We start from the raw sequence: 144,179 nt of genomic DNA on the forward strand, positions 1-144,179 counted from the left end.
CCGCACGGGCTGTGGCGGAGTTACTGGGCGATCCGGAAGAAGAGAGGTGCAAACGCTGGACGTCAGCGGGCACATAGGGGTGCTAGAGCATAACCTCAGAACCTAACCTGTAACCTCATGGGAGGTGCAGGAATTCGTGTTGGCGCCCCAGTAGTCCTTCGGGCGGTTGTGGGCCTGTGCAACCGGGGGTTTGCCTAGTCACGCCCCACAAGGGGCGTGTCAGTAGTTATATTCTAATTGTACAGCAGTTGGGTGGTTCGCCACTGTGCTGTTCGGCTCAACAGGCGGGCAGTTGGCGAGAATGCAGCCGGCCCGGGATCGCCCGTAATGTTTACCCACCTTCATTACATATGTTGTATGTAATAAACCTGCAGCAAATTTTTTCCCAAACTAATTCGTTGTCTGTGTATTATTTTGCACGTTTGGGGAATGTGGGGGCGGGGGATTTCCTGTGGCCCTGATGTGACTATGCGCCTGCCCGAGGCCACGCAGTGGCCATAGAGAGGGCGGGCCACTAGTCTCGGAGGGCTGTCCCGCCCCAGCAGGATGTTCAGCTTCTCCTCCTCACTGGTTGGAGGAGGCGGCTGGCGGTGATTCTCGTCCGGGGCGGCGGGGAGGGGCCTCCATGGGTACTTAAGTTCCAGTACCCCGTTGGAGTGCCTCTTTGCCGCTCCGGACGCCGTCGCGAGCTCGTCGGGACACTCTTTTCCCTCCCTTTCCTCGAACCCAGAGTGTCTGTAGGAGGGAATTGTGGAGGTTTGTTAATGTGTCTATTTATCGCTGCAGGTTGGAGTTAAGCGGAGTTACTGGGCGATCCGGAAGAAGAGAGGTGCAAACGCTGGACGTCAGCGGGCACATAGGGGTGCCAGAGCATAACCTCAGAGCCTAACCTGTAACCTCATGGGAGGTGCAGGAATTCGTGTCGCGCCCCAGTAGTCCTTCGGGCGGTTGTGGGCCTGTGCAACCGGGGGTTTGCCTAGTCACGCCCCACAAGGGGCGTGTCAGTAGTTATATTCTAATTGTACAGCAGTTGGGTGGTTCGCCACTGTGCTGTTCGGCTCAACAGGCGGGCAGTTGGCGAGAATGCAGCCGGCCCGGGATCGCCCGTAATGTTTACCCACCTTCATTACATATGTTGTATGTAATAAACCTGCAGCAAATTTTTTCCCAAACTAATTTGTTGTCTGTGTATTATTTTGCACGTTTGGGGAATGTGGGTGCGGGGGATTTCCTGTGGCCCTGATGTGACTATGTTTCTTTCTCTTTAATTTGTTCCCTCCTCCCCCTGTTCCATTTCCTTCATTGCCCTCCTTCTTTCTCGCTCACTCTTGAATTGAATCCCCCGGGAACCCTGGAGTGGCTTCCCCGTCAATGAAACCAAACGGGGCATGAATTTATGGCCGAGCTGCGTAAACATGACGGGGGGGCCGGGCTGAGCCGGCCACGCCCGGGGGTCCACGGGGCAAACGGGGGCCGCAGAGAGGGCGGGGCGGGGGGCATGTCTAAATCACCCCTCAGCACGAGGGGCGGTCTCTTCTCTCGGGGTAGGAGTATCGCATAGGGGGAGGGGGGTGCGTCTCTGCAGCACGTATAGACGGTCTCATGCGTTCCGGCAGTACCCCTGACTCTCCAACGCCGGAGGGTGCCTCTGCTGCACACTGGGGAGGTCTCATAGGTTCTAGCACCATCTGACACTCTCTCCTTCTGAAGGAGTCTTTCTCCTGCACACTGAGGTGGGTCTCATAGAGTCCACCAGTTCTTTTGACACTCTCCTATGGGGAAGATGTCTCTGCTGCACCCAGAGTGAGCACCGCAGACTCAAGTCGTACCTCTGACACTCTGCTATGGAGGGGGTGTCTCTGCTGGCCATCTAGTGTGTCTCTTGGGCTCCAGCGATACCGCTGACACCCCCCACCTCGCTGAAGGGCGGCCTCTTGAATAATGAGGGGGCTCTTGGACTCCAGCAGAACCTCGGACAGTCTCCCGCTGCTGTGTGGGTAGTCTTTGCGGCACTGGGAGCCGGTCAGTACCAAGCTGGCCCATGCTATAAAATGTGCTTTTAGGCTAGCACATGGTCAAGAATGATCAGGTCATCTTCTGAGCAGCAGCAGTGTCTGCCTGCCCTCAGTTACTGAAATGCAGTCACCAGTGTATCTCCGGGTGGTTCCCTTCCATTTCTGGTGTTTTGTAGCAGTTTTAAGCTCTTCTTAGAGTTTCTCGTTGCTCAAATGGGTGTGATTTCTGATATTTATATGTTCTTCTAATCTTCATTGCTTGATTTTGCTTGTGAGAATGTGTCACTCATAGTCATTAAAATGTCACTCATAATTACACTGAAATTATGAAAATGTCACACATAGCAATGTGAAACCTTGGCAGCTATGAGCACAGAATGAGCCGAAGCTCCCCTCCCGAGGTATTGAAAACAGCTTTTGGCAGCAGAGAGCTCCCAAGCTACATGCCACGTCCTTAATTGTTACGTATATATATACTAGCAGCCCGTCCCGACGTTGTCCGGGGGCAATGAGGCTTCCAGGTAGCAGGAACTCCCTTACCTCGCGTCATCCTACTGTGTGCTTGTCGGCTCATATAAGGCACGAACGGAAGGCCAACTATTGGTTCCTCACTCTCTCTTGACACCACGTTAGGAGTTACCAATCCCCAATGAGGCTGCATCCTCCACTCTGGCCTGCAGCAGACGGCGACTTGGGGTATTAATAAACGTGCACCACACACAACAAACTGCCCTCGAATATGTGTACTCAGTTATTTATGGTCTCTGCTGTCAGGACAACACACAATCTCAAGAGTAATCAGCGCCTGGGTCGCACAGCACAACTCTAAACGTCACTGCATTCAATCCCCAATGAGGCTGCATCCTCCACTCTGGCCTGCAGCAGACGGCGACTTGGAGTATTAATAAACGTGCACCACACACGACAAACTGCCCTCGAATATGTGTACTCAGTTATTTATGGTCTCTGCTGTCCGGTTTGTGTAGCTCGGTCAAAATAGCCTTTTTACACGAGGGGCGTCGCTTACCTCGCGTCTTCCTTGGGGGCCGTCTCAGCCCCACGGCCCCACTGTCACCGCCGCTCTCTTCCGCGCTCCTCCCACTGAACGCCGCGTTACTTTTCCTCCCCGAATTTTTTTTTAGCCCCCCCGAAATTTGGCTCTAGTTGCGCCTCTGGATGGCAGCCTTTGAACCATCGACAGAAAGCAATGTGCACAGCATAACTGTCCCAAACAATGAAAAATACCACAAACTGTAAATTATTACGCAGACGGAGCCCATGTTTTCACCTGGCGCACGTGAGTATTTCGGTCATTTCGTTAAAAGTTGTATTATGGGGGTTGTAGTTCCTGTTCCCGTTTTACATTAGGACATGCAAAACCACAACTATAAGAAAGCCAGGAAACAAACAGAAATGGTAATCTATTCACACCTGCCATGATACGGTACTGACACAACCAACAGAGCGGCATTTACGGACGCACGAGGTCACCGCTACTCCAGAGACAAGCAGGCGTATGGTTTTGATGCAGTGGCGTCACAAAAGTGACTCAGTGAAATCTTGTAAATTTCACTGCGTCACTTTTATGAGGCTTTCCTACGTTGGAACGTCCACCTTGCATACATTATACCTGACGCAGGTATAATGTGGTGCAGGGCTTTACAACGTGATGCATCTCACTAGTTGCGACACGTTGTAAATATGTTGCATAGTGGTGCATTGTTTACAACGCCTCTACGTCACAGAGGTGATGCACAGTGTCGTAAAGATGTTGCAAGGGGCTTGTAAATCTGCCCCTATATATATTTATTACTTGGGTTTTACATTTTATTATGGTTGTTTTAATGTATTGTATGTTAATTGCTCCTGCACTTTTACGGTCTATTTGACCGAAATAAAGTATTCGAAGAAGCAGCATTGTGATTGGTTAGGACGCCACCCAGCCAGGGGCTAATGGCCCGGCCATGTTCTCCATGTAGGCTGCATTGCAGCCTACATGGAGAAGGGCAGAGTGCGCATGATTGGTTTAGTCGGTCCCAGAGGGCCGACCAAACCAGTCATGCGCACACAGTAGTAGGCACACAACCCCTCCCCTGCCCAGCCCAGCTCGCAGAGCAGTCCCACCACCCACTCGCCCGCAACCAAACCCTTCTGCTTTCTCGCAGTGCGAGAAGCACAAACATAACATGGTAGTTATTACCATTTTATGTTTCTGCTTCTCACACTGCAAGAAAAACATTGGGGCGACGCTCCTGCGCCCTAGTGGAGGAGCCACCCCTGTTGCCAATGCTTGTTTAGGAATGTTTGTAATATTGCTGTTAAATATATTATTGTAAAAAATATTCTTGTTAGTATTATATTTTTATCAATATTTGTGTTTATTTTAAGTCTATTTTAAATTTGTTTTTTATGTGCTTGAATGTAAAATACACTGCTGTTTTTAAATATGTTTACATTTTATATTAATGAAGACTTTTTTTTTTAAATCAACAATAAATTAATTATGTAAGGTAAGGTAATTTTTTTTAGTAGCAGGATGTTGGGGGAAAGGGTGGTGGGGGAATATAAATATATAACGTTTTTTTTACATGTATTGTTTTATCAGTTTGAAATGATTTACATTTTTCAAATGATCATTTTTTTTAATTGGAAAGATATTTGAGATAGTCTTTAAGTATGTTAAATATATTAAATATTTATTCGTTTTTAATTCTCATTTCATTTTATTTGATCTATTTTATTGTATGTTGAGTTGTTGCAGATTTTAATATTTATTATAATGATTATGTATTATGTACATGTTTTTTATTTAGAGTGGGCAACATAAATATGACCCCTTTAGTTTTTAACACCTTTCCCAAGATGGTTTAGTTTGGAGTAGGTTTAGTAAATCTACTCCTTGTAGTACCCAGCACCTTACCCAGTATATTTTAGTTTGGAGTGCAAATAGTAAATCTGACCTCTATATTGTCCAACACCTTCCCCAAAATAGTTCAGGAAGGAGTGAAAATAGTAAATCTCATTCTCTTAGTATCAAACACCTTTCTCCAAGATAGTTTGATTTGGAGTGAGAATAGTAAATCTGATCACTTTAGAGTCAAACACATTCCACCAAGATAATTTAATTTGAATGAGAATAGGACATCTGACTTCTTTAGTGTCCAACACCTTCCCCAATATGCTTTAAGATGGAGTGGGAATAGCAAATATGGCCCTTTTAGTGTCCAATATATTCAAAGATTGTTTAGTTTAGAATGGGAATAGTACTGTAGTGTGTAACACTTTCCTCAAAATGGTTTACTTTGGAGTGGGAAACATACAATGTAACCACTTCCCTTACTGGCCCATACATTCTGAAGATGGTTTAAGTTGCATTTGGAGCAGTGTATTATATTTATTTAGTGGGAAGTATCTTAAGTAAAGTATACTCTATTGCAGGGTTTTAAGTGTATTAAAATTACTTTGCATTTTGGTTTGTGTGATATTCAGGTTATATGAGTATGTGTGTTACATAACTGTAGTGTATTACTCCTGTAGTAGTTGTAGTTGATTGATTATAGTGCAGCTTTTTTTTGTAGATACAAAAATACAAGTTTTTAATACATTTCAATAAATATGTTAATATTTTTGCATATACCTTTTCATGATTTACACATACATTTTGTATGGCCTAATCTATAGCAATATGGTACAACATTTTTGTTGTGTATGCATGAATACAATTGTTACACAAATTATAAATATTTTGTTCGTATCATTTTCATTTATACATTTTTATGTTATATACACTTCTTTTATTTTTTACGTTACACATTTTTTTCTTCACATATGTATTTTTCTGAAGAACATTGTATGTAAATAGGTTTTTAATATTTACATGTATTTTTATATATTTTCATTTGTACTAGTGTTTTATAATACATGGGATTCTGCTGTCCATGTATAAGCAGCAACACCTAATTTCTTTATAATCAGTAGCTTGTAACACACCTAGTCGCTGATTATAAAGAAACTACGCCAGAACTCAACTATTATAACTTATTACAGTCAAGTTCTGACCTCACAATGCCTGTTGCCAGAGCCAGCAATCAAGGTGAAAGGCAGGTTTAGTCACAGAACATAATTGAAGCAGCTGTTTAAAGCAACTAACATGGAATGTTGCTTTTCTTTCTTCTGCTCTATTTTTTAGCTTACAATGACAAGCAGAGTGAACATGTTTTTTGCACTCCTTAGATATTTGGAGAAAAGCTAGAATCTTTCTGCATGTTTTTACGAGCTAGGTCAGCTTTTATTTTTATTTTTTAAAACTGACTTCTATTGCACCGTCTAATAACTGTTTGCAACAATAACTAACAGGTTTTAGATGTGCTAAATTTTGCACTAGAGATTTTATTTTTATTCTTCATGTTTGCAAACATGCTTACTCTTATGAAAGTACTACACACCAAGATTTTAAGTGGTTTCTGAGAAAGGTGATGTGTGACCATGAATTATATTCGGATAAAGTACCCCTTGGTGTACATGATAAGGATATTGCAAGTCACCTGGGAGTTCCATAACCTCATAAACTTACTCCGTCTTCGGCCTCGTTCCTCTATATGGTTATAGAACTCCTCAGTGACTTGCAATAATGTATGGCAGAAAGTACTTTATCCCTTATATAATGTGCGGGGGTGCCGCTCGTAGTCAGAACTCTCTGCCACTTCACCTTTGCCTTCATTTCTGGGAGAATCAATCGTCGGAAGAACGGAGGACAACGCTGAATTGGGGAACTGTGTGTAGCGCGGGACTGCAAGGACCAGGCTGCTTCGCAGCACACGGACCTGCCACACCTGTGTCCTCTTCCCGCCCCCCTCCCTGTGTCTAAATATGACTCGCGGCCCCCGCTCCGCGGGAGCCGCTCGTAGTCAGAACTCTCTGCCACTTCACCTTTGCCTTCATTTCTGGGAGAATCAATCGTCGGAAGAACAGAGGACAACGCTGAATTGGGGAACTGTGTGTAGCACGGGACTGCGAGGACCAGGCTGCTTCGTGGCACACGGACCTGCCGCACCTGTGTCCTCTTCCCGATCCCCTCCCTGTGGCTAAATACGACTCGCGGCCCCCGCTCCACGGGCGCCGCTCGTAGTCAGAACTCTCTGCCACTTCACCTTTGCCTTCATTTCTGGGAGAATCAATCGTCGGAAGAACGGAGGACAACGCTGAATTGGGGAACTGTGTGTAGCGCGGGACTGAGAGGACCAGTCTGCTTCGCGGCACACGGACCTGCCGCACCTGTGTCCTCTTCCCGCCCCCTTTTCCTCATCTCTATATCTGGCACTCCCATCACCGCGAACGCGGGACGCGCGCGGGTGGGCGCCGGGCGAAGCCCGGGCCAAGGGCGGGCCCATTTCAGCCCGTTCCAGACCGAGTAAGACCGGACCGGGCCATCTCTCTTGGTCTGCGGCTGTATGCCCCTATATATTGTCTAACACTCCGCGATTCCTAGGCTGGCGATCAACCGGGACTAGAGGACTATGGCAACAAGGGAAACCAGAAGTAAAGCTACGGCATCTTCAACCATGGTGACAGGAACTTTGGACAATTTCCTCGTCAGAGCAAATTCTGTGATGACTAATGAATTAACGGTACTAGAAAGAAGGTTGTCGGAGGGGATTGAAAGTCCCAGAGGATCCTCTATGGGTCTAATAGCGAATGCCAAAACACCTGATAAGGGCGAGGACTCCCATATTGCCCTTTTGGACAGTATTGATCAAACAATATCATCTGTCTTACAAGATCTAAGGATTAGCCTATCACTCCCCTGTAACTCTATATTGCTCAATCCGGACATTGTTTCAGTCCCACTGCCTTGTAATACTGTAATGTCTGGAGGGGAACATGTTTCAAACCCCAACCAGCTACGAGGTGTGAGGGAGGGGGCGGTTCCGAAGAGGAAGCGAGGGGCACACAAAAAGGGGGGCAAAAAGCCTAAATTAGATCTCTGCCCGACCGTGATTGAGACTACAGGACCCATAGTAGTTCGGGCTCTGTCTCCATTAGTTAATGACATACCTAGCTCACCCATACAAACACTGACGACAGTACAGCCTGCTGCCTTTAGGTTTGGGGAGGGGCTCTTTGGGGGGGAGGACAACCTCATTTGCACTCTCAGTGACACTATGAAATCCCTGCTGGGACCTGTGGAGGCTAAGCTCGATGGTATCGAGAATAGGTTACAAGTATTAGAGTTGGCTACTGGGAGCATTGGAGATCTGGTGAAAAGCTTAGGGTCTACCCAAATAATTGCAAGGGCTAACAGAAGTGCTCCTTTATACTCGAGTCTTCCCAGTTCAACAATACCCTGCCCACCTAATCCCCCTCCTGTCCCTTTATCCAACCCCCCCACCGTAGATACTTCTCGTCCCCCCAAGCCCCCCTCTGTAACTAATGCCCACTTACCCACTCCCTCTCCTATTGTAAGTACTACGGCGCAAGCTATTGCTACTGGCCCAGCACAGAGACCTGCATTGGGTGTTCCGGAGATCGCTAGCAGGATGATTGGGAAAAGGTCGGCCCCGGGTGATCGACCTATTTATAACATAAGTAGACCTAACCCCAAAAATGCAGTCAATTTACCACCTGAGGCTGCCCCACACGTAGTGGTTTTAACAGGGGTTCCTGAACTTAGAGATCCGGCACTGGAAAATTTTTCTTCCCTGAAAAACAAAGTGCTAAATTGGTTGAATATCCACAGACCTCTACCCTCTAACATTAAAGCCGAAATGATGATGGTTCGAAGAGTTCCGTGGGTGGGATTTACACCAAAGAAAATTAAGGGGGATTGCATCCTGGTAAATTTTAGGAACCCAGCGACTGTCTCACACATTTGTAATTGGATTGGTAGTATGGGGGACACTATAATTCATCCACTCCCCCTGTCTTTTTTCTATCCACCTTTAAATCCTTCATGGGATCTAGGGTTTGATGATGGGTGGACATGGGTGGGTCCAAAAAGCCAACTCAGAGGGTCCAGGCACAATCCCTATGATATTTCAAGACCCACTGATTACTCCCACATCAATAGGTATAGCTCTCTCGAACAAGTACACTGACTTCAGGGGGAAGCAGTCTCACGGGGTAGCCTTGAGGGATCAGCCTCAACAACCCGGAATAACATTGGGGAAACAGCAATCGAGAGTATAGTCCAGCTGGGGACAAGGGCAGCCGTCACCGGCAAACGGGAAACATTGCAAGTTTCTACGACTGAAGACCCAATAACTTCTAGAACTAAAGAACCCCCCCCCCCCCGCAAGCCCAACCATGCTCCCCTGGTATGAGTGCAATAAAAATACTCTCCTGGAATGTCGCAGGGCTTAGTAATAAGCTGGCCTGCCTGGATTGGGGCGCATTTATAGATACGGTCCAAATTTGTTTGTTCCAGGAAACGTGGGCACGGGACGAACAATTTCGAGCAGGGTATGCTTCATATTCAGTCCCTGCTAGGTGGGCCGGAAAGGGCAGACCGTCGGGTGGGTTAACGATATGGATAAGATCTGACTTGGGTTGTACGGCCAGGGTTATGAACACGGCATCACAGGATGTCCAATGTGTGATTCTGGAGTGGCGGGATAGGGTGAGACTCGCACTGGTCAACATTTACTCCAGACCGGTGAGCGTTACCTCTGAATCCAGAGCCATTGAGGAGCTTGCCTCTTTTTTAGGGGAGATCCCTGAGGGAGTGATATTAGTGATAGGGTGAGATTTAAATTCCAACTTCGAGCCACTTGTGGGCCTGATTGATGGGGTTAATCAAGAAGAGGATGATGTATGGAAAATCCCGCAACCCGCAGGGCAGCCGGTAAGATCGTGGGCGCCCCTGGCATTGCAAATAACCACCCTGACGCTGAATTACTCAATCAGGGCTTGCAATGGCAGGGTGAAATCGGATATTCCTCCAGCAAATACTTTTAACAAATTGGGGAGGGAGGCACGCCTCGATTATATTTTTGTTGAATGTTGCGCCTGGTCTAGGGTCATAGATTTCAAAGTAGTTCATAGGGCAGAGAGCGATCACAATGCACTGATACTCGACTTTGCCCTTCCCACTGTGTTGATGTGTAGCTCTATAACTGAGGCTGGCCCGGCTAGTAGGGCCCTACTTTCAACGAACAGACGCAGGGTTAGATGGGATAAGCTGATTACTCATCCAGAACAAGTGGCGGAGCTATGCGCTCGGCTTGTACCAGCACTTGTAGCTGCTGTCGCCTTAAAGGAACAGCACCCTCTGCATGGAATCCCTCCAGGGTTGGCGGAAGGTAATAGGGAATTATTTGCTAACCTGGCTGAAATCCTAAATCCCCCTGATCGCGCAGGCCCCAGGGCAGCTAGAAAGCCCAGCTGGTACAACAAGGCCTGCAGATTGGCTAAAAGAGAACTCCTTGAGGAATTGAAGCAAAACAACGTTAGGGCACGTATAAAGCTTAAGAGGACAACTTATCGGCAATTAATTCATCATGCCAAGATCGAGTGGGGCAATGAAAATTGGGCAAACCTAACATCTGCCCTACTAGTGAAGGATGCTCGCAAGTTCTGGTTAATTGTAAGTACAGGCTCAGCTGAACCAGAGCTCGCAGTTGCACCCAACATTGCTCCAGTGGTGTGGGAGGAGCACTTCCATACCCTGTACCAGGGTGATGACCAAATTGGGATTTTGCCCTTACATGCCTTAGATCCCACCTCTGTCCCTGAGAAATCAGAGTATGAGATCACTGTAGGTGAGGTTATGACTGCCATTGATAGAATCCCAGCTGGTAAAGCCCCGGGATTGGATAAGGTTCCTGGTGATCTTTTTAAACACAAACCTGCGATATGGGCACCCTACTTAACGCTGATTTTTAATGCTATTTTGGGGGGTATGGCGATCCCGGGTACTTGGCTGGGAGCAGAGATAGTCCCTATTTATAAGAAGGGGTCGCCTCTGCTCCCAGCCATCTACCGGCCGATCAGCCTAATTGATGTTTCGCAGTAGCTTTTTGCGAGGCTGATCTTAGATCGCCTTGAGGGCTGGATTGAGGAGTCGGAAATCTTAAGCCCTTATCAGGCTGGTTTCAGAAAGAACGTTTCGACAACGGACCAGGTTTTTAGATTAAATTTGCTCTTCTGGAAAACCGTTAAAATAAAAGGTGGATCACTATACACTGTTTTCGTGGACCTTCGTGCGGCCTTTGATTTGGTCCCACGAAGGAAATTGTGGAGTGTGCTAGCAGATTTAGGTATTCCTACCCCTCTTTTGCACAATTTGATTCAACTCCATACTAATAATTTTGCGCAGGTCAGGTGTGGGAGAGAAGGAAAGTTGTCATCTAGCTTCCCCGTTGGCAGGGGGGTGAGGCAGGGTTGCGTTTTGGCGCCTACCCTGTTCTGCCTCTATGTCAACGGGGTAATTGCCCACCTGAATGCGGTCCCTAACAGGGATGCTCCAAGGCTCGCTGGGGCTGGGGTATCCGCGATCATGTTCGCGAACGATACCCTACTGCTTTCTAAGACCCCTATGGGAATCCAGCGGGTCTTGGACGCCTTTGTTACCTTCTGTGGTGAACAGGGGATCGAAATCAACACTTCCAAAACGAAACTTATGATTTTTAGTCCACCAAAAACAACAGGATCAAGTCCTACGATTGGAGGTGTTAGTCTAGAAAAAGTGCAGACGTTTGAATACTTGGGTCTCACCCTTAACGAGAATATGACCTGGACCCAACATCAAACAAAATCCCAGTTAAAACTCACTCAGAAGGCAGGGGGCATTATTAAACTTTTAAGTAAAGCTACAGTTAAGCCAATCAGACCACCATTAGAAATGTATAAATTACAGGCACGAGGGGCGGTAATTTATGGTGGCGAACTGTGGGGCTATAATTGTGCCCCCGCGATGGTCACCATAGAAAATAAGTTTCTAAGGCAGTTGGTATCACTGCCACCAAGCACGCCATTGCTGCCCCTAAGGCTCGATTTGGGCCTTAGACCCCTTAATGAGGAATTGGCCCTTAAACCCCTGACTTTCTGGAGGAGACTCTGGGTAACTCCAGAGCTTAAAAACTACAGGGAAGAGCTGATGGAGGTCCTAAAATTGCCTAATGCGTGGAATCTTTCATGGTTAAAATACATAAGACAGGAATTTGAAAGATTGAGCCTCCCTCTTATGTGGAGTAACCCGGAGCAAGCATGCTTGAGTATATCACGCAAGAAGTTGGCTAATTTGTATTACGAAAAAAATCTAGCTGCCCGCCTATCTAATGCCCAATTAGGAACTTTGTCTAACACATTCATAAATACGAAAGACTATTATAAATTCAAAACTGTTCTGAATTATATCAGTCCCCTTGGCTATAGGAAGCTCTTTCTCCAATGGAGATATGGTTCATTACCAATCAGAGCGCTTACAAGTAAATGGTCCCTAATAACCCCTAAAAACTGTCCAGGCTGCTCAGAAGAAACAGAAAATAAATTGCATGTTATCTTCTTCTGCCCTGGATACCAGACCCCAAGGAAAAAGTGGATAGTTCCAGTTTGTAAGAATTTGGGGATTAGACAATGCTCTGATGCTTTTCGGATATTAAAAACTGATCTCTCCCCGTCAATCGTCTTTGCTGTAACAAAATTCTTAGCAGCAATGTGGATTACGAGACGTAATTATCTGAATGTCTAGTATAGTGGGAGAGGGCATATCTATGTATCCAGTTTCTAGAGAAGTTTACATTAATGCCTGGGCTCTTTTGATGATCATGTTTTTAATTGTTCCCCTGGATTTTTAATACTGTACAGCGATGTTACTTTTTAACGTAGATGCATTAATTGATCTTTTTTATTTAGTGAATCGAATTGAAGTTTGTTAAAATATACATTGTGAATGAAATGTGATTCTTTTATGACATTATTGTCGAAATAAAGATGATAAAAGTAAAACAATAAAATTAAAATAAAATAATGTACATTTTTATAGTACTGGTTTGTGACATGCTTTTATATTTTTATAAGTATAATATAATACAATTTTTATAAACATATATATTACCTACAGTGGTTGCCAATAGGTAGTTATAGTTAGGACCATGTTTTTATAGGAAAACAATTTTTGACTTGTCTATATCTTTGGCACCATTTGATGAATCGTCACACAATTTTCACAAACTAGTGTCAGGTTAGGTCTTGTTGTGCATGGAAGGTTTTGGGGCGATCCATCATTGCTGGCAGCCATCTACAGTCAAGTCCCACATAAAATGTTTATAAAAAAAAAGAAAAGGGGTCAGGGAAGGATTACCCTGACCCCCTAGCTCTGGTCCTGTGGCCCCATTGGCCATGGGCCAGAGTCATAAAGCATTTTTATTTATTACCAGCAAAAAACGCGGTGGATCTGGTGAAAATCAAAAAAAGAAAAAAATAAGGGTAGGCTCCCATGCTTGTTTTGGAAACCTGTCACGGAGCCTCTGCCCGGACAACAGGTTCATTGCGGGCCCAGCAACATCGCGCAAGTGCACATGGTCCTGGCCCCCGGCTGAGCTCCATGCTGATTTTTTTTTTTTTTGCAGAGTTTTATATAGCGCGAACTAGAACCGAACCAAATCAGTTATCAGAGCGCTTTACATAGCACCAGTTACGTTACATGAGGACACACTTTCATTTTAGGCACGGGGAGATTAAGTGATCGCTAAAATCAGGTGTACAACGCGAGAGGAAACACCTCTTGCACATATAAGCACCGTAGCGTGTGCTTTACACACAGGGCACTGACAAACTCATACAAACCCCTGTAACACCCGACACATATAAGGTCCTGACGAAAGCCAGTAGAAGAAAAGGCCTGGCTGAAACTAGTTGACCGCACAGGATATCGGAGGCCATAAGCCTACCGTGCACGTCCGTAAGCCTTTGTTTTTATTGACTGCCTGTGGCCCACCATTAAAACAGTCTTTGGGACACCCAGGACAGTATTTTAAACCTCACTCAGAGCACACTCACAGCACCCTCACGAACCAAAAAACCCCCTCCGCAGTAATCTGGCGTCGAAGCACACCTGAGGTACACTCGGTACCTCGGGTGGGGCCCGATGTTGAAGCATGCCACCAACTAGGTTGGTGGGTGAGGGCCTTCATAAAACCTAATGGTTTTCTTCCACCCGCAGACATACAAACAATTTAAACCAGAGCTAGTTCTCATTGATTGCTAACAAAAACAAGCAGCAACAGGCAAAAAAAAAGGTCAGAAATGAGCAGAAAGAGGCAGAGTAAAGGTCAGAAACCAACAGGAAGAGGCAGAATAAAGGTCAGCAACGAGCAGATAGTGGCAGAATAATGGTCAGAAACCAACAGAAAAGGGCAGAATAAAGATTAGAAATGATCAGGAAGAGGCTAAATAAAGGTCAGAAACGAGCAGCTAGAGGCAGAATAAAGGTCAGAAACCAACAGAAAGAGGCTAGATTGAGGTCTGAAAATAACAGAAAGAATAAGGATAAAGGTCAGAAATGTGCAGTAAGAGGCAAAATAATGGTCAGAATTATCAGGACATAGAACAAATTGGTCAAACATAAGGTTAACATTTCATAAAGAATCATGAGGGGCTAAGAATTATTTGTTCCTCCACTGAAATGTCCATTGTAGTCGGAACTGCCAAATATTTGGGGTGGGCATGGTCCTTAAGGAGGAGGGCTCTAGCTACCAATGTGTTCTGAATTTTACATTATCCCAATTTCCTATGTATGATTTCTACTTGCAGATAGCAACTGGGAGATATATATGAATTTTAACTTCAAAATGCGGTTAACATGTATGGTATGAGTTTTATTGTGTAAACTCGGGAATGGTCCGTAACGCGGAGGTTTCTACATTGTAACATGCATTTAGTTTCCGCACATTATGAAAAAGCTTATTTTAATCCCAATTGATAAATAATTTTTATGTTTGTGTATTATGTATTTTTAACTATAAACTAATTGTTATAGATTGTTTGATGTTTTTAAGAAATGTATGCAATTTATATGTGTGTGCTTTTATGAGTGTATAACTCGAATAAAGCTTTTTCAATTCAATTCAATAAAGAATCATATCTAGCCCTGGGAGGGCGTCTAAGCCTTATTCCTTTCATTACTCTGTGGATTAAAGGGTCACTACCAACTGAGTATCTGTTCTTTAGAGAGTGTCCTGCTGAGATGTCTGATCTGTGACAGTTGACTGTTCTATAACATAAGCCTGATCTAAATAAACCTGTAAGGTAGTTTGCTTTCTCTACTACAGGAGCATCCATGGGATCCAAATCGTTTTCCAGGCACCAACTACACCACTTCCTCCATGCACCTGTGTATCTCTCCCTTGTTCCTGGTGCCCACTACTCGTCCAGTAGGCTTGAGTATCTGCTAGATCTCCTGAAATACTCCAAAAAAGAAGGTTAATGTTTCCTTCTAGCAGAAGAGGATGCTTTTCCCCTTCCTGTCCTAATAGAAGGACTAAGCTCCCTTGGATCAAACGTGGAATGTTCAGTGCCAGCTCCATGACTCCCGGAAACCATACTTGGGTATTCTAAAATGAAGTAATTAAGACAATGCTAAATCGCTCTGTGCATACCTTCATTAATAATCTATGAATTTGTGCAAATGGGGGGAAGGTATAACAATGCTCTTTGTTCCAGGTTTGAAGCAAAGCATCCCCTGACAAAGCCTTGGGGTCTGGTCTCCAACTGTAATAGCGCTTTACCTGAAAAGTCAACCTGCTGCAAACAGATCCACCTTAAACGAACCCCACTGATTCTGAATCCTGGCGGAAAAACAATGGGTTCCGATACAAGTCTCTTGAATCCCTTAAAAACATTGAGTTCCAATGGGCTCTTTTGTTCTGATGGCCAGGAATAAACTCTGCCTTCAACACAATTTTCTGACTCCAACCGCAATACCAAATCTTCTTGGCCAGGTCTGCAAGTATCTATCAAGCGATTGATATAAGAGACAGCTGTAAAATTGTCTAGTCTGATCAGGATGACGTTTCCTAGAGTGGATTTCAACCCATCATCATTTCTAAACAATTTATGTAAAGTAAGAGTTCCTCCTGAGACCACTTCTCCCTGTTTCTACTTGGCCGAGCTTCGCACCCCAACCCAGGTTTCTTGCTTCTGGCTCCACTGTATAATCCAGGGTATTCCCAAATATTGCCTTGCAGTTCCAATTGTCTAAGTTGTTCCACAACCACAGGAAGTGTTATTGAGCCTCCAAAGGAATCATGTTTGTGTACCACAGACCTTTCCTCAACCCCAACGAATTCAATCTCTGTAAAGCCCTGTAATTTAATGGGCCTGTGGAAAGTGCTTGAATGGAAGAGGACAGAAGACCAACCACTCTTGCTAGGTCTCCCAAAGTCACCACTTCTTTTGACAAAACATAAGCTGCTTTCCTCTTTATTTTGGACAGTTTCTTTAGTGGTAATTGTAGCTGAGCAGTGATGGTATCTACCTGAATCCATAGGAATTCTAAATTTTGAGTAGGGGCCATCACAGATTTCTCAACATTGACAATAAATCCTAAGCCCTCTAAGAGATCCACTGTCCATATTATATGCTTTAGCAATTCCTCCTGGTTTTGTGACATCAGTAACTTATCGTCTATATATATCACTAACCGTACACCCCTTCTTCTCAGAAAGGCAGCCGCTGGTCTTAGAGCCTTGCTGAAGCACAAAGGGGGCTAAAGAGAGGCCAGAGGGAAGACAACACAACTGGTAAACCATCCCTTTCCAAGTGAACCGTAGATATTTTTGATAATGTTGTTCCATAGGGATTGTGAAATAAGCATCTTTGAGATCTAATTTCACAAGCCAGTCCTTTCTTTGTAGAATGTCCCTTAGAAGAAGGAAACCGTCCATCTTCGAATTCATGTAAACTAGAAACATATTCAGTTCTCTCAAAAGGGGCTTGCGAATCCAGAACTTTATAAAGTTCACTACATGGTCCTGGGGCCAACAATCAAAAATGGCTGAACTGTAGAGGAGCAGCCAATAAAAGAGGATGATGACAAGTTACCATGATGTTATATGTTAGTTTAAAGTTCTTAATGGAATGTTTTATTCATGATGTAATGCTTGTTCTGTTACGGGCTGCATGTGGGGCAGCAATAAAAGGTTATTTCATAAATGTAGTTTCCGGTCTTCTACTGAAATTACAAAAACCTTAGAAATTCACAGAAAACACCTAAGGTTAAAGGGACATTATAATTAGGCTCAGATTTCACTAATACAAAACTAATGAAATTACCTGGGTTAACTATAATGTATGCCCCAGCAGTGCACTGCTTATAACCTCACATATTACATCACTCATGAAATGGCCAGTGACATCACTCATGACATCATTGATGACATTTCAAATGACATCACTGATGATATCATCCACAAACCCACTCACACCCCATAAAACCTCTCATACACCTTTTCACACACCCACTCAGATACCCATTCACAGACCCATACAACTACTGACAAGCACCTCACTCACGCATACAGCCACTAACAAAACCATGCACTCACCCATACAGCCACTCACAAAGTCATATAGCTACTCACATACCCACAAAACCACTCCCACTTACAGACCCATACAGCCACTCACTTACATACCCATAAAATCACTCACATAACCATTAACACACCCACCCAGCCACTCACACAACTCCTCACTCACCCATAGAGGTATCAACCCATCCAATCACTCATCCACAAAACCACTTACATACCCATTCACACAACAATATAATCACTCACACTCCCTTTCACTCACTTATACAGTCACTCACACAAATAATTACTGTGCAAAACAGCCACTCACACTCCCACTCACTTACCTATACACCAATCAAAAGTGACTCACTTAGTCATACATCTATTTACACACCAAGTTACTCACCAATAGAGCGATTCACACAGCCACTCAGTCACCCATACAATCATTCACACCCACATTCATCCACCCATAGAGCTACTCACACAGCCACCACAGTCACCAATATAGCCACTCTCACACACACACTCACCCACCCATACAGCCACTCACACAGTCAGTCACTCCCCATACAGATATTCACTTATCTACGTATTCACCCATACAGTCACTCACACACACAATCACACACCCAAACAACTCTCAGACCCCCACTTCCACATTGATACAGTCACAGTGCCACTCAGACGACATATAGTAGAAACAGTATAACTCATTAATAGTACAAACATAATAGTAATTTAACTTATGCAGTAGCTTAGTATATATCTTTGTCTCTCAGAAACATTTATGAAACACACTCACTGGTTGATGTCATCAGTGATGTCATTGGAGATGTCATTTGTGATGTCACTCACTATGTCATGAGCAATGCAATATGTGAGGTCATAAGCAGTGCATTGCAGGGTGTAAGTTATAGTTAGCTCAGGTAAGTACAACTGCTGAATTTCAATGGTTATGGACAAGAGAAATCTGAGCCTAACTATAACATCCCTGTAACCTTTGGACTTTTCAGTGAATATATATATATATTTATATATATATATATATATATATATATAAATATATATATATATATATATAAATATACACACACACACACACATTTTTTTATATATATATATATATATACACACACACACACACACACACACACGTGAACAAGAGCACTTGATGCTTGAAACGCGTCACTGCTGAGAGGTCGAATTTTATAAAATCGCTGTTGGGTCCATCTCTTCATTTTGCCGCCAGGAGGTTTTGAAGATTGCTTTTTTGCATATATATATATATATGTATACAACAGTTTACAAAGAAAGGCACTCCACGGGTTTTCAGGAATCCAAGTTTACTGACCAATAGACGCGTTTCGACTAGCAGTGTCTTTCTCAATGTTGGCTTTTTAGTAAATGATTTGCTTGACAGATTTGTATGTCCATGAGCTTACTCATTGGTTGATGAACTATAGTAATCAAAAAAGTACTGTTGCAGTCCCAAGTTGTGCCAGTGAGTATTATTAAGGCTGTTGATTGGAGTTTTAGCCCCTCTAGGTACAAGTCCCATAATGTACTATTGCTCCTTACCGGCATGCTGGCTTGGATTACAAAGCAATGGAGCAGTCTCATGACAAACCGTCCTGACTTGCGATGTAAATGCATTGGGTACTAACAACACAGTCGTTGTAACAACCGCGTTGTAATGGTAGTAAGATGTAATGACAGCGTTGTAAACGCCGTTTCCCATCTGTACTGTGTCTGTGCTACTTCTGTGCTGTGTTTGTGATGTGCCTGTGCTGCTTCTGTGCTGTGTCTGTGATGCGTCTGTGCTGCTTATGTGATGTGTTTGTGATGCGTCTGTATAATGTAATTTGTACTTGTATAGCGCACTAATACCCATGGGTGTCCTGGCGCTGTAACGCATACCGCTGTGGAACCCTTCCTGGCTTTCCCTGTGAGATGCCCCCTCCAGGGCACCACCAAGGTGAAGCCAGGCATCCCAGCGCTGTTGGGGCCGTTGTGGAGATTAAGCAAGCTATTGCCCAGAGTTGCAGAGTGGGACCCATGATGAGAATAGGCACTGAGGCGAGAATTATCAGGTCCGTGGAAATTGAGCCCAAGACCCGCCGAGGCGGGAATTGAACCCTGGTCCCGGGCCAGACCTCTGCATCAGGGTCTGCCGCTCTAACCATTGAGCCACACTTCTCCACTGTGCTGTGTCTCTGATGCATTACCCTTCTGAGGCCCCACTGGGTCCAACCACAACAAGCAGACTCACAGACCCCATCCACCTGAGTTGGATGCGAGGAGCCCCCAGGACCCCCACACCCTTGCTCAAGGCTCTGTCACCCCATCCACTGCTTCCTCTTCTCACCTCCTCCCACTGTGGACCAGGGCTCCCTTCACTTAGCATCTCCGGAGAGCCTCTCTCATTCCTTATCAGGAGCGATGGCTGTGGAGACACACGGCTCATGTTCGCCTGCCAGAGCTCCCTGCTTTGTAGGTAACAGAATGAAGCCTTATCAGTGCAAACCCTGGATGACTCAAAGAGGCTATTAATAACCGTGGAGGAGACAGGGCTCCAAGAGTTGGAAAGGATCCTTCCTGCTGCATGGATCCAACTGGCCTTCTTCCCTCAGCAGCCTCAGCCTTATGTGAATGCTTCAAACCAGGCTCACATTTAGAAATGCGCCCAGCTTTCCTCTGTTGGATCCTTGCCCCCTCCCCCATCCCTGATGCTAGCTCAGGCCCCTTCTCACTCTTGCCAGAGGGTTCCAGAAGACTTGTCATCTCTGCGACACTGAGCTCTGCCTGGATTACTGCAATCCCTTCTATTCCCGGATTCCAAACCCACAGATGGAGGGCTTCAGATGACTCCAAATCAAGCAGCCAAGGAGCTGACATGGGCTCCATGCCACCTCGGCCACACCTCCTCCACATGATGGGTTTTGTATTCTACACCTATGTACACGCTGGGGTGGAAGGAGACAAAGGAGACACCGCTGGAGTGAAAGGAGACAAAGGAGACCCCGCTGGGGTGGAAGGTGACAAAGGAGACCCCGCTGGGGTGGAAGGTGACAAAGGAGACCCCGCTGGGGTGGAAGGTGACAAAGGAGACCCCGCTGGGGTGGAAAGTGACAAAGGAGACCCCGCTGGGGTGGAAGGTGACAAAGGAGACCCCGCTGGGGTGGAAGGAGACAAAAGAGACCCCGCTGGGGTGGAAGGTGACAAAGGAGACCCCGCTGGGGTGGAAGGTGACAAAGGAGACCCCGCTGGGGTGGAAGGTGACAAAGGAGACACCGCTGGGGTGGAAGGAGACAAAAGAAACATTGCTGTGGTGGAAGGTGACAGACAAAACATCGCTGGGGTGGAAGGTGACGAAGGAGACACTGGTGGGGTGGAAAGTGACAAACAAGACTTCAGTGGGGTGTAAGGTGACAAAGGAGACCCCGCTGGGGTGGAAGGTGACAAAGGAGACACCGCTGGGGTGGAAAGGGACAAACGAGACTTCAGTGGGGTGTAAGGTGACAAAGGAGACTCCGCTGGGGTGGAAGGTGACAAAGGAGACACTGGTGGGGTGGAAAGTGACAAACGAGACTTCGGTGGGGTGGAAGGTGACAAAGGAGACCCCACTGGGGTGGAAGGTGACAAAGGAGACACTGGTGGGGTGGAAAGTGACAAACGAGACTTCGGTGGGGTGGAAGGTGACAAAGGAGGTACAACTGGAGTGGAAGGTCACAAAGGAGACATCCTTAGGGTGGAAGGTGACAAACGAGACATCGCTGGGGTGGAAGGTGACAAAGGAGACCCCGCTGGGATGGAAGGTGACAAAGGAGACCCCGCTGGGGTGGAAGGTGACAAAGGAGACATCGCTAAGGTGGAAGGTGACAAAGGAGACACCGCTTCGGTGGAAGGTGATAAGGGAGACAATGCTGGGGTGGAAGGTGACAAGGGAGATACCGCTGAGGTGGAATGTTACAAAGGCGACACCGCTGGGGTGGAAGGTGACAAAGGAGGCACCTCTGAGTGGAAGGTGACAAAGAAGGAGCTGCTGGGGTGAAAGGTGACAAAGGTGGTGCCGCTGTGGTGTAAGGTGACAAAGGAGGTGCCACTAGGGTGGAAGATGACAAAGGAGATGTCGCTGGGGTGGAAGGAGACAAAGGAGGCACCTCTGAGTGGAAGGTGACAAAGAAGGAGCTGCTGGGGTGAAAGGTGACAAAGGTGGTGCCGCTGTGGTGTAAGGTGACAAAGGAGACACCAATTGGGTGGAAGGTGACAAAGGAGGCATCGCTGGGGTGGAAAGTGACAAAAGAGACACTACTGGGGTAGAAGATGAAAAAATAGAAACCGCTGGGGTGGAAGTTGCCAAGTGAGGCTCTGCTGGGGTGGAAGGGGACAAACGAGACATCGTTGGTGTGGAACGTGAGAAAGAAGACATAGCTGGGGTGGAAGGTGACAAACGAGACATCGCTGGATTGGAAGGTGAAAAGGGAGATACCACTGGTGTGGAAGGTGACAAAGGTGGTACAGCTCGGGTGGAAGGTGACAAAGGAGATGTCAATGGGGTGGAAGGTGACAAAGAAGATGTACATGGGGTGAAAGGTGACAATTGATACTCCGCTGGGGTGGAAGGTGACAAACAAGACATTGTTGGGGTGGAAGGTGACAGAGGAGATGTTGCTGTGGTGGAAGGTGACAAAGGAGACATCACTGGGGTGGAAGGTGACAAAGGGGAAACCACTGGGTGGAAGGTGACAAAAGAGACACCGCTGGGGTGGAAGGTAAAAAAGGAGGTGCTGCTGGGGTGGAAGGTAACAAAGAAGGTGCCGCTGGGGTGGAAGGAGACAAAAGAGGTGCCACTGGGGTGGAAGGTGACAAAGGAGGCACCAATGGGGTGGAAAGTGATAAACAAGACCTCGCTGAGGTGGAAGATGACAATAGAGACACCGCTGGGGTGGAAGGTGACAAAGGAGACATCGCTAAGGTGGAAGGTGACAAAGGAGACACCGCTGGGGTGGAAGGAGACAAAAGAGACATTGCTGGGGTGGAAGGTGACAAACGAAACATCGCTGGGGTGGAAGGTGGCAAACGAAACATCGCTGGGGTGGAAGGTGACAAAGGAGGTACAACTGGAGTGGAAGGTCACAAAGGAGACATCCTTGGGGTTGAAGGTGACAAACGAGACATCGCTGGGGTGGAAGGTGACAAATGAGGTACAACTGGAGTGGAAGGTCACAAAGGAGACACTGGTGGGGTGGAAAGTGATAAACGAGACTTCGGTGGGGTGTAAGGTGACAAAGGAGGTACAACTGGAGTGGAAGGTCACAAAGGAGACACTGGTGGGGTGGAAAGTGACAAACGAGACTTCAGTGGGGTGTAAGGTGACAAGGGAGACACCGCTGGATGGAAGATTACAATAGAGACACCGCTGGGGTGGAAGGTGACACAGGAGGCACCGCTGGGGTGTAAGGTGACAAATGAAACACCACTTCGGTGGAAGGTGATAAGGGAGACAACGCTGGGGTGGAAGGTGACAAGGGAGAAACCGCTGAGGTGGAATGTTACAAAGGCGACACCGCTGGGGTGGAAGGTGACAAAGGAGGCACCTCTGAGTGGAAGGTGACAAAGAAGGAGCTGCTGGGGTGAAAGGTGACAAAGGTGGTGCCGCTGTGGTGTAAGGTGACAAAGGAGGTGCCACTAGGGTGGAAGATGACAAAGGAGATGTTGCTGGGGTGGAAGGAGACAAAGGAGGCACCTCTGAGTGGAAGGTGACAAAGAAGGAGCTGCTGGGGTGAGAGGTGACAAAGGTGGTGCCGCTGTGGTGTAAGGTGACAAAGGAGACACCAATTGGGTGGAAGGTGACAAAGGAGGCATCGCTGGGGTGGAAAGTGACAAAAGAGACACTACTGGGGTAGAAGATGAAAAAATAGAAACCGCTGGGGTGGAAGTTGCCAAGTGAGGCTCTGCTGGGGTGGAAGGGGACAAACGAGACATCGTTGGTGTGGAACGTGAGAAAGAAGACATAGCTGGGGTGGAAGGTGACAAACGAGACATCGCTGGATTGGAAGGTGAAAAGGGAGATACCACTGGTGTGGAAGGTGACAAAGGGGGTACAGCTCGGGTGGAAGGTGACAAAGGAGATGTCAATGGGGTGGAAGGTGACAAAGAAGATGTAGATGGGGTGAAAGGTGACAAACGCAACATCGCTGGGGTGGAAGGTGACAATTGATACTCCGCTGGGGTGGAAGGTGACAAACAAGACATTGTTGGGGTGGAAGGTGACAGAGGAGATGTTGCTGTGGTGGAAGGTGACAGAGGAGATGTTGCTGTGGTGGAAGGTGACAGAGGAGATGTTGCTGTGGTGGAAGGTGACAAAGGAGACATCGCTGGGGTGGAAGGTGACAAAGGGGAAACCACTGGGTGGAAGGTGACAAAAGAGACACCGCTGGGGTGGAAGGTAAAAAAGGAGGTGCTGCTGGGGTGGAAGGTAACAAAGAAGACACCAATGGGGTGGAAAGTGACAAACAAGACCTCGCTGAGGTGGAAGATGACAATAGAGACACCGCTGGGCTGGAAGATGACAAAAGAGACACCGCTGGGCTGGAAGGTGACAAGTGAGACACTGCAGGGGTGGACGGTGACAAAGGAGGCACTGCAGGGGTGGAGGTGACAAAAGAGGCCATGCCGGGCTGGAAGCTGACAAACGAGACATCGTTGGTGTGGAATGGGAGAAAGGAGACATCGCTGGCTTGGAAGTTGACAAACAAGACATCGCTGGGATGGAAAGTGACAAGGGAGATACTGCTGGGGTGGAAAGTGACAAAGGAGGTACCACCCGGTGGAAGGTGACAAAGCAGATGTCAATGGGGTGGAAGGTGACAAAGGAGATGTAGATGAGGTGGAAGGTGACAAAGGCAACAACGCTGGTGAGAAAGATGACAAAGGAGGCACTGCTGCAGTGGAAGGTGACAAACGAGACATCGCTGGGATGGAAGATGACTAGGGAGACACTTATGGGGTGGATGGTGACAAAGTAAGTACCGCCCGGGTGGAAGGTGACAAAGGAGATGTCAACGGGGTGGAAGGTGACAAAGGAGATGTAGACGGTATGTAAGGTAATAAAGGCAACATTGTTGGGGTGGAAGGTGACAAAGGAGGCACCACTGGGGTGGAAGATGGCAAAAGAGCCACCGCCAAGGGGGGGAAGGTGACAAAGGAGACACCGCCGGGGTGGAAGGTGGCAAAGGGGGCACCACTGGGGTGGAAGATGGCAAAAGAGCCATCGTTGGTGTGGAACATGAGAAAGGAGACATAGCTGGGGTGGAAGGTGACAAACGAGACATCACTGGGATGGAAGGTGAAAAGGGAGATACCGCTGGGGTGGAAGGTGACAAAGGAGAAGTCAATGGGGTGGAAGGTGACAAAGGAGATGTAGCTGGGATGGAAGGTGACAAAGGAGGCACCACTGGGGTGGAAGGTGACAATGAAGACTCCGCTGGGGTGGAAGGTGACAAACAAGACATCGTTGGGGTGGAAGGTGACAGAGGAGATGTCGCTGTGGTGGAAGGTGACAATCAAGACATTGCTGGGGTGTAAGGTGACAAGGTAGACACCGCTGGGGTGGAAGGTGACAAAGGAGATGTTGCTGTGGTGGAAGGTGACAAATGCGACATCGCTGAGATGGAAGGTGACAGAGGAGATGTTGCTGTGGTGGAAGGTGACAAAGGGGACACCGCTGGGTGGAAGGTGACAATAGAGACACTCCTGGGGTGGAACGTGACAAAGGAGGTATCGCCCGGGTGGAAGGTGACAAAGGAGATGTCAATGGGGTAGAAGGTGACAAAAAAGATGTAGATGGGATGTAAGGTGATAAAGGCAACATTGTTGGGGTGGAAGGTGACAAAGGAGATGTCAACGGGGTGGAAGGTGACAAAGGAGATGTAGACGGGATGTAAGGTAATAAAGGCAACATTCCACTGGGGTGGAAGATGACAAAGGAGGTGACAGAGGAGATGTTGCTGTGGTGGAAGGTGACAAAGGAGACATCGCTGGGGTGGAAGGTGACAAAGGGGAAACCACTGGGTGGAAGGTGACAAAAGAGACACCGCTGGGGTGGAAGGTAAAAAAGGAGGTGCTGCTGGGGTGGAAGGTAACAAAGAAGGTGCCGCTGGGGTGGAAGGAGACAAAAGAGGTGCCACTGGGGTGGAAGGTGACAAAGGAGGCACCAATGGGGTGGAAAGTGACAAACAAGACCTCGCTGAGGTGGAAGATGACAATAGAGACACCGCTGGGGTGGAAGATGACAAAAGAGACACCGCTGGGCTGGAAGGTGACAAGTGAGACACTGCAGGGGTGGACGGTGACAAAGGAGGCACTGCAGGGGTGGAGGTGACAAAAGAGGCAATGCCGGGCTGGAAGCTGACAAACGAGACATCGTTGGTGTGGAACGGGAGAAAGGAGACATCGCTGGCTTGGAAGTTGACAAACAAGACATCGCTGGGATGGAAAGTGACAAGGGAGATACTGCTGGGGTGGAAAGTGACAAAGGAGGTACCACCCGGTGGAAGGTGACAAAGCAGATGTCAATGGGGTGGAAGGTGACAAAGGAGATGTAGATGAGGTGGAAGGTGACAAAGGCAACAACGCTGGTGAGGAAGATGACAAAGGAGGCACTGCTGCAGTGGAAGGTGACAAACGAGACATCGCTGGGATGGAAGATGACTAGGGAGATATTTATGGGGTGGATGGTGACAAAGTAGGTACCGCCCGGGTGGAAGGTGACAAAGGAGATGACAACGGGGTGGAAGGTGACAAAGGAGATGTAGACGGTATGTAAGGTAATAAAGGCAACATTGTTGGGGTGGAAGGTGACAAAGGAGGCACCACTGGGGTGGAAGATGGCAAAAGAGCCACCGCCAAGGGGGGGAAGGTGACAAAGGAGACACCGCCGGGGTGGAAGGTGGCAAAGGGGGCACCGCTGGGGTGGAAGATGGCAAAAGAGCCATCGTTGGTGTGGAACATGAGAAAGGAGACATAGCTGGGGTGGAAGGTGACAAACGAGACATCACTGGGATGGAAGGTGAAAAGGGAGATACCGCTGGGGTGGAAGGTGACAAAGGAGAAGTCAATGGGGTGGAAGGTGACAAAGGAGATGTAGCTGGGATGGAAGGTGACAAAGGAGGCACCACTGGGGTGGAAGGTGACAATGGAGACTCCGCTGGGGTGGAAGGTGACAAACAAGACATCGTTGGAGTGGAAGGTGACAGAGGAGATGTCGCTGTGGTGGAAGGTGACAATCAAGACATTGCTGGGGTGTAAGGTGACAAGGTAGACACCGCTGGGGTGGAAGGTGACAAAGGAGATGTTGCTGTGGTGGAAGGTGACAAATGCGACATCGCTGAGATGGAAGGTGACAGAGGAGATGTTGCTGTGGTGGAAGGTGACAAAGGGGACACCGCTGGGTGGAAGGTGACAATAGAGACACTCCTGGGGTGGAACGTGACAAAGGAGGTATCGCCCGGGTGGAAGGTGACAAAGGAGATGTCAATGGGGTAGAAGGTGACAAAAAAGATGTAGATGGGATGTAAGGTGATAAAGGCAACATTGTTGGGGTGGAAGGTGACAAAGGAGATGTCAACGGGGTGGAAGGTGACAAAGGAGATGTAGACGGGATGTAAGGTAATAAAGGCAACATTCCACTGGGGTGGAAGATGACAAAGGAGGCACCGCCATGGGGGAAGGTGGCAAACGAGACACCGCCTGGGTGGAAGGTGACAAATGAGGTACCGCCCGGTGTTAGCTGACAAAGAGAGGTCAATGGGGTGGAAGGTGACAAAGGAGATGTAGATAGGGTGGAAGGTGACAAAGGCAACATTGCTGGGGTGGAAGATGACAAAGAAGGGACCGCTGGGGTGGAAGGTGACAAACGAGACACTGCCGGCGTGGAGGGTGACAAAGGAGGCACTGCTGTGGTGGAAGGTGACAAAGGAGGTACCGCTGGGGTGGAAGATGACAAAGGAGGTACTGCTGGGGTGGAAGGTGACAAAGGAGGCACCGCTGGGGTGGAAGGTGACAAAGGAGGTACTGCTGGGGTGGAAGGTGGCAAAGGAGGTACCGCCCGGGTGGAAGGTGACAAAGGAGATGTCAATGGGGTGGAAGGTGACAAAGGAGACACTGTCGGGCTGTAAGGTGACAAACGAGACATCGTTGGTGTGGAATGTGAGAAAGGAGACATAGCTGGGGTGGAAGGTGAGAAATGAGACATCGCTGGGATGGAAGGTGACGAGGGAGACACTGCTGGGCTGGAAGGTGACAAAGGAGGTACCGCCCGGGTGGAGAATAAAGTGTAAACAAAAACTGGAATTTGAACTGAACTGGAAAGAGTTCTATAAATGTGAAAACAGAACAGATGCTTGGGATCTGCACCATGGGGGGATGGTAACCCCACAATTCTCCATGCTGCAGGGAAACTATCCTTAAATGGTTACAGAAACATAGTGCTAGCCCTGATGGTAGCGCCTAGTGACATATCATGTGGACTAGGAACCACCAAGCAGCTGGCATGGAGGATGGGCATAGAGATGTGGAAGATTACATGAATGTGCAGAAAGGAGGGCCTAACACTAGGGGGCGCCCTAAAAATATTTATTAACTATTTGCCCATGAAGATGTTACACTTGAATGAACATGGATACTTGCGTTTTAGAACATGGACGAACTAAAGATAATTAATGAAGTTCTAATAGGCATATATTGAGAGTTCCTAGACCACGGTCTGTGATCGAAGAGAACGATGAATTGAAAAGCCCCATTTCTGAGAGTATTTATGCAAAAGTATACCCCTGATTCATAATTTGTCCAATTCCAGATGGATTTCATATCCAGCCTTCCCAAATACCACAAAGTTGTGTGTGGTACAACGTCTGGAGGAGTGCACAGCATGTACGAGTGAGTTGAGACACGTCCCTAGGGGACATTTAGTTATTGCTTTACAAAAACCTCCTGAACCGGTGGTAGCGACTGTGCTCGCCAGATGGATACATTGGATTTTAGCAGAAGTAGGCATAGATGTCTCTAAGTTTGGTGCTACCTCGGCTAGGGGTGCAATTCATCTGCCATAGCCTCCAGTGGTGGCTGGTGACTTTTCAAAGTGGTGAGGCATAAATGTTGGGGGCAAGTTTGACTTAGTGATCGAGCAAGTGATTTGGGAGTGTTCTCCCTCACAAAACAATTGAAAAGAAGCACAGGAACTACCACTTGACAAAAATAGAAGTGCCTCATTTGAATCTTCACTCTGGTCTACACTGCACAACCATCCCGAAAATTCCCATCTTGATTGGCCCATCAGACATTCAATAGACCATCACTCAAAAACTGACCTCTTAGTGCATGCTCTGGAGGAACACCCTAGAATGCCCTGGGGAATGTAATTTTGGTTCAGCATAGGGCATCCAACCATACATTGCCCCTCTCTCTGATCTGCACTCAACCATCACTCATGGAATGCCAGTCTGGTGCGCGGCCTCCCAGGAGTCCACTGGACCATCACCTTTGGAAGGCCGCCTGGTCCCTCCTCTCTGGTCTGCACTCAACCATCACTCATGGATTGCCCGTCTGGTGCGCGGCCTCCCAGGAGTCCACTGGACCATCACCTTTGGAAGGCCGCCTGGTCCCTCCTCTCTGGTCTGCACTCAACCATCACTCATGGAATGCCCGTCTGGTGCGCGGCCTCCCAGGAGTCCACTGGACCATCACCTTTGGAAGGCCGCCTGGTCCCTCCTCTCTGGTCTTCACTCAACCATCACTCATGGAATGCCCGTCTGGGGTGCGGCCTCCCAGGAGTCCACTGGACCATCACCTTTGAAAGGCTGCCTGGTCACGTCTCTCTGGTCTGCACTCAACCATCACTCATGGAATGCCCGTCTGCTGCGCGGCCTCCCAGGAGTCCACTGGACCATCATCTTTGGAAGGCCGCCTGGTACCTCCTCTTTGGTCTGCACTCAACCATCACTCATGGAATGCCCATCTGGGGTGCGGCCTCCCAGGAGTCCACTGGACCATCACCTTTGGGAGGCCACCTGGTACCTCCTCTCTGGTCTGCACTCAACCATCACTCATGGAATGCCCGTCTGGTGCGCGGCCTCCCAGGAGTCCACTGGACCATTACCTTTGGAAGGCCGCCTGGTCCCTCCTCTCTGGTCTTCACTCAACCATCACTCATGGAATGCCCGTGTGGTGCGCGGCCTCCCAGGAGTCCACTGGACCATCACCTTTGAAAGGCTGCCTGGTCCCTCCTCTCTGGTCTGCACTCAACCATCACTCATGGATTGCCAGTCTGGTGCACGGCCTCCCAGGAGTCCACTGGACCATCACCTTTGGAAGGCCACCTGGTACCTCCTCTCTGGTCTGCACTCAAACATCACTCATGGAATGCCCGTCTGGTGCGTGGCCTCCCAGGAGTCCACTGGACCATTACCTTTGGAAGGCCGCCTGGTACCTCCTCTTTGGTCTTCACTCAACCATCATTCTTGGAATGCCCGTCTGGTGCGTGGCCTCCCAGGAGTCCACTGGACCATCACCTCTGGAAGGCCGCCTGGTCCCTCCTCTCTGGTCTGCACTCAACCATCACTCATGGAATGCCCGTCTGGTGCGCGGCCTCCCAGGAGTCCACCTGACCATCACCTTTGGAAGGCCGCCTGGTCCCTCCTCTCTGGTCTGCACTCAACCATCACTCATGGAATCCCCGTCTGGTGGGCTGCCTCCCAGGAGTCCACTGGACCATCACCTTTGGAAGGCCGCCTGGTACCGCCTCTCTGGTCTGCACTCAACCATCACTCGTGGAATGCCCGTCTGGTGCGCTGCCTCCCAGGAGTCCACTGGACCATCACCTTTGAAAGGCTGCCTGGTCCCGCCTCTCTGGTCTGCACTCAACCATCACTCATGGAATGCCCGTCTGGTGCGCGGCCTCCCAGGAGTCCACTGGAACATCACCTTTGGAAAATCACCTTGTCCCTCCTCTCTGGTCTGCACTCAACCATCACTCATGGAATGCCCGTCTGGTGCACGACCTCCCAGGAGTCCACTGGACCATCACCTTTGGAAGGTCGCCTTGTCCCTCCTCTCTGGTCTGCACTCAACCATCACTCATGGAATCCCAGTCTGGTGCACGGCCTCCCAGGAGTACACTGGACCATCACCTTTGAAAGGCTGCCTGGTCCCTCCTCTCTGGTCTGCACTCAACCATCACTCATGGATTGCCAGTCTGGTGCACGGCCTCCCAGGAGTCCACTGGACCATCACCTTTGGAAGGCCACCTGGTACCTCCTCTCTGGTCTGCACTCAAACATCACTCATGGAATGCCCGTCTGGTGCGCGGCCTCCCAGGAGTCCACTGGACCATTACCTTTGGAAGGCCGCCTGGTCCCTCCTCTCTGGTCTTCACTCAACCATCACTCATGGAATGCCCGTCTGGTGCGCGGCCTCCCAGGAGTCCACTGGACCATCACCTTTGGAAGGCCGCCTGGTACCTCCTCTTTGGTCTTCACTCAACCATCATTCTTGGAATGCCCGTCTGGTGCGTGGCCTCCCAGGAGTCCACTGGACCATCACCTCTGGAAGGCCGCCTGGTCCCTCCTCTCTGGTCTGCACTCAACCATCATTCTTGGAATGCCCATCTGGTGCGTGGCCTCCCAGGAGTCCACTGGACCATCACCTCTGGAAGGCCGCCTGGTCCCTCCTCTCTGGTCTGCACTCAACCATCACTCATGGAATCCCTGTCTGGTGCGCGGCCTCCCAGGAGTCCACTGGACTATCACCTTTGGAAGGCCGCCTGGTACCGCCTCTCTGGTCTGCACTCAACCATCACTCGTGGAATGCCCGTCTGGGGTGCGGCCTCCCAGGAGTCCACTGGGCCATCACCTTTGGAAAGCCGCCTGGTACCGCCTCTCTGGTCTGCACTCAACCATCACTCATGGAATGCCCGTCTGGGGTGCGGCCTCCCAGGAGTCCACTGGGCCATCACCTTTGAAAGGCTGCCTGGTCCCGCCTCTCTGGTCTGCACTCAACCATCACTCGTGGAATGCCCGTCTGGTGCGCTGCCTCCCAGGAGTCCACTGGACCATCACCTTTGAAAGGCTGCCTGGTCCCGCCTCTCTGGTCTGCACTCAACCATCACTCATGGAATGCCCGTCTGGTGCGCGGCCTCCCTGGAGTCCACTGGACCATCACCTTTGGAAGGCCACCTGGTCCCTCCTCTCTGGTCTGCACTCAACCATCACTCATGGAATGCCCGTCTGGTGCGCGGCCTCCCTGGAGTCCACTGGACCATCACCTTTGGAAGGCCACCTGGTCCCTCCTCTCTGGTCTGCACTCAACCATCACTCATGGAATGCCCGTCTGGTGCGCGGCCTCCCAGGAGTCCACTGGACCATCACCTTTGGAAGGTCGCCTTGTCCCTCCTCTCTGGTCTGCACTCAACCATCACTCATGGAATCCCAGTCTGGTGCGCGGCCTCCCAGGAGTCCACTGGACCATCACCTTTGGAAGGTCGCCTTGTCCCTCCTCTCTGGTCTGCACTCAACCATCACTCATGGAATCCCCGTCTGGTGCGCTGCCTCCCAGGAGTCCACTGGACCATCACCTTTGAAAGGCTGCCTGGTCCCGCCTCTCTGGTCTGCACTCAACCATCACTCATGGAATGCCCGTCTGGTGCGCGGCCTCCCAGGAGTCCACTGGACCATCACCTTTGGAAGGCCACCTGGTCCCTCCTCTCCGGTCTGCACTCAACCATCACTCATGGAATGCCCGTCTGGTGCGCGGCCTCCCAGGAGTCCACTGGAACATCACCTTTGGAAAATCACCTTGTCCCTCCTCTCTGGTCTGCACTCAACCATCACTCATGGAATGCCCGTCTGGTGCACGACCTCCCAGGAGTCCACTGGACCATCACCTTTGGAAGGTCGCCTTGTCCCTCCTCTCTGGTCTGCACTCAACCATCACTCATGGAATCCCAGTCTGGTGCACGGCCTCCCAGGAGTACACTGGACCATCACCTTTGGAAGGCCGCCTGGTACCTCCTCTTTGGTCTGCACTCAACCATCACTCATGGAATCCCAGTCTGGTGCACGGCCTCCCAGGAGTCCACTGGACCATCACCTTTGGGAGGTCGCCTGGTCCCTCCTCTCTGGTCTGCACTCAACCATCACTCATGGAATGCCCGTCTGGTGCGCGGCCTCCCAGGAGTCCACTGGACCATCACCTTTGGAAAATCACCTTGTCCCTCCTCTCTGGTCTGCACTCAACCATCACTCATGGAATGCCCGTCTGGTGCGCGGCCTCCCAGGAGTCCACTGGACCATCACCTTTGAAAGGCTGCCTGGTCCCTCCTCTCTGGTCTGCACTCAACCATCACTCATGGATTGCCCGTCTGGTGCGCGGCCTCCCAGGAGTCCACTGGACCATCACCTTTGAAAGGCTGCCTGGTCCCGCCTCTCTGGTCTGCACTCAACCATCACTCATGGAATGCCCGTCTGGTGCGCGGCCTCCCAGGAGTCCACTGGACCATCACCTTTGGAAGGCCGCCTGGTACCGCCTCTCTGGTCTGCACTCAACCATCACTCATGGAATGCCCGTCTGGTGCGCGGCCTCCCAGGAGTCCACTGGACCATCACCTTTGAAAGGCTGCCTGGTCCCTCCTCTCTGGTCTGCACTCAACCATCACTCATGGAATGCCCGTCTGGGGTGCGGCCTCCCAGGAGTCCACTGGACCATCACCTTTGAAAGGCTGCCTGGTCACGTCTCTCTGGTCTGCACTCAACCATCACTCATGGAATGCCCGTCTGGTGCGTGACCTCCCAGGAGTCCACTGGCCCATCACCTTTGAAAGGCTGCCTGGTCCCTCCTCTCTGGTCTGCACTCAACCATCACTCATGGAATGCCCGTCTGGTGCGCGGCCTCCCAGGAGTCCACTGGACCATCACCTTTGAAAGGCCACCTGGTCCCTCCTCTCCGGTCTGCACTCAACCATCACTCATGGAATGCCCGTCTGATGCGCGGCCTCCCTGGAGTCCACTGGACCATCACCTTTGGAAGGCCGCCTGGTCCCTCCTCTCTGGTCTGCACTCAACCATCACTCATGGAATGCCCGTCTGGGGTGCGGCCTCCCAGGAGTCCACTGGGCCATCACCTTTGGAAAGTCACCTGGTCCCTCCTCTCTGGTCTGCACTCAACCATCACTCATGGATTGCCCGTCTGGTGCGCGGCCTCCCAGGAGTCCACTGGACCATCACCTTTGGAAGGCCGCCTCGTACCTCCTCTCCGGTCTGCACTCAACCATCACTCATGGAATGCCCGTCTGGTGCGCGGCCTCCCAGGAGTCCACTGGACCATCACCTTTGGAAGGCCGCCTCGTACCTCCTCTCCGGTCTGCACTCAACCATCACTCATGGAATGCCCATCTGGGGTGCGGCCTCCCAGGAGTCCACTGGACCATCACCTTTGGAAGGCCGCCTCGTACCTCCTCTCCGGTCTGCACTCAAGCATCACCCACAGAAGGCCCTTTTGTGCACTTTTAGGTCGCCACTTGTTCATCTCTCGTGAAATACCCCTCTGGTGCTCTCTGCAGTCCACGGCCCTCTGCTGTCAGTGGAGATCAGATAGAAAGGGGTCTCTTTCTAGAGAACCCTGAATCCAACAACTGCAGAAATGTTTAATCTCGTCTCTCTTTTTGGGTATGCAGTGAGGTGTGTGTTTAGCTATCGAAGCAGAGCAGGCATTTTATTGTTGAATTAATGAATTTGCATTTGTTTTGAAGCCTGGGTTTTTGACTGTTAACTATGCAGATTCGAATAAAAATAAGGAAGAAGAGCCATAAATAATAAGACAATCCCTTTCAATAGGGAACCTGTCTCTTGGCTGGAACACCAGATAGCATTATCAATAAACCCATTGTAGTGAAACAGTGGCAGCTTCACCACAGCTTGAACTTCATAAAGTTGCAATGTTTCGAGCGCCTCCTGAAGGCGCGCGCTCCGAAGCAAAGCCAGGCAGTTCACTGGAGCCCAATCACGAGCGCGAGGCCACCGCGTCATGTTTTCATAAGCACTGGCGCACAGCGATGACACATCTCGATCAGGTTTTCACACTGGGATTCCTATTTAAAAGCAGTTTAATTCCTCTGCAGTACCTGCGCATCCTGAGATTGATAGTATTTAGCCAAAGTGCCAATATCGGCAACACACTTCCCATCACACATACAGCAATCTCCTGATGAAATAAACACACAAGACACCTTTTTTGTGGAGAAAATTGCTGCAGGTATATTTGCATACCAAAATATGCCAACATGGTGGGTCAGCTTATGGGCGATGCAGGGGCAGGCAGCCCCTCTGCTGCCTGCCCACCTGATGCGCCAGATTGCACCGTGGCACTAACCAATTGGTGCTTACCAATTCTGGGGGAGGGTATACCCTTTCCCACCTGTGGACCACTTGTCCACCCATCTAGTCACGCCCATTGAGGGGGGCTGTGCGTATCCAGGCAGCCCCCGGTTGCTGAGGTTTACAACCGCCCGTAGGACTAACGGGCGCCGTCGTTCCTCCAGGGTCCAAAGTGAGGACCATCTGGGGATATTTAGCCTTTGCACCATTGTTGTGCTCCTGAAGAGGGTACCTGTTACAGACGGGACCTCTGGCTGGCCAAGGCTCACGCCAAAGTCAGTCAGGGATCACCATTTCTAAGTCAGGGCAAGGAAGTTACACGCCAAAGATAACTCCTGCTCACCCTCTAGGTAATGTGACGCGAGCAGCAAGGCTAAACTTGGAGGCGATGTGAGTTAAATGTTTGCGCATGCACCCCCCAGCAACAACACCCAAGGCCCACCACAAAAGAAACTCCACACAAGGTTATATATAAACATAGCCTTTGTATTATAATAAAACACATTATGTAACACCACACACTTTTACAATGTGCCAACAGGCACGGGCAGAATTTACAAGGGATTATGTACAGGACAGGGCCACCTGGACCACTGTCAGTGGTATGCACCTTTAGAACTAGCACATGTAGAAATAATACTTTGTAGGTATAACACTTAGCACATAGACATATAATGACTGTAGCACCAAAATAGTACATGTAGCACACAACCAGTAACTACTGGTAAAAGGTAAATACCTCCTACGCAACCCTAACCACTTTAGGAAAATCACGCAGGGAACTAGGACCTTATTATCAGGACCTATAGAAACATAAACAATCACCTAAGCAAGTCACATTTAGCAAAGGTAATAAAACATAAAACAATCCTCTAAGCAGGTCACTTTTAGCAAAGGGGAAACATAAAACACATTGCACATGAGGCATTAAAACACATTCAGAGGTGCAGGTAGAACGTTTGCGCAGGAATCACATAAGCAAGTAACTCACAAATGGGCAAGGTGCACATAGCACAACACTAGAAATGTCCCTCAGGCCAACTGGCCTTGCAAGGGCTGAAATGCCCTTGGCCCAAATGTCAGGGCAGGCTGCGCAGGCAGCCAAGAACACAGACCTAAACGTGGCAACTGCCCACAAAGTGCTGAGCAGTTGTAAACAATGATGATGCCAACGTTGGAGCCTCGTGGGCTCAAGAACACAGGATGGCACTCAGGAGCCTCTCTGGGGCTCTAAAACAAATAGAGGCGGTGAGCCTCTCTAGGCTCCCGAACAATGAAATGGCACTCGAGCCTCTCTGGGCTCGTAAAGCAAAATGGCACCCTGAGCCTCTCGGGGCTCTAAAGCAGAAATGCTGGCGTCGTTGGAGCCTTGTGGGCTCGAAAACAGGAATGGCGCCTCGGGCCTCGCAGGCTCCTGAATACAAATACCCAAGGTCGTCGGAGCGGCCCGCTGCCAACCTGGGCCGCTCTAAATGTCTCCACTCCACTGAAGTCCCTCTTGGGGGACCCTGCCGCTTGCCGTGCTCTCCCCCACCCCAGCACTTCCCCGAGCAGAGTAGCGACCCGGGGCCCGCCCGCACTCACTGTCTGTTGGAGGCAGCGGCTTCTCGCGGCGTCAGCTCCTCTCTGCTGGGCTCTTCTGGGTGGCGGCTGTAGGCGGAGAGCTCCCGCTCCTCGGGACTCTCCGGGGCGGCGGCTGGACTGTTCTCTTTTCCCGGGGCTCTCCCTTCGCTCGGGAGCCTCGGGGCGGTCAACGCAGGCTGCTTCCTGCTTCTCCCTCCTCCCCCGATGACACGGCGGGAGGCTCGGCCGGCTGGGCCAATCCCAGTGCGGCTCTTCCGGCAAGCTCCTCTCGGCGGTTCTTTGTCCTGGGCTGCGGCGGTGAAAACACGGGGCAATGCCGGGTGGGCACCGACATTAGTTTAAAATACACAATGAATCGAGGTGGGCACTCGATTGGGAGCCACGAAAATAGCGGCACAGCCCCATGCGGGGTGGGCACCTGCTAGGGGATCTCACAATTGGCAAAACGAGTCCAATGCCGGGTGGGCACCGGCTTTGACAAATAAAGCGCTCCCCAAGCGCTACAAGCGGAATAGAGCGCTCTTAAGTGCTGAAAGCAGGACAAAGCGCTCCCAGGTGCCCGGGGCAAGGAAAAGCGCTCCCAGGCGCTATAGAGGCAAAAGAGTCCAGCAAAGTCCTTAGGCAGGCAGGGGGGGCAAGGCTGGGTCCAGAGCCAGCTCACTGGGTCTCCAGGCAGGGAGACAATCCAAGTGGCGGTCCTCCTGGCCCCAGCAACAGCAGCAACCCCCTCTGGCAGGATCCTGGAACAGAACTGAACAACTTGTAAGGGGACACAGCCCCTTCTTATACTACCAAATCCTTTGTCTGTAGGTGCAGGGTGGGGGGAAACCAGTCACAGCTGGTTTTGGAACACCCTTGATGGCTCAACCACCCCTTTCATTCACTAGGGAGGCTAGGGTCGTTAGACGCACCACAGGGGCGGAGCCAGCATTGTGTGGGGAAAGCCCAGCCCCATTCAGGAACCAGGTGCAGCCCTCCCTCACATCACTCAGGCTGATCTCTCCACTCACTCCTGGGCAGACCCATCCAGACTTCCTGGAGCCAGGCTTGCCAGCCAGCTCCAGCCAATCACGCTGCAGCACCCTCACTGCACACACACATCAATGTCTAGAAGTGGCACTTCCCCACTAGACACATACAAGCCGCACATACCATTGCGCAGCATTCACTCTCACGAGTAGGCACATACCAAACTCGAGTCTGCACTCCCCACACATCAGGAACTAACATGGACACACACATTCCCCATGCATTCCTATGGGAGGGCAGGCCAGCCATACTACACGCACGCACTTTACTCTGGGACACAGGGAAAAAGTGCGCAGAGACCCAAAAATCACTAACACAGATCACATACTAAAAGCAAAAAGATTAGGGGTGAACCTGCCAGAAGGGCCAAGTCCAACAGTACCTGTATGTACCTTACAGCCTCTGGATCGCCCTGTAACGCCACCACAGCTCTGTGTGTGGCCATCGTCACAACCAGGCCCCCCCCCACCAAGGCAGGCATTCTTACTTACATCCTGCTGCTTCCAGGGCTTCGTCCAGGTCCAACATAAACCAGTCCATGCCCACTAAAGAAAGGTGAACCCCTTGCTCTTCAAAACACCCTGTGGACTTGGCATGCGGCAAACCATGTCTAAAAAAGCCAAACCCCCTCTGTTCAGTGGATTTGCGCATGGCACTGTTAACTCTCCTGAAATTTCCACAGCTTCCCTTGACCGGGCCCCTAGCCACACTCAATGTGGGGTCCTCTCTGACCACCATAACTCACATGCCCCCAATTGGTTGCTTAATTTACACCTGGAGGAAATCATTCCTTACAGCAGTGCCCTCCTACCTAGGAAAGTCAAATCATTGCCTCCAAGTTGCATGACCAAAATGTTGGGAGGGGAGACACCCCCCGTCCCCAGCCTGTGCCGCAGCTTCTATAGCAAGCTGTTCCAGCGCATGCCTGGGTACCCCAACCAAAACAACTCAGTGGTGGAAATACCCATGCCTTCATTCCCATGCCACTCTCAAGACGCACGAAAGGCCATTCAACCAGACTTTTTATCATGGCAAAATAAAGAAATGCTAGGTTGCCAGACACATTTATTGAAGCACTGCACACCACTACTCAAGATTGCACATAATTTCACTCAATAACACTGCACCCCACTAAACATCTGATGCGTCACAGGGTTGCCTTCAGTATACTCAAAATTCGCACTGTTCATAATTCATTTAGCATGTACTCCGGCCACTCCCCTGGGTGGCTTACGGACGGATGTACCGTTAAAACATTGGGATTCCCATTGTCCCAACTGCATGATGTGCTGCGCTTACATGCCCACCCTGAAAGCGGCAGTTGGTGCCCCAATCCTGAAAGAGTGACTGCAAAAGCACTTGCCAGGACCTGCATTGCCTGACATTGTAAAGCATGCTTACATTACCTGCTCAACCTGAAATTTGGCAAGGGGCGAGCTGTCAGCATGAATCAGTAAATAACCCTCTCCTGAAGGGCGAATGACCAGGCCCCCTTGGAGACTCAGCACACCCATATATGAAGTACATAATTAGGGCTACCTGCCTTTGCTTGAATAATGGACAAGCCAACTTTTTTAATACATAGTAGCCTTTTAGTGCTTTAATACCTTGTTCCCCCAACATGGGACAGCCGCACCCTATTAGACGTCACATTCCTAAACCAGCCTAGCTGGGCTGGCTATCCGGGCAGGGAATGTTTATAACTGAAGCAACCTGTTGCTTGGCCCCGGGTCCAGTGTGCAAATACTTTGCTGAGTTGGCCCAGATATTTTCACAGCCCATTTTGATTGCTAAACCATGGCGAACACTTGGCTGGTGTCAAATCTGGTTAGAGGGAATATTTGTATCGTGCCCACCATTGCAGACACTGTGCCCTTTATTGAGTGACAACTTACACAGCCCACCAGGGTTACTTACAGTAATCCAATCCTAGGTACACCCTACCTGCTGACCAACTGTGACCCTTGGTGCGTAAACCAGCAAAAAGCCTTAGTTCGCTAGATTCCCTTTATAATGTTTTGGCGCAGCCCACCTTATGTGGGTCCGCTGGGTCCCCTCTGCCTCCCTGCAAGAAACTGTGTTACTTAATACAGCTCCCTTACTGTGCTTGCCTGACTCAAGGACAACTGGCAAAAACATGCCGTCCTGCAGCTTGGTGAAGGGGATGTTTGAGCCAAATGTATCCCGGTCCGTGTGATGCAGCGCTACTCCAAAAATAATTTCTGAAACCATATCACTTATCCCTGAAACACCAGAACATACATTCACTCACAAGTGGGGCCCATATCACTGTGAGCTACACACATACAATCTTCTACCTCACTCTAGGGATCAGTAAATTTCAATGGAGAGCCGCTCTATCATAGCGAAATGTCTAAATTAAAACTAAATGTTATACTATTTACATCTGCAGTTTTAGAGAGTTTACCATGGTGTTATCATCAGAAAATATACATTTAGACATATCGCCATAAGGGTCGATGGGTCTGCTAGTGGAAAAATTAGGCGTAGGAAAAATCAACACCAGCTTAAATTTCCATTTATCTAATTTTTATTAAAGCAAGTTTTAACATGTCTAAAAGTCTCTTTTCTTTATTTATTTATTTAATCTTCAAATGACATTTAAACTGAGTTTTAGTTCAAAACAGTTAATTTCATTTATTTTAGAAAATCTTAGAAATAAACGTTAACATTTTAGGTTTAGAACGCAAGTATTAGCAAAAGACAGATAGTTCCCAAATTCCATTCTCCTAACTCCCTAACTAAAAATCCCTCACTAAAATACATTTCCTGCAAAGGAAAACATTTATAATCAATCAATCAAAGCTTTATTTCGATATAAAAAATATCTTAAAAGCACATAACGATTAAAGTAGAATACATTTTTTGATTAGAAAAACACTTCATAAATAGTTAAAAGACAAGAATAAAAAGACATAAAACCATTTACAGCTTTGAACATGATTTAAAAAAAAGAATCACCTGATAAAATTTATCGTAAGACTTTAAGTCTAACCACCCATGCCCAACTGAGGAATTTAGCTACCCCACAGGCCAGTGTAGTGTTGGGATCTGTCTGTAAGATTCTTAAGGCAGAGACATGGCTCCTAGTCTCGAGCTGCCGACAAACAGGTTTTAGCCATTTCGATCGGGGTTTGTTATAGGCGCTGCAAACGAAGAACAGGTGCGGAATAGTTTCTAGTGCAACGTTACAGAACGGACAAGTGGCAAGTGTAAGTCTATAAGTCAGAAAGATTCTTACATCACAGGAAAAATCAGCAATCCAGCAGCATCTCTGGAGGAAATTTAGAAGAAGTTTTTTACTCGGTAAAATCAGCCCTTTTTATACCTTTTTCACTAGCTCTATCTATCTAAAAGAGCAACTTTTAGAGAAAAGTCGAGTCCTCATTGGTCAGTTCTGGGATGGATGAGCATAACCACATCGTCACATTATACATTTTTCTTCCTGTCAGGGGTTTTTAATGTCCCCATTGTCTTTCCTAGTCCGGCCTAGTCGAGTTTCCTTAATTTGCAACTTCAAGAAAAGTTCTCACGTTCAGAACCATTGCTCTCATCACTTGGCAGCCATTTAAACTTCCAGGCCACAGTGGCCTTGAACCGCTTTCCGTACAGGCCCAAGCAGCTCGCATTCATTCTCATCTCTGCTGCTGCGCACGTGCTCTGCCTTTTTGCTGCCACAGTAAACCGGTGCCTCCATTTTGTCACAGGCCTCTCGAGTCAGAATGGGAACTATCATAGAAACAAACCCAAATAAACGTTAATTTAAGAAAAATAGCCTTTTCTGTTTACCTCCCCCTTATTAAGGTTTTCCCTATTAGTAATTACCTATCCAATAAGCGACATTTATGCGTGGTATACTAACTTTAGGTCCAATTTCTGGCCACAAATACATAGACAAAAGCACATTTACGCTTCATTCCATTATATCAATGCAGCATATTAGTACAGGACACAACAAAATTACATAATTAGTTAGTTATAATTGCAACATAAGCAGAGGTTAATTTCCCACGTGTAGATGTATGTCCAACTCCTTATTCTAGGTTGATTAGTCTCATGCACCATTCCATTAGCTCAGATTACACGTTATCGAAGTGTGATTTCACAAGGGGTACACAAAATGTTGTTTCTCCACCTTGCTCCATCACATGTTTTCAGCATTTCATCCTGGAGGCTCCCATTCATTTGGAGTGTTTCAGTGTTCTGGCCAGGCATTCCCAATAGCCTGTTCAACCTTGGAGACTATCCCTCTATGATGTGTACAGGTTCAACTATCCGATGGGCTTGGAAATATGTGCCTTTACGCAAGAGAGTCCTCGTGTACTCGGCGTGAATCCCTCCTTTCCCACAGGAATTTTTGCCTGTTTAGTTTGTCCGTGGTGTTTTCCCGCCAGGCTTCCAAGGCTGCTTACTGCTAAACCATGTGAGCAGCTGCTGACGTTAAAGATGCCAATCTCCCCATTGCCCCTTGACTTACACACCGCCGCCGAATGTGCTAGGTTGTTAGTGCTGTAGTACCTCTTACGTCACTTACCCTTTTGGAAGATACAATCAAACCGCATTGGTGATGAGAAATCTCATAAGCACCAACTTACAAGGACATACCTCCAATAGAGAATGTCTCTACCCAGACGTAAGCCCAGAGATACACATGCATTAAACCCACAGATACACCGTGGAGGTATATTACCTGCCCCCAACATCTGCTTCTCCTTGCTCCTGAAGTGAGAGCCTGTTGACCCCTCCGCCCCAGAAACTCTCAGTGAATCAGTTGGCTGAAGCTGTGACTCAGTGCGTTATATTTGTTTGCCCAGGCCTGTTGAAAGTAAATTTGTATTCCTTTATTCGGAGTCGGGGTGAACTTGAGGTGGGTGGGGGGACTAATATCTGCCCTTGCGGTACTGGTCCTATTGTTTTAAGCAAATTGAAACCTGCTGCTGAAACTTCAGATCTCTGACTCTATCCCATTGAAGCATGAAACTATGACTTTGCCTAAGAAACCTGTATGTATATGCCAAACAAGACACGTATTTGGTCGTGCCATCACCCTGAAAGGTCTGCTGGCTCTAAATAACAGAACTCTGTTGATACTTGACTTCCCGGAGTCATATTATCCTCCTCCGGGGGCTGAAAGGCTAGGTGAACCTGCTGGGAGCTGCACCTGTGACCATGTGTAAAAGCAGTCCCCAGCCGGGGGTGCAATAGTCCTAACGTTGCCATCTTTCTAAAGCAAGGACTGCCCACACTTGCAGAGCTCAAACCCTCTTGAATCATAATTGTTTGCACTGTCCATGTAGCCTAGGTGATTGCTCCCTTAAGTCCTGTATGGGGCCTACTTCACAATAAAAGAAATGCCTACTCTCTTGAAGGAGATGATGCCCGAAAGAACTGGTGGCTACTAATGTTACTCACGCCTGCATATACTAGGCTCAGAAAAGAAACACTTGCTCCATGACCTCTCGGTTCTGGCCTGGCATTTCTATAAGCCAAGATAATCAGAGCAATAAAGGCTCTCCTCGGTCCTAATGACTGGACAGACATATAAAACCCATAGAGACAAGATGAGGCATGCTACCCTGCTCCAAACTCTGCGGAAAGAACCACATGTGCGAGCTTGTAACAAACATCCGGAAAAGCATGCCAACCAACAAACCCATTCCAGCACTCGGGGGTCATGCAGCCACTTCTTTGCCTCAATACTAACCAGGTTAAATGATGGATGGTATCGAAGGACCCATCTCTCGGCGCATCCTGGCCACACTTTCAACTGTATCACCTTAGTCGGTAAAACCAATGCAGGGTAGCATGCAAAGCTAAGCCCACGCAGAACCCACCTGCCTGTGCGAGCCGACCAAGCATTCACGCTCCCTGGAAAGAGAGCGCCAGGTGGGTTGGAGAGGCACTTATACCTGTCTCCCGACACACCCATTTGCCGGAAATTACACAGGGGCGTGCCGGACCCTTAGGGGGGTCCTCACAACACTGGACGGTGGGCGTGTGCCATCATGTGGCATTAAGGTGGCCGTCCTCCTATGGGGCCCCCTGCGTGGGCTGCGGGCAGCCATATTTTCCGTGGACCTATGTGGAAGGGGTGTGGTTTCATGACCTGGGATCATTGCTTTGGAACTGGGGGAGCAGGGTTCGAGTCCCGCGTTGGCTCAATATCCTGCAATTCTGGGCACATCATTCATTCTATGTCAGTCCACGGAGGCTCAAATAATGCTTCTCTAACTTTACTGACAATACAGCAGCAAAAGAGTTAACTTTAAACAAGCATAACCCGGAAGAACAGCCCCCTCCAGGTATGCACCAATAGCATGACAATAATCACTATATAAGGTCCCAGTGACGTAAGTACTTCCTCTTTCTTTGCTGCTGCAGCAGCGAGAAAAGTGCTTTTTCATTCTTATTAATAATTAATTGCATGTTTATGTTTACAACTTTGGCGCGCTGCGCTCTTTGTGTTAGACGCGACCTTCGCGTCTTCTTTTGCTTGCGTGTGTGGTCTTTTGACTGCCCGTGTTTTTCTATGTGCGTATTTCATATTCCAACTGCGCATTTGCATGGGAGCGTGTCGCGCTCTCTCGCGCTTATGAAATAATTGTGCCTTACTTGAAGTTGAGGCTTCTGTGCCCCTTCGGTTTCTTTATTCTTGTGGGCTGTGGCGAGGGAGCGGAGCTACGCACTTCGGTGCGCTCAGGGAGCAGGCTCTGTTTAGCCCCGCCTTCGCGTGTCTGCGCATGCGCGAACAGCCGGGGACAGGATTTGTAGCCCAGCTCTTCACGCTGCATTAACACACGCATTGCCTGATAAATCCCTGGCTCCAATTTTAACGCTGACTGGAGCGTTTTTCCAGACTGAGTGCTTGGCATTAGGGGAGTTATTTCAGGGCTTGCTCCCGCCACTTCAAATTTGTTTGTTAGACCCAGTCTTTTTACTTTTGACTGTCTGTGGTCTGTTAGCCCTTGGGTTCTCCCCCCCTCTTTTGAACTCCTTCAAAACCTCCTATTATAATTATGGCGTACTACGCTGAGGAGGAAGATAAGTGGGTGGAATTCAATGAATATGAGGATTATGTGGAACCATACAGTGAAACTCTGGAGGAGCATTCTATGGAAACCCGGGATACCCACGACCGGAGTTCTATGAATAAGGCGCTTCTTAAGGCGCTGAAGCCTTTGACGAAGTCTCTGACTAAGGGGAAAAGAAAGTCTAAATCTAAAGGCACATCTTCATCTTCTTCTCGTGCTTCGGCTGAAGCCTTGTTAAATGTTGCTAAGAGTGTGTTGTTAGACCATGGTTCCTTGGCAAATAAAGATGCTCAGGAGGATTCTACGCCTAGTACCACTACTTCTTCTGATTCGGATGAATCAGATAAACCTAAAAAGAAGGTCAAGAAACCAAAACACACCTTCTATGATGCTCAGGATGTGGTACAACCTAAAAATGTATTATTCAATCCTCAAAATTTAATTCATCCTCGGTCCACAGAATGGCAACCTTGTATGGAAGTAGCGCAGGTCAGAGCTACGCTTAGGTCTGAGTGCCCTCGACCCTCTTTACTTGGCAAGGTCACTGATACGCCAGATTTAGACCCAAATATGGCAATGTTTATGCGCAAATTTGCTAAGGACCCTAAGAAGGGTTTAGATAGAGCCTGGAAAGGATGCCAGGATAAACCTTTGGATATTTCTGGCCCTTTAACAAAACATTTGGATGCCGCAGTGGTGGCTAAAGATAAGGGTACCCCTCTGAACCCTTCGGACATCATGGAAAGGGCGCAACGCGCCATGTGTTTTTTGGGTAACGCGAATGTTGCTTTGTCTACTGAAAGGAGACGTTCATTTTTAATGCGGATTGATCCACAATTAGCTGAGATGGCTACCACAGAGCCAGGTTCCCTGGCCAATGGAATGCTTTTTGGAGAGGACTTTGTTAAAAAGATGGGAAAATATGTTGCAACCTTCTCGGCTTTGGACAAAGCGGAGGCTAACATAAAAAAAGTATTTCATACTGGTGTTTTTAATAGGGCCGGCCGCTTTAGAGGTCGCGGTTCCGGCCGTGGAGGACAACAGACCTCTAGAGGTTCTGAGCAAAGGGGCAGAGGAGGTACCCAGAGGTCCAAATTCTACCCACCAAGACTAGAGGCGACAGAGGCCGAGGTCAGCGAGGCAATTATCGAGGACAGCAGTACCAGTCTGGAGACTCCTCGTATTCAGGTACCCATTTTGCATTACGGGGATCACATGGTGGGAGGTCGTCTGTCTCAGTTTCTTCCCAGGTGGGAGGCCCTGTCTTCGGATCCTTGGATCCTACAAACTGTTCAGGGTTTTCGGATAGAGTTTTATTCCACTCCTAGTTTCATCGACGAGGAGATTCAGTCTTTGTTGCTCAAAGGGGCTATTGTGCAGACGGACCTGCATCCACACGGGTTTGTAAGCACAATTTTCCTTGTGCCCAAGAAAGATCTGGGTTTCCGTCTTGTTCTCAATTTGAAAGATTTCAACGTGAGCGTAGTGTATCGCCATTTCAAAATGGAGGGCATTCATCTCTTACGAGACATGTTGTTGAGCCACGATTGGATGGTTCGGTTAGACCTAAAAGATGCTTATCTGACGGTTGCCATTTTTCCTCCTCATCGTCGTTTTTTTTTTCCAGGTCCCCTTCATTACAGGGCTTTACAGTGGTTGAAGATTTTACACCTTTGCAAGGGTCTGCATTGTGCAGAACAGATTGCACTCTCTCAGGAGGCGATGAATTGGTGGTTACAACACATGGATGCTTGGAATAGCAAGGCCATTTTTGCGGCAATCCCGGATGCCATCATCGAGTCCAACGCCAGTCGTTGGGGCTGGGGGGCTAGTTGCGGGACTTTGGAGACCGGTGGTCGTTGGTCCCAGGAGAAATTACGTCTTCACATCAACTGCCTAGAGCTGTTAGCGGGCTCTTTTGCTATTCGGACTCTTTCTCCTCAGAAAGCAAGTTGTTGTATACTTCTGCGCATGGACAATGTGTCCGCAGTGCACTACATCAATCGTCTGGGAGGTACCACATCCCGACTTTTGGTGAAAATCGCCAAGGATTTTTGGCATTATTGTCTGGACCATCACATCTCTGTGACGGCAGAGTACATTCCGTGTTCCTTGAATGTGGTGGCAGACTGGAATTCCAGATTCCTACGGGACTCCAGTGATTGGAAACTGCATCCCTCTGTGTTCCAAGCGTTGAACTCCAAATGGGGCCCGTGTGTTCTAGATCTCTTTGCCTCTCAACTCAACAGGCAAATTCCCCTGTTTTACAGTTGGCGTCCGGATCCGTTAGCGATCAGCTCGGACGCCTTCCTTCAATCATGGAAGACGGGCATTCTATATGCATTTCCACCGTTCGTAATGATTTCGAGATTGTTGGCCCACACTCGTCGACAGAGGGCGGAAATAATCCTAGTATCACCTTGTTGGAAAGCTCAAGCGTGGTTTCCAGGAGCAATGACTCTGTCATGTGCTCCTCCAGTTCAAATCAGGTCCTTCCCGGAATTGTTGACCAACCCTTTCAGTCTTCTTCATTCGTTGATCCTGCAGGGTCAATTGTCTCTCATGGCGTGGAGACTTTCCAGCGACGCTGGCAAGTGCCGGGAGTTTCGCAAGACGCTCTCTTTTTCCTCTCTCAATCTTGGGCACCCTCCACTCACAAACGTTATGAGTCCGCTTGGCGGCGATGGGTGCCTTGGTGTGGTCAACAACAGAGTGATCCTTTGGGATCCCGAATCTCTGTAATTGTGAATTTCTTATCCGAATTGGCCAAGTCTGGTATGGCTTTCAGGAGGATCACCGAAATAATATCGACTACCAAAATATCGACTACCCAAAATATCGACGAGAAAATATCTACAACCAAAATATCGAGTTTGTATGTACAAACAGGTAAGTACAAAAATATCGAGTACAAAATATCGTTAACAAAAATATCGTTGTAAAAAATATCGACTTTAATAAAAACAATGTTTAATTACATTAATATAAAAAATTTATTACTAAAATATAATTAACAATACTTAAAATAACTTTTAATAATAAAATAATTAATGAAAGTAAAAAAATTATATATTTTTAATCATATTTCTTAAAACATATATATATATAGTAACAAAATTTAATTAAATAATAGCCAATATTATTAACGTACAAATACAAAAGAGTAAAAATTACTATTCCCACTGCAAAGAGTGCAACAGTGGATATATGACGTTACAACGCAACTTTTACAATGCACTACCATTACAACGTAAGTATTGGTAAGTATATAATAATTTTTTTTAATTTAAATTATTTAAAATTATTTAAATATAATTTAATTTAATTTCATTTCATTAAATTAAATTAATGTAAATTTAATTGTACTTTATTTTTACACTGTACCCCTGTACCCCTGTACCCCAAAACTGACCCTGAACCTTAAAAAAACCCTTTACCCAAAAACCCAAAACTGACCCTGAACCCTAAAAATACCCCTTGACCGAAAAACTAAAAACTGACCTGAACCCTAAAAATACCCCTTTACCCAAAAACTAAAAACTGACCCTGAACCCTAAAAATACCCCCTTACCCAAAAACCCAAAACTGACCCTGAACCCTAAAAATACCCCTTTACCCAAAAACTAAAAACTGACCCTGAACCCTAAAAATACCCCTTTACCCAAAAACTAAAAACTGACCCTGAACCCTTAAAATACCCCTTTACCCAAAAACTAAAAACTGACCCTGAACCCTTAAAATACCCCTTTACCCAAAAAATACCCCTTTACCCAAAAACTAAAAACTGACCCTGAACCCTAAAAATACCCCTTTACCCAAAAACTAAAAACTGACCCTGAACCCTAAAAATACCCCTTTACCCAAAAACTAAAAACTGACCCTGAACCCTAAAAATAGCCCTTTAATTTAACATAATTAGCAATTAATCAATTAAATTAAATTAATTACCAATTACATTTTAATTAATTAACAAATATTATTTAATTACCAATTAATTAAATATTACTACCAATTAATACATTTACATATTTAATAAATAATAATTAAATTACTTCCCACCCTATTCCCCTATAAACCCACAACCCGCTACAGGAAATACATTATTTTAATTTACATAATTAGCAATTAATCAATTAAATTAAATTAATTACCAATTAAAGTTTAAATAATTAACATATAATATTTAAATTAATAAATGTACATATTTAATTAATTATAATTAAATTACTTCCCACCCTATTCCCCTATAAACCCACAACCCGCTACAGAATAAAATTACACAATAATTTAAAAAAAACATTAATTAAAAATAATTATAACATAAAATGACACTTTTCACACATATTATAACATAAAAACACTATAAATAATTACATAGTATATAAAAAACGATATTTTTTACTTTCGATATTATTTACAGTCGATATTACTTCACTTACCTTAAAAACGATATTTTGGCTGTCGATATTCTGACCTGTCGATATTTTCTCCAAACGATATTTAAAACTCGATATTCTGTCCAAACGATATTTTGGAGTCGATATTATGTCTGTGCACCCTTTCAGGACAGTCAATAATTTTCGATCAGCCCTTTCAGCGGGTCATCCTCATATTGACGGTAAACAAGTAGGTGAACACCCTTTGGTTTGTAAGGTTCTACGTGGTATCAGGTTAGTAAATCCCCCTCAACCCAAATATCATACCTTATGGGATGTTTCCATTGTTCTCAGATTCTTGCAGTCTTGGCCGGCTAATGAGGGTTTGTCGCGCAAACAATTATCGGCCAAATTGACTCTGTTACTTTGTCTTATATCATGTAGACGTGTGTCTGATGTGCGTGCACTGGACTTAGCAGGTAGAGTATTCACTCCTTCTGGAGTTTCTTTTACCATTTCTCGTCGTACAAAGACAAATTCAAAATGTGTTTCTTACCCTGCTTTTCCACATCATAGCAAGCTTTGTGTTGTTCAATGTTTGAAGGTCTATAAAGACTGTACTAGAGAATTCCGAAATGATGTGGCAGGTCAACTTTTAATTTCTCTTCAGAGACCTTTCCGCCTAGTCTCTTCAGCTACACTCGCCAGGTGGGTTACTTGGCTTTTGACCTTGGCTGGCATTGATTCCTTCGTTTTTGGAGCACACTCTGTTAGAGGTTCTATGGCTTCTAAGGCCCTTCTCACTGGGTCTAGGTTGCAAGACATCATGACTGCGGCAGACTGGTCATCTGAGTCCACTTTCAAGACATTTTACCACAAACCTATTGTGGATATTGCGTCGGTGGTGGTGGAGCAACTTTAAACTAGCATTATTTGAGCCTCCATGGACTGACATAGAATGAAAAATTGTCTAGCATTCGCGACAAAGAATTTTCAATTCTATTAAGGACACGGAGGCGAGAATAATCCCACCCAGGATGTTACATATTATTTACTGTATTATTGTTAAAGACTGCTTTATATTGAATGTATTTCTGATGCTATGCTTAAACTCTTGCTTTTTCCCTACCCAATTCTCTTTGTGACTGTTTTTCCTTTCAGTCCGACATGGGTATTATGGCTATGTTTCTTTTTCAGGTGATCAAAACACCCAATACTGAAGATTCAGCTCTCCTGATGTTCTTCACCAGTCCTCTGTGTTCCTGGAGGTTTCCTGATATGTTCCATTCCAGTTCCTTTGGATTCGAATTCTTTTACTTATAGACTTTGCAAAGAAAGAGGAAGTGCTTACGTCACTGGGACCTTATATAGTGATTATTGTCATGCTATTGGTGCATACCTGGAGGGGGCTGTTCTTCCGGGTTATGCTTGTTTAAAGTTAACTCTTTTGCTGCTGTATTGTCAGTAAAGTTAGAGAAGCATTATTCTCGCCTCCAAGTCCTTAATAGAATTGAAAATTCTTTGTCGCGAATGCTAGATAATTTTTCATTCTCCCCATGCCTAAAGAATACATCTGACCATGTGCAAATTTAACTGATGTTCATAATGTGTAGCACGCCGATGCCCTCGGGCCATCTTCATGCTGCAAAAACCGTGAACAAAAATAAAATCCAGAGAACGCCTTTTTCCTATTTTTGAAACCAAAGTATATATTTTTCTGGACAACACTGCAGCATAAGTTTCTTTCAGATGGCCCCAAGCCCTCATGGAGAACATGTGGATGCTTCCACCTGGAAGGCTAGAGGGCGGGCAGGAAGAGGGAGGGCGCAGTGGAGAAACCTAATCATGAATTATTTAATACTCTCACCATGATAATTGACTGGGTCGAGTTGCCCATAGTCAGTCATGCATATGGTCTCTATGGCCTCTGGAGGACGCTACTGCAGTCATCCGCTCCCCTCGTGCACAATGCCGTCACTGGCGCTGTGCATACAGGGAAAAGGATCGCTATTGCATCACGCTTAACCACTTCCACACTAGCGGTTTTCCCGCTGTGCGCTGGATTTTCAAAATCAACATGTTGAGTGACGAGTTCACCTTGTCATCCGCACAGGGTAGCTAAAGCTGATGACGAGCTGAGCTCGTCATCAGCATGGAAGGGGTTAAAGAAACATGACCAATCACTGTGCGGCTTCAGAATAAAGACATACAGTGATTGGTCATGTTCTTTAATCATCCTGCCTCCTCGCTGCCTTCAAGAGTGTCCTGCAGGGATAGAACAACCTGACCCCAACCAATCTGGACTTTGTTCTCATGCCTCTGTTATTTCAAACCGCATGAGAGCGCCTCAAGCCTAGCGCTCCAATGGACACGGATGGGACTGTGCTGGGTTTACCTCGATGTCCTAATAGAGAATGAATTTGAGAGGCCCAAAGTGCGCATGCCGGGTTGGACAGAGCTAGAAGCATGTCCAACCAGACAGGTGTATATGCAGATGCACAAAGTGCAGTATACTATAGCCAGGGCCACTGGGCTTATGCAGCATGGGAGAACCACATTAAGTGGCAGGTTTAACTAAATTATGCCGCAAGAAAATGCAAATTATGAGGCATACTTAATTATTTTGTTATTTTTACTCATGGTAACACTGTCTGGGCTAAAATATCATATTTCAAGTCACTAAGAAGTTCCATGACTAAATAGAGGAACGAGGCCGAAGGCTGAATTCTTTTATAAGGTCAAGGAACTCTGAGATGACTTGCAATATCCTTTTTTTTCTTTTTCATAAAATCTTTTTATTATTTAGAAAGAAACAGTGGTGATTGTCACATGCATTCATTGCATCAATTACATATGCACCCGTTACCCCTCTCCGGTTCAAGACATCATTGGTTACAAGCAAAAATATCACACTTATTCAAAGAGCAGGTGTCACTGCAAGGTGGTCGTCAACTAAGGCAGTTTGTGGGGGTTCGCAGATGTGTCCCCTGTACTCGTTCCAGGTGGCCCATACACCAGTCCATTTCCGGGGGCAGCCTCTGGCCAAGTACACCGTTTTTTCTTGGAGCATGCACCAGTCCATATCGGTTTTCCATGAGTTCAGTTTTGGAGGCGCACCCTCCCCCCATGGTCTGGCTATGTTCCTTTTAGCAATTGCGAACCCCAACATGGCCCACAACCTCCCGTGGGTGGATAAGTCATTCGGCTCCCAATTGTTTAAGAGTGCAATATCCTTTTAACTGCAGAGGGTTTTATTCCTTATAATACATAGTCAAGAACTCGCTCTTCCCACAAACAGCTAAAATCCTTGGTGCCTTGCTCTTTCAGATGAATGAGACAGTATGGTTGCAAACATGAAGAATAAAAGCAGGCTCTGTAGTGCGAAACACATCAAAAAAGCAGTTAGTAATTTGGTGCAAAAATATAACAGAATTAGTTTAATGTAAGTCAGATTTAAAGGATGTTGCTCAGAATGAGTACAAGCATGCAGAGAAATTCCATCTTTCTTGTAATGACCTACAGTTGCAGAAAATAAACATGCTATATAGGTTTCCTTTCTGCTGATCATTGTTATTTTTGTAAACAACAGATCACAAGAACGGAAAGCCTGTTCTCATTTCAACTGCACCTGTAATTATGCTGTCAGACGTGCCTTTTACCTTGGCTGCTTGCGGTAGATATTAAGATATCACAACTCAACTGTAATAAACTTTACAGCTAGCAGCTATGTCAATTCATTATTCTGGGTGACTAAAGACGTCAGAAGTCGACAGTAATAGGGAAATTAAAGATGGGCTTTTATATAGGGATCGAATGGCCCCCATGTATCACAGACAGATGCTAAGGGCTAACCATGTTGTTATAGACCTTGAACCCGAGCTACAGGGTGTTTAAGTACCAGTATATCCCAAGGAAGAAAAGCCATAAGGCTATTAGAACATTTAACCCAGGTGAGTGGAACATTTTCTAAATTAAAAAAAAGGACCCAAAAAATACAAACATTGGATTGTTGGAGGAGACGGCGTATGGCAGCCATTATTAGCTCAGAGCCATTCCACTGTCTTCAGTGGCTATCTGAACATTATGATATTTTAATATAGGCTTATAGCCCACTGTAGAAGAATATACCGGCCATTAAAGGCCCGCTACAACGTTAAAGGCCTGAGCCAAAGGCGAGGGCCTTTAACAAGGGCTATTAGCACATTCTGCCACTAGAGGGCAGAATGTTCTAATTAATTATAGAACGGTCTCATAGAGCCACAGGGTTGAAATCCCCTCCGACTCCGTGAGGCCTTTGTTCACAGCAACAGCTGTGAAATAATAATGTTGGAATATTGATGCTCCGGGCTTCTAACGGCCATTAGAAGCCCAGAGCACTCCATTGTCTTCAAAGGAGCGCTCAACATTGCAATGTTCTAATAACACTTAGAACCGCTGTCAGGATCGACCATAACTCACAAGAGCCAGAGCCTTGGGTGGGTCATGATGTCCCAAACCCTCGCACAACAATGGTAATAAACAGCATATTACGTGCTGCTCATCGGCATGTTATGTTTACGCCCTGCGGTATCTTCATGTGTAGAAGTTAGAAACAGAGGTATTTCATTAGAATCTATGCAGCAGAAAAGACTATTACTTCATTAGTCCATTATTTTATTTCATTTTGTTAAAATATTTATACAGATTATTATGCCTTCATGTTGGAAATGGGATCCCCGGCTGGCCAGGGCTTTCGCCAAAGTCAGTCAGAGACCACCACACCCAAGTCAGGGCAAGGGAGTTACACGCCAAGATAACCCCTACTCACCCTCTAGGTAACGTGGCGCGAGCAGCAAGGCTAAACTTGGAGGCGATGTAGGCTAAGTATTTGCGCACGCACCCCAGCAACAACAACCAAAGGCCCACCACAAAGGAAACTCCACACAAGGTTATATAAAAATAGCCTTTGTATTATAATAAATAAACATCAGATAAAACACACATCTTGTTACACTGTGCCAACAGGCACGGGCGGAATTTACAAGGGATATTTGTACAGGACAGGGCCACTTGAACCACTGTCAAGGGTATCAACACTTTTAGCAGCAATACTTTCAGTAATAGCACTTTAGCAATACCTTCAGTAATAAAGCAATACTTTCAGTAATAGCACTTTAGCAATACCTTCAGTAATAAAGCAATACTTTCAGTAATAGCACACAACCAGTAATTACTGGTAACAGGGCCTCACTAGCACCACCTGTACTAGGGAGAAAACAACCACCTACACGTCACACTACCTGTAGGGGTGCAAAAGCAACACACATGATGTCGTAACATTCAGAGGTGTAAAAGGACAAAGAGAACACATGATGAATAATCTACCCATTCAGAGGTGTAAGCAAAACACATGATGCCGTAACATTCAGAGGTGTAAGCAAAACCAATTTCCCCAAACTCACCAGTCACCACCTGTGACTGTCCCGGTGTCCCAATGTCAGGGCCTAAACGTGGCAGTTGCCCACAAAGTGCTGGGCAACTGGAGCAGGGAAAGTTAGCGCAAAGTTGGAGCCTCTCTGGGCTCAAAGAACCACCACTGTGGCACTGGTGAGCCTCTCTTAGGCTCTCTCACCAGTAAGGGGGGGGGGCTGCTGAGCCTCTCAGGGCTCCAGCAATGAACAGGTGCAGCCTCGCTGGGCTGGGGGGTCCCTCGCTCTGGGGACCCGGATTACAGACAAATGCTCCTCAAGAGCCTTGCAGGCTCACGGACGAAATGCCCCTCAGAGCCTCTCTGGGCTCGTAGTTAATGTACTCGCGAGCCTCTCTGGCTCGCCAAACAAGAAATGCGCTGGTCGTTGGAGCCTCTTTTAGGCTCGAGTTGGAGTCCCCCTCTTGGGGACTCGGGTCGCTCAACAAGGCCCCCTAAGAGCCTCTCTGGCTCTGACTACAGGCGCGAGGTCGCGCTACAGAGAGGGGGCGGGGCGGACACCGGCAATGTGTCCCGACGCTCCCCCCCTCCTCTGCAGGCACCTTCACTCACCGGGTTCGCGCTGGGCTCTCCAGCGGCGGCGGGTCTCTCCCGCTGGTCCCGGGGCTCTCCTCTCCTCTCGGGGAGCCTCGGCAGGCTCTCTCGCGGCTCGGTGGAGGAGGCGGGACTTCCGGGTTGACTCTCCCGGGCCGCGCGGTGATTGGACGGCCGTCCCTTCACTTCCGGGTCGCCGCGGGCAGCGCGGCGGCTCGCTTTAGGCAGGCAGGCGGGCTCCCAGATGATCCGAGGAGTGGGCTCCCTCGTAGATCAAGCAAAACCGGGCACAACAACGCGGCAATGAGCGGGGTAGCACCCGCGCCGCCAAACCCCCACACGGGGCGGACAAAATACAGCGCTCACGGCGCTCGGGCAAAATCCAGCGTTTTCAAGCGCTAGGCAGGCGATCTCAGCGCTCCTAGCGCTGAAGGGCAGAGAGCAGCGCTCTCAGGCTGCAGGCAACGAAGTCCTCAGTGCTCCCCAGCACTGGAGGACAGGACAGGGCTCCAGCAGGGGCTGGAGGCAGGCAGGGGGGCAAGGCTGGGCCAGCGCCAGCACACTGGGTCTCCAGGCAGGGAGACAGTCCAAGTGGCGGTCCTCCTGGCCCCAGCAGCAGCAACAGCCCCCTCTGGCAGGATCCAAAAGCAGAACATTTTCCAAGGGGACACAGCCCCTTCTTATAGTACCAAATCCTTTGTTTCAAGGTGCAGGGTGGGGGGAAAACCAGTTTCAGCTGGCTTTGGAGCACTCTTAATGGCCCAACCACCCATTTCATTCACTGGGGAGGCTAGGGTCGTTAGACACACCACAGGGGGGCGGAGCCAGCATTGTGTGGGGAAAACCCAGCCCATCCAGGACACAGGTACACTCCTCCCACACATCACTCATGCTAATCTCCCACTCACCACCGGGCAGACCCATCCAGACTTCCTGGAGCCTAGCATGCCAGCCAGCTCCAGCCAATCACGCTCCAGCACCCTCACAGCACACGCACACATATCTCAATGTCCAGAAGTAGCACTTCCCAACTAGACACATACATGTCGCAGACACCATCTCGCAGCATTCACTCTCACGAGTTTACACATACTAAACTCGAGCCTGCACTCCCCACGCATCAGGAACTACCAGGGACACACACATTCCCCATGCATTCCTATGGGAGGGCAGGCCAGCCATGCTACACGCACGCACTTTCACTCTGGGACCCAGGGAAAAGTGCGCAGAGACCCAAAATCACTGACACAGGGTCACACATAAGGCAAAAAGTTCAGGGGTGAACCAGCCCTGCGGGCCAAGTCCAACATAACCCCCTTCCAGCCAAAACGCAGGGGAGAACAATCACCACCGTGATGGACTTCCCTGCTTGGGGCGATAGAACACGGACGCAGGCCCGCCACTGCCGGGACACCCTCCTGTTCTATGCCACGGTGAACCCCTAGGGTTCCTTCTAAAGCTACTGTAAGGACCAGCTGGGCTACCCCACTGGTACTCCTCAGCTGTCCGCGGCCAGGACCAGGCCCTAGGCCACCCAGGTGCCACTGGTTCCTGCCTACTCACGAAGTGGGGGGTAGTAACCCCGGGCACATAGTAGCCATTCTCCACTCCTCCTGTCTGCAAGACAGGGCTAGACTGCCACTGGTTCTCCAGCCTAGGGTCTACAACCTCAGGTGGACCAGGAGTCTCAGGGAAGGCTCTCCTCCCCTTACCTCTTCTTTTAGGGTTCCTCCTCCCCGTGCGAGGGGGACACCTAGAACGCCATGCCAACCCAGGGTTTAACCCCTCAGGTTGCACCGGGGTCAGAGTTGGGCTCTCCCACCCTCTGCACCCCCTTCCAGAGGTCTGCCCTCTCCCACCTGGAGAAGTTCCTCTGGAAGAAGAACCGGTCAGGACACTGGTTACAGTCGTCCTACCCTTCAGGTCAGGCGGATCCTGAACCTGGCCATCCAACCTCCGGTCTAAAACCTTTGGTGGAACAATTGCCTGGCACTCCAGGACTTCTTGGGACTCACACACAATCCCTCTGAGGCTAACAAATGACACATCTGTTGTGTGACTGTCTGTCTGGCGCAGATCTCCCGCCCTCTGTCCACCTGACAGTGCGTGACGATCCCCCAGACCAGAAGTGGTGCCACCCGGGTCCCTCCAAGAAGATCTAGCCCACCTGGCTAGTCTCTGGTCCACTGGTGCATCCACTGGGAAACTCATCCCCCAATCACTCCTCACGCTGGACTCCTGTACCCTCCCTACCGGAGCGGTACTGCCAGCCTCTGGAACCACAGGAGCTCTGGTTACAGACGCTCCAGGTCCTCTACTCACTAGGAGATCCTCCTCAAATGGGCTAACAGGACAGCCTAGGTCCCCAACCTGGTGTTCCCTCAAGAAACCACCCAGGCTCTGAGACAGGGCTTCGGGCCTCTGGGGGCTCTCAGCCACCCACTGACTCCTGCTCCACTGAGCCAGGCAGTCAGCCCCTACACCCTTCTCACTATACTGGGACCTAGCTGGGCTACACTGAGCCTCTTCCACCACGCTGGGCTGGAAGATCCCTGACCCACTACTTTCGGAGTCACTCACCAATGACTCTACAGAGCCTCTGGCCCTTTCCCAGCGGTCTGCTTCCTCTGCAAGGTCCCAAGGACAAAAACATTTCAACTTCAGCAGGTGCTGGCGCAACTCTGGACACACAACACTGAGCAACTGCTCTTTGAGGAACATACTCACTACTCCGTCCCTCTCATCGTCCGGGTTAGCCGCCAGCCAATCCTCCATTGCATCAGAACAGTCATCCACAAAATACCCCCACTTCTGGTGAGGCGGTTTCCTATGGTTCCTGAACTTCAACCTGTTCTCCTCCTCTGGGGAAACAGGAACCATACTCTGGGAACTGGGACTTTCTAGACTTAGATTTAAATAGCTGCCACCACTGGACTCCACCCTCCCTGGGGAATCCAGACAATTACAATTATGCGCAGGGAAGAGTCTATCCTCTAGGGCTGCTCTCTCACGGATGATGGCCCTTCTCTCCACCTCTATCCTCTCCTGCGCTAAGAGTCTCTCGATCTCTAGCTGCGCCATAGCCTGGGCATGCTCTAACATGAGCTGTTCCATCGCTAACTGATGCTCCCTCTCTTCCTTCCTATCTAACCAATCCTCTGGGGACAGGACAAGGGATGTGGCGCTGGTACTGACACTGGACTCAGCAAGGGACTCCCTACCTATGGGGTCCTCACCATCTGCTGACATCCATCCACTGTCATCATCATACAACTCACATTCTTCAGGGCTCTCCACAGACTCACCATCCTCATGACGTGCGGCCCGGGCCCTCTCTCTCTCACTGTACTCAAGATCCCACTGACCCTTTTGCCATTGGATCAGGCTGTCCCTAAGCTGGGACTGAGTATCCAACTCACTCACCTCCATGCCTCCCTCTTCACAGAATCTGACCAGCTCTGACCTACTGTACCTAAAAAGACAACAGAGATCAAAAACAGGCTCCATTTTGGCGGACGTTCTCAAGAAGAGTTTGACACAGGGAACCTGGGGGTCTGAGCTACACAGGAGTATACAATTATCACAATTCAGCAAGATTCCTATCTCAGAGAACTTGCACTCCACTGTCCAGCGTAACACACACTCATTCACACACAACCCTCCCCTCGGACTGGTAAGGCAGTTTCTACCACCCCTGATTATCTCAACCTGACCACTAGCGACACAGGTACCAAACTCTGGGAGCAGGGCGGGGAACAAGGTACTGGACAAAATACAAATGACACCTTTCAGGAGAAGCAAAACTGAACTTCCCTAAAAAACAATAATCCCAAAAATGTGGTTATCTAACAAATGTAGAGCTTTGAAGTGCGGCCAGCCGCTACTGTGGTATAACGCAAACACAAATCCTTATCCCACCGCTTGCCGCCAATGTTGGAAATGGGATCCCCGGCTGGCCAGGGCTTTCGCCAAAGTCAGTCAGAGACCACCACACCCAAGTCAGGGCAAGGGAGTTACACGCCAAGATAACCCCTACTCACCCTCTAGGTAACGTGGCGCGAGCAGCAAGGCTAAACTTGGAGGCGATGTAGGCTAAGTATTTGCGCACGCACCCCAGCAACAACAACCAAAGGCCCACCACAAAGGAAACTCCACACAAGGTTATATAAAAATAGCCTTTGTATTATAATAAATAAACATCAGATAAAACACACATCTTGTTACACTGTGCCAACAGGCACGGGCGGAATTTACAAGGGATATTTGTACAGGACAGGGCCACTTGAACCACTGTCAAGGGTATCAACACTTTTAGCAGCAATACTTTCAGTAATAGCACTTTAGCAATACCTTCAGTAATAAAGCAATACTTTCAGTAATAGCACTTTAGCAATACCTTCAGTAATAAAGCAATACTTTCAGTAATAGCACACAACCAGTAATTACTGGTAACAGGGCCTCACTAGCACCACCTGTACTAGGGAGAAAACAACCACCTACACGTCACACTACCTGTAGGGGTGCAAAAGCAACACACATGATGTCGTAACATTCAGAGGTGTAAAAGGACAAAGAGAACACATGATGAATAATCTACCCATTCAGAGGTGTAAGCAAAACACATGATGCCGTAACATTCAGAGGTGTAAGCAAAACCAATTTCCCCAAACTCACCAGTCACCACCTGTGACTGTCCCGGTGTCCCAATGTCAGGGCCTAAACGTGGCAGTTGCCCACAAAGTGCTGGGCAACTGGAGCAGGGAAAGTTAGCGCAAAGTTGGAGCCTCTCTGGGCTCAAAGAACCACCACTGTGGCACTGGTGAGCCTCTCTTAGGCTCTCTCACCAGTAAGGGGGGGGGGCTGCTGAGCCTCTCAGGGCTCCAGCAATGAACAGGTGCAGCCTCGCTGGGCTGGGGGGTCCCTCGCTCTGGGGACCCGGATTACAGACAAATGCTCCTCAAGAGCCTTGCAGGCTCACGGACGAAATGCCCCTCAGAGCCTCTCTGGGCTCGTAGTTAATGTACTCGCGAGCCTCTCTGGCTCGCCAAACAAGAAATGCGCTGGTCGTTGGAGCCTCTTTTAGGCTCGGGTTGGAGTCCCCCTCTTGGGGACTCGGGTCGCTCAACAAGGCCCCCTAAGAGCCTCTCTGGCTCTGACTACAGGCGCGAGGTCGCGCTACAGAGAGGGGGCGGGGCGGACACCGGCAATGTGTCCCGACGCTCCCCCCCTCCTCTGCAGGCACCTTCACTCACCGGGTTCGCGCTGGGCTCTCCAGCGGCGGCGGGTCTCTCCCGCTGGTCCCGGGGCTCTCCTCTCCTCTCGGGGAGCCTCGGCAGGCTCTCTCGCGGCTCGGTGGAGGAGGCGGGACTTCCGGGTTGACTCTCCCGGGCCGCGCGGTGATTGGACGGCCGTCCCTTCACTTCCGGGTCGCCGCGGGCAGCGCGGCGGCTCGCTTTAGGCAGGCAGGCGGGCTCCCAGATGATCCGAGGAGTGGGCTCCCTCGTAGATCAAGCAAAACCGGGCACAACAACGCGGCAATGAGCGGGGTAGCACCCGCGCCGCCAAACCCCCACACGGGGCGGACAAAATACAGCGCTCACGGCGCTCGGGCAAAATCCAGCGTTTTCAAGCGCTAGGCAGGCGATCTCAGCGCTCCTAGCGCTGAAGGGCAGAGAGCAGCGCTCTCAGGCTGCAGGCAACGAAGTCCTCAGTGCTCCCCAGCACTGGAGGACAGGACAGGGCTCCAGCAGGGGCTGGAGGCAGGCAGGGGGGCAAGGCTGGGCCAGCGCCAGCACACTGGGTCTCCAGGCAGGGAGACAGTCCAAGTGGCGGTCCTCCTGGCCCCAGCAGCAGCAACAGCCCCCTCTGGCAGGATCCAAAAGCAGAACATTTTCCAAGGGGACACAGCCCCTTCTTATAGTACCAAATCCTTTGTTTCAAGGTGCAGGGTGGGGGGAAAACCAGTTTCAGCTGGCTTTGGAGCACTCTTAATGGCCCAACCACCCATTTCATTCACTGGGGAGGCTAGGGTCGTTAGACACACCACAGGGGGGCGGAGCCAGCATTGTGTGGGGAAAACCCAGCCCATCCAGGACACAGGTACACTCCTCCCACACATCACTCATGCTAATCTCCCACTCACCACCGGGCAGACCCATCCAGACTTCCTGGAGCCTAGCATGCCAGCCAGCTCCAGCCAATCACGCTCCAGCACCCTCACAGCACACGCACACATATCTCAATGTCCAGAAGTAGCACTTCCCAACTAGACACATACATGTCGCAGACACCATCTCGCAGCATTCACTCTCACGAGTTTACACATACTAAACTCGAGCCTGCACTCCCCACGCATCAGGAACTACCAGGGACACACACATTCCCCATGCATTCCTATGGGAGGGCAGGCCAGCCATGCTACACGCACGCACTTTCACTCTGGGACCCAGGGAAAAGTGCGCAGAGACCCAAAATCACTGACACAGGGTCACACATAAGGCAAAAAGTTCAGGGGTGAACCAGCCCTGCGGGCCAAGTCCAACATAACCCCCTTCCAGCCAAAACGCAGGGGAGAACAATCACCACCGTGATGGACTTCCCTGCTTGGGGCGATAGAACACGGACGCAGGCCCGCCACTGCCGGGACACCCTCCTGTTCTATGCCACGGTGAACCCCTAGGGTTCCTTCTAAAGCTACTGTAAGGACCAGCTGGGCTACCCCACTGGTACTCCTCAGCTGTCCGCGGCCAGGACCAGGCCCTAGGCCACCCAGGTGCCACTGGTTCCTGCCTACTCACGAAGTGGGGGGTAGTAACCCCGGGCACATAGTAGCCATTCTCCACTCCTCCTGTCTGCAAGACAGGGCTAGACTGCCACTGGTTCTCCAGCCTAGGGTCTACAACCTCAGGTGGACCAGGAGTCTCAGGGAAGGCTCTCCTCCCCTTACCTCTTCTTTTAGGGTTCCTCCTCCCCGTGCGAGGGGGACACCTAGAACGCCATGCCAACCCAGGGTTTAACCCCTTAGGTTGCACCGGGGTCAGAGTTGGGCTCTCCCACCCTCTGCACCCCCTTCCAGAGGTCTGCCCTCTCCCACCTGGAGAAGTTCCTCTGGAAGAAGAACCGGTCAGGACACTGGTTACAGTCGTCCTACCCTTCAGGTCAGGCGGATCCTGAACCTGGCCATCCAACCTCCGGTCTAAAACCTTTGGTGGAACAATTGCCTGGCACTCCAGGACTTCTTGGGACTCACACACAATCCCTCTGAGGCTAACAAATGACACATCTGTTGTGTGACTGTCTGTCTGGCGCAGATCTCCCGCCCTCTGTCCACCTGACAGTGCGTGACGATCCCCCAGACCAGAAGTGGTGCCACCCGGGTCCCTCCAAGAAGATCTAGCCCACCTGGCTAGTCTCTGGTCCACTGGTGCATCCACTGGGAAACTCATCCCCCAATCACTCCTCACGCTGGACTCCTGTACCCTCCCTACCGGAGCGGTACTGCCAGCCTCTGGAACCACAGGAGCTCTGGTTACAGACGCTCCAGGTCCTCTACTCACTAGGAGATCCTCCTCAAATGGGCTAACAGGACAGCCTAGGTCCCCAACCTGGTGTTCCCTCAAGAAACCACCCAGGCTCTGAGACAGGGCTTCGGGCCTCTGGGGGCTCTCAGCCACCCACTGACTCCTGCTCCACTGAGCCAGGCAGTCAGCCCCTACACCCTTCTCACTATACTGGGACCTAGCTGGGCTACACTGAGCCTCTTCCACCACGCTGGGCTGGAAAATCCCTGACCCACTACTTTCGGAGTCACTCACCAATGACTCTACAGAGCCTCTGGCCCTTTCCCAGCGGTCTGCTTCCTCTGCAAGGTCCCAAGGACAAAAACATTTCAACTTCAGCAGGTGCTGGCGCAACTCTGGACACACAACACTGAGCAACTGCTCTTTGAGGAACATACTCACTACTCCGTCCCTCTCATCGTCCGGGTTAGCCGCCAGCCAATCCTCCATTGCATCAGAACAGTCATCCACAAAATACCCCCACTTCTGGTGAGGCGGTTTCCTATGGTTCCTGAACTTCAACCTGTTCTCCTCCTCTGGGGAAACAGGAACCATACTCTGGGAACTGGGACTTTCTAGACTTAGATTTAAATAGCTGCCACCACTGGACTCCACCCTCCCTGGGGAATCCAGACAATTACAATTATGCGCAGGGAAGAGTCTATCCTCTAGGGCTGCTCTCTCACGGATGATGGCCCTTCTCTCCACCTCTATCCTCTCCTGCGCTAAGAGTCTCTCGATCTCTAGCTGCGCCATAGCCTGGGCATGCTCTAACATGAGCTGTTCCATCGCTAACTGATGCTCCCTCTCTTCCTTCCTATCTAACCAATCCTCTGGGGACAGGACAAGGGATGTGGCGCTGGTACTGACACTGGACTCAGCAAGGGACTCCCTACCTATGGGGTCCTCACCATCTGCTGACATCCATCCACTGTCATCATCATACAACTCACATTCTTCAGGGCTCTCCACAGACTCACCATCCTCATGACGTGCGGCCCGGGCCCTCTCTCTCTCACTGTACTCAAGATCCCACTGACCCTTTTGCCATTGGATCAGGCTGTCCCTAAGCTGGGACTGAGTATCCAACTCACTCACCTCCATGCCTCCCTCTTCACAGAATCTGACCAGCTCTGACCTACTGTACCTAAAAAGACAACAGAGATCAAAAACAGGCTCCATTTTGGCGGACGTTCTCAAGAAGAGTTTGACACAGGGAACCTGGGGGTCTGAGCTACACAGGAGTATACAATTATCACAATTCAGCAAGATTCCTATCTCAGAGAACTTGCACTCCACTGTCCAGCGTAACACACACTCATTCACACACAACCCTCCCCTCGGACTGGTAAGGCAGTTTCTACCACCCCTGATTATCTCAACCTGACCACTAGCGACACAGGTACCAAACTCTGGGAGCAGGGCGGGGAACAAGGTACTGGACAAAATACAAATGACACCTTTCAGGAGAAGCAAAACTGAACTTCCCTAAAAAACAATAATCCCAAAAATGTGGTTATCTAACAAATGTAGAGCTTTGAAGTGCGGCCAGCCGCTACTGTGGTATAACGCAAACACAAATCCTTATCCCACCGCTTGCCGCCAATGTTGGAAATGGGATCCCCGGCTGGCCAGGGCTTTCGCCAAAGTCAGTCAGAGACCACCACACCCAAGTCAGGGCAAGGGAGTTACACGCCAAGATAACCCCTACTCACCCTCTAGGTAACGTGGCGCGAGCAGCAAGGCTAAACTTGGAGGCGATGTAGGCTAAGTATTTGCGCACGCACCCCAGCAACAACAACCAAAGGCCCACCACAAAGGAAACTCCACACAAGGTTATATAAAAATAGCCTTTGTATTATAATAAATAAACATCAGATAAAACACACATCTTGTTACACTGTGCCAACAGGCACGGGCGGAATTTACAAGGGATATTTGTACAGGACAGGGCCACTTGAACCACTGTCAAGGGTATCAACACTTTTAGCAGCAATACTTTCAGTAATAGCACTTTAGCAATACCTTCAGTAATAAAGCAATACTTTCAGTAATAGCACTTTAGCAATACCTTCAGTAATAAAGCAATACTTTCAGTAATAGCACACAACCAGTAATTACTGGTAACAGGGCCTCACTAGCACCACCTGTACTAGGGAGAAAACAACCACCTACACGTCACACTACCTGTAGGGGTGCAAAAGCAACACACATGATGTCGTAACATTCAGAGGTGTAAAAGGACAAAGAGAACACATGATGAATAATCTACCCATTCAGAGGTGTAAGCAAAACACATGATGCCGTAACATTCAGAGGTGTAAGCAAAACCAATTTCCCCAAACTCACCAGTCACCACCTGTGACTGTCCCGGTGTCCCAATGTCAGGGCCTAAACGTGGCAGTTGCCCACAAAGTGCTGGGCAACTGGAGCAGGGAAAGTTAGCGCAAAGTTGGAGCCTCTCTGGGCTCAAAGAACCACCACTGTGGCACTGGTGAGCCTCTCTTAGGCTCTCTCACCAGTAAGGGGGGGGGGCTGCTGAGCCTCTCAGGGCTCCAGCAATGAACAGGTGCAGCCTCGCTGGGCTGGGGGGTCCCTCGCTCTGGGGACCCGGATTACAGACAAATGCTCCTCAAGAGCCTTGCAGGCTCACGGACGAAATGCCCCTCAGAGCCTCTCTGGGCTCGTAGTTAATGTACTCGCGAGCCTCTCTGGCTCGCCAAACAAGAAATGCGCTGGTCGTTGGAGCCTCTTTTAGGCTCGGGTTGGAGTCCCCCTCTTGGGGACTCGGGTCGCTCAACAAGGCCCCCTAAGAGCCTCTCTGGCTCTGACTACAGGCGCGAGGTCGCGCTACAGAGAGGGGGCGGGGCGGACACCGGCAATGTGTCCCGACGCTCCCCCCCTCCTCTGCAGGCACCTTCACTCACCGGGTTCGCGCTGGGCTCTCCAGCGGCGGCGGGTCTCTCCCGCTGGTCCCGGGGCTCTCCTCTCCTCTCGGGGAGCCTCGGCAGGCTCTCTCGCGGCTCGGTGGAGGAGGCGGGACTTCCGGGTTGACTCTCCCGGGCCGCGCGGTGATTGGACGGCCGTCCCTTCACTTCCGGGTCGCCGCGGGCAGCGCGGCGGCTCGCTTTAGGCAGGCAGGCGGGCTCCCAGATGATCCGAGGAGTGGGCTCCCTCGTAGATCAAGCAAAACCGGGCACAACAACGCGGCAATGAGCGGGGTAGCACCCGCGCCGCCAAACCCCCACACGGGGCGGACAAAATACAGCGCTCACGGCGCTCGGGCAAAATCCAGCGTTTTCAAGCGCTAGGCAGGCGATCTCAGCGCTCCTAGCGCTGAAGGGCAGAGAGCAGCGCTCTCAGGCTGCAGGCAACGAAGTCCTCAGTGCTCCCCAGCACTGGAGGACAGGACAGGGCTCCAGCAGGGGCTGGAGGCAGGCAGGGGGGCAAGGCTGGGCCAGCGCCAGCACACTGGGTCTCCAGGCAGGGAGACAGTCCAAGTGGCGGTCCTCCTGGCCCCAGCAGCAGCAACAGCCCCCTCTGGCAGGATCCAAAAGCAGAACATTTTCCAAGGGGACACAGCCCCTTCTTATAGTACCAAATCCTTTGTTTCAAGGTGCAGGGTGGGGGGAAAACCAGTTTCAGCTGGCTTTGGAGCACTCTTAATGGCCCAACCACCCATTTCATTCACTGGGGAGGCTAGGGTCGTTAGACACACCACAGGGGGGCGGAGCCAGCATTGTGTGGGGAAAACCCAGCCCATCCAGGACACAGGTACACTCCTCCCACACATCACTCATGCTAATCTCCCACTCACCACCGGGCAGACCCATCCAGACTTCCTGGAGCCTGGCATGCCAGCCAGCTCCAGCCAATCACGCTCCAGCACCCTCACAGCACACGCACACATATCTCAATGTCCAGAAGTAGCACTTCCCAACTAGACACATACATGTCGCAGACACCATCTCGCAGCATTCACTCTCACGAGTTTACACATACTAAACTCGAGCCTGCACTCCCCACGCATCAGGAACTACCAGGGACACACACATTCCCCATGCATTCCTATGGGAGGGCAGGCCAGCCATGCTACACGCACGCACTTTCACTCTGGGACCCAGGGAAAAGTGCGCAGAGACCCAAAATCACTGACACAGGGTCACACATAAGGCAAAAAGTTCAGGGGTGAACCAGCCCTGCGGGCCAAGTCCAACACTTCATAATCTTGTATTTGATAGCAGACCACTATGATAAAATACTATTAAACTGGCCTTGAGAGTGTTCGCTTTTCTCTGATGAAGCTACTTTAGGTGATAATATTCAGTTTGTGCATCGCACTAAGGTAATTGCGTGGACACTTTCCCTTTTGGAGAAGCACCAACCGGTTGTGCATCGGCTGGTTGCCCGCCCCTCCCTGGAGCGGCACAGTGGGCAAATAAATGATCCACCAAAATGTGGCCCAAGCAGTGGCCACTGGCTGAAACTTTTGCAAGCACCCACCACCCCCTTTTTATTTCCAGTGTGTCACGCTCAAAGCGTGATGTCCTGACAGACACTGGTACCCGCTCACAGTGATACTGGCCTCAAGCTCCGCCTCACCGATGAGGTCCTGTTCGGTACCAAGGGTCTGAGGGGGCTTGTGTTCCCATCGACAGGAGTCATGGCCTAGCAGTTCAAACTGGAGCGTTCCCATTGGAGCAGGACCTCGTCTAACTTGCATGCACCTGGTCTACCTCTGAGTGGCACAGTCGGCAAAGTGGGGCCTGTCTCGCTGCTAAAACCAGTGGCTGGGACTTTTCCAAGCTTTCCACCAAACAACCTGACCCCCGTCTGTCCTGAGAACTAAAATCCTCCAAAGGAGACCGACCGCCTGTGCTGCTTGGGAGCTGCATGAAATGTAAAGGTGACCTTTGACACTACCTGAACACTGCTCTGTGTCAATGCCCTGGAGGGTGCCAGTGCCAGAAGCCCTGGGCTGGCACATGGAGCCAGGCTTTGACTTGTAGAGGGACTCTGAAGGTTCATTAGAGAACAGGTGTTCATGACAGGGCCCTGCTGCTTCCCTCCATGAGGCTGAGGAGGCGGCTGAGTGTCTGCTGCTGCTGCCCAGCTCTGCTGTACCAGACCCATGAGAAGGAGGGGAGACATCGTTTACTACGAATGCACTACAAGGCATTCCATTACAACGCGGTTGTTACAACGACTGCGTTATTTAAACGAAAACCATTACATCGCAAGTCGTTTCAACGACTTGCTGTAGGGGGCGCGCTGGTGTTGGATTTCCCTGCTGTCGCACAAACTGGAGTAGGAATAGGAAATAATACTATTCCGAAGTACAGCGCGCCCCCTACAGAAAGTAATTGTAACGACTCGCGAAGTAACAGTATGCGTTGAAACAACGCGGTCGGTGTAACAAGCGCGTTGTAATGGAAAGCGTTGTAGTGTATGCCTAGTAAAGAGACATATTCAGAAGGAGCTGCTATGGCGGATCAGACCTGGCAGAGAACCCCTGGGCAGGTACATGGAGCCAGGCTTTGACTTGTAAAGAAACTCTGAAGGTTCATCAGAGAACAGGTGTTCATGACAGGGCCCTGCTGCTTCCCTCCATGAGGCTGAGGAGGCGGCTGAGTGTCTGCTGCTGCTGCCCAGCTCTGCTGTACCAGACCCATGAGAAGGAGGGGAGACATCGTTTACTACGAATGCACTACAAGGCATTCCATTACAACGCGGTTGTTACAACGACTGCGTTATTTAAACGAAAACCATTACATCGCAAGTCGTTTCAACGACTTGCTGTAGGGGGCGCGCTGGTGTTGGATTTCCCTGCTGTCGCACAAACTGGAGTAGGAATAGGAAATAATACTATTCCGAAGTACAGCGCGCCCCCTACAGAAAGTAATTGTAACGACTCGCGAAGTAACAGTATGCGTTGAAACAACGCGGTCGGTGTAACAAGCGCGTTGTAATGGAAAGCGTTGTAGTGTATGCCTAGTAAAGAGACATATTCAGAAGGAGCTGCTATGGCGGATCAGACCTGGCAGAGAACCCCTGGGCAGGTACATGGAGCCAGGCTTTGACTTGTAAAGAAACTCTGAAGGCTCATCAGAGAACAGGTGTTCATGACGGGGCCCTGCTGCTTCCCTCCATGAGGCTGAGGAGGCGGCTGAGTGTCTGCGGCTGCCTCCTGCCCATCTCTGCTGTACCAGACCCCATGAGAAGGAGCTGCTGTGGCAGATCAGACCCCCCCTGCCAGGCAGAGAGCCCCTGCGGCCGGATCATGATGCTGCTTTCTGTTCTGTGCTGGGGCAGAAGAAGTTGTGTGCTTGTATTTGGCATCTGGAGCGCACACATGAACTCAACATATGTCCGAGTTGATGCATGTTTTGTTCATAGCAGAGTGAGGAAACAAGGGGCAGTAAGTTGCAATGGTCTTCGTGTTTACCTCAGTGTGGGCACAGAGGCAAAGAGGCCATCAGGAAGTGCACTGATTGTGTGCCACAAAAAGGTGGCACAGTCAGTGCGCCCGGAGGGCGAGCGCTTCCAGTGGAAAAGGAGGTGCTCTGAATTCCCCAGACATCCCCCTGCAGGAAGGTGCAGTCACTCACTACACCTCTTCCTCTTTAAAGTGCAGGGTAGGGGCCACCGGCACTCTGTTTGATGGAACGGGTGCTTCAAAAAGCCATCCTACCTTTCACTATTTCACTGCCCCCAGGGCAGCCACAAGTGAGCACCTGCCCTGCGGCACCACATTATTTGTAATAAGGTGCACTGTCCCTGTTTGCTCCCGGCGCAGCTCATTAAAGGTTCACCACAGCACAACCAGGGGCAAGGCACCTTAAGCTTGATATGGCCCCAGCTCAGTGTCCAAGGCCCAGCTGACCAGCTGGTCCCTCCTCTCTGGTCTGCACTCAACCATCACTCATGGAATCCCAGTCTGGTGCACGGCCTCCCAGGAGTCCACTGGACCATCACCTCTGGAAGGCTGCCTGGTCCCTCCTCTCTGGTCTGCACTCAACCATCACTCATGGATTGCCCGTCTGGTGCGCGGCCTCCCAGGAGTCCACTGGACCATCACCTTTGGAAGGCCGCCTGGTACCTCCTCTTTGGTCTCCACTCAACCATCACTCATGGAATGCCCGTCTGGTGCGCGGCCTCCCAGGAGTCCACTGGACCATCACCTTTGGAAGGCCGCCTGGTACCTCCTCTTTGGTCTCCACTCAACCATCACTCATGGAATGCCCGTCTGGTGCGCGGCCTCCCAGGAGTCCACTGGACCATCACCTTTGGAAGGCCGCCTGGTACCTCCTCTTTGGTCTGCACTCAACCATCACTCATGGAATGCCCGTCTGGTGCGCGGCCTCCCAGGAGTCCACTGGACCATCACCTTTGGAAGGCCGCCTGGTCCCTCCTCTTTGGTCTGCACTCAACCATCACTCATGGAATGCCCGTCTGGTGCGCGGCCTCCCAGGAGTCCACTGGACCATCACCTTTGGAAAGTCACCTGGTCCCTCCTCTCTGGTCTGCACTCAACCATCACTCATGGAATGCCCGTCTGGGGTGCGGCCTCCCAGGAGTCCACTGGCCCATCACCTTTGAAAGGCTGCCTGGTCCCGCCTCTCTGGTCTGCACTCAACCATCACTCATGGAATCCCAGTCTGGTGCACGGCCTCCCAGGAGTCCACTGGACCATCACCTTTGGAAGGTCGCCTGGTACCGCCTCTCTGGTCTGCACTCAACCATCACTCATGGAATCCCAGTCTGGTGCACGGCCTCCCAGGAGTCCACTGGACCATCACCTTTGGAAGGTCGCCTGGTACCGCCTCTCTGGTCTGCACTCAACCATCACTCATGGAATGCCCATCTGGTGCGCGGCCTCCCAGGAGTCCACTGGACCATCACCTTTGGAAGGCCGCCTCGTACCTCCTCTCCGGTCTGCACTCAAGCATCACCCACAGAAGGCCCTTTTGTGCACTTTTAGGTCGCCACTTGTTCATCTCTCATGAAATACCCCTCTGGTGCTCTCTGCAGTCCACAGCCCTCTGCTGTCAGTGGAGATCAGATAGAAAGGGGTCTCTTTCTAGAGAACCCTGAATCCAACAACTGCAGAAATGTTTAATCTCGTCTCTCTTTTTGGGTATGCAGTGAGGTGTGTGTTTAGCTATCGAAGCAGAGCAGGCATTTTATTGTTGAATTAATGAATTTGCATTTGTTTTGGAGCCTGGGTTTTTGACTGTTAACTATGCAGATTCGAGTAAAAATAAGGAAGAAGAGCAATAAATAATAAGACAATCCCTTTCAATAGGGAACCTGTCTCTTGGCAGGAACACCAGACAGCATGATCAATAAACCCATTGTTGTGAAACAGTGGCAGCTTCACCACAGCTTGAACTTCATAAAGTTACAATGTTTCGAGCGCCTCCTGAAGGCGCGCGCTCCGAAGCAAAGCAAGGCAGTTCACTGGAGCCCAATCACGAGCGCGAGGCCACCGCGTCATGTTTTCATAAGCACTGGCGCACAGCGATGACACATCTCGATCAGGTTTTCACACTGGGATTCCTATTTAAAAGCAGTTTAATTCCTCTGCAGTACCTGCGCATCCTGAGATTGATAGTATTTAGCCTAAGTGCCAATATCGGCAACACACTTCCCATCACACATACAGCAATCTCCTGATGAAATAAACACACAAGACACCTTTTTTGTGGAGAAAATTGCTGCAGGTATATTTGCATACCAAAATATGCCAACATGGTGGGTCAGCTTATGGGCGATGCAGGGGCAGGCAGCCCCTCTGCTGCCTGCCCACCTGATGCGCCAGATTGCACCGTGGCACTAACCAATCGGTGCTTACCAATTCTGGGGGAGGGTATACCCTTTCCCACCTGTGGACCACTTGTCCACCCATCTAGTCACGCCCATTGAGGGGGGCTGTGCGTATCCAGGCAGCCCCCGGTTGCTGAGGTTTACAACCGCCCGTAGGACTAACGGGCGCCGTCGTTCCTCCAGGGTCCAAAGTGAGGACCATCTGGGGATATTTAGCCTTTGCACCATTGTTGTGCTCCTGAAGAGGGTACCTGTTAGAGACGGGACCTCTGGCTGGCCAAGGCTCACGCCAAAGTCAGTCAGGGATCACCATTTCTAAGTCAGGGCAAGGGAGTTACACGCCAAAGATAACCCCTGCTCACCCTCTAGGTAATGTGACGCGAGCAGCAAGGCTAAACTTGGAGGCGATGTGAGTTAAGTGTTTGCGCATGCACCCCCCAGCAACAACACCCAAGGCCCACCACAAAAGAAACTCCACACAAGGTTATATATAAACATAGCCTTTGTATTATAATAAAACACATTATGTAACACCACACACTTTTACAATGTGCCAACAGGCACGGGCAGAATTTACAAGGGATTATGTACAGGACAGGGCCACCTGGACCACTGTCAGTGGTATGCACTTTTAGAACTAGCACATGTAGAAATAATACTTTGTAGGTATAACACTTAGCACATAGACATATAATGACTGTAGCACCAAAATAGTACATGTAGCACACAACCAGTAACTACTGGTAAAAGGTAAATACCTCCTACGCAACCCTAACCACTTTAGGAAAATCACGCAGGGAACTAGGACCTTATTATCAGGACCTATAGAAACATAAACAATCACCTAAGCAAGTCACATTTAGCAAAGGTAATAAAACATAAAACAATCCTCTAAGCAGGTCACTTTTAGCAAAGGGGAAACATAAAACACAGTGCACATGAGGCATTCAAACACATTCAGAGGTGCAGGTAGAACGTTTGCGCAGGAATCACATAAGCAAGTAACTCACAAATGGGCAGGGTGCACATAGCACAACACTAGAACTGTCCCTCAGGCCAACTGGCCTTGCAAGGGCTGAAATGCCCTTAGCCCAAATGTCAGGGCAGGCTGCGCAGGCAGCCAAGAACACAGACCTAAACGTGGCAACTGCCCACAAAGTGCTGAGCAGTTGTAAACAATGATGATGCCAACGTTGGAGCCTCGTGGGCTCAGGAACACAGGATGGCACTCAGGAGCCTCTCTGGGGCTCTAAAACAAATAGGGGCGGTGAGCCTCTCTAGGCTCCCGAACAATGAAATGGCACTCGATCCTCTCTGGGCTCGTAAAGCAAAATGGCACCCTGAGCCTCTCGGGGCTCTAAAGCAGAAATGCTGGCGTCGTTGGAGCCTTGTGGGCTCGAAAACAGGAATGGCGCCTCGGGCCTCGCAGGCTCGTGAATACAAATACCCAAGGTCGTCGGAGCGGCCCGCTGCCAACCTGGGCCGCTCTAAATGTCTCCACTCCACTGAAGTCCCTCTTGGGGGACCCTGCCGCTTGCCGTGCTCTCCCCCACCCCAGCACTTCCCCGAGCAGAGGAGCGACCCGGGGCCCGCCCGCACTCACTGTCTGTTGGAGGCAGCGGCTTCTCGCGGCGTCAGCTTCTCTCTGCTGGGCTCTTCTGGGTGGCGGCTTTAGGCGGAGAGCTCCCGCTCCTCGGGACTCTCCGGGGCGGCGGCTGGACTGTTCTCTTTTCCCGGGGCTCTCCCTTCGCTCGGGAGCCTCGGGGCGGTCAACGCAGGCTGCTTCCTGCTTCTCCCTCCTCTCCCGATGACACGGCGGGAGGCTCGGCCGGCTTGGCCAATCCCAGTGCGGCTCCTCCGGCAAGCTCCTCTCGGCGGTTCTTTGTCCTGGGCTGCGGCGGTGAAAACACGGGGCAATGCCGGGTGGGCACCGACATTAGTTTAAAATACACAATGAATCGAGGTGGGCACTCGATTGGGAGCCACGAAAATAGCGGCACAGCCCCATGCGGGGTGGGCACCTGCCAGGGGATCTCACAATTGGCAAAACGAGTCCAATGCCGGGTGGGCACCGGCTTTGACAAATAAAGCGCTCCCCAAGCGCTACAAGCGGAATAGAGCGCTCTTAAGTGCTGAAAGCAGGACAAAGCGCTCCCAAGTGCCCGGGGCAAGGAAAAGTGCTCCCAGGCGCTATAGAGGCAAAAGAGTCCAGCAAAGTCCTTAGGCAGGCAGGGGGGGCAAGGCTGGGTCCAGAGCCAGCTCACTGGGTCTCCAGGCAGGGAGACAATCCAAGTGGCGGTCCTCCTGGCCCCAGCAACAGCAGCAACCCCCTCTGGCAGGATCCTGGAACAGAACTGAACAACTTGTAAGGGGACACAGCCCCTTCTTATACTACCAAATCCTTTGTCTGTAGGTGCAGGGTGGGGGGAAACCAGTCACAGCTGGTTTTGGAGCACCCTTGATGGCTCAACCACCCCTTTCATTCACTAGGGAGGCTAGGGTCGTTAGACGCACCACAGGGGCGGAGCCAGCATTGTGTGGGGAAAGCCCAGTCCCATTCAGGAACCAGGTACAGCCCTCCCTCACATCACTCAGGCTGATCTCTCCACTCACTCCTGGGCAGACCCATCCAGACTTCCTGGAGCCAGGCTTGCCAGCCAGCTCCAGCCAATCACGCTGCAGCACCCTCACTGCACACACACATCAATGTCTAGAAGTGGCACTTCCCCACTAGACACATACAAGCCGCACATACCATTGCGCAGCATTCACTCTCACGAGTAGGCACATACCAAACTCGAGTCTGCACTCCCCACACATCAGGAACTAACATGGACACACACATTCCCCATGCATTCCTATGGGAGGGCAGGCCAGCCATACTACACGCACGCACTTTACTCTGGGACACAGGTAAAAAGTGCGCAGAGACCCAAAAATCACTAACACAGATCACATACTAAAAGCAAAAAGATTAGGGGTGAACCTGCCAGAAGGGCCAAGTCCAACAGTACCTGTATGTACCTTACAGCCTCTGGATCGCCCTGTAACGCCACCACAGCTCTGTGTATGGCCATCGTCACAACCAGGCCCCCCCCCCCACCAAGGCAGGCATTCTTACTTACATCCTGCTGCTTCCAGGGCTTCGTCCAGGTCAAACATAAACCAGTCCATGCCCACTAAAGAAAGGTGAACCCCTTGCTCTTCAAAACACCCTGTGGACTTGGCATGCGGCAAACCATGTCTAAAAAAGCCAAACCCCCTCTGTTCAGTGGATTTGCGCATGGCACTGTTAACTCTCCTGAAATTTCCACAGATTCCCTTGACCGGGCCCCTAGCCACACTCAATGTGGGGTCCTCTCTGACCACCATAACTCACATGCCCCCAATTGGTTGCTTAATTTACACCTGGAGGAAATCATTCCTTACAGCAGTGCCCTCCTACCTAGGAAAGTCAAATCATTGCCTCCAAGTTGCATGACCAAAATGTTGGGAGGGGAGACACCCCCCGTCCCCAGCCTGTGCCGCAGCTTCTATAGCAAGCTGTTCCAGCGCATGCCTGGGTACCCCAACCTAAACAACTCAGTGGTGGAAATACCCATGCCTTCATTCCCATGCCACTCTCAAGACGCACGAAAGGCCATTCAACCAGACTTTTTATCATGGCAAAATAAAGAAATGCTAGGTTGCCAGACACATTTATTGAAGCACTGCACACCACTACTCAAGATTGCACATAATTTCACTCAATAACACTGCACCCCACTAAACATCTGATGCGTCACAGGGTTGCCTTCAGTATACTCAAAATTCGCACTGTTCATAATTCATTTAACATGTACTCCGGCCACTCCCCTGGGTGGCTTACGGACGGATGTACCGTTAAAACATTGGGATTCCCATTGTCCCAACTGCATGATGTGCTGCGCTTACATGCCCACCCTGAAAGCGGCAGTTGCTGCCCCAATCCTGAAAGAGTGACTGCAAAAGCACTTGCCAGGACCTGCATTGCCTGACATTGTAAAGCATGCTTACATTACCTGCTCAACCTGAAATTTGGCAAGGGGCGAGCTGTCAGCATGAATCAGTAAATAACCCTCTCCTGAAGGGCGAAGGACCAGGCCCCCTTGGAGACTCAGCACACCCATATATGAAGTACATAATTAGGGCTACCTGCCTTTGCTTGAATAATGGACAAGCCAACTTTTTTTATACATAGTAGCCTTTTAGTGCTTTAATACCTTGTTCCCCCAACATGGGACAGCCGCACCCTATTAGACGTCACATTCCTAAACCAGCCTAGCTGGGCTGGCTATCCGGGCAGGGAATGTTTATAACTGAAGCAACCTGTTGCTTGGCCCCGGGTCCAGTGTGCAAATACTTTGCTGAGTTGGCCCAGATATTTTCACAGCCCATTTTGATTGCTAAACCATGGCGAACACTTGGCTGGTGTCAAATCTGGTTAGAGGGAATATTTGTATCGTGCCCACCATTGCAGACACTGTGCCCTTTATTGAGTGACAACTTACACAGCCCACCAGGGTTACTTACAGTAATCCAATCCTAGGTACACCCTACCTGCTGACCAACTGTGACCCTTGGTGCGTAAACCAGCAAAAAGCCTTAGTTCGCTAGATTCCCTTTATAATGTTTTGGCGCAGCCCACCTTATGTGGGTCCGCTGGGTCCCCTCTGCCTCCCTGCAAGAAACTGTGTTACTTAATACAGCTCCCTTACTGTGCTTGCCTGACTCAAGGACAACTGGCAAAAACATGCCGTCCTGCAGCTTGGTGAAGGGGATGTTTGAGCCAAATGTATCCCGGTCCGTGTGATGCAGCGCTACTCCAAAAATAATTTCTGAAACCATATCACTTATCCCTGAAACACCAGAACATACATTCACTCACAAGTGGGGCCCATATCACTGTGAGCTACACACATACAATCTTCTACCTCACTCTAGGGATCAGTAAATTTCAATGGAGAGCCGCTCTATCATAGCGAAATGTCTAAATTAAAACTAAATGTTATACTATTTACATCTGCAGTTTTAGAGAGTTTACCATGGTGTTATCATCAGAAAATATACATTTAGACATATCGCCATAAGGGTCGATGGGTCTGCTAGTGGAAAAATTAGGCGTAGGAAAAATCAACACCAGCTTAAATTTCCATTTATCTAATTTTTATTAAAGCAAGTTTTAACATGTCTAAAAGTCTCTTTTCTTTATTTATTTATTTAATCTTCAAATGACATTTAAACTGAGTTTTAGTTCAAAACAGTTAATTTCATTTATTTTAGAAAATCTTAGAAATAAACGTTAACATTTTAGGTTTAGAACGCAAGTATTAGCAAAAGACAGATAGTTCCCAAATTCCATTCTCCTAACTCCCTAACTAAAAATCCCTCACTAAAATACATTTCCTGCAAAGGAAAACATTTATAATCAATCAATCAAAGCTTTATTTCGATATAAAAAATATCTTAAAAGCACATAACGATTAAAGTAGAATACATTTTTTGATTAGAAAAACACTTCATAAATAGTTAAAAGACAAGAATAAAAAGACATAAAACCATTTACAGCTTTGAACATGATTTAAAAAAAAGAATCACCTGATAAAATTTATCGTAAGACTTTAAGTCTAACCACCCATGCCCAACTGAGGAATTTAGCTACCCCACAGGCCAGTGTAGTGTTGGGATCTGTCTGTAAGATTCTTAAGGCAGAGACATGGCTCCTAGTCTCGAGCTGCCGACAAACAGGTTTTAGCCATTTCGATCGGGGTTTGTTATAGGCGCTGCAAACGAAGAACAGGTGCGGAATAGTTTCTAGTGCAACGTTACAGAACGGACAAGTGGCAAGTGTAAGTCTATAAGTCAGAAAGATTCTTACATCACAGGAAAAATCAGCAATCCAGCAGCATCTCTGGAGGAAATTTAGAAGAAGTTTTTTACTCGGTAAAATCAGCCCTTTTTATACCTTTTTCACTAGCTCTATCTATCTAAAAGAGCAACTTTTAGAGAAAAGTCGAGTCCTCATTGGTCAGTTCTGGGATGGATGAGCATAACCACATCGTCACATTATACATTTTTCTTCCTGTCAGGGGTTTTTAATGTCCCCATTGTCTTTCCTAGTCTGGCCTAGTCGAGTTTCCTTAATTTGCAACTTCAAGAAAAGTTCTCACGTTCAGAACCATTGCTCTCATCACTTGGCAGCCATTTAAACTTCCAGGCCACAGTGGCTTGAACCGCTTTCCGTACAGGCCCAAGCAGCTCGCATTCATTCTCATCTCTGCTGCTGCGCACGTGCTCTGCCTTTTTGCTGCCACAGTAAACCGGTGCCTCCATTTTGTCACAGGCCTCTCGAGTCAGAATGGGAACTATCATAGAAACAAACCCAAATAAACGTTAATTTAAGAAAAATAGCCTTTTCTGTTTACCTCCCCCTTATTAAGGTTTTCCCTATTAGTAATTACCTATCCAATAAGCGACATTTATGCGTGGTATACTAACTTTAGGTCCAATTTCTGGCCACAAATACATAGACAAAAGCACATTTACGCTTCATTCCATTATATCAATGCAGCATATTAGTACAGGACACAACAAAATTACATAATTAGTTAGTTATAATTGCAACATAAGCAGAGGTTAATTTCCCACGTGTAGATGTATGTCCAACTCCTTATTCTAGGTTGATTAGTCTCATGCACCATTCCATTAGCTCAGATTACACGTTATCGAAGTGTGATTTCACAAGGGGTACACAAAATGTTGTTTCTCCACCTTGCTCCATCACATGTTTTCAGCATTTCATCCTGGAGGCTCCCATTCATTTGGAGTGTTTCAGTGTTCTGGCCAGGCATTCCCAATAGCCTGTTCAACCTTGGAGACTATCCCTCTATGATGTGTACAGGTTCAACTATCCGATGGGCTTGGAAATATGTGCCTTTACGCAAGAGAGTCCTCGTGTACTCGGCGTGAATCCCTCCTTTCCCACAGGAATTTTTGCCTGTTTAGTTTGTCCGTGGTGTTTTCCCGCCAGGCTTCCAAGGCTGCTTACTGCTAAACCATGTGAGCAGCTGCTGACGTTAAAGATGCCAATCTCCCCATTGCCCCTTGACTTACACACCGCCGCCGAATGTGCTAGGTTGTTAGTGCTGTAGTACCTCTTACGTCACTTACCCTTTTGGAAGATACAATCAAACCGCATTGGTGATGAGAAATCTCATAAGCACCAACTTACAAGGACATACCTCCAATAGAGAATGTCTCTACCCAGACGTAAGCCCAGAGATACACATGCATTAAACCCACAGATACACCGTGGAGGTATATTACCTGCCCCCAACATCTGCTTCTCCTTGCTCCTGAAGTGAGAGCCTGTTGACCCCTCCGCCCCAGAAACTCTCAGTGAATCAGTTGGCTGAAGCTGTGACTCAGTGCGTTATATTTGTTTGCCCAGGCCTGTTGAAAGTAAATTTGTATTCCTTTATTCGGAGTCGGGGTGAACTTGAGGTGGGTGGGGGGACTAATATCTGCCCTTGCGGTACCGGTCCTATTGTTTTAAGCAAATTGAAACCTGCTGCTGAAACTTCAGATCTCTGACTCTATCCCATTGAAGCATGAAACTATGGCTTTGCCTAAGAAACCTGTATGTATATGCCAAACAAGACACGTATTTGGTCGTGCCATCACCCTGAAAGGTCTGCTGGCTCTAAATAACAGAACTCTGTTGATGCTTGACTTCCCGGAGTCATATTATCCTCCTCCGGGGGATGAAAGGCTAGGTGAACCTGCTGGGAGCTGCACCTGTGACCATGTGTAAAAGCAGTCCCCAGCCGGAGTTGCAATAGTCCTAATGTTGCCATCTTTCTAAAGCAAGGACTGCCCACACTTGCAGAGCTCAAACCCTCTTGAATCATAATTGTTTGCACTGTCCATGTAGCCTAGGTGATTGCTCCCTTAAGTCCTGTATGGGGCCTACTTCACAATAAAAGAAATGCCTACTCTCTTGAAGGAGATGATGCCCGAAAGAACTGGTGGCTACTAATGTTACTCACGCCTGCATATACTAGGCTCAGAAAAGGAACACTTGCTCCATGACCTCTCGGTTCTGGCCTGGCATTTCTATAAGCCAAGATAATCAGAGCAATAAAGGCTCTCCTCGGTCCTAATGACTGGACAGACATATCAAACCCATAGAGACAAGATGAGGCATGCTACCCTGCTCCAAACTCTGCGGAAAGAACCACATGTGCGAGCTTGTAACAAACATCCGGAAAAGCATGCCAACCAACAAACCCATTCCAGCACTCGGGGGTCATGCAGCCACTTCTTTGCCTCAATACTAACCAGGTTAAATGATGGATGGTATAGAAGGACCCATCTCTCGGCGCATCCTGGCCACACTTTCAACTGTATCACCTTAGTCGGTAAAACCAATGCAGGGTAGCATGCAAAGCTAAGCCCACGCAGAACCTGCCTGCCTGTGCGAGCCGACCATGCATTCACGCTCCCTGGAAAGAGAGCGCCAGGAGGGTTGGAGAAGCACTTATACCTGTCTCCCGACACACCCATGTGCCGGAAATTACACAGGGGCGTGCCGGACCCTTAGGGGGGTCCTCACAACACTGGACGGTGGGCGTGTGCCATCATGTGGCATTAAGGTGGCCGTCCTCCTATGGGGCCCCCTGCGTGGGCTGCGGGCAGCCATATTTTCCGTGGACCTATGTGGAGGGGGTGTGGTTTCACGACCTGGGATCGTTGCTTTGGAACTGGGGGAGCAGGGTTTGAGTCCGTGTTGGCTCAATATCCTGCAATTCTGGGCACATCATTCAGTCTATGTCAGTCCACGGAGGCTCAAATAATGCTTCTCTAACTTTACTGACAATACAGCAGCAAAAGAGTTAACTTTAAACAAGCATAACCCGGAAGAACAGCCCCCTCCAGGTATGCACCAATAGCATGACAATAATCACTATATAAGGTCCCAGTGACGTAAGTACTTCCTCTTTCTTTGCTGCTGCAGCAGCGAGAAAAGTGCTTTTTCATTCTTATTAATAATTAATTGCATGTTTATGTTTACAACTTTGGCGCGCTGCGCTCTTTGTGTTAGACGCGACCTTCGCGTCTTCTTTTGCTTGCGTGTGTGGTCTTTGGACTGCCCGTGTTTTTCTATGTGCGTTTTTCATATTCCAACTGCGCATTTGCATGGGAGCGTGTCGCGCTCTCTCGCGCTTATGAAATAATTGTGCCTTACTTGAAGTTGAGGCTTCGGTGCCCTTTCGGTTTCTTTATTCTTGTGGGCTGTGGCGAGGGAGCGGAGCTACGCACTTCGGTGCGCTCAGGGAGCAGGCTCTGTTTAGCCCCGCCTTCGCGTGTCTGCGCATGCGCGAACAGCCGGTGACAGGATTTGTAGCCCAGCTCTTCACGCTGCATTAACACACGCATTGCCTGATAAATCCCTGGCTCCAATTTTAACGCTGACTGGAGCGTTTTTCCAGACTGAGTGCTTGGCATTAGGGGAGTTATTTCAGGGCTTGCTCCTGCCACTTCAAATTTGTTTGTTAGACCCAGTCTTTTTACTTTTGACTGTCTGTGGTCTGTTAGCCCTTGGGTTCTCCCCCCCTCTTTTGAACTCCTTCAAAACCTCCTATTATAATTATGGCGTAATACGCTGAGGAGGAAGATAAGTGGGTGGAATTCAATGAATATGAGGATTATGTGGAACCATACAGTGAAACTCTGGAGGAGCATTCTATGGAAACCCGGGATACCCACGACCGGAGTTCTATGAATAAGGCGCTTCTTAAGGCGCTGAAGCCTTTGACGAAGTCTCTGACTAAGGGGAAAAGAAAGTCTAAATCTAAAGGCACATCTTCATCTTCTTCTCGTGCTTCGGCTGAAGCCTTGTTAAATGTTGCTAAGAGTGTGTTGTTAGACCATGGTTCCTTGGCAAATAAAGATGCTCAGGAGGATTCTACGCCTAGTACCACTACTTCTGATTCGGATGAATCAGATAAACCTAAAAAGAAGGTCAAGAAAACAAAACACACCTTCTATGATGCTCAGGATGTGGTACAACCTAAAAATGTATTATTCAATCCTCAAAATTTAATTCATCCTCGGTCCACAGAATGGCAACCTTGTATAGAAGTAGCGCAGGTCAGAGCTACGCTTAGGTCTGAGTGCCCTCGACCCTCTTTACTTGGCAAGGTCACTGATACGCCAGATTGAGACCCAAATATGGCAACGTTTATGCGCAAATTTGCTAAGGACCCTAAGAAGGGTTTAGATAGAGCCTGGAAAGGATGCCAGGATAAACTTTTGGATATTTCTGGCCCTTTAACAAAACATTTGGATGCCGCAGTGGTGGCTAAAGATAAGGGTACCCCTCTGAACCCTTCGGACATCATGGAAAGGGCGCAACGCGCCATGTGTTTTTTGGGTAACGCGAATGTTGCTTTGTCTACTGAAAGGAGACGTTCATTTTTAATGCGGATTGATCCACAATTAGCTGAGATGGCTACCACAGAGCCAGGTTCCCTGGCCAATGGAATGCTTTTTGGAGAGGACTTTGTTAAAAAGATGGGAAAATATGTTGCAACCTTCTCGGCTTTGGACAAAGCGGAGGCTAACATAAAAAAAGTATTTCATACTGGTGTTTTTAATAGGGCCGGCCGCTTTAGAGGTCGCGGTTCCGGCCGTGGAGGACAACAGACCTCTAGAGGTTCTGAGCAAAGGGGCAGAGGAGGTACCCAGAGGTCCAAATTCTACCCACCAAGACTAGAGGCGACAGAGGCCGAGGTCAGCGAGGCAATTATCGAGGACAGCAGTACCAGTCTGGAGACTCCTCGTATTCAGGTACCCATTTTGCATTACGGGGATCACATGGTGGGAGGTCGTCTGTCTCAGTTTCTTCCCAGGTGGGAGGCCCTGTCTTCGGATCCTTGGATCCTACAAACTGTTCAGGGTTTTCGGATAGAGTTTTATTCCACTCCTAGTTTCATCGACGAGGAGATTCAGTCTTTGTTGCTCAAAGGGGCTATTGTGCAGACGGACCTGCATCCACACGGGTTTGTAAGCACAATTTTCCTTGTGCCCAAGAAAGATCTGGGTTTCCGTCTTGTTCTCAATTTGAAAGATTTCAACGTGAGCGTAGTGTATCGCCATTTCAAAATGGATGGCATTCATCTCTTACGAGACATGTTGTTGAGCCACGATTGGATGGTTCGGTTAGACCTAAAAGATGCTTATCTGACGGTTGCCATTTTTCCTCCTCATCGTCGTTTTTTTTTTCCAGGTCCCCTTCATTACAGGGCTTTACAGTGGTTGAAGATTTTACACCTTTGCAAGGGTCTGCATTATGCAGAACAGATTGCACTCTCTCAGGAGGCGATGAATTGGTGGTTACAACACATGGATGCTTGGAATAGCAAGGCCATTTTTGCGGCAATCCCGGATGCCATCATCGAGTCCAACGCCAGTCGTTGGGGCTGGGGGGCTAGTTGCGGGACTTTGGAGACCGGTGGTCGTTGGTCCCAGGAGAAATTACGTCTTCACATCAACTGCCTAGAGCTGTTAGCGGGCTCTTTTGCTATTCGGACTCTTTCTCCTCAGAAAGCAAGTTGTTGTATACTTCTGCGCATGGACAATGTGTCCGCAGTGCACTACATCAATCGTCTGGGAGGTACCACATCCCGACTTTTGGTGAAAATCGCCAAGGATTTTTGGCATTATTGTCTGGACCATCACATCTCTGTGACGGCAGAGTACATTCCGTGTTCCTTGAATGTGGTGGCAGACTGGAATTCCAGATTCCTACGGGACTCCAGCGATTGGAAACTGCATCCCTCTGTGTTCCAAGCGTTGAACTCCAAATGGGGCCCGTGTGTTCTAGATCTCTTTGCCTCTCAACTCAACAGGCAAATTCCCCTGTTTTACAGTTGGCGTCCGGATCCGTTAGCGATCAACTCGGACGCCTTCCTTCAATCATGGAAGACGGGCATTCTATATGCATTTCCACCGTTCGTAATGATTTCGAGATTGTTGGCCCACACTCGTCGACAGAGGGCGGAAATAATCCTAGTATCACGTTGTTGGAAAGCTCAAGCGTGGTTTCCAGGAGCAATGACTCTGTCATGTGCTCCTCCAGTTCAAATCAGGTCCTTCCCGGAATTGTTGACCAACCCTGTCAGTCTTCTTCATTCGTTGATCCTGCAGGGTCAATTGTCTCTCATGGCGTGGAGACTTTCCAGCGACGCTGGCAAGTGCCGGGAGTTTCGCAAGACGCTCTCTTTTTCCTCTCTCAATCTTGGGCACCCTCCACTCACAAACGTTATGAGTCCGCTTGGCGGCGATGGGTGCCTTGGTGTGGTCAACAACAGAGTGATCCTTTGGGAACCCGAATCTCTGTAATTGTGAATTTCTTATCCGAATTGGCCAAGTCTGGTATGGCTTTCAGGAGGATCACTGAAATAATATCGACTACCAAAATATCGACTACCCAAAATATCGACGAGAAAATATCTACAACCAAAATATCGAGTTTGTATGTACAAACAGGTAAGTACAAAAATATCGAGTACAAAATATCGTTAACAAAAATATCGTTGTAAAAAATATCGACTTAAATAAAAACAATGTTTAATTACATTAATATAAAAAATGTATTACTAAAATATAATTAACAATACTTAAAATAACTTTTAATAATTAAATAATTAATGAAAGTAAAAAAAATAATATTTTTTTAATCATATTTCTTAAAACATATATATATATAGTAACAAAATTTAATTAAATAATAGCCAATATTATTAACGTACAAATACAAAAGAGTAAAAATTACTATTCCCACTGCAAAGAGTGCAACAGTGGATATATGACGTTACAACGCAACTTTTACAACGCACTACCATTACAACGTAAGTATTGGTAAGTATATAATAATTTTTTTTAATTTAAATTATTTAAAATTATTTAAATATAATTTAATTTAATTTCATTTCATTAAATTAAATTAATGTAAATTTAATTTTACTTTATTTTTACACTGTACCCCTGTACCCCTGTACCCCAAAACTGACCCTGAAGCTTAAAAAAACCCTTTACCCAAAAACCCAAAACTGACCCTGAACCCTAAAAATACCCCTTTACCCAAAAACTAAAAACTGACCCTGAACCCTAAAAATACCCCTTTACCCAAAAACTAAAAACTGACCCTGAACCCTAAAAATACCCCCTTACCCAAAAACCCAAAACTGACCCTGAACCCTAAAAATACCCCTTTACCCAAAAACTAAAAACTGACCCTGAACCCTAAAAATACCCCTTTACCCAAAAACTAAAAACTGACCCTGAACCCTTAAAATACCCCTTTACCCAAAAACTAAAAACTGACCCTGAACCCTAAAAATACCCCTTTACCCAAAAACTAAAAACTGACCCTGAACCCTTAAAATACCCCTTTACCCAAAAACTAAAAACTGACCCTGAACCCTTAAAATACCCCTTTACCCAAAAACTAAAAACTGACCCTGAACCCTAAAAATACCCCTTTACCCAAAAACTAAAAACTGACCCTGAACCCTAAAAATACCCCTTTACCCAAAAACTAAAAACTGACCCTGAACCCTAAAAATACCCCTTTACCCAAATACTAAAAACTGGCCCTGAACACTAAAAATACCCCTTTACCCAAAAACTAAAAACTGACCCTGAACCCTAAAACTAAAAACTGACCCTGAACCCTAAAAATACCCCTTTACCCAAAAACTAAAAACTGACCCTGAACCCTTAAAATACCCCTTTACCCAAAAACTAAAAACTGACCCTGAACCCTTAAAATACCCCTTTACCCAAAAACTAAAAACTGACCCTGAACCCTAAAAATACCCCTTTACCCAAAAACTAAAAACTGACCCTGAACCCTAAAAATACCCCTTTACCCAAAAACTAAAAACTGACCCTGAACCCTAAAAATACCCCTTTACCCAAATACTAAAAACTGGCCCTGAACACTAAAAATACCCCTTTACCCAAAAACTAAAAACTGACCCTGAACCCTAAAAATACCCCTTTACCCAAAAACTAAAAACTGACCCTGAACCCTAAAAATACCCCTTTACCCAAAAACTAAAAACTGACCCTGAACCCTAAAAATACCCCTTTACCCAAAAACTAAAAACTGGCCCTGAACCCTAAAAATACCCCTTTAATTTAACATAATTAGCAATTAATCAATTAAATTAAATTAATTACCAATTACATTTTAATTAATTAACAAATATTATTTAATTACCAATTAATTAAATATTACTACCAATTAATACATTTACATATTTAATAAATAATAATTAAATTACTTCCCACCCTATTCCCCTATAAACCCACAACCCGCTACAGGAAATACATTATTTTAATTTACATAATTAGCAATTAATCAATTAAATTAAATTAATTACCAATTAAATTTGAAATAATTAACATATAATATTTAATTACCAATTAATTAATTATTACTACCAATTAATAAATTTACATATTTAATTAATTATAATTAAATTACTTCCCACCCTATTCCCCTATAAACCCACAACCCGCTACAGAATAAAATTACACAATAATTTAAAAAAAACATTAATTAAAAATAATTATAACATAAAATGACACTTTTCACACATATAGTGTTTAATGTTTTATGTTATAATAACATAAAAACACTATAAATAATTACATAGTATATAAAAAACGATATGTTTTACTTTCGATATTATTTACAGTCGATATTACCTTACTTACCTTAAAAACGATATTTTGGCTGTCGATATTCTGTCCTGTCGATATTTTCTCCAAACAATATTTAAAACTCGATATTCTGTCCAAACGATATTTTGGAGTCGATATTATGTCTGTGCACCCTTTCAGGACAGTCAATAATTTTCGATCAGCCCTTTCAGCGGGTCATCCTCATATTGACGGTAAACCAGTAGGTGAACACCCTTTGGTTTGTAAGGTTCTACGTGGTATCAGGTTAGTAAATCCCCCTCAACCCAAATATCATACCTTATGGGATGTTTCCATTGTTCTAAGATTCTTGCAGTCTTGGCCGGCTAATGAGGGTTTGTCGCGCAAACAATTATCGGCCAAATTGACTCTGTTACTTTGTCTTATATCATGTAGACGTGTGTCTGATGTGCGTGCACTGGACTTAGCAGGTAGAGTATTCACTCCTTCTGGAGTTTCTTTTACCATTTCTCGTCGTACAAAGACAAATTCAAAATGTGTTTCTTACCCTGCTTTTCCACATCATAGCAAGCTTTGTGTTGTTCAATGTTTGAAGGTCTATGAAGACTGTACTAGAGAATTCCGAAATGATGTGGCAGGTCAACTTTTAATTTCTCTTCAGAGACCTTTCCGCCCAGTCTCTTCAGCTACACTCGCCAGGTGGGTTACTTGGCTTTTGACCTTGGCTGGCATTGATTCCTTCGTTTTTGGAGCACACTCTGTTAGAGGTTCTATGGCTTCTAAGGCCCTTCTCACTGGGTCTAGGTTGCAAGACATCATGACTGCGGCAGACTGGTCATCTGAGTCCACTTTCAAGACATTTTACCACAAACCTATTGTGGATATTGCGTCGGTGGTGGTGGAGCAACTTTAAACTAGCATTATTTGAGCCTCCATGGACTGACATAGAATGAAAAATTGTCTAGCATTCGCGACAAAGAATTTTCAATTCTATTAAGGACACGGAGGCGAGAATAATCCCACCCAGGATGTTACATATTATTTACTGTATTATTGTTAAAGACTGCTTTATATTGAATGTATTTCTGATGCTATGCTTAAACTCTTGCTTTTTCCCTACCCAATTCTCTTTGTGACTGTTTTTCCTTTCAGTCCGACATGGGTATTATGGCTATGTTTCTTTTTCAGGTGATCAAAACACCCAATACTGAAGATTCAGCTCTCCTGATGTTCTTCACGAGTCCTCTGTGTTCCTGGAGGTTTCCTGATATGTTCCATTCCAGTTCCTTTGGATTCGAATTCTTTTACTTATAGACTTGGCAAAGAAAGAGGAAGTGCTTACGTCACTGGGACCTTATATAGTGATTATTGTCATGCTATTGGTGCATACCAGGAGGGGGCTGTTCTTCCGGGTTATTATTATTATTATATCTGATTTTGTAGAGCGCTCAGCTACCCGTAGGTTTCCCGGCGCTAAACGAACAGAAGTAAGAGAGGACAACGGAAGATAAGGAATCGGTTACAGAGAAAATAACCAGGTTTTCACACCTTTGCGGAATTTGATGTAAGATGTTTCAGACCGCAGAGGGATAGGAAGTGAGTTCCAGAGCGCAGGTGCCAGGTGGGAGAACGAACGTCCGCCGACTCTGGCACGCTTAAAGCGGGGAACAGAGAATCTGCAATGAGTGGAAGACCTAAGGGTGCGAGAGGGACAATATTGCTGGACTAAGGTGGAGAGATAGTGGGGGGCTTTTCCAGCTTTGATGCGGTGCATAAAGCAAAGTGCTTTAAATTTGGTCCTAGATTCTATGCGCAACCAGTGAAGGCTGCGCAGGGAAGAAGAGACTGAGGTTGTTCTCGGGAGATTACAGAGTAGACGGGCAGCCATGTTCTGAACTACTTGGAGCTTCCTGGTAACCTCCTTACAGGCACCCAGAAGAAGTACGTTGCCGTAGTCCAGCCGCGATGTCACTAGGGCCTGGACCACTGACTTCTGGGTATCTGGAGGCAGCATCCATGTGATCTTCCTCAGCCACCTGATGATGGTGGTACAGGTGGCCGAGACCTTGACCACATGTTGTCTCATGGATAACTGATTATCAAAGAGGACCCCCAGATTGCGTGCTGACGTTACTGGGACCGGTAAAGGTCCCATTTGCTGAGGCCAATGTTGCGGGCCCCAGAGAGCGGAATCCGGCCCAAACAGGAGAAGCTCTGTTTTATCGCCGTTCAGCTTAAGCTTGTTAGTCAGCATCCAGTTGGCGATATCAGTGAGTCCAGCACAGAGAGAAGAGGAAGGGGAGTGTTGATTAGAGGAGAGAGAAAAAATAATCTGGGTATCATCAGCATAAGAAAAAATAGAAAGTCCCGCCTGTTCCGCAAGAAAAGCAAGAGGTCTAACATAAAGGTTAAAGAATAAAGGACTAAGAATAGAACCTTGGGGAACACCATATGGAGAGTTGTGAACAGTGGACACAGAAGAGGGGGAAAAAACCTGGAAAGTGCGATGAGAAAGAAAGTCAGAAATCCAGGCAAGGGCCTTGTTTAAAGTTAACTCTTTTGCTGCTGTATTGTCAGTAAAGTTAGAGAAGCATTATTCTCGCCTCCAAGTCCTTAATAGAATTGAAAATTCTTTGTCGCGAATGCTAGACAATTTTTCATTCTCCCCATGCCTAAAGAATACATCTGACCATGTGCAAATTTAACTGATGTTCATAATGTGTAGCACGCCGATGCCCTCGGGCCATCTTCATGCTGCAAAAACCGTGAACAAAAATAAAATCCAGAGAACGCCTTTTTCCTATTTTTGAAACCAAAGTATATATTTTTCTGGACAACACTGCAGCATAAGTTTCTTTCAGATGGCCCCAAGCCCTCATGGAGAACATGTGGATGCTTCCACCTGGAAGGCTAAGGGGCGGGGAGGAAGAGGGAGGGCGCAGTGGAGAAACCTAATCATGAATTATTTAATACTCTCACCATGATAATTGACTGGGTCGAGTTGCCCATAGTCAGTCATGCATATGGTCTCTATGGCCTCTGGAGGACGCTACTGCAGTCATCCCCTCCCCTCGTGCACAATGCAGTCACTGGCGCTGTGCATACAGGGAAAAGGATCGCTATTGCATCACGCTTAACCACTTCCACACTAGCGGTTTTCCCGCTGTGCGCTGGATTTTCAAAATCAACATGTTGAGTGACGAGTTCACCTTGTCATCCGCACAGGGTAGCTAAAGCTGATGACGAGCTGAGCTCGTCATCAGCATGGAACGGGTTAAAGAAACATGACCAATCACTGTGCGGCTTCAGAATAAAGACATACAGTGATTGGTCATGTTCTTTAATCATCCTGCCTCCTCGCTGCCTTCAAAGAGTGTCCTGCAGGGATAGAACAACCTGACCCCAACCAATCTGGACTTTGTTCTCATGCCTCTGTTATTTCAAACCGCATGAGAGCGCCTCAAGCCTAGCGCTCCAATGGACACGGATGGGACTGTGCTGGGTTTACCTCGATGTCCTAATAGAGAATGAATTTGAGAGGCCCAAAGTGCGCATGCCGGGTTGGACAGAGCTAGAAGCATGTCCAACCAGACAGGTGTATATGCAGATGCACAAAGTGCAGTATACTATAGCCAGGGCCACTGGGCTTATGCAGCATGGGAGAACCACATTAAGTGGCAGGTTTAACAAAATTATGCCGCAAGAAAATGCAAATTATGAGGCATACTTAATTATTTTGTTATTTTTACTCATGGTAACACTGTCTGGGCCAAAATATCATATTTCAAGTCACTAAGAAGTTCCATGACTAAATAGAGGAACGAGGCCGAAGGCTGAATTCTTTTATAAGGTCAAGGAACTCTGAGATGACTTGCAATATCCTTTTTTTTCTTTTTCATAAAATCTTTTTATTATTTAGAAAGAAACAGTGGTGATTGTCACATGCATTCATTACATCAATTACATATGCACCCGTTACCCCTCTCCGGTTCAAGACATCATTGGTTACAAGCAAAAATATCACACTTATTCAAAGAGCAGGTGTCACTGCAAGGTGGTCGTCAACTAAGGCAGTTTGTGGGGGTTCGCAGATGTGTCCCCTGTACTCGTTCCAGGTGGCCCATACACCAGTCCATTTCCGGGGGCAGCCTCTGGCCAAGTACACCGTTTTTTCTTGGAGCATGCACCAGTCCATATCGGTTTTCCATGAGTTCAGTTTTGGAGGCGCACCCTCCCCCCATGGTCTGGCTATGTTCCTTTTAGCAATTGCGAACCCCAACATGGCCCACAACCTCCCGTGGGTGGATAAGTCATTCGGCTCCCAATTGTTTAAGAGTGCAATATCCTTTTAACTGCAGAGGGTTTTATTCCTTATAATACATAGTCAAGAACTCGCTCTTCCCACAAACAGCTAAAATCCTTGGTGCCTTGCTCTTTCAGATGAATGAGACAGTATGGTTGCAAACATGAAGAATAAAAGCAGGCTCTGTAGTGCGAAACACATCAAAAAAGCAGTTAGTAATTTGGTGCAAAAATATAACAGAATTAGTTTAATGTAAGTCAGATTTAAAGGATGTTGCTCAGAATGAGTACAAGCATGCAGAGAAATTCCATCTTTCTTGTAATGACCTACAGTTGCAGAAAATAAACATGCTATATAGGTTTCCTTTCTGCTGATCACTGTTATTTTTGTAAACAACAGATCACAAGAATGGAAAGCCTGTTCTCATTTAAGCTGCACCTGTAATTATGCTGTCAGACATGCCTTTTTCCTTGGCTGCTTGCGGTAGATATTATGATATCACAACTCAACTGTAATAAACTTTACAGCTAAGCAGCTATGTCATTCATTATTCTGGGTGACTAAAGACGTCAGAAGTCGACAGTGATAGGGAAATTAAAGATGGGCTTTTATATAGGGATCGAATGGCCCCCATGTATCACAGACAGATGCCAAGAGCTAACCATGTTGTTATAGACCTTGAACCCGAGCTACAGGGTGTTTAAGTACCAGTATACCCAAGGAAGAAAAGCCATAAGGCTATTAGAACATTTAACCCAGGTGAGTGGAACATTTTCTAAATAAAAAAAAAGGACCCAAAAAATACAAACATTGGATTATTGGAAGAGACGGCGTATGTCAGCCATTATTAGCTCAGAGCCATTCCACTGTCTTCAGTGGCTATCTGAACATTATGATATTTTAATATAGGCTTATAGCCCACTGTAGAAGAATATACCGGCCATTAAAGGCCCGCTACAACGTTAAAGGCCTGAGCCAAAGGCGAGGGCCTTTAACAAGGGCTATTAGCACATTCTGCCACTAGAGGGCAGAATGTTCTAATTAATTATAGAACGGTCTCATAGAGCCGCAGGGTTGAAATCCCCTCCGACTCCGTGAGGCCTTTGTTCACAGCAACAGCTGTGAAATAATAATGTTGGAATATTGATGCTCCGGGCTTCTAACGGCCATTAGAAGCCCAGAGCACTCCATTGTCTTCAATGGAGCGCTCAACATTGCAATGTTCTAATAACACTTAGAACCACTGTCAGGATCGACCATAACTCACAAGAGCCAGAGCCTTGGGTGGGTCATGATGTCCCAAACCCTCGCACAACAATGGTAATAAACAGCATATTACTTGCTGCTCATCGGCATGTTATGTTTACGCCCTGCGGTATCTTCATGTGTAGAAGTTAGAAACAGAGGTATTTCATTAGAACCTATGCAGCGGAATAGACTATTACTTCATTAGTCCATTATTTTATTTCATTTTGTTAAAATATTTATACAGATTATTATGCCTTCATAATCTTGTATTTGATAGCAGACCACTATGATAAAATACTATTAAACTGGCCTTGTGAGTGTTCGCTTTTCTCTGATGAAGCTACTTTAGGTGATAATATTCAGTTTGTGCATCGCACTAAGGTAATTGTGTGGACACTTTCCCTTTTGGAGAAGCACCAACCGGATGTGCATCGGCTGGTTGCCCGCCCCTCCCTGGAGTGGCACAGTGGGCAAATAACTGATCCACCAAAATGTGGCCCAAGCAGTGGCCACTGGCTGAAACTTTTGCAAGCACCCACCACCCCCTTATGTTTCCAGTGTGTCACGCTCAAAGCGTGATGTCCTGACAGACACTGGTACCCGCTCACAGTGATACTGGCCTCAAGCTCCGCCTCACTGATGAGGTCCTGTTCGGTACCAAGTGTGTGTGTATTTGAGCTTGTAAAGCACACTGCTACCCGTCCATAGGTTTCCTGGCGCTGTATAACTCTGGGGAACCCGTCCTGGCTTTCCCTGTGGGATGGAGTGTCTGAGGGGGCTTGTGCTCCCATCGACAGGAGTCATGGCCTAGCAGTTCAGACTGGAGCGTTCCCATTGGAGCAGGACCTCGTCTAACTTGCATGCACCTGTTCTACCTCTGAGTGGCACAGTGGGCAAAGTGGGGCGTGTCTCCCTGCTAAAACCAGTGGCTGGGACTTTTCCAAGCTTTCCACCAAACAACCTGACCCCCCTCTGTCCTGTGAACTAAAATCCTCCAAAGGAGACCGGCCGCCTGTGCTGCTTGGGAGCTGCCTGAAATGTAAAGGTGACCTGTGACACTACCTGAACACTGCTCTGTGTCATTGCCCTGGAGGGTGCCAGTGCCAGAAGCCCTGGGCTGGCACATGGAGCCAGGCTTTGACTTGTAAGAGACTCTGAAGGTTCATCAGAGAACAGGTGTTCATGACAGGGCCCTGCTGCTTCCCTCCATGAGGCTGAGGAGGCGGCTGAGTGTCTGCTGCTGCTGCCCAGCTCTGCTGTACCAGACCCATGAGAAGGAGGGGAGACATCGTTTACTACGAATGCACTACAAGGCATTCCATTACAACGCGGTTGTTACAACGACTGCGTTATTTAAACGAAAACCATTACATCGCAAGTCGTTTCAACGACTTGCTGTAGGGGGCGCGCTGGTGTTGGTTTTCCCTGCTGTCGCACAAACTGGAGTAGGAATAGGAAATAATACTATTCCGAAGTACAGCGCGCCCCCTACAGAAAGTAATTGTAACGACTCGCGAAGTAACAGTATGCGTTGAAACAACGCGGTCGTTGTAACAACCGTGTTGTAATGGAAAGCTTTGTAGTGTATTCGTAGTAAAGAGACATATTCAGAAGGAGCTGCTATGGCAGATCAGACCTGGCAGAGAACCCCTGGGCAGGTACATGGAGCCAGGCTTTGACTTGTAAAGAGACCCTGAAGGTTAATTAGAGAACAGGTGTTCATGACAGGGCCCTGCTGCTTCTCTCCATGAGGCTGAGGAGGCGGCTGAGTGTCTGCTGCTGCTGCCCATCTCTGCTGTACCAGACTGTATGAGAAGGAGGTGAGATATTGTTTACTACGAATGCACTACAAGGCATTCCATGACAACGCGGTTGTTACAACGATTGCGTTGTTTAAACGAAAACCATTACATCGCAAGTCGTTTCAACGACTTGCTGTAGGGGGCGCGCTGGTGTTGGATTTCCCTGCTGTCGCACAAACTGGAGTAGGAATAGGAAATAATACTATATTCCGAAGTACAGCGCGCCCCCTACAGAAAGTCATTGTAACGACTCGCAATGTACCTGTTCGCCCTGAAACAACGCAGTCGGTGTAACAAGCGCGTTGTAATGGAAAGCGTTGTAGTGTATGCCTAGTAAAGAGACATATTCAGAAGGAGCTGCTATGGCGGATCAGACCTGGCAGAGAACCCCTGGGCAGGTACATGGAGCCAGGCTTTGACTTGTAAAGAAACTCTGAAGGCTCATCAGAGAACAGGTGTTCATGACGGGGCCCTGCTGCTTCCCTCCATGAGGCTGAGGAGGCGGCTGAGTGTCTGCGGCTGCCTCCTGCCCATCTCTGCTGTACCAGACCCCATGAGAAGGAGCTGCTGTGGCAGATCAGACCCCCCCCTGCCAGGCAGAGAGCCCCTGGGGCCGGATCATGATGCCGCTTCCTGTTCTGCGCTGGGGCAGAAGGGGTTGTGTGCTTGTATTTGGCATCTGGAGCGCACACATGAACTCAACATATGTCCGAGTTGATGCATGTTTTGTTCATAGCAGAGTGAGGAAACAAGGGGCAGTACGTTGCAATGGTCTTCGTGTTTACCTCAGTGTGGGCACAGAGACAAAGAGGCCATCAGGAAGTGCACTGATTGTGTGCCACAAAAAGGTGGCACAGTCAGTGCGCCCGGAGGGCGAGTGCTTCCAGTGGAAAAGGAGGTGCTCTGAATTCCCCAGACATCCCCCTGCAGGAAGGTGCAGTCACTCACTACACCTCTTCCTCTTTAAAGTGCAGGCTAGGTGCCCCCTGCACTCTGTTTGATAGAGCAGGTGCTTCAAAAAGCAGCTCTACCTTTCACTATTGCACTGCCCCAGGGCAGCCACAAGTGAGCACCTGCCCTGCGGCACCACATTATTTGTAATAAGGTGCACTGTCCCTGTTTGCTCCCGGCGCAGCTCATTAAAGGTTCACCACAGCACAACCAGGGGCAAGGCACCTTAAGCTTGATATGGCCCCAGCTCAGTGTCCAAGGCCCAGCTGACCAGCCTTATGATGCAAGCTGATGCCCAATGAAGGTCACAGGGAGAAGCAACGAAACGCTCGAGTCGCGAACCTACTAGTTCACCTTGAGGGCCGACAGAGCACTGACTCCCATGCTTCCTCATCCTGCACCATCCATGTAATTCTTCACCTTAAATGCTCCCAGGACAGGACATTGTTCTCCCCAGTGCTTAATTTGTAGAAAATTCAGTGCCAGGGCCCCTCTCGGAAGGCCACTGCAGCCTGCACCACCATTGCCCCGGCCAGTGCTGCCAATGACCGTACCAACATGACACCTAACTATTGCACTCCTACAAGTGCTACAATTCACACCCTTTCAGGCAATACAAAGCTATAATAATGGTGTGAGAGGCTGGTATTATTCATTTTCAATGCAAATTGACTAAATAAACACAATTGTTGTGCTCATCTCAAAATTAAATAGACAGCGCCACCATGTGGTAAGCTGTCACTAGAGCCGGTGCTGACAATTAAGTCCCGGTGCCGAGCACCAGAAACCACTGGTTCAAATTCAGCACTGGTTCTACCCAGAACTGATGCAGCCAGATCCAGTGGCTGCCTGTCTGCCGGAAGAGCCGTGCCAGAGCCAGGTGTTGACTTTCCTTCCCCGGACGTCGTAGATCGCTCTTACTCTGAGTGACTTCAGGCCATACCGTGGCCCAAGAAGCCCATCTCTGGGGTCACCTGCTGCTGGTCTTCCATAGATGGAAGCTGTTGAGAGGTTCTCGCCGCTGCCATTATGGGCTGAGCTATTCATCTGATGCCCTCCATTCTGCCCATCATGGCCTCCAGATCCAAGGCCCCCCTGGCACCAACAACTCTTGACCACCTCAGGTAGCAATGGAGACAGGGGCGTGTAAACCAACGCCAGAGGGAAGGTCAGTGCGCAGGAATGATTGCGAACAACACAGCAATCATGAGCACCACAATGGTGGTGAAACAAGGAATGATGGGGAACACCAATGCAACCTTTTCTCTCCTATTTACTCTGAACCTGTAAATACATCTTTGAGTGAGAAATTGTGAATAACATAACATAATGTGTATATGTAAATGCACGTTCACGCAAGGGTATCTTGGAACTGAATAACAGATGTTTATTGTTATCCAACTCAATGGTATTCATATTATCAACCTCAGAAGGATGAAAGGCTGAGTGGACCCACCGGGGATGTTTCTTCTTCTATCCCCTTCTTCAGGGCGGTTTCTGGTGTCTGGCTCAGACCTGACCAGAGAAGCCAACCTGGAGTTCTATCAGCTTGGTGGCAGCCACAGCAACCACAGTGCAAGCTACAAGGGAGCTAACACTGCTATGCCCAGGTTACCCCTACCTCAGAGCCACAAACACCTGAAACTGCAGCCCCACCATTAGTGGCAGGCATTAAAACTTCAAATATTGCATTTGCCCTCAATGGCTTCAAGCCGCTGATCAATTAAAAGAGGGATCTGCTTTCCAGCTCACAGAGGAACTTCACCTTAGCAAGGTCCTGTGCAATCCTTTCCAGGATGTCTAGAGCTGTGAGCTGCCTGCCTCCTGCAGGCTGAGACCAAACATTGCACCCACCTCAAACTCTGTGGCTGCCTGTGTAGAGTGGAGTCCAGAGGAGCTGGCTCAAAGTGCCCGGAAGACCTGCAAACTCCCCACCACTGACAGAGGAGGGCTTGCTAAGACCCTGCCTGCCAGTGGTGAGGTCCCCCCCCAGCAGGCAAGCAGGCCCCTGCACACATGCTTGTGAGGTAAACAGACAAAATATCGACTACAAAATATCGAATGGACTTAATATCGAGTACAAAATATAGGCTGGACAAAATATAGAATGGACAAAATATAGACATCAAAAATATCGTTTTGAAGGTAAGTAATGTAATATCGAATTTAAAAATATAGATAGTCAAAATATCGAAGTACATAATATAGATTAATAAAAATATCGAACTTCTAATAATATCAAATTTTTTATAGTGTTTTTTATGTGTTAAAAGTGTTTATTTATGTTATAATGTAATTTAATTAATTAATTTAATGTTATTTAAATTTTGCATAATTATTTTAGTAGCGGGTTGTGGGTTTATAGGGGAATAGGGTGGGAAGTAATTTAATTATAATTAATTAAATATGTACATTTATTTATTGGTATTTGTTTATAATTAATTGTTAATTCATTTTTATTTTGTAATTAAGTAAATTTTAATTGCCAATTAATTTGATTTCATTGATTAATTGATAGTTATGTTAATTTAAGTAATTTAATTTCTGTAGCGGGTTGAAGGTTTATAGGGGAATAGGGTGGGAAGTAATTTAATTATAATTAATTAAATATGTTAATTTATATATTTTTATTTATTTATAATTAATTGTTAAATAATTGTTATTTGGTAATTAATTAAATTTTAATTGACAATTAATTTTATTTAATTGATTAATTGATAAATATGTTAATTTTACTAATTTATTTTATGTAGTGGGTTGTGGGTTTATAGGGGAATAGGGTGGGAAGTAATTTAATTATAACTAATTACATATGTTAATTTTTTTATGGTATTTATTAGATTTTAATTGTTAAGTAACTTTTTAATTACTAATTAATTAATTGTTAATTTGTAATTAATTAGTATTAATCGATAACTAAATGTAATGATAAATTTAAATTAGTATTATTAATTAATTAATTATTATATTATATTAAATTGATAATTACTTTTAATTATTTTTTTATAGATATTAATATATATATATTTTTAAATAATATATGAAGTATCTACTTTCCCTACTGTTGCACTCACTGGAGTGGGAATAGTAATTTTTACCCCTACGCTATCCAACGCTTTCCCTACTGTTGCACTCTCTGGAGTGGGAATAGTAATTTTTACCCCTACGCTATCCAACCCTATCCCTACTGTTGCACTCTCTGGAGTGGGAATAGTAATTTTTACCCCTATGCTATCCAACGCTTTCCCTACTGTTGCACTCTCTGGAGTGGGAATAGTAATTTTTACCCCTACGCTATCCAACACTTTCCCTACTGTTGCACTCTCTGGAGTGGGAATAGTAATTTTTACCCCTACGCTATCCAACCCTTTCTCTACTGTTGCACTCTCTGGAGTGGGAATAGTAATTTTTACCCCTACGCTATCTAACTCTTTCTCTACTGTTGCACTCTCTGGAGTGGGAATAGTAATTTTTACCCCTACGCTATCCAACCCTATCCCTACTGTTGCACTCACTGGAGTGGGAATAGTAATTTTTACCCCTACGCTCTCCAACGCTTTCCCTACTGTTGCACTCTTTGGAGTGGGAATAGTAATTTTTACACCTAGGCTATCCAACGCTTTCCCAACTGTTGCACTCTCTGGAGTGGGAATACTAATGTTTACCCCTACGCTATCCAACGTTTTCCCTACTGTTGCATTTTCTGGAGTGGGAATAGTAATTTTTACCCCTACGCTATCCAATGCTTTCCCTACTGTTGCACTCTCTGGAGTGGGAATAGTAATTTTTACCCCTACGCTATCCAACCCTTTCCCTACTGTTGCACTCTCTGGAGTGGGAATAGTAATTTTTACCCCTATGCTATCCAACGCTTTCCCTACTGTTGCACTCTCTGGAGTGGGAATAGTAATTTTTACCCCTACGCTATCCAACGCTTTCCCTACTGTTGCACTCTCTAAAGTGGGAATAGTAATTTTTACCTCTACGCTATCCAATGCCTTACCTACTGTTGCACTTTATGGAGTTGGAATAGTAATTTTTACTCCACCGCTATTCAACGCTTTCCCTACTGTTGCACTCTCTGGAGTGGGAATAGTAATTTTTACACTTCCGCTATCCTACGGTAATAATATTGGATATTTTGTCATTATATTATGTTACTATATATATATGTTTTAACAAATATGATTGTAATTTTTTATATATAACTTTAAATAATTATTTAATTATTATAAGGTAATTTAAGTATTTTTAAGTATATTTTAGTAATTAATTTTTAATATTAATTTAATTTAACATTGTTTTTAACCCCTTCCATGCTGATGACGGCCCCCAGCCGTCATGCACTACAGTGCTCATGGGGGCCGTCATGACCGCACCCGCGCTGAAATCTTCAGCACAGGAGCAGAATCAGCCCAGCATGGAAGGGGTTAATAAAGTCGATATTTTTATAAACGATATTTTTGTAAACGATATTTTTTACTCTATATTTTTGTACTTACCTGTTTGTAGATACAAAGTCGATATTCTGTCTGTCGATATTTTTTCGCCGATATTTTTGCTAGTCGATATTGTGGAGAAGTGTGGCTCAGTGGTTAGAGGCGGCAGACCCAGAAGCTGAGATCAGCCGTGGACCAGGGTTCGTTTCCCCACCTCGGCGGGTCTCGGGCTCAAAAATTCCACGGACTCGACAATTCTCGCTCCGGTGCCTACTCGACTCACGGGGTCACACTCTACGACTCTGGGCAATAGCTTGCTTAATCTCCACTACGGTCCCTCGCGGCGGGATGCCTGGCTTTCACCTTGTGAATACCCTGCCGGGGTATCTCTCACAGGGGAATACCAGGACGGGTTCCCTAAGCAAGCGCCTTGAGACCCCTGGGTGAAACGTGCGCTATATAAATCGAAATACATTTACATTTACATTTATTATGTCCCTCGATATTATGTCAGTGATACGCTTGTTTACATGACTGCGGATCCCCAAGGCTGTTTCCCTGTTGTCTCCAAGCCTCTGCCCAGGAACCAGGAAAGTGTGAGGGGTGATTGCACCGCTTCTATGCATCCTTTTGTGAAGGTAAACAGCGTTTACAACGCAACTTTTACCACGCACTACCATTACCACACAACTTTTACAACGCAAATCGTTACAATGACTTGCGCAGGGGTTCGCTCTAGGATAGGTAATAGTTTAATTTACTATCCAAAACCTTCCCTGCTATCCACAGGGACTGGAGTTGGAATAGTAAATTAAACTATTCACTATCCAGCGCCCCCCAACGCAAGTCGTTGTAATGACTTGCGTTGTAAAAGTTGCGTGGTAAAGGCATGCGTGGTAACGACATACATCCTTTGTGAAGGACTGACTGCTGCTTCCTGTGCAGTTCTTCGCTGTGAAGGATCCTTTCATTGCTGCTGCCTGTGCTGTGCCTGTTCTGTGTGGACAAAAGTGTGCACTGCTTCTTCGAATGTAGAGACCTTTGAACAGCTGCTCTCCCAGCTCTGTGTGTTTGGGAAAGGATGTATCAGAGATGTCTACTTCAGAGGGAGTCTTGTACTGCAGATGGGTGGGTGAGCAAGTGTGGGCACCACTTGGCCATTTCCTACCTCCATCAGACATTTAAAGAGATTTCAGCCATATTTATTAGTGAACTGGGCTCTGAGGCTCTCAAGATATTGTGTAATTCACCCAGCCAATGTAATGTCCTTCGAGAAAGAAGTCTGAAAAGCTGGATTGGGTGCTTTTCACCCATAACAGAAAAACCAGAAACTTTGGGCTACACAGAATAGGTATTTGGAGTGAAGTGGCACCACCAGGGCCGGTTCCAGGATTCCGAATCCCGAAGTCCATGAAGATGTAAGAAGATGCGGGCAAAAACCAACAAAGGTTCAAAGACAGCTCTATAGACACTGACAGTTGTCCTTTATGGACACGACTAGGAAGTGAAAGTTATAAAATAATGTTGCCTCTAATGGCTTCGACAGAAAAAGAGCTTTAAGAAGCACTACTGAGAAAGAGGCTTTGGTTCTGCCCAAACTTACTTTAACCTGAGTACAGATTTTGATTGGGCATGTTGTATGTTTCCACTTCTGTTGCACTATTTGCCTTGTGGAGATGCTATGCCCAACACAGCATGTTGAGTTGGTTACGGTGACAAACCAATGATCAAGACTGTAGGCCCAGTCTGTTTATTATGAAAAGTTACGCCGAAGGCCCTAAGCCTGACTACACTGTGAAAGGCATATGGTAAAGCCAATAGGACTCAAAGAGAGGATTTTATTTACAGGAAATCTTAACGCTCACCATTGAGGCAAGGGTTTTGGTGGCGGCTAGCCCTTGTGACAAACCCTCTTGACAGAAGATTTTCATTTTGAAAAACTTTGTTTTGCCATTTTAAGAAGGGTTGTATATTGCTTTGCCAACTGTAATTGTGTTCATATTTGTAATTTTATGACTGTAAAGTGATAGTTTCCTAGGGGGGAAACGTATGCACAGTACAATGTTCCAGAGTTGGTTATGGCGATTGGCCAGTGGTAAAGTTGTAGGCTCGAATGGTTCACTAGAAAACAATATGACAGAGGCCACAGACTGTATCTTCTAAATTTGAAAATGTATGACCAACACTGTAGGCCTGACTTATTTATTGTGAAAATCATATATTATAGCCAATAGACCTTTAAGGGCGGATTGCTCTACACTGTGCTAAAGCATCCAGACAGGTACTGTCAATGCAGTAGTAGGCAAAGATTTTGTGTTGTTTTCCCCACTGGCTTCCCCAACAGACAAACACTTCTGGTAGAGTGAGTCTGCACTTTAATAATCCTTATTAACCCTCTTAGGAGGGGTTGAATATTATTTCGCCACTTTTTTGTATATTTATTATTTTCTGAGTGTAAGGCTGAGGCTTGTCTTGTTAGAAGGTTTGTGCAGAATTCAGTAGGTTTGAGCTAGTTATGGTGACACGCCAATAATAAAGGCTACATATAGGCCTGATTGGTTTATTGGGGAAAGTTATGTCAGATGTCAAAGGTCTGGTATGTTTATTTTGAAAGGTTACAACAAAGGCAGTAGGCCTGATGAATTTATTGAGAAAATCATCTTTAAAGCCAATATGCTTTTAGGGGTCAATTATGCACACATTTTTCATTTTATGATTGTCTCCAATAGGCCTGTTTATTTCATATGAAAATGTTTGGTCAGATGCCATAGGTTTGATCTGTTTAGCTTGAAAAGTTATAGCAAGAGTGCAATAAAATGGATTCTGTCCATTTAATCTGCCTGGATTTTACTCTTTTTGATCAGCTGGTTTGGTCTTTTTACTGTGTGTGAGCCTCACAACCGGTGACTCACCCACGGTAATCACATGGCTAATGGACTGTGCATGTTTATCGACAGTGTGAGCCTCTTAAGTTAAGGCGCTGTGACACAGCGAGGGTAAGGAGCACTTGGCTGGTTACATGTTAACACGTGCACACGTATGGGGTTTGCTTGTTTGAGTCTACTGTCGTGCACAGCCTAGTAACTGAGCATGAGGCAGCCTGGTGCCGAGGAGACTCTGCAGGGTTAGCTATTAACCTGGGGTAGGCCTTATATATTAGTGGACACTCACAGGGAAATTCAGTGTGGTTTACTGTTTTCTCTGCAGGGACACTTTATTAAATCTTAGGAAATCTGCATTAGAGTACAGTTTTGCTTCTCTTTGGTTCATCAAGATATCAAAATGGGGTGAAACATGTGTCTCAAGACGAATAAAGCAAGTCCTAGATAGATATATGTACATCTTATGGGTCATCCATATTTCTCTGGCTCCGTTTTGGGGAAACAACCATTACAACGCAGTCATTACAACGCACTACCTTTACAACGCAGCTTTTACAATGCAACTGCCTTTAAATTGCATGCCATTAAAATGCATACCATTACAACGCTTGTCACTACAACGCATGCCAGTACAACACATGCCAGTACAACGCATACCATAACAACGCATTATAAGGTAAGTAATGGGGATTTTTTACTTTTAGGGTGGGTATGGGTTTTGGGTACATGGGGATATTATTTTTACCCCTACACTATCCAACACTTACCCTACTGTTGTACTCACTGGAGTGGGAATAGTAATTTTCACCCCTACACTTTCCAACACCTACCCACTGTTGCCCCAAAAGTATTATGCTTTGTAATGGTTTGCGTTGCAATGGTAGTTTCTAAAAATGCGTTGTAATGGTATGTGTTGTAAAATCATGCGTTGTAATGGTAGTTGCGATGTTATAACCGTGTTGTCAAGGCATGCGTTGTAATTGCTCGCATTGAAACTTCATATATTCTCTGTTCAGGATTAGAGCCCAGGTCGCTTGTCACCCTGGAGGGTCAAGTTAATGACATTGCTCTCCAGCAGGAGGAACAAAGGCCTCCCCACACAAAGGGAGCAATTAACATTAACAGTGCTTCACTCAGCCCCTGAAGAGGAAGGGGGTTGGAAGAAAATCTGCATCCGTTATCTATTTGTCACACTGTACGAGGGGTGGGACAGCCCAGTCTCATTAAACAAAGAAGAGAGCCCTGTCCTCTGGAGCCAACACAGTGATGTCAGCGAGGGGAGTAGCCAAGGCCACCAGAGGAAATGGGACCAGTAATTCCCAGATGGCGCCATCTTGAATTCTCCCAGCATGCTGAGTAGGAGGGTTGGGACACGGGTAGAAAAGTGATGTGGCATCCTAGGATTGGCCGAGGGTGACTGGCTTCTAGAACATTCTGCACCCACTTCAAACTCTTGCACAAAGGGGAGAGAGTGATTTTTGTTGGAGCTGGATATTGGAACTGGATTTTGACAACCATTGACAACTGAAACCCCCTGATGCCCTATTGGACTACGGTCTATGTCACCAGTTGACCCCAGGCCCAGTGGGTCTCTTCCAGGACCAGCAAAGATGGTCCCCTTACATATACTAAGGACCAGTTGGGGGGCAAACTGGACCTCTGCCCCCAACAGCTCCATTGAAAAAGAAAAGGGAGGAAGGATGGTGCATTGAGCCAGTGGAACAAGCTCGCTACAAAGTGTGCCACATTAGAGGCCAGGAGGCCAAAGAAAAGGCTCCAGGTAGCTAGGGCTCACCACCAGGGCCGGAATGGGAACACAAACAGGCCTTGGCAATTAAGTCGGACCGGCCATGGGGAGGAGGGGGTGGGAGTGGAAGGGGAGTGGAAATCACTGCAACTGCTTTTGATACAGGGGCAATATTGCAGGTATGCTGCAAAACCGGCCCTACATAACAAAAACGGCCTCACAGGGGTCCAAAACCGGCCCCAACTATGGCAGCCCACTGGGGAAATGCCTGGTGCCTGCTAAGGCCAGTCCGGCCCTGCTCACCACCAAAAGCAAAATGAGGTCCAGTTTGGGACAACTGGCCCAAGATATGCAGGATTGAAGGATTTGTCATTTGACCCCCCCCCCCCCCCACCCAGCTGAGAACTGGAGTGTGTGGCCCAAGTCTGCAGAACCCCCCAGGGAGAACCAGGCCGGCATAAGTGAAATTAATGATTTATGAACCCTTTAAGGAGGCGTGCATTTTACCACTTCCCCAGAGTTTTCGAGGCCCTGGGATCCCTACCACTGGGACGGTTTATGCCGTTGCAACCCCCCAAAACGGAAGTAAGGGGCTCTGGACCCTGTCTCCAGGCCCCCCACATACAGAACAATAGGGGATGCAACAGTGTGTCCCCTTGAGTGAGGGAAGGGGCACCGGACCCCATTTCCCGACAACAAGAAGTTTGTGGGGGGGTCCCTCTGTGCCCCCACCCATGCTTGTTGGCTTGGCCCCACTCTCTGTGCCCATGTCTGGTGGGAGCGGGGCGGCCCCCACAATGATGATACCCTAGCCACAATAGCAGGCAGGGAACAAGAGTGTTGTCGGCAGTGATTACCGGATTGACGGAGAGTTGGATGGGGATGTCAGGGGGTGGGCTCCCCGAGCTGCCCTCAACCAAGGGAGCCATCGGGGTGCCCGGGTGGGACCGGGCAGCCCCTCCCTAAAAAATAATAAATGAAAAAAGCCAAAGGAAGGCGCGCTGCACAAGGCCGCACAACAGTATCAAAGAGGAAAGCCGCAGCGCTCAATCAGAATTCACACTTCCTGCGAGGGAGCGGCCCACAATGCCTTGTGCGGCTGAAAGTGACCACGTTTTCCCGCTGTTTGTGGTGGGATAAAACGGCAGGGTCCCCACCAACTAGAAAAAGAGAGCATGGGGGCTGCAGGAGTGCAGCAGCTCCCCCCACAGAAAGCCCAAAGTCAAGCACTCCAAGGCCTATGCAGATGATACACAAATTGTGGTATCCTTGTCATCTCAGAATAACCGCAAGGCAGAATATCTTAACATCTTTCTTGCCGGAGTTGCCGGATGGATGAATGGAAATTCACTAAAATCGAATGGAGACAAGCCAGGGGGTTCTGCAGTCGGCAACCATCTCTGGGGCCCGCTGCTATGGCCATCTGCCATGGGGAATACTTCTTCACCAGTCCAGGTGGTAACAAATCTAGGAGTATGGCTCAACAACAAGTTGTCGATGAGCCACCAGATAAAACATGTAGCAGCCACCTGTTTCAGCTTTCTTAAGTGGCTACGAAAAATCTTGGTGTGCCTTCTAATGTAAGTCCACAGAACGGTAGTCCAGGCTCTTGTAATATCTAGACTAGACTACGGTCTGTTCTATATCTAGGTACCGTGACTTTTCTGCTTAAACGGCTGCAAACTGTTCAGAATACGGCTGCACGACTTCTTCTCCATCCGCCCCCACTTCACTGCTGCAGCCAGTATGATACAAACCCTTCACGGGCTGCGTCGGGTTCAATTTAAAGCTTTATGCATAAATATCTCTACAGTGCAGGACCATACTATCAGACATCCTTGGTGTTCTGGTATGCACCAAAACGACAGCTCCGTTCCAGTCATTTGGACTAAGCAGAAGCCCCCATTATAAAAATAACCGAACATGGTCGTCAGGCATTTGATTATAGGGGACCCAAACTATGGCACACCTTGCCAGAAGTGCTAACAACTTGTAAATCTTTGACTGCCTTTCGTAAGCAGCTTAAAACGTGGCTGTTCCCATCTTCACATTAATAGTTCCCTGTGGCTTCAGTAACTTTGGTAGATTGTGTGATGATGCCAGCGCCATGAAACCTTTACACGCTGTACTAAATGACAAATCATAATAGTAGGGCTGCAACTTTTGTTGTGCAGTCTAGGAGTGCAGTGATCTCTTGTGTGGTTTTATGGCTGCACGTTTTGTTGCCTATACTTGTTTAAGAAAGACACAGACACGTATTATGTATGGCAATGCTTTATTTAACCCCTCCCATGCTGGTGACAGAACCGCTCCGTCACCAGCCTCGGTCCCGATGTGCTGGTGACGGAGCGGTTCCGTCACGGCCCACTCGGCGCGCCTGCGCGGCGTTGATTTCGCGCCTGCGCTGAACGTTCCATTGTGCGGGCGGGCCGTGACGGAACCGCTCCGTCACAAGAACAGCGCGCCTGAGGCTCGTGACGGAGCGGTCCCGTCACGAGCATGGGAGCGCCACGCCTCCCACCCTCCACCCTAGCGCTGCGGCGGAATTGCCGCCGCAGCGAAGGGTTTAACGGTGTTGTTTACAAGGTTTTAGTTAAAGATGTTGTTCTTACTGACAGTAATGATTGTTGCTGAAAGGCTGCACTGCTTTATTATTTATAATGTGTGCTCATTTGCAATGCTTTATTACTTATAATGATTGTCGATGGATTATGGTTAAAGAGGTCAGGGATGGAATAATGTAGTGAGACATGTGATTCTGGTCTTTACGTGTGGCGACACTGGCATGTTTTGAAGTGACGCCCTCCTACCTGGCTCTGTGCTACACTGTACGGGAGAGGGGTACTGTGATTTGTGGAGTCATGACCCTTGAGAGGTCAAATGCAATGTTATCAGAGGGGTTTTCCACCAGCCTTATGTATATTTATAACTTAGGTTGTGTGTATGTAATAAATGTACTTTTCCTTTTCTTAAAAAGCACAGACCGGACAAATCCTTTATTGAGTGTTATTATTGTGTGCCAGCGAATGGTGATTACTAGCCCACACCACCTCCCCTGAGGAGGCCTTGGACTGCACTGTTTTGCTAACCTGACAGAGTCAGCTGCTACAATTGGGTGCTTGGTTCCCAGTGAAGGGGTGCTTGTGGACTCATTACTTGTGACTTGTGTGAACCAGTCACAGCTAGTAAGTAGAATTGCTTTTATCTTGATAACACACCAAGAGGCCCCTTTTGTTCCGTCATAGGAGAGCAGCATGGCACCCTTAATCTCATATCTTGCCCGATGCTGAGGTTCCGTGACGATTTTACTCGTGTTTGTAACATTGTCGTAAATACATAATTTTGGTATCAGTGAACCGCAAATGATCCATTTAGTATATCCTGGTGTTTTCGCTATGCTACGAGCAAGAGCACTCCAGTTACAAACACATTTCTGTTCTACCCGTGGCATCCATCTTAGAACACGGAAGCCATTTTGTATTCCTTGCCCTCACATAGTCAATGGACACGCAATGACCTCTTTTTCATTAAAGGACACGTAGGCTTTAACCGGCAATTCACCTTGCTAGTGACACGTGCACCTTAGGCCAGCAACGCTGTAGCAGCATGACTCGGCAAGAACTGCCTCCCCAGCCTGAGGCCAGTCCTGCTATACTGGTTCTTGTGTTCGTTGGCCTGATCATGATTAGGCGGCCGAAGCTGGTAACCGTGCCCATTTACGACCCACAAACATTTCTTATCCTGTCTTTCTTTCTTCTGCACCTGGCTCTGCTCCTTTCCTTCTGGGCCTTTTATTAGGGGGAGGTAACGAAATTTACGATGAGGCGGTCCGGGTCTTGAATGAAGAATTGACATGGGATTATGATGGACTAGTGGGAACCCCTCATTTGTAATGTTTTGACATCAGATACTGTTGACGATCCCTGTGCAACGCCAAATATTTATTGTTTAAGACACAAATGTTTAGAACTGTGGTAACATGTAAAGAATTTGCCTGAAGCCCAATATTTAGTATATAAGGAGCAACCCTCTTTGTACAAATCGAACAGGCTCCTAGACACTGCCCGTGTGTAGTTTCTGTGACTTCTGTGTCCCTGCAGTAATAAACCTTTGGTCTTTGACGCCACCATCGAGAAGCCCGTGTTTCTGTTTGTTTGTGCACCGAGACAGGTGGAACTCCGGGGTCTTCGGGTGTTATCCCTGACACCTCTGGACGGAACCAAAAAGTCCAGAACTCCATTTGGCGCCCAACGTGGGGCGACGTCATTCGGTACCGGTCCAAAAGCCTGAAGAGTTCGAGGAGCTTCGTGTGAAGATTTCAGAGGGAGGCGCCCCACTTCATCGATCCCGGCATATCGCAAAAGTGGCCCCGACGTTCTCTTCCACGAGGGTTCCCGTTCAGACGGCTGCAGTGGTCCGTTGCCTTGACCGTCGCCCTGTCTTGGACCCGAGGTGCAGTCCTCAGTACGGCGAAACGTGACGGGTTTCTCCTTGGTGACGTCTTCAGTGCCTCAGTTAAGTATTTAGTGGTTGCTAGTTGGTTATTTTGTAAGGGTTGCTCCTATTTGGATAATCCTTTTAGTTCTCAGTTCAGTTCAGTTCTGTAAGGTTATCACTGGTTATTCTGGTTACGATAATCATTCTGTTCAGTTCAGGTATCGATACATTTGTCAGTTCTGGTAGGCCTAAGTTCTTGGTTCGAGTGCGCATCTTTTCTGTTTGTGTCTTGTTTGTTTTGTGTTCCGGATTATAAAATGGTAAGTCGGAAAAATTGTATGTTGTCTTGTTTTAGTTGCAACAGTGATTCCCAGTTGGAGGACTCGTGTTTGGTTCCTCCGATTGGAACTCCCCTTTATGATCTATATTGCAAATTTGGTATGGGCCCTATCTCTTATAACGAGGTATGGATCCGCTACACAGAAAAAGATGGTGTCCTTAGTTGGCCACTACATGGTAGTTTTGAACCTGAAGTTCTCGATAATCTAGAAAGAAGGTTGTTTAAGAAGAAAGCCCGGCCGGCAATGTTTGATTCTTTCCGTTATTGGCGAAAAGAATCTAAACAGAGAGAAATTAAAAAGTTGAAGAAAGAACAGAAAGAGCAAGAGTTGACTTTAGAACAGTCTGCTAGGCAGCTGCAACTCAACGAGTCTGAGAAAGCGATGGAGGTGGCCGATAGAGAGCGTAATTTAGCGATAGACAAGTGCTATCCTGTTTTGCCATCGAGTACGGCTAAGATAGTAGAGGACCCTGAAAAGGATCCCCTGTTGTCTTACTTGTTACGATCACCCCCACCGTATGCACAGGGTGCTACGGCTCCACCTATACCGAATGTTCAATTACCGGTTGCTGGACAACCTGGTGTCCCTGTTCCCGCTCCCCTGAATCAAGTTCCTGTACCTCCTGTGGTCAATATTAATGTTCCTTCGACAACCCCTCTTCTAGGGTTGCCGGCTTCTTTACCTATGCCTGTGTCGCTCACACCTGCTACTTCACAAGCTATTTTTCCTGCTACCCCTACTGTTCCTGATCTATCTGTTCCAACTGCTACCCTATTCACTGCCTCTGTTAATATTATGACTCCGCTTTCTGTTCGTCGAAGAATCACTGATTCTGTCTCTAATATTCTATCTCCCTTCTATAAAACTCTGATTAAGACTCCTACCTCTGACTCTGTGCAGAGACGTAGTCAGCTTCCCAGTACTGAAGAAAAAGGAATACTAGATTCCACTGCTCTTAGATGGGTTTCGAAAGTTGGAAGATATAATGTACAAAATGTATTAGATACATTTATGCAATGGAACGAACCGACACAACGATATGTGTTCGATGAAATGTGTTTCCTTCTACGTGAGGAATTGGAAGAGGATGACCCTGAATCAAATCTAGGAGAATTAATTAATGTTCAGAAAGAATTTGCTGCAGGTATGATAGTTGGTCCAAATATAAAGGAAGCGATGGAACTGATCCTAAGTTATAGGAATGACTCATCCCTTCGTTCACCGAGAGAATTAGAGAAACGTAGTACGAAACGAAATCGTCAATATCCAATGAGAGAGGTTCCACCAATTTGGCGTGAAGCTGTGCAAGCTAATGCAAACCTTGGTATTGCAGCCGCTCCGGCCCAATTCCAGAGAGTCTGGATACATATTCCATGGAAGCGAGCTGAAGTATTAGCAGTGAAACAGGCCTTGCCAGATCCGCGTAAAAATCCTGCAGGGTACTACAAAGAGTTGGCTCAAACAGTTGACGCTTGTGTATTGAATCTTGCTGACATAGATCTGCTATTTGGTAATGTAGTACCGCAACCAATTTGGGCTAAAATTCGTAAAGAGAATCATCCAGTTGCCCTAGGTGGTGACTGGGCAGCTATAATTGCAGCGGATGGTCAACAAATAGGTGGTTCCAAACCTGAACCTTTAATTGCTAATTTGCCTGGTAGAATAATCGATTTAATGAAAACCTTGATGCCAGCATTGCGCGTTAACTGGGACAAATTGTCCGCGTGCAAACAAAAGAAAGACGAAAGCGTCTCCGACTTTTTCACAAGATTCGAGGAGACTTTCGTGGATCATAGTGGTCAGGATATGAGCACAGAAGGAGGCCAGAGATTATTTGTTGATAAATTTGTGCACAATCTGTTGCCAGAACTTAGTGGTAAATTAAAGAATTCTGAAAGTGCGTGGGCTGTCTCTACGACTGCGCAAATACTTGCGACTGCTCAGTACTATGAAAATAGGGATACAGAAGAGAAGGAAAAATCAGATAAAAAGACGAAAGATTTAAAAACTAAAGTACTTTTACAGCAAGCTTATCCGCCTCGCATGAATCAGACGAATATGCAGCAAGGGTCATATCAAAGAACGGATTATAATTTTCAAAGGCCACAATATCAATGGAATCAATGTGCTTATTGCAAAAGGGAAGGTCATTACAAAAGTGAATGTCCAGTTCGAACGCAAAATAATGCTGCGGCAGCTCAGAGAGGTCGTGGTAGTTCTATGCAAAACTCTAGAGGTCGAGGACGAGGTGCTATGCCTCCGCAGACGAGTGATCGCCCCTCTAATTATTTCGATCAGCGAAATGGACAATCTGCCCAACAGAATAGGTCTCCACAGTATCATGTCGAAGACTATTATGAAACTAGTGAGGAAATTCAGCAAAGTGAGTACTAGGACAGCCATGGACAAAGAGAGGGAGTAGTATCAGTTCCAGTAGATCAGAGTGGGCCTTATGTCGCAGTAGCAACATCAGGTATAATCGAACCGTTTCTGTTGGATACTGGTGCAGCAAAAAGTTCTATCATACATGCGAAACTCCCTGGCGCACCTTTGTCTGGCTCAACAAACGTTTCAGTAGGTTTTTCGGGTGCCCCTGTTCACAACCCTGTTTCTGGTCCTTTGTCTATTTCTGTTGGACCACGTCAATTGAAAGCACCCCTGATTTTGACGACAGGTTGTAACGAAAATCTGCTTGGTTTAGACTTGTTAAAACGCCTGTACGCGACATTGTACTGTTCTCCAGCAGGAGTACAGCTTACGTTGGGTAAAAGAATAATCTCCCCGATGTACTTGTCGATGGATGCGCTCCCACCAGAGCTGCGTTCACTCCCTGATACTCTTTGGGCGACTGGTCCTAATGATGTAGGTCTATTGGAAATTCCACCCTATGTAGTAACTTTGAAAGCAAATGTCAAACTTCCACGAATTCCACAATACAGAATCTCTAGTGAAGGTGAGCGTGCGCTCCTACTGATAGTACAAGACCTGATCAAGAAAGATGTTGTAGAAGAGACTAGAGGTAATGTCTGTAATAGTCCTGTACTGCCTATTTTGAAACGAACTGACCCTACAAAGCCTCCAGTATATAGGTTCGTAATTGATCTCAGAGAGGTTAATAAAATTGTGATCCCACAGTTTCCTGTGGTTCCAGACATTACTGCATTGTTAACGTTGATTCCTGCTACAGCAGCATGGTTTTCGGTTGTCGACTTGAAAAATGCCTTTTTCAGCATTCCGATAGCCGAGGAAAGCAGAGATATCTTCGGTTTCTCTCTAGGAGGACGAAGTTTTAGATTTAAACGCGCTCCACAAGGTTATTGTGAAAGCCCATCCATTTACAGTCAAGCATTAAAAAGCCAGTTAGATTCCTTCGTACTTCCTCGTGGTTCTGCTTTAGTACAGTATGTCGATGATCTTCTAGTGGCTGCCGATGACAAGGAAACTTGCAAAACAGCTACGATTTCTTTATTGCATCACTTGTCGGATTTGAATCACAAGGTGTCACCTTCAAAAATGCAATACTGCTGCCAAGAAGTGACCTACCTAGGTCATCTCTTGTCAAAGGAGGGAAGGAAGTTGACCCCAGAGAGAATAAAAGCAATTACACAAATGAACGTTCCTAGCACGCAGAGAGAAGTACGTGCCTTTTTGGGTATTACCTCATATTGTAGGCAATGGATCCCAAATTTTTCTCTTCTAGCAAAACCATTGGTAGCCTTGACTGGGAAAGGTGTTCCGAGTCCGGTACCATGGTCTGCTGAATGTCAGCAGAGTTTTTCTGAGTTACGAAATGCACTGTGTTCAGCACCTGTATTGGGTACACCCGACTACAGTAAACCATTCACACTCTATGTCCACGAGAGAGAAGGTTGTGCATTGAGTGTTTTGACGCAGAAATTTGGTGATAAACAACGCCCTTGTGCGTATTTTTCATCAACATTAGATCCAGTAGCTAGAGCATTGCCTAGTTGCTTGAGAGCTACAGCCGCAGCTGCAGCTTCCATTCGACAATCTGCTGGTTTAGTAATGAACAACATGCTAGTAGTCATGGTTCCCCATGCTGTGGATACACTCATGAACCGAACCAAGACGCAACACCTTACCAGTGCTAGATTATCAGGTTATGAACTGACACTGTTAGCTAGTCATATTCAGATCAAAAGATGCAATGTATTGAATCCAGCAACATTGTTGCCGACTAGCGAAGAGTCGAGTGATTCCGAACCACACGACTGTTGTTTCAGAACTGAGGAAGAAACAAAAGGACGAATCGACCTAAAAGACACTCCGTTGTCAGAACCAGATGGCACGTTGTATGTTGACGGGTCTTGCTTCAAATTGGAGAATGGTGATGTGACTGCTGCTTATGCAGTAACAACTTTGAGTACGATTGTGGAGACGGCAAGAGTGAGTCAGAATTCTGCCCAGGCTGCAGAATTGATCGCGCTAACAAGAGCGTGCGTTTTAGCTAAGGGAAAGAGAGTGAATGTGTTCACAGATAGTCAGTACGCGTTCGGCGTGGCCCATAGTTTTGGCCGTTTGTGGAAAGAAAGAGGTTTCATTACGTCCCATGGGACTAAGATTCAACATGGTCAGCTAGTTAATGACTTGTTGGAATCTCTAACCTTGCCGACTGAAGTTGCGATTGTGAAATGCAGTGCTCATAAAGCAATCACGGATGATGTTGGTCGTGGAAATGCTTTTGCTGACGAGATCGCAAAACAGACAGCTAGAAATATGATGAGTAGAATGTATGTTGCAACGTCTGCAAGATGGATTTCTGAGTCTGGAATGTGTGAGAACACAGTGGAAAGCGTGAAGAAAATTCAGAAAGAGGCGACTGAGGAGGAAAAACTTGCATGGAGAGAGAGCACGGGTAAATTGGACTCGAGTGGGTGTTGGATTGACTTGTCGGAACAACAGCGTTGGATGTTGCCTGATGCGTATGTGCTTGCAGTAGTAACGATGGCACATGGAACAGCGCACATCAGTTCAAAAGGGATTTGTAAGATGTTGGCTCCGGTCTGGAAGAATGACGGGATTAGTAAGTGTGCAGAGAGATTGGTGAAAAATTGTATGGTATGCTTGATGCATAATCCTGGCAAGGGAATCCCCACACCTACAGGTCACTTCGCTCCTCCTTCCTGCCCCTTTGAGGTGATCCAGCTAGACTTCATTCACATGGATCGTTGCAATAATCTGAAATACGTCCTAGTGGTAGTTTGTGCTTTCTCCAGATGGATCGAAGCATACCCACTGAAGGACAATACTGCCTTATCCACTGCCAAAATTCTTCTTAAAGAATACTTCCCCAGATACGGAATGCCACGGATTGTATGGTCAGACAACGGAAGTGAGTTCGTAGGGAAAGTTATGCAGAGTGTGTGTGCCGGTCTAGGGATTAGACAGAAATTTCATAGTGCGAATCACCCCCAGTCCGCGGGTTTAGTCGAGGGTTACAATGGCACCCTTAAACTGAAACTCGCTAAGATACAAGCATCCACGGGTTTGTCCTGGCCAGACGCATTGCCTTTGGCTTTGCTATCAACAAGAGCAACTGTACATTCTAGAGTAGGGCTTAGTCCTTACGAAATAGTTTTTGGCCGTCCTGCAAATGTTTGGGGGGTACCTAGACCGAAAGAATTTAAGCAGCTGGAATACCCAATGTTAATTGATTACCTTTTCGACTTGACTGCTAAATTGAGCCTTATTCACCAACAGGTTTTCGATGCATTGCCAAAGCCAACGGAGAGTCCAGGCCATCAGCTGAAACCGGGTGATCAGGTGGTCATCAGAAACTTTGCAAGAACCAAAAATCTTCAGCCCAGATTCATTGGCCCATTCCAAGTCCTGCTAGCAACGAGAACTGCTATTCGTGTGGCCGGAAGGAAAAATTGGATCCATACGACACATGCTAAACGTGTGCCTCTGCCGCTTCCTTACGACAACTGGGTAAAGAAAGGAATCGGTGCCTCTGAAACGGAACAAGTCCCCAGGTTCATACCTTTCAGCGATGCAGAACTGATCACGGATTCACCAAATTCTGACTCTCCTCCTGAAACTGCTCTTTTGAACCCTGAACATTTGTCATCCACACCCAATGAACGTTTGCCATCTGCACCAAAAGAACATTTGCCATCTGCGAACGTGAACATTGCAACGTCAGCTGAAAATACATTGTTTCCAGATCAGACAGCTCCTGCAAAACTGAGATACAACTTACGTTCTCGCAATATGGACAAATAAAGCAGGAAACTGCCTATTTTCAGATTTGAATTTGCTATACATTGCCTCCAGCCAGGAAGTTTGCTAATACTTTGTATTGTTTTTTTTGTTTTAAAATTGCCTTGCCGTCTGGGTAGCCGTAGGGTCGTGGCTGTGTGCCTAGTTGAATCTGCGGGGGTCCGACACAAGGTCGATCTTTCTGTTAGTTCTGGGAACTCCCAGGGCTGATAGAGGCATTTTCATCTACGTACACATCATCAGTGGTCGCGAACGGTCGTAGAAGATGGAGCTTCCTGAGCTACAACGAGAAAATGTAATTTATGTTCGCAGAAATAGACTGAACAGAATACTACACAGCAAATGCTTTCTAATGCAATGTGCAGTTACATTTTTAATTGTTTTAATAACGTTGGTGGGTGGAATCGTCTTTGGTGTACATTTGATTTTTATGCCAGTAACTACAGTACCTTCCCTTGATCCTACTACTTCTACGGTTTCTTCTATGCATTCTTTTCACTCATTTCCTGAACACGAACAAGCTCGACGCTCAGAATTTATTAACAATACATTTGTACAGCTCTTGCATCAACACCAACTGATAGTTAATACTACAGACTGCTGGGTGTGTGGCTTGATACCTCACACTATGGATAAAGGCATTCCCTATCTAGTCTTGCCTTTCAGCTATAATGGATCATTTCAGGCTTTTCAGACCATTTTTTCATATGCCCTTGAGACCTATCCTCCGCGTCCACCACGGTCCACTAAATACAACTCAGCCAACAAAGCTTTAGTCCAGGGAATTATTGATATGATTAAAGACGTCAATAATACTCCATCTTATCCTAGAGATGAATTACTGGTGTATTTGAGTTGGAACTCTACAGAGTATCGCCTTAGTTTGGGAGAAAGCAAGCGTAAAAGCTCCACTTCAGTTTGGGTCGTGCCTCACCGAGGTCAGGTCTGTTTGCAAGGAAATGGGAGAAATCCGAGAGCTCAGCTAGGGAGGAGTGAGTGCGTTGAGACTTACGTATTTCCGTCTAACTCCTCCCCTGCCTTTCTGACTGCTAGGGGTACATACTTCATCTGTCAGGACAGAGCATATACATGGCTGCCTGCTGACTTTTCAGGTTCATGTTATATTGCTCGATTATTACCCCCGACATACACTGCTTCTTCAGATTATCACAAAACCAGAGTAGCAAGAGGTGTCTTCAGCAAGGAAGATACCGCTGGTCAAGAAGCTGGAGACTTCTTCAAGGGTTTTCTTCCGTTTTGGGGGCCTATGGCCAATAGTAGAAACCTTCGTCAACTAACACGGGTAGTTGAATCTACTATTACAGAAACTGCTGGTGCCCTGAGTAACTTAACAGCTGAGCTTCAGGCGGATCGTCTCATGACGTTGCAGAACCGTATGGTTCTAGATGTAATACTTGCAGATCGAGGTGGGGTATGCAGAATGATCCAATCAAGCTGCTGTGTCTTTATTCCAAATAATGCTCCAACAGTCTATGAAGCAATCTCTAAGCTACATAAGATTTCCGACTCTATACACGTAGATAAGGGAAACTGGTCCTTCATGGAGTGGTTTTGGACTCTGGTATCAGAGTGGGGATGGAAGGTTCTGATGGTCATTGGTGTCATCCTAGTATTTCTGTTCTCGTGCTGTCTTATTATCCAATGTGGTCCCGCTCTGTGTAGCCTCTGTGCTGCAACCTGTTTCAGAAAACCACCTGCATTAGGAGAAAAGGCACGAGACAGGATGATGATACAACAACATGTCACTGACCTAATGAGCATAGAATTAGACTCTGACTCTGATATAGACTGAGTAAATTGCCTATGTAAGGGCAAAAGGAGGGTCTGAGGTTCCGTGACGATTTTACTCGTGTTTGTAACATTGTCGTAAATACATAATTTTGGTATCAGTGAACCGCAAATGATCCATTTAGTATATCCTGGTGTTTTCGCTATGCTACGAGCAAGAGCACTCCAGTTACAAACACATTTCTGTTCTACCCGTGGCATCCATCTTAGAACACGGAAGCCATTTTGTATTCCTTGCCCTCACATAGTCAATGGACACGCAATGACCTCTTTTTCATTAAAGGACACGTAGGCTTTAACCGGCAATTCACCTTGCTAGTGACACGTGCACCTTAGGCCAGCAACGCTGTAGCAGCATGACTCGGCAAGAACTGCCTCCCCAGCCTGAGGCCAGTCCTGCTATACTGGTTCTTGTGTTCGTTGGCCTGATCATGATTAGGCGGCCGAAGCTGGTAACCGTGCCCATTTACGACCCACAAACATTTCTTATCCTGTCTTTCTTTCTTCTGCACCTGGCTCTGCTCCTTTCCTTCTGGGCCTTTTATTAGGGGGAGGTAACGAAATTTACGATGAGGCGGTCCGGGTCTTGAATGAAGAATTGACATGGGATTATGATGGACTAGTGGGAACCCCTCATTTGTAATGTTTTGACATCAGATACTGTTGACGATCCCTGTGCAACGCCAAATATTTATTGTTTAAGACACGAATGTTTAGAACTGTGGTAACATGTAAAGAATTTGCCTGAAGCCCAATATTTAGTATATAAGGAGCAACCCTCTTTGTACAAATCGAACAGGCTCCTAGACACTGCCCGTGTGTAGTTTCTGTGACTTCTGTGTCCCTGCAGTAATAAACCTTTGGTCTTTGACGCCACCATCGAGAAGCCCGTGTTTCTGTTTGTTTGTGCACCGAGACAGGTGGAACTCCGGGGTCTTCGGGTGTTATCCCTGACACCTCTGGACGGAACCAAAAAGTCCAGAACTCCAATGCTGCACTGCCTCAGCTTGTTTATGCACCACAGACCTCCAGGTCATAAAAAGTCAAATACTGGTAATGCAGTTTGAATATCTTATGAAAATGAACAGAATATTCAGTACTCTAACAATCGATCAATCAAATAGGATTTAGTGCAGCTAATCACCCGCTGGGGTATCCAGATGCTTGCAGGTCTCGGCGGCTCAGTCGAACAGTCACGACTTGAGGGCCCTTCGGATTTCCAGAAGTGGGGTGATGGTCCAGAGAAGGGTGGGGATGCTGTTCCAGGATTTTGCTGCTATGTGGGATAAGGATCGTCTTCTGCTTCTGGGGTGTGCGCGTATTCTTCTCTACGGTTGTTGGAATTTCATGCAGTGGTTAATGTAGGGGGGTCCTTGGTTGTGTAGAGCTTTGTGTGCGTGGGTCAGCAGCTTGAATTGGCACTTCTTCTACACAGGGAGCCAGTGCAGTTGCCTGAGGTGTGGTGTTATGTGGGATCGTCGGGGTAGGTCGAGGATGAGTCTGGCTGTGGTGTTCTGTATGCTGTGAAGTCTTTGTAGCAGAGGTGCAGGGATTCCCACATAGAGGGAGTTGCTGTAGATCAGTTGGCTGGTGATGAGGGCCTGAAAATATTGAAAACAAAAAAAGTTTTAGGACAGCACTGACCCTCCTTTGCTGTGCTCCAGCATAGAGAATGATTACGTATATGAGAACACAAGCAGGAGGCCACGCCTCAGCCGGACTCGCTTTTGGCTCGGCAGTCCATGAGGATTCGAGAGGAACCAGATGGCTCATCCAGCTTTGGTGCACCTTATCTGGCAGTATCTGTGTTCTTTTGAGAATCACCAGCACCCTCCCATTAAAAGTACTAACCCCTGCTGAGGAGCACAGATACTCTTGTGTAAGCCCTGCCAAGTACCACACATCAGGGGTTAGACTAACTCATTTTACTGCTGGTGTCCGCATCACACACTAAAATGCATATCACGCATATTAGAGCTCTTGTAGCCGACGTTGGTGCCCTAAGGAGCTAAATTCGTAAAGCAGTCAGCGTGTTTAGGATTGCTGTATTGTCTGGCTGAAGGTCCAGCCAAAATGCCATGGTGACACATTTCCATCTAGAGTTGGTGTCTGAGTGGCAGCCTGTCTTTATTTATGGTGCAGCGCATAGAAACATCTGGAGTGAGAAGTAATTTTGGTCTGGATTATTAATGATAAAAGCCTTGATGTAAATGTTCGATCATTTGTACGCGGATAAAACATTTTTCATCTGCCCGAACTTTCTTTTATTTTAACTGTAAAAGCGAAATAAAGTTTGAAAATAAAGGGCGGCATAGCTAGGTTTCATCGTCTTGCATGGTAAAACTTCCCATGTTTTTATTTCTAAATGGAATGGTGATGCTTGTCTTGAAAGCAGTTTGCGTCTCACAAAAAACATTCTCATGTCTTGTTTCATGAAAAGCAGCTTGGACGCTTCATATACTGCTCTTCATTTACACCTTTCAGAAAGCAAAGATGTGGCTGGTGGGAAACGAGACATTTCCAGCACAGCCATCCCAGAAGTTTAAGTGGGTTGATAAAAATACTTAGTGATAAGGCCCCTTTGTCCATTTTACAGCTATTTTTGAGGCTGGGACTTACTACCAGTGCACAACAACTTCCCTCTATACTTACTGCATCCACCTCACTCTGGTGCACCGCACATCCATCTTTCCCAGCACACACAACATCTACTGCTATGCCAAGGTACTTCTGCAAAGGTTTGGAGTCCTGTGCTGCCAAAGTATCCATCAGGACCTGCTGTCACACCGACACACTGGCGTTGTGCCTTGTGACAAGGTTTACGCACCCGCTGCTGGAGTCACACACATATCATCTCTGTGGCAAAGGTGGATTTATGCATACATAAGTCCACTCTGCAGCACCTGACTTTGGTCAGTCTGTTTCTAAGACTTCCTACTGTAGCTGATATGGAAACTGAGGCCAGGGAGGTGAAGTGACTTTCCCAGGATCCCAAAACATGCTGAAGAAGGGGCATAGGACGTAAAATACATGCACCTTTCAGAAAGAATATATACTTGGAGGAGGTAGGTGTGTTTTAGCAGATAGCTATCAATGTTGGGATCACATCTGTATTTGTATTTTTTATTTCATCCTCCTTTAGGGCCTCATTTATGAAAACTGTCACATCGCTGTGTGAAAACAGCGATGCAACAGTTTTCACTGCGCACTCCTTGCGACATGATGGGTGCGTCATATTTACTGTATGTTGCATTATGTTGCAAGGACTGACAGATACGTCAATATTACTGACGTACCTGTTGGCGCAAAAGTGACGCATTGCTGGTGTGTGTCTCAAAACAGACGTAACTCCAGCAATGTGGCTTTTCACATGGGGCAAGCCCCATGTGAAAGGGCCTGCATCAGTCTTACGCCTGCTGTGAGGCAGGCGTAAGATATTGACTCAGTAGCATCCTAGAAGTGGCGCAGTGAAATCTGATAGATTTCACTTCACCTCTTCTACGAGTCTTTTTGCGGGGGAACGCCCACCCTGCATACATTATACCTGACGCACATATAATGTAGCGCAGGACTTTAGAAAGTGACACATTTGCCTTGATCTGTCACTTTGTACATAGGGCGCAACATGGCACATTTTTTACACTGCTGGTGCGTCACAAAAAATGAGACACCGGCGGCGTAATAGCGACGCAAGTGCTCATAAATAAGGCCCTTAATGTTTTGTTATTCCTCCAACCGTGTGCACAATGCCTGCTGTCTTAGTGCTAGGTGGCACTTTATAACCTCTATCAATACATCTGATGTATGTGTGCTAGCGTGTGTTTATGTCACATGTGTCAGTACATGTCTTTGACGATGCACTGTGCGCTAAGGTGTCCCTTCTAAGAAGAGATGGCGCTGAAATGATCAAAGAGGAGCAGCCATGCTGCTTAGTCTCTTAAAAGGTATATTCATCTCTGTCAGAAGTGCTGGTCCCAATAGGGTTGTGCTAGGGCCTAAACTTTATTTTAACCAGGCAACCGCCTTATACCATAAAGCTTCATCTCTCCTCCTCTATTCTATTCTCAGAAAACGAGGCACATTAATAAAGTGAAAGAAAGAAAAACAATATGTCTGTCTGTATGTCCAGCCAAGGCCTTCTAAATGGGCAGAAGAGACGAGGGATGTTTTTTCACTCAATGGACCATCTTTGCCATTTGAGTTGCTATGCGCTGTACCTCTCAGCCAAATGGAGTGATTTGCACTGTGTGGAGAGAGGAGAAAACAACAGGAAGAAGGAATCTTGTGTCACTAATACTTCCGGGTCACGGACAGGACTTCCGCCTGGTTAGCTTCTGTTCCTGTGAATAAAGATGTAGCTAGTGCTCCCAGCCTGCCCACAGCTATCACCTGGGGATTGTTCACAGCCCAAGGGGCCTGCCCAAACTCTGACTACTTCTCATGCTGCCTCATTGTCAGGACCACTGGAATTATGCCGCAGGAGAGGCCAGTAGCTGGGTCTGGTGGCTCAGTGGACTAATGCATCCACTGCAGGGGCCTGTGTTCGGCCTCATGGTCAAGGTTCAAATCCCGGTGGATCCACTCAGCCTTTCATCCATCTGAGGTCGATAAAATGAGTACCATTGAGCTGGGTAAGAATAAACATCTGTTATCCAGCGCCAAGAGACCTATGGGTGAACCTGCCCTTTACAAATACACATGTTATGTTATACGGCAGGACTGAGTAAATTATGGGGCAAGAAAAGGCAAATTATACAACTAAATTTGGCACAGTCTGTAGCAGTATTACATCATTATTGCGTCATTTTTAAACTTGGGAACACTGTATGAGCTTTGGTTGCACCTCATTAGTACCAGTTTAACAGCCAAATATAGCAACAAGCAACAGAAAGGTGACCAGTCCAGCTTTGCACAGGGCCTTCCACTTCACGGCAACATGTACTGCTGCGTTTTTAATAACTTTTAACCTGAGCTGGAAACCATTTTTTTTGTTACAATCTGCAGATTATGGGCGCATGATGGATTATGTGGCAAATGCGGCAAATCTATAATTATGTGAAAAGCACCACGGCTGCACCATCACATAACTCCAGTGGCCCTGTTCATTGTACACATCTCTACTGCTCTGACTGCTGAGAGTTTGAGTCAGTCATGCCTGTCTCTGCGTAACCATGGCTGCAACTACGTGTGTTCAGAGCTGCCTTTAAAACCTAATCAAAGGCGCTTTAACATCTATCAATTGTCAGCTTCCCCAGAATTCTCAAAGGGCATAATTTAAGTCCCCCGTTAAGACACATGTACATTTTAACAGTTCCTAAATTATGTTTCTGGATAAATATGCTATTCCTTTTATTAACAAAATATTCCCGAAAGTCAATTCCCAAGCCCCACTGTACAACTGTACTTAAAGTGCTTTCATTTATTTACCACTCATGGGCTTCAAAATGTGCCACTCACCAATATTTCCAAACATTCCTTGAAGCAAAAGATACTAATCATAACAAAGCCACTCCAAAACCTGATGTGACTATTTAAAATCCAGAGAATCTCATCACAGTGTTCTAAATGATATTCTATTGCCATGGAAACTCTGGCCCTTGTGTTGTAATGACTGTGGGTCAGGCCCCTCAAACATGCAGTCCTGGTTACAAGTGTGGTTCCGCACACAGCAGAGGGGAAAAGTCCCCTCACAAACATTCCTATGCCTCTCAAAAAGGGAACATTGCATTTTGCGAGGCTTCTAATTTCCAAAAAATATTCAATGAATAAACAAACTGGCCTGGCCTCACTGCACCACGAGGCTCAGACGTTGCAGTGCATTGAGGAAAACAATATTAAACAAGGCGCCCTTTTGTGTACAGCATGTCCTGATGCGTAATGTTGGGTCTGATGGCTTAGTGGACTAATGTGCCCACACTGTAGGGGCCTATGTTCAACCCCATGGTCACGGGTTCAAACCCATGCGGGTCCACTCAGCCTTTCATCCTTCTGAGGTCGATAAAATGAGTACCATTTAGTTGGGTAACAACAAACATCTGTTACTCATAACCAAGATACTATATGTTATGTTGATTATTGGCGCAGGCAGTGTTTTTCCTGCTCAGTTGTGCCTGCTGCACCGGACAAGGTGGTGCTGTGTGACCCTGTGCTTTGTGTGGCACTGGCTGCTGGTGGTTGTGGGCTGGGCAGCGGGTGCTGGATGCTTTTCCTTATATAGCCAGACATGAGAACCGTCCAAGGCCACCAAGAGCAGGCCTCCTGCCAGGCGCCCCAGTCTGCAGTCAGTCTGCATCCCCAGGGCCAAGCTCTCTGCTGGCTCTGCCCACCCTGGCAGTCACCTCTGGTTGGCATAGATGAGTCTAGCAGAAATCAATGCAGGGTGGGCAGTGCCAGAGCTGGCCTCCTGACAGGCACCCCAGCCTGCTGTCCATCTGCATCCCCAGGGCCCAGTTCTCAGCTGCCTCTACCCACCCTGGCAGTCACCTCTGGTTGGCATAGCTGAGTCTAGCAGAAATCAATGCAGGGTGGGTAGTGCCAGAGCAATTCTCCTGCTAGGAGCCCCAGCCTGCTGTCCATCTGCATCGCCAGGGCCCAATTCCCTGCTGGCTCTGCCCACCCTGGCAGTCACATCTGGTTGGCGTGGATGAGTCTAGCAGAAATCAATGCAGAGTGGGCAGTGCCAGAGCAGGCCTCCTGGCAGGCAAACCAGCCTGCTGTCCATCTGCATCCCCAGGGCCCAGTTCTCAGCTGGCTCTGCCCACCCTGGCAGTCACCTCTGGTTGGCATAGATGAGTCTAGCAGAAATCAATGCAGGGTGGGTAGTGCCAGAGCAGTTCTCCTGCCAGGCGCCCCAGCCTGCAGTCAGCCTGCATTCCCAAGGCCTAGCTCTCTGCTGGCACTGCCCACTCTGGCAGTCACCTCTGGTTGGCATGGGTGAGTCTAGCAGAAGAGCACCGGACTGAATGCAGGGTGGGTAGTGCAAGAGGAGGCCTCCTGTCAGGCGCCTTAGCCTGCAGTCAGCCTGCATCCCCAGGGCCCACCTCTCTGCTGGCACTGCCCACCCTGCATGGGAGAGGTGTGGCGCCGCGGCCAGGGCGACTGACGCTGGAATCTGGGGACCACGGTTCAATCCCCGGCTCCGGCGGCAGGTTAGCCCAGCACCATGTGACTCTGGGCAATAGCTCGCTTAATCTTCCCGACGGCCCCCAGCGCCTAGAGACCCTTACGGGTGATTGTGCGCTTTACAAATGTGGACTTTACTTTACTTTACTTTACCCAGACAGACACTTCTGGTTGGCATAGGTGAGTCTAGCAGAAGAGCACCGAACTGAATGCAGGGTGGGCAGTGCCAGAGTGTAGGGTGCATTTAAAGCCAAAGCTCAAAAGATCAAAATAATTCTGCCACTATTATTGTCGGTCTTCCCAGTGCATATAAACATTGATGCACACACACTTTAAAATGAAAGATAAATGCAAGTTACACAATCAGGGGGAATGCACTCTTTTACATTAAGAAGCTTCGACCTTTTCAAGCACTAAGTATTGTTTTGATCACGTCCGCCATACTACATAGAAGAATTAGATGATAATGAATGTTATTGTTGTGCTCTATTTTGATTAACTATTAGAACATGATATAATTAGGAATGCTGTTGATGGTTACGTGATCTGCAGTCAAGTGCTGGCCGCCTGCAGGGCTGGCCTGTTCTCTGCGCTTCCAATAAACATTTTTAATAGGATTACAGTGGGGTCTGGTAGTGTGAGTCTAGAAGTGGAGTCTTGCTATGTGGTAACAAATGGCCTGGATGGGGGCAGGCTCACAGCGCACGTCACTGCCCCAAGGTACCAGCTGATGTTTATTGCACACTGACCCGTGACAGTGGCGGAAAACTGGTGGCTTCTGGTCTAGCTCTCTATCGTGGTGAAAGAACTTCCTCATTTTCAGACATTAGACTTCTACATTTACCAGCTCACCATCATTTTTATTTGCAATAAGCCTCATTTGAGCACGCTTAGCCATGTTTGTGGTGCTGTTGAGTTCCACAGGCTCAGGTGCGTGCTAGGATACTGGTGCCTGATTTTCTCTCAGTCTGATGGGTAATAAAATCAGTGCAGATAACTGTGTGTGCATAAACAGAAAGAAACAAAATTGAATCCTGGTTGGCACAGTGGCGAACACGGACTTGTATATTTATAGTGGTACAAGGTTCCAGTCTGCGATTGAAAGAATTGTGAATATGCAAGCCATTATTTCAAATAGGTATTGCACACAGTCTGAGATTGGCTGCCACAAAATGCGCAGAGATTTAATGTTTAATATTAAACAGCTTATTTCCATATATACAGAATACACAAAAGTAATTGCTTATCAAATAACATCTCTGGAACTTTTCAATTATGAAACCTGTTAGTTAATTAATTCACTGCAGGTGCCTGTGTGTGTGTGTGTGATTGTGCGTGTGTGTAATCAGAGACAAATATATTTGAATCTTGGTTGGTGAAGTAGGGAATGAGACTTGTGTATTAGTAGTGCTACAAGGCCCCTCAATGCAACAAAAAGCACTGTGAATATGCAAGTCATTATTTTAAAATAGGGAGATGGTTAGTGCCTTTATTTGATTTTGAATGTACTTTATTCGATAAAAACATTTAACATAAAAGTCTGTACATCCCTATACAATCGTAATTAAAATTCCATCAATCCATTGTACATGCAAGCATACATAGACCATTTAAAAGACAGATAAAAAAAATATATATACAATAAAACACATAGAAAGTCTCATAGAAAATCTTATATATAAGTATAAAACCTTTATCAGTCCACAGCCAGAATTTTTTAAGGGGGGGTCACTTTTAACAGCCTTAAACGAGTCTGCCAAGCGCTACCCAGAAACTTTGCTACCCTGCATACTACCATCGGGGATGATGTGTTGGTGGACAAGACACGTAAATCCTTTCTCTTTCATGTTTTATAGCGGTTTCAAGAGCTTCTCATTTCTCAAAAGTGTGTAATTTCTGATATTTGTCTTTTTCCGTGGACTTTGTTGGTTGGGTTTACTCATGAAAGTGTCACCCATTTGGGAGTCGAATAAGTACACTGAAACCCATGAAAATGTCACGTATAAGCAATCTAAAAAGGTTGCACCTGTGTCCTTTTCAAATGAAAGTAGTTCACATACTAAGGCTGACTGCCTGCCAAGCCCATTTACGTATCTGTAATAATTCATATGGGGATTTGTAACAGCCATGCACTGGTAAGTAACACCCCCGCCTAAAGTTTGTCTGCGTTCACATGTACCAGGGAAATTCTGGCAGTATGTACTTTTGTGTATATCTAGACCTTGTCTGTCTAGCACCAACGGCACTTGTAGTGTTTGCGACTTATACTTTGTTTTTTACCATGTGAAACCAGTGGTCAAAGTAGTCGGAATCTGAGGGGCACAATGTGTCCATATTTTTCTCATTTACGAAACACAGTTCAGCTACTTTTTGTGAAAAAGTATCCATCCTGGGACGGTTAATTCTGAGAGTTGAAATGCCTCCAATGAAATGTAAGGCAGGCAATCAATCTCCTGTGCTGTGAAACCAAAGGCAGACAGACAGCTAAAGAAGCCTTCGTGCCGGGGTGTCTGCTCGTCTGAAAGAAATGTAAATATGCAGAAATGGGCAATCAAAAATGTTAAGGGTGCCTAGAAGCGGTATAGACTTACATTGATGGAATCACTTGAAGCTTCCTGATGACAGTATTATTCTTTGAGTGGTATAGTTACCAGCTGAGCTGTGAAGTGTATGCATTTAATGGACAGTTACAAAACTAACAGTACTATGTAGTCTGGTATTACTTTTTATCTTAAAACATTTTGCGCATTTTGTACAGCTGATCTTATACTCTGTGAAATGCAACTTTCAAATAATGACTGGCATATGCACAGTGCTTGCCGTCACAGACTGGAACCTCGTAGCACTATACATACACAGGTCGCTATTCTCCACTGCACCAACCAGGCTCTAATTCAGTGTCTCTGCGGTGCATTAACAGGTTTCATGATGTACGATAGTGCATTTCGCACAGATAACTTAACTTGCGTTTGTCATTTAAGCTGTGCCTCACTGTATAGATAGGTACTTGAAGGTGAAAGACCGAAAAAAGTTACAGGATGTTTTCAACCCCGCCCCCACGACCACTCCTCGCGTCGCCTTTCCGCACAATACCACATCTCCCACAGTGTTTTTAATGAGCTGCATTAAACACCTTTAAAGACCCTTCCCTGTTATTGCACAGGCCCGCTGTCCAGTGGCGCGAGGTACTTTCAGAACTAATTCCCCCCTTCTCAGACCCTGCCAGGAAGTTCTTTAGTCTTTGTAAATTTGTCACATATGTTTATATTTTTGCTGAACATCCTGTGCTTGCTGTGTTTGAAATTGTTTTCCTTTTGCCTGCGTTGTTTTGATTCTATGGCCTGCTATTGTTCGCCAGGAAGTTCTTTAGTCATTGTAAAGTTTGTCATATTTATTCTTACTTTTGCTTGTACACTCTGTTCATGCTATTTTTGTTTGTTCTATTCCTTCAACAGTTCTCTCATGTAACGTAACTGGTTCTATTTTACAGTGCTCTGACACCTTCGGGTAAAGTCCGCGCTTTATAAAAATGCATTAAATAAATAAATAAATAAATAAAATAGGGTCACGTGCCCCAAGGTCTGACGTTTGCGCATGCGCACTCCCTCGGCCAGTTCTGTCTGGGAGACCTGTGGTGACGCAAATCCTGTCTCGCGCAGGCCGGCGCCTGTTGCCGGGCGCGCGTGCACTCGGCGCTGCCAATGGAAACCCCAGGTCCGCTATTGAAGGGTACGCCGGTTGCTGTGGAAACCCCGCCGGCTTTGGCGGGAAAGAGCTGGCCTCGCGCCGCCCCGCGTGACGCACTGCCTCCCTCTCACGCCTGTGCCGCAGTGAGGGCCGCGCACCCTGTTGCCGTGGCAACGGACCACGCAGGTGACGGCAGCAGGTGGAAGGCTCCCAGTTTCCTTCACGCGCATTTATAGCCGCAGGTAGCGCGGCGGCCAGAGAGGCGCGGGCGCCCCCTGGAGGAGCTAGAAGGCACCTGCTCGTTATCACCCCGCCCAATCCTAACAGTAAACATACGGCTGTCGTGCGTCACCCTGCCAGAGATAACCGGCGCTGACGTCACCAGAGAGAGGTCCATGGTGCAGGGAGGGGCCCAGCTATGTGTGAAGCGTCACCTTTACCCCAGGCTTCTTTCACTGCAGAGCAGTATTGTTTGCTGATAAAGTTTAAATCTGACAATGTCTGTGCATGTATGTATATATATTAATATATGTGTGTGTGCATGCGTGTGTGAGAGAGTATATATATATATATCGCTCCTTCGCACCAACAAAGCGGGCAGCCTTAGGGCGGGTGCTGAGGATGTGCTGGTGATTCCTTTGGAGTGGTGAGTGGTGAGAGAAGGCTGGGAGCATTAATATATATATATATATATATATATATATATATATTCAAAACCAAAAAATCGCCGCACTCGCCTTGGGTTTCAATTTGCAGTTTTATTATTCAAAACGTGACAACACCTACGCGTTTCGAACCGTAGTTCGTGTTCACGGTAGCCAGTTAGTGTAGTCCCCTCATTAGTTTTAACACATTGATGCCTGTAAGACACGCCCCTAAGTTTTGGGGCATGCTGGGACATGTGGTTTTACTCTGTTTGAGCCATCACAGTTTACAGTGTGAGTCATGGGGATTCGCTGCATTGGGGCGAGTAGGGCACTCAGCCCTTTATCCTAAATGGAGTACCTCCACAATAGCTAAACTTCACGTGAGCCAGCCCCCTTCCACTCTGTGGGCAGACTCAACACGCACATGTCAACATGTGCGTCATAAAGCGCGACTTGCCCTGGTTAACAGAGGGCCCGCTTTTAGGTGAAATAGCGCCAAACTCGCCCCAATGCAGCGAATCAATGTGTTAAAACTAATGAGGGGACTACACTAACTGGCTACCGTGAACACGAACTACGGTTCGAAACGCGTAGGTGTTGTCACGTTTTGAATAATAAAACTGCAAATTGAAACCCAAGGCGAGTGCGGCGATTTTTTGGTTTTGAATACAATTTTGGGACACTGCCCTGGTCCCATCGCAAGCACCGGCTGTAACAGTGCTCCCGCTGTGACAGGACAAGTTGTATGCGATATATATATATATATATATATATATATATATATATATATATATATATATATATACACAAACACACACACACACATATACAAGCTTTAGAGATGGCCCACCACTTTTACCTGGAACCTCCACTTACAATCCAGTTCGAGAGACACCACTGATAACAGTGTTCAAACCTGACAAATCACGTCACCCGATGATGTCCGTAAATACACAGGCCCAGATTTACGGAGAACTAACGCGATGCAGCGCAGCAAGTAAAGTCACTGCACTGGCACACTTCTGGCTGCCATACACCCTTACACCATAGCAGAAGAGTGTATCGTGGGAAGCATAGGTATTGTGCTGGAATTAGGCCCTTTTATGCTTTAAGGCATTTCCCACTTTGTTAAATGCAACACAAATGCAATGTGGAAAAATAAGGAAAAATGAAAACATTGCTCCTCGTTATGCCTGCCTCAAGGAGGCGCCGGATTTTGACGCAAATCCATGTCTACAATACTTTGTACACGGGATTTGGATTAAAACCCATCAGTGATTACATGAGAACACCCATGCACCACCATGGAAAGCCCCCATGATGTAAGGTAATGCATATAATCCATGCTGGTATACAAACAACACATATCATAAACCAGACAATCGAAATAGGAGCTTACATTTTTTAAATAATTGTGACCCATATGCATTTTTTGTTTACAGAACTGTTTGTGATGCTCAATGGAACCCTCAGTCCTGATGATGACCGCGTAATTCTACAGTGGTCGAAACGCCGTTGATGCTTATGTAGCCATAAAAACTAACGGAGGACACATTAATTTTGTACATGTTGTTCCTTTATTGTAATGTGTATTTTTTAGTTTGCCACTTCTCTGGTTTATGATATGTGTTGTTTGTATACCAGCATGTTGTCTTGAGCGCTACTGTCTTAACTGTTTTATAATATGTAATATATTTGTGATCATTTTTCAGAAATTGTTTTTCTGCATAAGGGCATTCTTTGTCTTTTTCTTTCCTTTTGCTATATTGTTGCTTATTTGTTACTTATTTGTTGCTTATTTGTTCTGCCTGTGATCTGAATTTGTGTGTAAATATTATATCTTTAAGCAAATTGCTCCTTGAACCATTGTTAGGATTATATACTAACTACCCTTGTTTCAGATGTGTGGGGCTGCCCCTGTGGTTGGTAATGATGTAAGGTAATGCATGGCAGCACATTGCCCACTTTGCCTCAGGTTCGTATTTACCCCTTAGTTGCGCCCGTCGGCAAACAGCTGTCTCGAGCACTACCTCCGTAATGATTTGCACGTCCGTAGGTCGATGCGGCCCCATCCACTCTTAAAAGTTGCCGCACCGCAGCGGAATTGCCGCCGCAGTTAAAGTGCTTAAAAAAATAAAGCAAACCCAAAGCAAAGTATTTGTAAATATAGGCCTCCGTTCTGTCAATGAACTTCCAGCCTGAGATACATCACCCTACCCGGTGATACCAGTAAACCTACAGCTCTGGCAATGTACTTCCACCCTGAGATTCGTCACCCTACCCGGTGATACCAGTAAACGTACAGCTCTGTTAATGTACCTCCATCCTGAGATGCGTCACCCAGCCTGTTGATAACAGTAAACATACAGCTCTGTCAATGTACCTCCATCCTGAGATGCGTCACCCCGCCCGTTGATAACAGTAAACATACAGCTCTGTCAATGTACCTCCATCCTGAGATGCGTCGCCCGTCCAGTAATAACAGTAGTACAAAAGGGGGTGGTGGGGGGGTGGTGATGGACGGAGCATCTGAATCAATCAAACACTCACACCCAGTCAAAAGATCTGGGTTTAATCCATCAGCGTTCTTTAGCCCACTCTGCCACCCCAGTTCAGACATGGCTATATGCAAATCAGTCTGACCTTGTGCCTCATGGGAACAGTCCAGCCCGAACTGCCAAGCCAGGTCTTCCCTGGACCGGAAACAAGTTTCCGAGGACCGGTTTCTGGCATTCCAGCCGTCTTCAGCCCGGCTTGCTTGAATCCAGTGGCAAAGTGAGCAAGGGACTCACGTCTGAGCATACCCTGCCACACTTATGGCGGCCAAAAGCGGTACAAAAGGGGGTGGTGATGGACGGAGCATCTGAATCAATCAAACACTCACACCCAGTCAAAAGATCTGGGTTTAATCCATCACCGTTCTTTAGCCCACTCTGCCACCCCAGTTCAGACATGGCTATATGCAAATCAGTCTGACCCTGTGCCTCATGGGAACAGTCCAGCCCGAACTGCCAAGCCATGTCTTCCCTGGACCGGAAACAAGCTTCCGAGGACCGGTTTCTGGCATTCCAGCCGTCTTCAGCCCGGCTTGCTTGAATCCAGTGGCAAAGTGAGCAAGGGACTCACGTCTGAGCATACCCTGCCACACTTATGGCGGCCAAAAGCGGTACAAAAGGGGGTGGTGATGGACGGAGCATCTGAATCAATCAAACACTTAAACCCAGTCAAAAGATCTGGGTTTAATCCATCACCGTTCTTTAGCCCACTCTGCCACCCCAGTTCAGACATGGCTATATGCAAATCAGTCTGACCCTGTGCCTCATGGGAACAGTCCAGCCCGAACTGCCAAGCCATGTCTTCCCTGGACCGGAAACAAGCTTCCGAGGACCGGTTTCTGGCATTCCAGCCGTCTTCAGCCCGGCTTGCTTGAATCCAGTGGCAAAGTGAGCAAGGGACTCACGTCTGAGCATACCCTGCCACACTTATGGCGGCCAAAAGCGGTACAAAAGGGAGTGGTGATGGACGGAGCATCTGAATCAATCAAACACTCACACCCAGTCAAAAGATCTGGGTTTAATCCATCACCGTTCTTTAGCCCATTCTGCCACCCCAGTTCAGACATGGCTATATGCAAATCAGTCTGACCCTGTGCCTCATGGGAACATTCCAGCCCGAACTGCCAAGCCATGTCTTACCTGGACCAGGAACAAGCTTCCGAGGACCGGTTTCTGGCATTCCAGCCGTCTTCAGCCCGGCTTGCTTGAATCCAGTGGCAAAGTGAGCAAGGGACTCACGTCTGAGCATACCCTGCCACACTTATGGTGGCCAAAAGCGGTACAAAAGGGGGTGGTGATGGACGGAGCATCTGAATCAATCAAACACTCACACCCAGTCAAAAGATCTGGGTTTAATCCATCACCGTTCTTTAGCCTACTCTGCCACCCCAGTTCAGGCATGGCTATATGCAAATCAGTCTGACCCTGTGCCTCTTGAGAACAGTCCAGCCCGAACTGCCAAGCCATGTCTTACCTGGACCAGAAACAAGCTTCCGAGGACCGGTTTCTGGCATTCCAGCTGTCTTCAGCCCGGCTTGCTTGAATCCAGTGGCAAAGTGAGCAAGGGACTCACGTCTGAGCATACCCTGCCACACTTATGGCGGCCAAAAGCGGTACAAAAGGGGGTGGTGATGGACGGAGCATCTGAATCAATCAAACACTCACACCCAGTCAAAAGATCTGGGTTTAATCCATCACCGTTCTTTAGCCCACTCTGCCACCCCAGTTCAGACATGGCTATATGCAAATCAGTCTGACCCTGTGCCTCATGGGAACAGTCCAGCCCGAACTGCCAAGCCATGTCTTCCCTGGACCGGAAACAAGCTTCCGAGGACCGGTTTCTGGCATTCCAGCCGTCTTCAGCCCGGCTTGCTTGAATCAAGTGGCAAAGTGAGCAAGGGACTCACGTCTGAGCATACCCTGCCACATTTATGGCGGCCAAAAGCGGTACAAAAGGGGGTGGTGATGGACGGAGCATCTGAATCAATCAAACACTTAAACCCAGTCAAAAGATCTGGGTTTAATCCATCACCGTTCTTTAGCCCACTCTGCCACCCCAGTTCAGACATGGCTGTATGCAAATCAGTCTGACCCTGTGCCTCATGGGAACAGTCCAGCCCGAACTGCCAAGCCATGTCTTCCCTGGACCGGAAACAAGCTTCCGAGGACTGGTTTCTGGCATTCCAGCCGTCTTCAGCCCGGCATGCTTGAATCCAGTGGCAAAGTGAGCAAGGGACTCACGTCTGAGCATACCCTGCCACACTTATCGCGGCCAAAAGTGGTACAAAAGGGAGTGGTGATGGACGGAGCATCTGAATCAATCAAACACTCACACCCAGTCAAAAGATCTGGGTTTAATCCATCACCGTTCTTTAGCCCACTCTGCCACCCCAGTTCAGACATGGCTATATGCAAATCAGTCTGACCCTGTGCCTCAAGGGAACAGTGCAGCCCGAACTGCCAAGCCATGTCTTCCCTGGACCGGAAACAAGCTTCCGAGGACCGGTTTCTGGCATTCCAGCCGTCTTCAGCTCGGCTTGCTTGAATCCAGTGGCAAAGTGAGCAAGGGACTCACTTCTGAGCATACCCTGCCACACTTATGGCAGCCAAAAGCGGTACAAAAGGGCGTGGTGATGGACGGAGCATCTGAATCAATCAAACACTCACACCCAGTCAAAAGATCTGGGTTTAATCCATCACCGTTCTTTAGCCCACTCTGCCACCCCAGTTCAGACATGGCTATATGCAAATCAGTCTGACCCTGTGCCTCATGGGAACAGTCCAGCCCGAACTGCCAAGCCATGTCTTCCCTGGACCGGAAACAAGCTTCCGAGGACCGGTTTCTGGCATTCCAGCCGTCTTCAGGCCAGCTTGCTTGAATCCAGTGGCAAAGTGAGCAAGGGACTCTCGTCTGAGCATACCCTGCCACACTTATGGCGGCCAAAAGCGGTACAAAAGGGGGTGGTGATGGACAGAGCATCTGAATCAATCAAACACTCACACCCAGTCAAAAGATATGGATTTAATCCATCACCGTTCTTTAGCCCACTTTGCCACCCCAGTTCAGACATGGCTATATGCAAATCAGTCTGACCCTGTGCCTCATGGGAACAGTCCAGCCCGAACTGCCAAGCCATGTCTTCCCTGGACCGGAAACAAGCTTCTGAGGACCGGTTTCTGGCATTCCAGCCGTCTTCAGCCCGGCTTGCTTGAATCCAGTGGCAAAGTGAGCAAGGGACTCACGTCTGAGCATACCCTGCCACACTTATGGCGGCCAAAAGCGGTACAAAAGGGGGTGGTGATGGACGGAGCATCTGAATCAATCAAACACTCACACCCAGTCAAAAGATCTGGGTTTAATCCATCACCGTTCTTTAGCCCACTCTGCCACCCCAGTTCAGACATGGCTATATGCAAATCAGTCTGACCCTGTGCCTCATGGGAACAGTCCAGCCCGAACTGCCAAGCCATGTCTTCCCTGGACCGGTAACAAGCTTCCGAGGACCGGTTTCTGGCATTCCAGCCGTCTTCAGCCCGGCTTGCTTGAATCCAGTGGCAAAGGGAGCAAGGGACTCACGTCTGAGCATACCCTGCCACACTTATGGCGGCCATAAGCGGTACAAAAGGGGGTGGTGATGGACGGAGCATCTGAATCAATCAAACACTCACACCCAGTCAAAAGATCTTGGTTTAATCCATCACCGTTCTTTAGCCCACTCTGCCACCCCAGTTCAGGCATGGCTATATGCAAATCAGTCTGACCCTGTGCCTCTTGAGAACAGTCCAGCCCGAACTGCCAAGCCATGTTTTACCTGGACCGGAAACAAGCTTCCGAGGACCGGTTTCTGGCATTCCAGCCGTCTTCAGCCCGGCTTGCTTGAATCCAGTGGCAAAGTGAGCAAGGGACTCACGTCTGAGCATACCCTGCCACACTTATGGCGGCCAAAAGCGGTACAAAAGGGGGTGGTGATGGACGGAGCATCTGAATCAATCAAACACTCACACCCAGTCAAAAGATCTGGGTTTAATCCATCACCGTTCTTTAGCCCACTCTGCCACCCCAGTTCAGACATGGCTATATGCAAATCAGTCTGACCCTGTGCCTCATGGGAACAGTCCAGCCCGAACTGCCAAGCCATGTCTTCCCTGGACCGGAAACAAGCTTTAGAGGGCCGGTTTCTGGCATTCCAGCCGTCTTCAGCCCGGCTTGCTTGAATCCAGTGGCAAAGTGAGCAAGTAAACATACAACTCTGTCATTGTACCTTCATCCTGAGATGTCGCATGCCCCGCCCAGTGATAACAGTAAACATACAGCTCTGTCAATGTACCTCCATCATGCGATGCGTCTCCCCACCCAGTGATAACAGTAAACATACAGCTCTGTCAATGTATCTCCATCCTGAGATGCGTCGCCCGCCCACTGATAACAGTAAACAGACAGCTCTGTCAATGGACCTCCATCCTGAGAGGCGTCGCCCACCCAGTGATAACAGTAAACAGACAGCTCTGTCAATGTACCTCCATCCTGAGATGTGCCAACCTGCGCAGTGCTAACAGTAAACATACAACTCTGTCATTGTACCTTCATCCTGAGATGTCGCATGCCCCGCCCAGTGATAACAGTAAACAGACCGCTCTGCCAATGCACCTCCATCCTGAGATGTGTCGACCCGCCCAGTGATAACAGTAATCATATAGCTCTGCCAATGTACCTCCATCCTGAGATGCGTCTCCCCACCCAGTGATAACAGTAAACATACAGCTCTGTCAATGTACCTCCATCCTGAGTTGCGTCGCCCTATCAGTGATAACAGTAAACATACAGCTCGCCAATGCACCTCCATCCTGAGATGTGTCGACCCGCCCAGTGATAACAGTAAACATACAGCTCTGTCAATGTACCTCCATCCTGAGACGCGTCGCCTCACCCAGTGATAACAGTAAACATACAGCTCTGTCAATGTACCTCCATCCTGAGATGCGTCGCCCGATCAGTGATAACAGTAAACATACAGCTCGCCAATGCACCTCCATCCTGAGATGCGTCGCCCGATCAGTGATAACAGTAAACATACAGCTCTGTCAATGTACCTCCATCCTGAGATGTGTCGACCCCCCCAGTGATAACAGTAAACATACAGCACTGTCAATATACCTCCATCCTGAGATGCGTCACCCAGCCAGTGATACAGTAAACATACAGCTCTGTCAATGTACCTCCATCCTGAGATGCGTCACCCAGCCAGTGATACAGTAAACATACAGCTCTGTCAATGTACCTCCATCCTGAGATGCGTCACCCCGCCCAATGATAACAGTAAACATACAGCTCTGTCAATGTACCTCCATCCTGAGATGCGTCACCCAGCCAGTGATACAGTAAACATACAGCTCTGTCAATGTACCTCATATAGAAAAGTGTCCTACTTCTTAGCAACCACTAGTACTCTGTACTTCTTTTCGCATAGCATATTACTCCTGTGTAGTGCATACTTTGAACTCAGTCGCCTAGAGGTGCTTGTAACGGGGCACGATCCAGAGCTCTGGAACTGAGGCCGAAGTCAGTCTACATTTCTTACAGTGCTGGTCAGTGGGTCATAAACATGTGCAGAATACATGTTCATCCAATGCTTGGCCTCTCTGTAGAGTGCACAGAGCAATGGTCTCGTATTCCAGTTGCAACTATGATTCTGCGTAGGATTCTGTGTGTAAAGGATTACACAACGGCCAAAATATTGAGAAGGTGAAAGTAAAAGAAACTGCAGTGTTTACAGATGAGTGAGTGCATTTTGTGTTTGGGGTGGTGAAGTGAAGGAGTCTCGAGAAAGTGCATTCAGTAGAGAGTGAAAAACGGGTGCTGTAGAAGAAAGATGAGGTGGAAGAAATTCAGATGGAGGGTACGCTGAAAAAATACGACACCCAAAATATCAATGTCACAAATATTGTAACCAAAATATCAATGTCAAAAATATCTACATCCTATACTTATGATGGTAAGTACAAAAATGTAAGAACATATTGATGTCATAAATGTAGATGTACAAAATATCATTGTAATGTATAGATATATAAAATAAACTTTATTTAAAAACATTAAACACATATATAATAATTAATATATATTTACTTTCAAACAATTATTGAATTAATAATTTTAGTGTATTTTATAATGTTTAAATTATATAAATATGTAATAAATATATATATATACATATACCAATAACATACAATCTATTAAAAAACATTCTGTTATAAATGAAAACATGAAACTATTTAAAATCTTTAAACTTACATTTACCACTTCATTGAGTGCAACAGTAGGGAAAGTGTTGGAAAGCGGAGGGATACAATTTACTATTCCCACTCCTGTCAGTAAAAAGTAAAAACAAATATATTTAAATATGTTAAAAATAAAAAAATTAAAACATTTTATAATGTTAAATACATATCACAAATACCTACACATACTATATTAAATAAAATAAAAAATAGTTTTCATACAAATACATATTTTTATTTAGAAATTACTTATTAGCAAAAACATTAATTATTACATACATTTGGTATATTTACTTCCTACCCTATAACACCACGCAATTCACAATACACATTGAAAAAAAATACAAATATTTGCATAATTAACATAATTAATTATTAATTAAACAAATATTATTCATTGAAAAATGAATGAAAACACATAACATTGAATTTACTTCCCACCCTTCAAACCTATAATCCCCACAACTCACACCTGAAATTAAACTACCTGTAAAAAAAATAATGACACAACTAAAAAACTTTTTCAATTAAATAACTAATAGTATTTAACAACTAATTATAAAGTAAGTAAAAATAATTTACTCCCCACCCTTCACCCCTAAAAAACACAAAGGGCACACACAAAAAAATTATTAACCAATCACACTAATTTATTATCAACTAATCATTAATTAATTAAAAATAAATGACTTCCCACCCCTTACCCCTGTAAATCCCACAACCCGCACCTAAAATGAATTACACAATTACCATAATTATTTGTCAATTAATTAAATAAAAAACCCAAAGGGCACACACAAAAAAATAATTAACCAATCACACTAATTTATTATCAACTAATTATTAGTTAATTAAAAATAAATTACTTCCCACCCTTGTCCCTTATAAACCCCACAACTCACACCTAAAAGTTACCCCAAAAAATTAAAAACACAATTATCATGATAAAATCCCAATACAAAAATATTAATGAATAAATATATTTATTAATTTATTATAATTAAATTACTTCCCACCCTTTTCCCCTATAAACCTACATCACGCTACAAAACTAAAAAAAGTAATATTTAATTAAAATAAAATTAATAACTACTACAAATTTAACACATATATTAAAAAACAAAAAATACTTATACAAAAAAAGACATCACATACATTTAAAATATATACTAAACATAACACTAATTTAAAAATCGATATTTTAAATAACTATATTTTTGCAAATGATATTAATGACATATATATTTTTTAAATTAACATTTCTTACCTTGAAGCCAATATTAATGACCACAATATTCTTGCTGTCGATATTTCTTTGTCACGACATTTAAAACTCGATATTAGTGTAAGTCGACATTTCCAACTCGATATTTTGGCTGAATACCGAGAGGAGAAGGCGTACATGTCTAACATAAAATGAACATAACAGGGGTGATTGAGACACTTCGAAGACCACAAAACCATAATAACTTGAATACTCCAGGCACTAGTGCACTGCAAAAAATATCCTGGTGGGAAGAGCTCCTCACACGTGGAATTTATAAAGTTGAGGACTTTGGAGCATCAGCTTCATGTCAACCTCCCAGCCATGGTTTTACTGCTGGTCTGCTGCTGGAAGCAGCTCCAGTGCTTGAGTGCAGTTGAATTTACCTCTGAGGGATTCTTTATGCTGCTGTGTTTGTATCTCTGAATCGGGACAGTAAATCTGTGATGAAGTGTCGCTCGAGGTGTCACACAAAAGATAACTTCTAGTCCTGGAGTGGGGTCACACGCAGCTCTGTCAACACATCTGCAGCCTTCCCCGCTTCCCAGTGCTGGACCCAAACACTGCTCTGCCAGTGGACCTCAGGGCTGCCCTGGACCCATCCTGTGAGAGCCTGGGCGGGAGACAGCTCTTTCAGTGCGCTCCAACCCCGCAGCGCAGCCGGTCTGCAACCCCAAACTCATAGCTCCACCAGGGCACCTCAATCCTGGCCTCCACCAGCCCACTACCACTTCAGGACACTTGGGGCTCTGTCAATGCAACTAAATCTTAAATCATCAAAAAGAATATTCCTACTCCCTCATCTCCTCTACCCCTTCCTCTTCCCCCTATGAATACTAGCCGGCTGACAGAGTTCCCACCAATCTCACTACAAGAATTTTCTTCTTTGCTCCACAAAGTCACTTCAGGCTCACCCAATGATGTATGTCCCCCTCAGATTCTGAGAGAGGCCTTTTTGGCCTGCCCTGGCCCCCCATTAGCCCTGCTCAATCATTCCTTAGCCACTGGAGAAGTCCCCTGTTCCTTTAAACAGGCAGCGGTTCTACCGATCTTGAAAAAGACTAATGCAGACCCCACCGTTTTAAGTAATTATAGACCAATTTCCCTTCTCCCTTATCTAGGAAAGATCTTGGAGACGTATGTCACCCGCTGCCTCAGTACATTCATCGAGAGCTCTTCCTTCCTGGATGCCCAACAAGCTGGTTTCAGACCCCTCCACTCAACCGAGGCGGTCATAGTAGCCGTCATGGATTCCCTCAGGAAGGGTGCCGACAGAAACATCTCCCAGGCCCTTGTCCTATTGGATCTGTCGGCAGCATTTGACACGGTCGACCATGTGATACTGGTCGACCGTGTCAATAATGCTGGCATCCAGGGGGTAGCCCTCGATTGGCTCAGATCTTTTCTGGACAACCGCTCTCAGGCAGTTCATTTATCTACTTTTGCTGCACCCCTTTTATCTCTAACCTGCGGGGTCCCTCAGGGCTCTGCGCTGTCACCTTTGTTATTTAATTTGTACCTGCAACCCCTCCTAGCTTCCTTCCGAAATACCCCGGTCACAATTTTTAATTATGCAGATGATCTTCAGTTAATTTTTCCCATTGACTCCCTTCCCTCCTCTTGTCTCTATTTTCAGTCCACTATGATGGCCATTGCAGAATGGATGTATCATAGTCAATTGAAATTGAACCCTACAAAAACTGAGTTAGTACTGGTGGGTGGCCCCACTAATCCGTGGAACGCCGCCTTTTGGCCTCCATCTCTGGGGACGGCACCCACTCCTGTGAGCACAGCAAAGAGTCTGGGGGTGATTATTTCTGAAGATCTGTCCATGAGACCGCAAATCAACTCTGTCACCTCATCCTGTTTTTTTCATCTTAGGCGGATTCGCAAGATTAGTAGGTTTCTCTCTAGAGAGGCCCTCATTCTTGTCGCTATTGCTCTTATCACCTCCAGACTCGATTATGCTAACATTCTGTATGCTGGGATTCCGTCTTACCACCTCCACCGGTTGCAACTGGTGCAGAATCAGGCTGCTCGCCTGATTTTTCGCCAGCCTAAACACCAGCACGTCACTCCCCTTCTCCGCAACCTCCACTGGCTCCCCGTTTCCAGACGCTGTAGTTTTAAGCTTGGATGTACCGTCTTCAAGGCCCTCTCTGACTCAGCCCCTGCTTTCATTTCTTCCTGCCTGACACGTTACATTCCCCATAGAGCTCTCCGCTCTACCTCTCTCAATTACCTTGAGGTACCTAGATATAGACGGAAAAAGCATGGAGGACTTAGTTTCTCTCATCTGGCATCCTCCACTTGGAATACCCTCCCAACGGCCCTCCGTCTCTGCTCCAACTATGCCTGTTTTCGAACACAGCTAAAAACCCTGCTATTTCAGTCAGCATTTGAGTAAACACTTCCTCCCTGGTAACCGTTTTTGTCAAAGAGCGCCAAGAAACCGTTGGTGAATGTGCGCGGTATAAGTATTTTTAACGTAACGTAACGTAACGTAACGTAACGACCTGTTAGCCAATCATCGTTGCGCCAGTGTACCTCAATCCTGCTCTATAGTGAGGGCCACTGGGATTATACGACTGTGAATCCGCAGCGACTTTCGCATCATTGTAGATTTGCTGCATTTGCCACCCAATTTATCATCTGCCACTTAATCTACAAATTTTAACAAAAAACATTGTTTCTAGCTCAAAATGTTCAAAAGTTACTAAAAACGCAGGAGCACATGTTGCCGTGCAGTGGAAGGCCCTTTGCAAAGGTTGACTGGTCACCTTTTCTGTAGCTTATTGCTATATTTAGGTGTTAACTGATAGTATTGAAGTGCAACAAATTCCCTGACAGTGTGAAGTTTCAGAATGTAAAAAGAATGAAGTAATACTATCACAAATTGTCTCGCATGCTGCCACATAATTTGCCTTTTCTTGCTGCATAATTTACTTAACCCTGCAGCATAATTTGCTCCTCCCCTGCCGCATAATTCCAGTGGCCCTGTCTATAGAAGTGGGCTCTGGTCCGAGCAGGCGCGAGGCTGCTGGAAAGGGTCGTGAGGGGCCTTGCCCTGCTAGGGGAGACAGTGACACCCAACACTGTCACCTCCACAGTCACTGCATCCCACGCACCGGGGGCTTGTCAATGTGGCATGAAAACCATACCCGTTGAGTATTGTCATTGTCGCCCTCTCACTGTAGCACCATGAGCTGGTAATCACATTAACAATACCTACATTCCAGAATGTAATCAGCAACAACTGCCTGTCACACTGCCCGTGCCCACCTGTGCATGCCAGTGCACTAAAGAACTGGCTTCTCGTCGCAGCGTCATCACCTGATGACAACTGGTGTGATCCTCGTCCTCAGAGTGTAAGGAGGGTCCCTGTTGAACCGAGCCTGCCAGTGCTCTCCTGCCTTCTTTCCAGGTGAGTATTCGTGGTCCACCAGTAAGGGGCGCTGCACTGCAGGTCACTGGTGGACTGAAGCTGTGGGGGGAGGGGGGACACACACAAGAGCTCGTGGCAGGAGGCCCCGCTCTTACATGGAATCCAACCCCCTTGCCTCACTGGCACCAAGGCACCCCTCACTCCCATCCCACATGGTCCAGTGCGTCACAAATGTCCCCTTTTCCTCTGTGTGAGGAGGTTTTAGTGACTCAGAACTCTTGGGTGTCAGATTAAGAGAGGTTCCTGACGCACACAGGCACTTATTGTGTGTAACTTACATAAAAGATTTTTAAAGAACCTTCACCAACAAGTAATCTGTACTTCATTTGGAAGAAAGCTTTCTAGGGACAGACCATATAAATTGTACCTCAGATCATCAGGGGATGAAGGGAGCTTCTAATGTCCCTCCTCAGTGTGCATCTAAAAATGTCACTCTCTCAGATCCAGATCGGTGTTTAGTTATCAACGAAGAATCTGAGATTTACAATGAGGATATAAAACGATATATTAATATGTGGTTCCAATGTGAAAGGCGTAAAAGGCGAACTCGAAGTGAGCGCTACGCAACCACCGAGACACAAAGGAAACCGTCAATTCTTTTTTTAATTTAATAATAATATTTATTAATTGATGTAGACCTCTACTGAGGTCTACAGTAAAAATACCAATAGAAATACATTAGTATATTTACATGATGGCAACAAATATAGTTATATCCAAACCAATGGTATAAAAGTCTTGAGAAATGTGTGTAGGTTATTACAAACAAATTCATTCGGAGGAGAATAGATAAGAGCGAGGAGATCACTCACAGCTGACACATCAGATCTAAAACATATAGGATTTAAAAAGCGAAGCCGGGCTTCGAATACCTCTTCATTTGGACAAATTTATAGCATGTGAACTAGATCTTGTACCCCTCCTATGCAAAGCTTACAAATTCCTGTATGTATCTGAACCATCAGTTCAATGAATGATGATTTCCTGAAGATCATCCCAGGTTTTTAATCGAAGAGCATTTTTCCTGGCTTTTATCGCCATTTTATAAGTTGTTCTACAACGTGCAACCTCAGAACCCGACATGGGCTGCTTTTGAAGCGAGGTTGTCAGCTCTTTGTGGGACCTAGAGCGCTTTGCGTCAAACCACCCCCTTTTCTTATTGGTGCCCCCATAGTGACCTTGCCACTGCCTCTGAAAGAGCAATAAAGGTTTGCTTTATGCTAGCTTCATCGGCCTCTGCATCTAGGCAAACTCCAAACAGGGTACTATTACCCATAACCAGTTGGGATGTAAAGAACTCCATGTTAAGAAGCTCCCACTAAATGTGAGTACCCTTTTTCCTCTGCCCAGCAGTACCAGTGATCCCCCTAATGCAGCACGCGGACTCCAACCAGTGAGGGATATCCATAATGGATCACTGAAATAATATCGAGGGACAGAATATCGACCATCAATAATATCGTTGACAAAATATCGACAGTCAAAATATCGAGTTTCTATCTACAAACAGGTAAGTACAAAAATATCGAGTTAAAAATATAGTTTACAAAAATATAGTTGTAAAAAATATCGTATTTACTAAAAACAGTGTTAAATTAAATTAATATTAATAATTAATTACTAAAATATACTTAAAATTACTTAAATTAACTTATAATAATTAAATAATTAATGAAAGTTAAATAAATATTTTTTTATTTCATATTTATTAAAACATATATATATAGTAACAAAATATAATAAAATAATGCCCTAAAACTGAAAACTGACCCTGAACCCTAAAAATACCCCTTTACCCAAAAACCCAAAACTGACCCTGAACCCTAAAAATACCCCTTTACCCAAAAACTGAAAACTGACCATAAACCCTAAAAATACCCCTTTACCCAAAAACTGAAAACTGACCCTGAACCCTAAAAATACCCCTTTACCCAAAAACCGAAAACTGACCCTGAGCCCTAAAAATACCCCTTTACCCAAAAACCCAAAACTGACCCTGAACCCTAAAAATAAAAACGAATCTTTTTACTATCTATATTATATACTTACATATTTTCACTTTCTATATTATTTACAGGCGATATTACTTCACTTACCTTAAAAACGATATTTTGGCTGTCTATATTCTGTCCTGTCGATATTTTGTCCAAACGATATTTTTGACTCGATATTCTGTCCAAACGATATTTTGGAGTCGATATTATGTCTGTGCACCATCCATAATGAGGCTTTGATGGAGGTGGTCACTAAGAGCGAGGTTATGTAGGGGATGTCTCCCCACCTTAGTTGCTAAAGTAGCAGACAGTAACATAAAATCAATACCTGATTCCTCGAAGATCCTTAGGAACCAACCATTGATGGTGCTAAGCTCATTGGCAAAGCACACATTGAATTTCATCAACAATGAATTAATGTTATTCCCAAATACATACTGAGCAAAATGAGATAAGACGTTCCTTTCAGCATCCGTTTAGCCACAAGCACCTTTATACGCAGGAGGGTAGAGGTGAGCGTTAAAATACCCCCCCTCACCCCCTTCATATCAGATCTAACTCACCACCGCTTCTAGGGCTCGGTGAACCCAAGTCAAGGTCTAACTGACAGAACACAACCTCTATCTACAGTTGGGATATTACTGTAGACGCTAATAATGCCCAAGTGGTACCCGACACAAACTCCAGGCCCAGGACCTGATTAAATGGTGTGTTGGCTCCATATAGTAAGAGCTTGGCATTGGCCAAAGTCGAGATGTAAATAGTCAAACCACCCCCAGCACGGCCGGATGAGGAGGGAATTGCAGGTGATTGAAGCGTTTTAAAATCATGAATGTGAACAGAGGAC

This window comes from Lissotriton helveticus, chromosome 5_1, assembly GCF_964261635.1.
Source record: "Lissotriton helveticus chromosome 5_1, aLisHel1.1, whole genome shotgun sequence".
NCBI lineage: Eukaryota > Metazoa > Chordata > Amphibia > Caudata > Salamandridae > Lissotriton > Lissotriton helveticus.